Here is a 144,179-nt window from a genome sequence, read left to right as displayed (position 1 = left end):
CCAATCCTAAGCCTAGCACAAGATCGTGTAGTTCGTTTGCTCAGAGCTTTTCTAATGTCAAGTATCATTTCCTTAGACCATGAGATTGTGTAACTCCCGGATACCGTAGGAATGCTTTGGGTGTACCAAACGTCACAACGTAACTGGGTGGCTATAAAGGTGCACTACAGGTATCTCCGAAAGTGTCTGTTGGGTTGGCACGAATCGAAACAGGGATTTTTCACTCCGTGTAAACGGAGAGGTATCTCTGGGCCCACTCGGTAAGACATCATCATAATGTGCACAATGTGACCAAGGAGTTGATCACGGGATGATGTGAGTTACGGAACGAGTAAAGAGACTTGCCATTAACGAGATTGAACAAGGTATAGGGATACCGACGATCGAATCTCGGGCAAGTAACATATCGATAGACAAAGGGAATTGCATACGGGATTGATTGAATCCCCGACATCTTGGTTCATCCGATGAGATCATCGTGGAACATGTGGGAGCCAACATGGGTATCTAGATCCCGCTGTTGGTTATTGGCCGGAGAACGTCTCGGTCATGTCTGCATGGTTCCCGAACCCGTAGGGTCTACACACTTAAGGTTCGATGACGCTAGGGTTATAGGGAAAGTATGTACGTGGTTACCGAATGTTGTTCGGAGTCCCGGATGAGATCCCGGACGTCACGAGGAGTTCCGGAATGGTCCAGAGGTAAAGATTTATATATGGGAAGTCCTGTTTTCGTCAGCGGAAAAGTTTCGGGCGATATCGGTAATGTACCGGGACCACCGGGAGGGTCCCGGGGGTCCACCAAGTGGGGCCACCAGCCCCAGAAGGCTGCATGGGCCAAGTGTGGGAGGGGACCATCCCCAGGTGGGCTGGTGCGCCCCCCCACCAAGGCCCAAGGCGCATGGGAGAGTGGGAGGGGGCAAACCCTAGGTCCAGATGGGCCTTAAGGCCCACCCTAGTGGCGCCCCCCCTCTCCTTCCCCTTGGCTGCACCCTAGATGGGTTTTGGGGGTTGCCGCCACCCCTGGGGAGGGAACCCTAGATGGGGGCGCAGCCCCTCCCCTTCCCCTATATATACTTGAGGTATTTGGGGCTGCAAACACACGAGAAGACATCTCCCTCATAGCGCAGCCCTACCCCTCTCCCTCCTCCTCTCCCGCGGTGCTTGGCGAAGCCCTGCAGGATTGCCACGCTCCTCCATCACCACCACGCCGTCGTACTGCTGCTGGACGGAGTCTTCCCCAACCTCTCCCTCTCTCCTTGCTGGATCAAGGCGTGGGAGACGTCACCGGGCTGCACGTGTGTTGAACGCGGAGGCACCGTTCTTCGGTGCTCAGATCGGAATCAACCGCGATCTGAATCGCTACGAGTACGACTCCCTCATCCGCGTTCTTGCAACGCTTCCGCATCACGATCTACAAGGGTATGTAGATGCACTCCCCTTCCCTCGTTGCTAGATTACTCCATAGATTGATCTTGGTGATGCGTAGAAAATTTTGAATTTCTGCTACGTTCCCCAACAGTGGCATCATGAGCTAGGTCTATGCGTAGTTTCTATGCACGAGTAGAACACAAAGTAGTTGTGGGCGTCGATTTTGTCAATTTACTTGCCGTTACTAGTCTTATCTTGATTCGGCGGCATTGTGGGATGAAGCGGCCCGGACCGACCTTACACGTACACTTACGTGAGACAGGTTCCACCGACTGACATGCACTAGTTGCATAAGGTGGCTAGCGGGTGTCTGTCTCTCCCACTTTAGTCGGATCGGATTGGATGAAAAGGTTCCTTATGAAGGGTAAATAGAAATTGGCATATCACGTTGTGGCTTTTGCGTAGGTAAGAAACGTTCTTGCTAGAATCCCATAGCAGCCACGTAAAACATGCAACAACAATTAGAGGACGTCTAACTTTTTTTTGCAGGGTATGCTATGTGATGTGATATGGCCAAAAGGATGTGATGAATGATATATGTGATGTATGAGATTGATCATGTTCTTGTAATAGGAATCACGACTTGCATGTCGATGAGTATGACAACCGGCAGGAGCCATAGGAGTTGTCTTAATTTATTCTATGACCTGCGTGTCAATGAATAACGCCATGTAATTACTTTACTTTATTGCTAACCGTTAGCCATAGTAGTAGAAGTAATAGTTGGCGAGACAACTTCATGAAGACACGATGATGGAGATCATGGTGTCATGCCGGTGACGAAGGTGATCATGCCGCGCCTCAAAGATGGAGATCAAAGGCGCAAGATGATATTGGCCATATCACGTCACTTTATGATTTGCATGTGATGTTTGTCATGTTTACATCTTATTTGCTTAGAATGACGGTAGCATAAATAAGATGATCCCTCACTAAAATTTCAAGAGACGTGTTCCCCCTAACTGTGCACCGTTGCGAAGGTTCGTTGTTTCGAAGCACCACGTGATGATCGGGTGTGATAGATTCTAACGTTCGAATACAACGGGTGTTGACGAGCCTAGCATGTACAGACATGGCCTCGGAACACATGCGAAACACTTAGGTTGAGTTGATGAGCCTAGCATGTACAGACATGGCCTCGGAACACAAGAGACCGAAAGGTCGAACATGAGTCGTATAGTAGATGCGATCAACATGGAGATGTTCACCGATGATGACTAGTCCGTCTCACGTGATGATCGGACACGGCCTAGTTTGACTCAGATCATGTATCACTTAGATGACTAGAGGGATGTCTATCTGAGTGGGAGTTCAATAATCAGATGAACTTCATTATCATGAACATAGTTAAAAGGTCTTTGCAAATTATGTCATACGCTTTAGTTCTACTGTTTAAGATATGTTCCTAGAGAAAAATTTAGTTGAAAGTTGGTAGTAGCAATTATGCGGACTGGGTCCGTAAACTGAGGATTCTCCTCATTGCTGCACAGAAGGCTTATGTCCTTAATGCACCGCTCGGTGTGCTGAACCTCAATGTCGTCTATAGATGTTGCGAAACATCTGACATACACGTTTTGATGACTACGTGATAGTTCAGTGCGTAATGCTAACGATTAGAATTGTTGCACCAAAGACGTTTTGAAACGTCGCAGAACATATGAGATGTTCCGAAGACTAAAATTGGGATTTCAGACTAGTGCCCACGTCAAGAGGTATGAGACCTCTGACAAGTTTCTTAAGCCTGCAGACTAAGGGAGAAAAGCTCAATCGTTTAGCATGTGCTCAGATTGTCTGAGTGCCACAATCGCTTGAATCGAGTGGGAGTTTATCTTCCAGATGAGATAGTGATGGTTCTCCACAGTCACTGTCACCAAGCTATTAGAGCTTCGTGATGAACTATGACATATCAGGGATAGATATGATGATCCTTGAGCAACTCGCGATGTTTGACACCGCGAAAGTAGAAATCAAGAAGGAGCATCAATTGTTGATGGTTAGTAAAACCACTAGTTTCTAGAAGGGCAAGGGCAAAAGGGATACTTCATGAAACAGCAAATCATTTCCTGCTCTAGTGAAGAATCCCAAGGTTGAACCCAAACCCAAGACTAAGTGCTTCTGTAATGAGGGGAACGGTCACTGAAGCAGGACTACCCTAGATACTTGGTAGATGAGAAGGCAGGCAAGATCGACAGAAGTATATTGGATATACGTTATATGAATGTGTACTTTACTAGTACTCCTAGCAGCACCAGGGTATTAGATACCGGTTCGGTTGCTAAGTGTTAGTAACTCGAAATAAAAGCTGCGGAATAAAAGGAGACTAGCTAAAGGTGAGATGACGATGTGTGTTGGAAGTGTTTCCAAGGTTGATGTGATCAAGCATCGCATGACTCCTCTACCATCGAGATTGGTGTTTGCGTTGAGCATAAACATGATTGGATTATGTTTATAGCAATACGGTTATTCATTTAAGGAGAATAATGGTTACTCTGTTTATTTGAATAATACCTTCAATGGTCTTGCACCTAAAATGAATCTCGATCGTAGTGACACACATGTTCATGTCAAAAGATATAAGATAGTAATGATAGTACCACATACTTGTGGCACTGCCATTTGAGTCATATTGGTATAGAACGCATGAAGAAGCTCCATGTAGATGGATCTTTGGAGTCAGTCATTTTTGAAAAGATTGAGACATGCGAACCATGTCTATTGGTATATATGCATGAAGAAACTCCATGCAGATGGATCGTTTGGACTCACTTGATTTTGAATCACTTGAGACATGCAAATCATACCACATGGGCAAGATGACTGAAAGGCCTCGTTTTCAGTAAGATGGAACAAGAGAGCAACTTATTGTAAGTAATACATTTTGATGTATGCAGTCCAATGAGTGCTGAGGCATGCAGTGGATATCGTTATGTTCTTACTTCACAGATGATTTGAGTAGATGCTGAGTGTATTTACTTGAAGAAACACAAGTCTGAATTATTGAAAGGTTCAAGTAATTTCAGAGTGAAGTATATGTGAATGACATATTGTTGATCCGAAATGATGTAAAATTTCTGGAAAGCATAAAGGGTTGTTTGAAAGGAGTTTTTCAAAGGAAGACCTGGATAAAAGCTGCTTACATATTGGGCATCAAGATCTATAGAGATAGATCAAGACGCCTGATGATACTTTCAAAGAACGCACACCTTGACATGATTTTGAAAGAGTTCAAAATAGATCAGCAAAGAAGGAGTTCTTGGCTGTGTTACAAGGTGTGAGTATTGAGTAAGACTCAAGACCTGACCACAGCAGAAGAGAGAGAAAGGACGAAGGTCGTCCCCTATGCTTCAAACGTAGGCTCTACAGTATGCTATGCTGTGTACCGCACATGAAGTGTGCCTTGCCATGAGTTGGTCAAGGGGTACAATAGTGATCCGGGAATGGATCACATGACAGCGGTCGAACTTATCCTTAGTATCTAGTGGACTAAGGATTTTCTCGATTATGGAGGTGAAAAGGAGTTCGTCGTAAAGGGTTACGTCGATGCGAACTTTGACACTAATCCGGATGACTCTGAGTAGTAAACCGGATTCGTATAGTAGAGCAGATACTTGAAATGGCTCCAAGTAGCGCGTGGTAGCATCCACAAGATGACATAGAGCACACACGGATCTGAAAGGTTCAGACCCGTTGACTAATAACCTCTCTCACAAGCATAACATGATCAAACCAGAACTCATTGAGTGGTAATCACATAGTGATGTGAACTAGATTGTTGACTCTAGTAAACTCTTTGGATGTTGGTCACATGGTGATGTGACCTATGAGTGTTAATCACATGGTGATGTGGACTAGATTATTGACTCTAGTGCAAGTGGGAGACTGTTGGAAATATGCCCTAGAGGCAATAATAAATAGGTTATTATTATATTTCCTTGTTCATGATAATCGTTTATTATCCATGCTAGAAGTGTATTGATAGGAAACTCAGATACATGTGTGGATACATAGACAACACCATGTCCCTAGTAAGCCTCTAGTTAACTAGCTCGTTGATCAATAGATGGTTACGGTTTCCTGACCATGGACATTGGATGTCGTTGATAACGGGATCACATCATTAGGAGAATGATGTGATGGACAAGACCCAATCCTAAGCCTAGCACAAGATCGTGTAGTTCATTTGCTCAGAGCTTCTCTAATGTCAAGTATCATTTCCTTAGACCATGAGATTGTGTAACTCCCGAATACCGTAGGAATGCTTTGGGTGGTACCAAACGTCACAACGTAACTGGGTGGCTATAAAGGTGCACTACAGGTATCTCTGAAAGTGTCTGTTGGGTTGGCACGAATCGAGACTGGGATTTGTCACTCCGTGTAAACGGAGAGGTATCTCTGGGCCCACTCGGTAGGACATCATCATAATGTGCACAATGTGACCAAGGAGTTGATCACGGGATGATGTGAGTTACGGAACGAGTAAAGAGACTTGCCGGTAACGAGATTGAACAAGGTATCGGGATACCGAAGATCGAATCTCGGGCAAGTAGCATACCGATAGACAAAGGGAATTGTATACGGGATTGATTGAATCCCCGACATCGTGGTTCATCCGATGAGATCATCGTGGAACATGTGGGAGCCAACATGGGTATCTAGATCCCGCTGTTGGTTATTGGCCAGAGAACGTCTCGGTCATGTCTGCATGGTTCCCGAACCCGTAGGGTCTACACACTTAAGGTTCGATGACGCTAGGGTTATAGGGAAAGTATGTACGTGGTTACCGAATGTTGTTCTGAGTCCCGGATGAGATCCCGGACGTCACGAGGAGTTCCAGAATGGTCTGGAGGTAAAATTTATATATGGGAAGTCCTATTTTGGTCACCGGAAAAGTTTCGGGCGATATCGGTAATGTACCGGGACCACCGGGAGGGTCCCGGGGGTCCACCAAGTGGGGCCACCAGCCCCAGAAGGCTGCATGGGCCAAGTGTGGGAGGGGACCCGCCCCAGGTGGGCTGGTGCACCCCCCACCAAGGCCCAAGGCGCATGGGAGAGTGGGAGGGGGCAAACCCTAGGTCCAGATGGGCCTTAAGGACCACCCTAGTGGCGCCCCCCCTCTCCTTCCCCTTGGCCGCACCCTAGATGGGTTTTGGGGGCTGCCGCCACCCCTGGGGAGGGAACCCTAGATGGGGGCGCAGCCCCTCCCCTTCCCCTATATATACTTGAGGTATTTGGGGCTGCAAACACACGAGAAGACATCTCCCTCATAGCGCAGCCCTACCCCTCTCCCTCCTCCTCTCCCGCGGTGCTTGGCGAAGCCCTGCAGGATTGCCACGCTCCTCCATCACCACCACGCCGTCGTGCTGCTGCTGGACGGAGTCTTCCCCAACCTCTCCCTCTCTCCTTGCTGGATCAAGGCGTGGGAGACGTCACCGGGCTGCACGTGTGTTGAACGCGGAGGCACCGTTCTTCGGTGCTCAGATCGGAATCAACCGCGATCTGAATCGCTACGAGTATGACTCCCTCATCCGCGTTCTTGCAACGCTTCCGCATCGCGATCTACAAGGGTATGTAGATGCACTCCCCTTCCCTCGTTGCTAGATTACTCCATAGATTGATCTTGGTGATGCGTAGAAAATTTTGAATTTCTGCTACGTTCCCCAACAGATAGGAGCCCCTGAGACACTGTCCGGTGTTCGGAAAGGAAGGCCGGACAGAGGATCAATCCGTTATTTGCAGGAAACTAACTAAATATGTCTTATATGAATAAACAGGCGTCGCTGCTGGCCGCAGCCTCACACACTGCCGAAGTCTCCGGACTGAAGCAGAGACTGGAGCGGGCCGAGGAGGAGCTCGACCAGGTGAAGAGGCAGCTCCAGCAGAAACAAGGTAGTAATGACTCGCTATATATTCGGAAAAAATAAATGATATATATTGACCGAAGTATCATGATATGTGTAGGAGCGACGACCGAGGTCGAGGCCCTATAAAGGCCCTGGCCGAAGCCGAGGATAAAGCTGCGAAAGAGCAAGCCACTCGTAAGAAGCTCAAGGCCAGGGTTAACGAGGTCCAACAAGAGCTGCAGGATGCTGTGGAAAAGTGCGAGACCTTGGGGCGCGACGCTTCGGCTCAAGAGACCGAACTCGCCAAGGCTCGCCAAAGCGCGGAAGCGGCCCGGATTGAAGCCCAGGGCGCCCTCCAGGAGATCCAGGAGGCCAGGAAGATCGCGGCGGGTAAGGCGTTTAGTATGCAAAGCAAGTATGCGAAGAAGGAGTATCTTTTACTAACCCGGATTCGGAGTTCTCCAGGGGCTTTCGCGGATCTACCACGCAGTGCGTCCGATGCTGCGGAGTTCTTCCGAGCCAAGGAAGGGAGCTCCACGGAGAAGCTATTCTGGTCGCAATATCTTGCGCCAGAACATCCGGTGCCCTTCAGCGATCTGCTAAAACAGCTGGTCGAGCCGCACAGAGTGGCCGAACTGGCCATGAAGGATTTAATAATCCGGCTGTGGCCAGCCGAAGCTATACCCAGCAGCTACATCGGCATCGTGAAGCGGCTGGTGAATGCCTGTCCTCGGCTGGACGTCGTCAAGCGGTCCGTCTGCATCGAGGGTGCGCGCATGGCCTTCGCTCGCGTCAAGGTCTGGTGGGCGAAGATGGAAGCCGTCAAGCTTCTAACGGAGGGGCCGCCTGAGGGCAAGGAGCACCGCACGCCTCAGCGGTATTTTGAAGACGTCCTGGAGGGGTCTCGCATTGTGGCGACGCAATGTGCGCAAGACATTATCTTTGAATGAATATATTCATGTTGTCTCTGCCTTGTATGATGAAATAAAGTTGTTATGTTATAAATTTTTTGTTATGTTTAAAAATTTTTACCTCCTGTGCGGCCGTGTTGTATGAAATCTGAGAGTTGGCCAGTCGTCGGCTTCTGCCCCCACGTAGGTAGTACGGAGGTGTTCGGGATGGAATCTAAACACTCTTGATCCAATTATTTGGTCCTTGAAGGAGGTGTTTAGCGCAACAAACCAGGCAATCAGACTATGCGGCTTTAGCACCCTCACTTAGCCATAGGAGTTTGACAATAAAAATGTGGGTGCAGCCCCTAGTATCCGAACTAGAGTGTTGTAAGCGCCTGATCGGGAAGTACCGATCCTTCGCGTAAATGCGGAAAAAATCTCCAACGATTTGAAACCTCCGAAAAGCTGACCGGCTCTCGCCGCATCATGACAGTCAGTTTTCGACTTTCTCTGCTGAGGTGCTCCTTTGGGTAAACCAGGGCACAATCGCAGTAGTTTTTCCTTTACTACCTTAGCCGATATAGCGGAACGTAAGGCAGCAAGCACAGGAGCCGGGCAACCCAACTATTGACCAAAGACATGATTCGGAGCCAATGCATGTAATGCTAAATTCGGGGTGCCGAACTATACTGTAAGAAGTGTTCGGACTTTGTTGCCGTAATGCGGGGCGCTATGCAGCCCCTGGCAAATGTGAAACATACCAAAGTGTACGGGTGCTAACTGATAAGGTTATCAAAGGAAAACAGAAAGGGAGCAAAGGTAATATCTTGGGCCCTAAAACTTGGGCCACGAATTGTTTTCATTAAAAATTTATTAATACGTCAAAGCGCAGTGATACAAATAGTGCGATAAGCAACCGACTATTTAACATGCCACAACCAAGGGAGAGCTGCGTGTGGGTCCTGACAACAGGTAGAGTGATCGTTAAAGAAACCTCTAAAAATTTCCCTGTACGTATGTGCTTCTTGCCATCTTGGTATATTTATCCTTTGATAGGACCAGTGATCAGGCCGTCAGGGAAGGCCTGTGGAAAAGAAACCTGAAAAAGGAGAAAAAGGAAATAGTGAAAGTATGTGTGCATCCGGGGTCGGTCGAGCCGTACTGTGGATCACAGGCTAGCTATGCCTCCGTCAATGCCCAAGGAATTTTGAGTGCGTAGTTATGTACGCGCGGTACGAATGCCGCCACTTGATCGGGACTGAGGCGGAGGCCAAATTGCTAGTCGAGCTCTTGACGAGCCGAGCTGTCTTGCTGCAGAATAATCCGGACTCTCTTGACAGTGTCCGAGAGTTCGGCTGCTGAATTGAGGTTCTGCTTGAGGAGGCCGCTCTGTACTTCTACTGCTAAGGCAGCGGTGTGCTCCTCGGTGCGAAGGGAGCGTTTCGTGTTTCCATTAACTGTTATGACGCCGCGTGGTCTGGGCATCTTGAGCTTGAGATAAGCATAGTGTGGCACCATGTTGAATCGAGCGAATGCGGTTCATCCAAGCAGTGCATGATAGCCGCTGTGAAAGGGGATGATATTGAAGATTAACCCCTTGCTTCGGAAGTTGTCCGGAGATCCGAAGACAACCTCTAGTGTGATTGAGCCCGTATAGCGGGATCTACACCTGGTATGACTCCCTTAAAGGTGGTTTTTGTGGGCTTGATCCGTGATGGATTAATGCCCATTTGCGCACTGTGTCTTGATAGAGCAGATTGAGGCTGCTTCCACCGTCCATGAGGACTCGTGTCAGGTGAAATCCATCAATGATTGGGTCGAGGACCAGCGCGGCCGAACCGCCATGAAGGATACTGGTCGAATGATTCCGACGATCAAAAGTGATCGGGCATGACGACCATGGATTGAATTTTGGGGCGAGTGGCTCTATCGCATAGACGTCCCTGAGTGCGCGCTTGCTCTCCCTCTTGGGAATGTGTGTAACATATATCATGTTCACTATTTTGACTTGAGGGGGATACTTCTTCTGTCCCCCTGTGTTTGGTTGCCGGGGCTCCTCGTCATCGTCCTCGCTCTGCGATCCCTTTTCCTTATTCTCGGCGTCTAACTTGCCGGCCTGTTTAAAAACCCAACAATCTATGTTGGTATGATTGGCTGGTTTGTCTGGGGTGCCATATATCTGGCACGGACAATCGAGTATGCGGTCCAAGTTGGATGGTCCCTGATTGTTTCTTTTATACGGCTTCTTCCGCTGACCGGACTTGGAGCCGCAGAATCCAGCGTTGACTGTAGTGTCATCGGTATTATCACCATTGCTTTGGCGTTTGTGTCTGTTACGTCGGAGCTTGCCGTTGCTGTTTTTGACCTCAGAGGGGCCAGCCTCGCTGGCTGTGTTTTTGCTACGAGCCAGCCAACTATCCTCACCCGTGCAAAAGCGGGTCATGAGTGCCGTGAGGGCTGCCATAGATTTCGGCTTTTCTTGATCGAGGTGGCGGGCGAGCCATTCATCGCGGATGCTATGTTTAAAGGCCGCTAAGGCTTCGGCATCCGGACAGTCAACGATCTGGTTCTTTTTAGTTAGGAACCTAGTCCAGAATTTCCTGGCAGACTCTCCAGGCTATTGAACTATGTGACTTAGGTCGTGGGCATCTGGTGGCCGAACATATGTACCTTGGAAGTTGTCAAGGAAGGCTTCTTCCAAGTCCTCCCAGCTGCCAATGGAGTTTTCGGGCAGACTATTCAACCAGTGCCGGGCTGGTCCTTTGAGTTTTAGTGGGAGGTATTTGATGGCATGAAGGTCATCTCCGCGGGCCATATGAATGTGGAGAATGAAATCCTCGATCCATACCGCGGGATCGGTTGTTCCGTCGTATGATTCAATATTCACGGGTTTAAACCCTTCTGGGAATTCATGATCCATTACCTCATCAGTGAAGCAAAGAGGGTGTGCGGCGCCTCTATATCGGGCTGCATCGCGACGTAGCTTCGATGGAGTCCCTCTGCGGTTTTCGGCCCGGGCGTGACTAGCTTTGTCACATCTGAATAGATAGCCGTCGTCGCGCGTCGAGGTAGGTCCTAGCAATCCGTAGATCGATCTGGTATATCCTGCTCTACTGTCTAGGTCCTGCCGGGGGTCGTATGTATAACCCCGAGCTGTTTTGTCTCTGTTTTTTGGGTGCGGTGGGGCGGGCTATTGTTCGGCCTAAGTTGCCGTTTTGTCCCGACCGCGTGGTGGTCGGTCCGCCGTACTGTCCCGACCGCGTGGTGGTCGGTCGGCCGCATTGCGCGAGGGATGTATGGGATTCGGTGCCTCCTCATCAAACAGAGGTAGCAATTTACGCTTCGGGTAGCTCTTGGCTGGGCGCTTCAGACCGTATTCTTCGGCTGCCAGGACATCAGTACATCTGTCGTTGAGCACATCTTGGTCAGCTTGAAGCTCCTGCTGCTTCTTTTTCAGGCTCCTTGCAGTGGCTATTAGCCGGCGCTTGAAGCGTTCCTACTCAAGAGGTTCCTCAGGCACGATGAAATCCTCGTTGTTGGGGCTCTCCTCATCCTCGGAGAGCGGAAGATAACTACCATCGTTCGAGTCATTGTGCCTGGCCTGTTTATTAGGGCTGACTTGACCGTTTCCTTGTTCCTCCTGGTCGAAAATTGCCTCAACGGGGTCTTCATTGTTTGCGGCATCGTCCGGAGTATTATTTTCTCCGGCGCCAGTATTGCTGTCTTTTGAATGACGTGACTTAGAGCGGCACCGAGGACGCCAGCGTTTGGACTATGTCTCAGGAGGTTTATCTTCAACTGGGTCTTCTTTGTCATCGTTGTTAGTTTCTTTAGGTGTATCCACCATGTACACATCGTACGAAGAAGTGGCCGTGCATCGTCCAGTAAATGGCAGGTTTTTTCCCTGCTCCTCGTCGGCATCGGCGTCCATACTGTCGATGTCTTCGGAGCCGTAATCAAGCATGTCGGTTAAGTCGTCGACAGTGGTTATAAAGTGGATGGCGGGTGGGAAGCGAAATTCTCCATCATCAGCCTCCAGTTCGAACCGGACATAATTCGGCTGTGAGTCCCCCTCCAAGGACAAATTTCTTAATGAATTCAGCACATCGCCGAAAGGCAAGATGTCTGCGACGCTGAATTCGACGGTCAATGACTGATCCAGCTCGACTTCCGCGGATGCATATGGTTCGGAACTTATAGCCGGAAACGAGTCCGGGGTTCCGGTGACACGGATATTACGTGAGGTTGAGTCTGTGTGCGGCTCCAACGCCGAGGGATCTAAGGCCTCCGTGGCGGGGTTGAGCTTCCCGTCCTCGGATGGCGCGATCTGCTCCGGATCTAAGGCTAGAGCAGTTACAGGAGCTATCTCCTGGATGTGGTCCGATGACAGATTTAATTCATGTTCATCGAGGTGACTCGGAGCGGCCGCCGCGGTCTCGAATCCGTCGAAGATCAAGTCTCCACGGATGCCCGCGACGTAGTTCAAGCTTCCAAATCTGACCTCGTGGCCAGGGGCGTAGCTATCGATCTGCTCCAGATGGCCAAGCGAGTTGGCCCGCAGTGCCAAGCCGCCGAATACGAAGATCTGTTCGGGGAGGAAGGTTTCCTCTTGGACAGCGTTGTTGTAGACGATTGAAGGAGCCATCGAACCTTTTGAGGCCAGCATAGTGGAACTCTCAATGAAAGCACAAATGTCGGTGTCAAAACCGGCGGATCTCGGGTAGAGGGTCCCGAACTGTGCGTCTAAGGTTGATGGTAACAGGAGATAGGGGACACAATGTTTACCGAGGTTCGGGCCCTCTCTATGGAGGTAATACCTTACTTCCTGCTTGATTGATCTTGATGAATATGAGTATTACAAGAGTTGATCAACCACGAGATCGTAATGGCTAAACCCTAGAAGTCTAGCCTGTATGACTATGGTAATGAGTATTCGTCCTCCGGACTAAGCCCTCCGGTTTATATAGACACCGGGAGGATCTAGGGTTACATAAGGTCGGTTATAGAGAAAGGAATCTTCATATTTGGACGCCAAGCTTGCCTTCCACGCCAAGGAGAGTCCCATCCGGACACGGGTGAGAGTCTTCGGTCTTCGTATCTTCACAGCCCATCAGTCCGGCCCATGGCTAACAGGTCGGACGCCCGAGGACCCCTTAGTCCAGGACTCCCTCAGCAGGGGCGCCATATTATATAGCACGATGCCCTCGGTAGAGGTAGTTGTCGCATCATCTAGCATGGTAGCCCGGGTCTGCGCGTCGTGCTGTCTAGTATGTCATCCTTGCCTCGGGCGTCATGTAAATGAGCCATTTTATAGTTTTTTGATACATGCCATTTTGTGCTAAAGCCTCAAACAAGGTCAGATCTGTCCATTTTCACCTAAAACGCCCTACTCGTTGGCGCAAAATTTCGCGTTTTGTCCTTTTTTCTGAAAATTAATCGAGATCTGACCCTAGTTTGTAAAAAAACGGGACCTGACCCTTTTGCTATCGCCAGGGTCCATGGCGGTAGGGTGTAACAGCCTACCGCCAAGGACCTTGGCGGTAGAAACACCCCTACCGCCAGACAGACTGGCGGTAGGCTGTACAACCATACCACCAAGGTGCTCGGCGGTAGGTGCGAGCATGCACTTTGTTTCATACTTAAGAAATTTTTTCAGTAGGGTGTGCAAACCTACCACCAAGGACCTTGGCGGTAGGCTGTTATACCCTACCGCCGTGGACTCTGACGGTAAGAAAAGAGTCAAATCCTGAAATTTTTGCAAGGTAGGGTCAAATCTCGATCAAGTATTGAAAAAGGGTCCAAACACGAAATCTAGCTACTCGTGGGAGCAGTACTTATATATCCACGTAGTAAATGTGACGAAGACTAAGTGGTAGTACGTCATAACGTGTACAAAGATGTATGCAAACAGTGAACATAGCTAGGCGGCTAGTCCACACATAGTTTTCAGCGCAGGTCAAAGCTAAAGAAGCGAATTGATAGCACCAAGACTTGTGGTACTATGGCGGACCATTTTGTTCACCTCATGGTCACAGCGTTCGCGAGGTGAGGTAGACGATTCCGCGGTCGTCCGCTGTGCCGTTGCGTTGCACACGGCTTTATTTGTGATCGGAGGATGATGCTTTGGCTCCACGTCGCATCCCGTCCGATCCAATCCCATCCACGTATTAGGCCAACTCCAGCGCGCGACCCAATCCTGTCCGGCCGCGTTCGTATTAGGCAAAACGGACGAACGAGACGGCCCAGCGCGCGGGCGCAAAAAGACTTTTGTCTGTTTTCTGTCCGTTTTCGACTTATCCCCGGCCCAAGTTTGCGCCGCTTTTGGAGAGAAACGGACAACACGTGGACAGGCGGGACGCGCGCGCTTGACCTCCCCTGGCCCGCCTGTCATTGGCACAAAGCAACCCCCTCCCCCCTCCCCCCATTTGGCGCCATTTCCCCCAAACCCTCCCAAGCCCCCCCCCCATGGTCGACGCCCAACCGAATTCCGATGACCTGGCCGTCGACCCGCCCGGAAAGGTCAAGAAGAAGGCGGCCAAGGGTGCAAGGAAGCCGCGGTCAGAATGCACGCCGGAGGAGCTCGCCAAGTTGGACACGGAATCGTCGAAGAGGAGGAACCGGAGGGCGGCCGTCAAGGGCAAGACCGCCGCGGCCAAGTTCGCCGCCGAGCGCGATGCGATGGAGGCCGCACGGCGCAAGGGCGAGGTCGATGAGAAGGAGGCCATCGTCAAAAAGCGCACACCCTACTTATGCTTGGCATTTGCCGTTCGGCGGGTTTCTCTGCAGCGGCCGTCGGCCCGGCACGCACAGGCTCGTCGGTCACCAGGTCTCCGCACTGCCAGTCGCCGACGTCGCGGACCACGCCTATGTCGCCCCGCTTTCCCCCGCCAAGGCACTACGGCCAGACCCGTTTTTCAGGGTCGCCAGACGTTGGTGTGATCGCGCTGTCCACCCCGCGCCCCTCAGCCGTCATTGACCTCAACGTCATGCCGAGGTCCAGCAGCGGCGACCGGCCATCCGTCGAGATGCAAAGAAAGCAAGCACGGCAACCGTTTACGGGCACCATGTCGTCCCCCCGCGTCCTGTTCGACGGAATGCCAACACCAACGCCAACGGTCGACGACCCCTTCTACAACCAGTTCATGGAGGATCTGATCTACGAGGGTCGGCATGGCCGTGCCTGCGATCCCAACGAGACCCAAAGTCAGGATGGCCGTGTCCAGTACGTTGTCGATGAAGAGGCCCACGACCATGCTGAGTACGACCATGGTGACTCGTGGCTTGAAGACGATGACATCTATTACGAAGGTGATGGTGATGAAGAAAAGGCAATGACATTGATATTAGTGGCGAGCCATTGTTGATCGATGACCTCACCCAAAGAGCGGAAGCGTACAAAAGAGGAGGAAGAGCATTCGCACAGGTTCATATTCACAAGACGAGGACAAGTTGATTAGCCAATGTCTGATGGAGATTAGCCAAGATCCGAGGACCAGCACGCAACAAAAGGGCCTTGTTTTTCGGACGAGAGACCACAAAACATTCCATGAAAGGAAGATGTTTGAGCCCTACCAAATTACGAGCGACCGTGGCATCACCTCGATTCAAAAGAGGTGGTTGTGCATCCAACAAGAGTGCAACAAGTATTGTGCCGCACTTGAGAGCGTTGAAGCACGGCCCGTGAGTGGTCTCGGCATTGGGGACATGGTATGCTCTCCTCATCCTACTTCCTTCGTTGCTACGGCCATGAGACTTCGGCCTTGTATATGTTTGCATGTTCAATTGTTGTTGATCATGTGGTGAGGCATTTCAATCTTTGGAAGCATTCAAGGCCCGGCACAATGACAAGCCATTCACTCTTACGCATTTTTGGACGATCATCAACAATTGCCCTACAAGGATCAATACCGTGAACTTCAAAGGAAGAGAGGCAAGAAGACGGCCGCGTTGGCCGCGGTTGGAGATGGCGAGGCGCTGAAGAGGCTGAGGGGCAAGACCAACTCCAAGGTGGACGACATACGCGATGCCTCATCCATGGCCTTGTATGAGACTTTGCATGGCATGATGTCTCAAAAGGATGTGAGGGACGAGAAGAAGTGGCAAAGCAAGGACGAGCAAATGAAGCAATACCTAGAGCTTCAAAGGAAGAAGTTTGAGATGGAGGAGGCGGCCAAGAAGAGGAAGATCGACATGGAGGAGGCGTCCCGGCAAAGGCAGCTCGACATCGAGGCCGCCAATGTCACGGCCAGGCAGAGGCAGCTCGACATCGAGGCCACTAATTCCGCAACCAAAGCAAAGGAGATGGCCCTTGCGATCATGAGCATGGACATGACCAAGATGAGCGAGAACACGAGGAGCTGGTTCGAGGCCCGGCAGAAGGAGATGTTCGACGCCGACGGCCTGAACTATGTCGTCTGATCGGCCGTGGCCGTTCTTTTTCGGAGGCTGGCATGGGTGCCGGCCGCTGGCTGTGTGCCGGCGAGAAATACATTCATTTTTTAGGCTGGTTGTGTTGCCGGCCGCTGGTTGTGTTGTCGGCGAACAAAACTATTCATTTTGGAGGTTGGCTGTGTTGCCGGCCGCCGGCTGTGTTGCCGGCGAGGACGTGTAGGCCGGTGGCTCTGTTGCCGGCGTGAACTTGGGCCGTTGGCCTGAACTAGGGCTTGGTATTTCGAACGTTGTTGTTTAAAAATGAAGGCGGACAGGATGGAGCTAAAGGATGCACGGCCACCACATCTTAGGACAGGCCCGGACACGACCGCATTGCCCTACCCAAACGGATAGAATCCGGGCAAAGTGGACATGCGTTTGGGGTTGTGCGGTGGAGCCTGTCCGCACGCGTCCGTTTGGGGTAAAACGGACGAACCAGACGGCCCAGCGCGCGGGAGCAAACGGACTTTTGTCCGTTTTCTGTCCGCTTTCGACCCATCCCCGGCCCAAGTTTGCACCGATTTTGGGGTGAAACGGACAGCGCACGGACGGGCGAGACACGCGCGCTTGCCCTGCCCTGGCCCGCCTGTCGGTGTCACAAAGCAACCCCCCCTCCCCCGTCCATGGCCGACTCCCAGCCGAATTCCAGCGGCCTGGCCGTCGACCCGCCCGCAAAGGTCAAGAAGAAGGCGGCCAAGGCGCCAAGGAAACCGCGGTCGGAGTGCACGCCGGAGGACATCGCCAAGTTGGACGCGGAATCGGCGAAGAGGAGGAACCGGAGGTCGCTCGTCAAGGACAATGCCGCCGCGACCAAGTTCGCCGCCGAGCACGATGCAGTGGAGGCCGCGCGGCGCAAGGCCGAGGTCGAGGAGAAGGAGGCCATCGTCAACAAAGCGCACGCCCTCCTCATGCTTGGCATTTGTCGTCCGGCGGATTTCTCTGTCGCGCCCGTCGGCCCGGCGAGCACAGGCTCGTCGGTCGCCCGGCCTCCGCACTGCCACTCCTGATGTCGCGGACCACGCCTATGTCTCCCGGCTTTCCCCCGCCGAGGCACGACGGCCAGACCCGTTTCTCGGCATCGCCGGACGTTGGCGTGATTGCGCCATCCACCCCGCGCCCCTCGGCCGTCATCGATCTCAACGTCATGCCTGGGTCCAGCAGCGGCGGCCGGCCGTCCGTCGAGATGCAAAGAAAGCAAGCACGACCACCATTTACGGGCATCATGCCGTCCCCCCCCCCCCCCCCCCGCGCGCGTCGTGTTCGACGGAATGCCAACACCAACGCCACCGGTTGTCGACCCCTTCTACAACAAGTTCATGGAGGATGTGATCTACAAGGGTGGGCATGCCCGTGCCTACGATCCCGACAAGACCCAAAGTCAGGATGGCAGCGCCCAGTACGTTGCCGATGAAGAGGCCGACAACCGTGCTAACTACGACCATGGTGACTCGTGGCATGAGGACGATGACATCTATTGTGAAGGTGATGGTGATGAAGAAGAAGGCAATGACATTGATATTGGTGGCGAGCCATTGTTCATCGACGAGCTCACCCAAAGAGTGGAAGCACAAAAGAGGAGGAAGAGCATTCGCACTGGTTCATATACACAAGAGGAGGACAAGTTGATTTGCCAATGTTGGATGGAGATTAGCCAAGATCCGAGGACCGGCACGCAACAAAAGGGCCTTGTTTTTTGGACGAGAGTCCACAAAACATTCCATGAAAGGAAGATGTTTGGGCCCTGCCAAATTACAAGCAACCGTGGCATCACCTCGATTCAAAAGAGGTGGTTGTTCATCCAATAAGAGTGCAACAAGTATTGCGCCGCATTTGAGAGCGTTGAAGCACGGCTCGTTAGTGGTCTCGGCGTTGGGGACATGGTATGCTCTCCTCATCCTAGCCCTTTCCTTGCTACGGCCATGAGACTTCGGCATTGTATATGCTTGCATGTTCAATTGTTGTTGATCATGTGGTGTAGGCATTTCAATCTTTGGAAGCATTCAAGGCCCGGCACAATGATAAGCCATTCACTCTTACGCATTGTTGGACGATCATCAACAATTGTCCTAAGTTCAAGGATCAATACCGTGAACTTCAAAGGAAGAGAGGCAAGAAGACGGCCAAGTTCGCCGGAGGTGGAGATGGCGAGGCGTTGAAGAGGCCGAGGGGCAAGACCAACTCCAAGATGGACGACATACGTGATGCCTCATCCATGGCCTTGCATGAGACTTTGCATGGCATGATGTCTCAGAAGGATGTGAGGGACAAGAAGAAGCGGCAAAGCAAGGACGAGCAAATGAAGCAATACCTAGAGCTCCAAAGGAAGAAGCTTGAGATGGAGGAGGCGGCCAAGAAGAGGAAGACCGACATGAAGGAGGCGCCCGGCAAAGGCAACTCGGCATCGAGGCGGCCAATGTTAAGGCCAGGCAGAGGCAGCTCGACATCGAGGCCACCAATGCCGCAACCAAAGAAAATGAGGTGGCCCTTGCGATTATGAGTGTGGACTTGACCAAGATGAGCGAGAAGACGAGGAGCTGGTTCGAGGCCAGGCAGAAGGAGATGTTCGACGCCGACGGCCTGAACTAGGTCGTCCGATCGGCCGTGGCCGTTCTTTTTGGAGGCTGGCATGGGTGCCGCCCGCTGGGCCACTGGCTGTTTGCCGGCGAGAAACACATTCATTTTGGAGGCTGGTTGTGTTGCCGGCGAAGAACGTGTAGGCCGCTGACTCTGTTGCCGGCGTGAACTAGGGCTTCGTTTCGAACGTTGTTCTCATTTAAAAATGGAGACGGACAAGATGGGGTCAAAGGATGCGGCCGCGCGCTGGGCGCACGGCCACCGCATCCTAGGACACGTCCGGTCACAATCCCATCGCCCTACCCAAACGGACAGAATCCGGGCAAAACGGACGTCCGTTTAGGGTCGCGCGGGGGGGTTGGCCTTAGCGAGCGCATGTGACGGCGTGATGGCGACGCCGCGAGCGACAGCCCTCCCGCCCGGCGCGGGGAAGCCCAGATGATCACCGTATGATTGGCGGAAACCATGTGTTGCTCCGTCCGTTCTGCACCACCCCCCACGCGATCGATCGGTCACGGGGTCACGGGCCCGTGGGTGGCCGGGAGACGCGTCCACCTTGCGTGCGACGCTGCGAATGCAATGGTACGATCAAACACACGTCCTGCATCGCACGGCCGTGAGCAGGAGACGCGATTATCTGAGCTCAAGTTTTCGATCTGTGCACATTCCGGTGAGAATAGTACTAAGAGCAACTCCAATGGGGCGACCCATTTCGTCCGCCCGCGTCCGTTTGGGTCGGCGCGGACAAAAGTGGCGGCCCAACGCGCCGACCCAAACAGACGCGCGTCCGTTTTTCGTCCGCGGGCGACCCATTCCAGGCCCAATTTTGAGCCGGATTTGCGTCAGCGCGGACACGAGACGGACGCGCGCGCGCCTACTCCTCTCCCCGGGCCCGCCGATCGGTGGCAGCCACCAACATTCCCCTCCATTTTCCCCAAAAACGCTCCCGCCCGCGCGCGCCCCCGCCCCCCAACCAGCCATGGAGGACGCCATCGACCTCAACCTCGACCTCGACGCCGCTGCCGGCCTCGCCTCCCTCGCCTCGTCCGGCGCCGTCGCCCACTCCGGGAAAGGCAAGCCTCGTGCCCCGCGCAAGACCGCCACGGCGACCAAGCCGAAGAAGGCGCTGACGCCCGAACAGCGGGCAAGGGAGTCGGCCAAGAGGAAGGGCCGGAGGCATGCCGCGGACGCGAGGGATGAGGCCGCCGCGCAGGCCGCCGCCGTCGCCGCCGCGCAGCAGGAGTTCACCAACGCCCGCGTCGCCGCGACAACGAGGGAGGCGCTCTACACGCTAGGGGTAAACCCTAGCCAGCACAGCGCCCTCCAAGCCGCCGTCGCCGCGGCCAGCACCGACTCGTCGGCGTTTTCTCGGATGGTGCTGCCCGACTCACCCCGCGCGTCGGTTTGCAACCCGGTCCCCGGCTTCCACGTCTACCCGCAGGCCTCCCGCCTCTCCGGAGAGTGCTCACCCAACGTGGGCGTGGTCGCGCCTTCCACGCCCGTGCCCGCGCCCATCGACCTCAACGCCACCCCCGTGGTCGGTGGCTCGTCGTCCGGCGACACGAGGAAACGCGCACGATAGACGCCGGCCGGCGGGCTCCCGGACGCCCGTAACCTGTTCGAGGAAATGCCGTCCGCCGTCGACTAGGACTACATGCAAAACCTCATCTTCGAGGGTGGTGCACCGGGCGCTGGCTACGATCCCGACGAGACACAAAGCCAGGACGGCCGCGGGGCGTTCACGCCGGCCGCTGGCTATGATCCCGAGCAGGCGGCCTTCATGCGTGATCAGGTCGGCATTGACCTGGACGGCTTCCCCCTCGACCACGAGTTCCCGGAGGACTATGGGCTAGAGGAAGAGGACGAGTGCGACATCTAAGTGGAGCCTTTGTTCGAGGACGAGCTTGCCAACCAAACCGCCGGTCCTAAGCCGAAGCGCAAGAGCAAGCAAGCAAGCCCTCTTTTGTGCCGTCAAGATAGCAAGCAAGCAAGCAAGCCGCCCTCTTTTGTGCCATCAAGATCATTCTTTTACGTCTTCATTTGCTATCACTTGCCCATATGCTTCCATGGAAACATTTTGTAGGCATTTCAAGCTTTGGAGGCATTCAAGGTTCAACACAATGGCAAGTGCTTCAACCTCTCCCATTGCTATCGGGTCATCAAGGACGAAGAGAAGTTCAAGGCACTATATGCCGCGCTCAAGGCACGTGGGGGGAAGGGCGCCATGGAGGATGTTGGGGAGGGCGAGCCGGCACGGCCGCGGGGGAAGACCAACTCCAATAAGGAGGACAAGCGAGATGCGGTCACCAACGCCTTGATCGCAAGCGTGGACGGCATGATGAATAAGAAGGACTCAAGGGAGGAGGAGCGCCGGCGTTTCAAGGCGGAGCAAATGGATGCTTTCATGGAGATCCAAAGGAGGAGGCTTGATCTTGACGCCGAGAAGCAAGCCAAGATGTTCGAGCTCGAGGCGGAGAAGCAAGCCAAGATGCTAGAGATCGAGGCCGCCAACGCCAAGACAAAGGCGAAAGAAGTGGCTCTTGCAAGCATAATGACTGGGGTGGAGATCATGAAGGTGGATCTCAACGCCTTGTCGCCAAGGAAGAGGCCGTGGTTTGAGAAGATGCAGGCCGACATGCTCAAGTTCGACGACGAGTGATCTATGGCGTCGAGGGCCATCTTTTTATATGCCGACAGGTGTGCCGGCATGACCACGGGAGCCGCGATGGCGTGGTCGAACTCAAGTCCCACCATTTTTTGTGTGCTGGCATGTGTGCCGGCCTGCTGGCAAGTGCGCCAGCATGAATTGTGGTATTTTCTGAAGCCGGCATTGTATGCCGGCGCTGGCATGGTGCCGGCATGAGACATGGCCGCTGGCATGATCGGCCGCGGGCCTTTTTTATTTAAAAGTTGAATGCGGACAGGAAATGGGTCGGCGCGTTGGGCGCATTGCCGACCCAAATACAAAACTGGGCGGACGCCGGGCGGGCGACCGACCCAAACGGACAAAAACCGGACAAATGCGCCGTCCGTTTGGGTCGCCCCATTGAAGTTGCTCTAAGTAGAACTAGCACCAAATTACTAGCAGCAATCAGATGAGTACACCACAAATACACACATGAATAAAGCAGGTAAGGATGCGCCGCGTACCACTTGCTGTCTGTCACATGGGAACAGAGTCCTTTTTTTTTGGATTAACTGTCTTTTTTTTCTAACGCGAGAAGAGACAGGTCCTCTATGTCGTCAGCATATGTATTGTACTACTTCCCTTGTCACTGTGATGCCCGGATAATTAGGCTACAGTAATCCCACGTTAATGATGCCACGTCATCACGATTATTGTTGTTAATCTCGTGTTAGTTCAAAATCGATTCGAAATTCAAACTAAAAATAAAGTCAAATGGTAAAGATTTTTCAAATATTAAAACTAAAATGTTGGGGTGTTGCTAAATAATGCATAGGTAATTATTGTGGAGAAACCACATTTTTATAAAAGGTTTAAATGCACTTAAATGATTAAAACAGTAGGTAAAACTATTAAATAAATACCTTTTAAATATTATAAATTGCTAAACTATTTTAATCAGGGGTAAAACTTTCTGTGAAAATAGTTGGAGTTGTAACTCTATTTTAGGTACGGGTTTTACTTTTGTAAGACTATAAATTATTAAATAGATAAAAGAAAGCAAAAAAAAGGTAGAAATAAAACAAAGCAAAAAAAAGGAGAGAGCAACCCCCCCACTGGGCTCCGGCCCAGCAGGCCACAGCCCCACTGGGCCAAACCACCAGGCCCAGCCGGCCACTCCCCCCACTCCCCTTATCCACTCACCCGAAACCCTAACCTACCCCACGCACCCGATCCCCCCACTTTCCTTGGCGCCCCCCCTTTCCCCGATCTGGACGCGCCGCCCCCGATCCCGTCGTCATCGTCGACGCCCGGCGCCGCCTCGCCGAGCCTGAAGCCACCCGGTGCTGCCCCGCATACCCAACACCGTGCTCCTCCGCCCCGTCGCCTCACCGTCGCCCCTACCCCGCCGGCCTCCTCGAGCCACACCGCCCGCACCTCTACAACGGGGGTGAGGAACACCTCCCCGCCTTCCCCTCCTCTCTGTCGCGCACGCGCTCCGGCGCCCACTCGCAGCCACCACCGCCCCGCACGCGCTCCGGCGGCGCGCCCGCATCTCGCCTCCGGCCCACGCGCGCCTGCGTTCGGCCACCACATCCCGCGCCCCCACTCTCACTAGCACCTCGCCTGCGACCCCGTCGCCGCCCACTGCGCCGCTTCACGTCGCCTGCGGCCGCGACCATGCCCCGCCTCTGCTCCGCCATCGCTGGCTTCTGCCGCTCGCACCCGTCGTCGCACGCGCGCTGCACGAACCCCGCTCCGCCCCCGGGCCGCGCCTGCTTCCTCCCGGCCGCGCCGGCCCCCATCCGCGGCTGCTCCCGCGGCTCACCGGAGCCCCCTCCCCTGGTGACCTCGGGCACGCGCCTGTTCGGGTGCCCGCACCGCCGCCCGTTGCCCGACCCGCTGTGGCCCTTTGGCCCAATGACACAGAGGCCCAGCCCTAGAACGTAAAAAAAAGAGAATTAAAAATAATATTAATAAAATAAATAAATAAATAATTAAAATAATTAATTAATTAAAATAATTAATTAATTAATTAATTAATCTAATTAACTATTTAGTTTAATTAAATAGCAATTAGATTAGTTAACCCTAATTAGACTAAACAGTCATTGACGAACGGGACCCACACGTCAGTTGACCAGTCAACTCCCCTGTTGACTGCTGATGTCATGCTGACGTCAGCATGCACAATTCTGGATAATGTTGGATTTAATAAATAATTAAAATCCAAAAATGATTAAATCTTTAGAAAATCATATAAAATAAACCGTAGCTCAGATGAAAATACTTTCTACATGAAAGTTGCTCAGAACGACGAGACGAATCCGGATACGCAGCCCGTTCGCCCGCCACACATCCCTAGCATAGTGAACCTGTAACATTTCACCTCCGGTTCATCTGTCCGAAAACGTGAAACACCGGGAATACCTTCCCGGATGTTTCCCCCCTTCGCCGGTATCACCTATCCCTACGTTAGGTCACCCCTAGCACAACGTATCACCGCGTCTTGCTTTGTGTTACATTTGATTGCTCTGTTATTTATTGTGTTCCCCCTCCGTTACTTCTTTCCGGTAGACTCCGAGACCGCTGCCGAAGTTCGTGTGTTCGACTACATCGAAGACGACCCCTCCTTCTTGCCAGAGCAACCAGGCAAGCCCCCCCCCCCCCTTGATCACCAGATATCGCCTATTCTTGTCTATACTGCTTGCATTAGAGTAGTGAAGCATGTTACTGCTTTCCGTTTATCCTATCCTGATGCATAGCCTGTACTTGCTACTACTGTTGTTACCTTTACCTGCAATCCTACATGCTTAGTATAGGATGCTAGTTTTCCATCAGTGGCCCTACATTCTTGTCCGTCTGCTGTGCTATACTATCGGGCCGTGATCACCTGGGAGGTGATCACGGGTATATACTTATATACTCTATACATGACACATGTGGTGACTAAAGTCGGGTCGGCTCGTGAGTACCCGCAAGTGATTCTGATGAGGGGGCTGAAAGGACAGGTGGCTCCATCCCGGTAGAGGTGGGCCTGGGTTCCTGACGGCCCCCGACTGTTACTTTATGGCGGAGCGACAGGGCAGGTTGAGACCACCTAGGAGAGAGGTGGGCCTGGCCCTGGTCGGCGTTCGCGGATACTTAACACGCTTAACGAGATCTTGGTATTTGATCTGAGTCTGGCCATTTGGTCTATACGCACTAACCATCTACGCGGGAGTAGTTATGGGTATTCCGACGTCGTGGTATCAGCCAAAGCTCTTCTTGACGTCAGCGACGGAGCGGCGCGCGCCGGATTGGACTGGAACGCCTACTAGGATAGGTCTGCTTCCGGCCGCGCACGCAACGTGCAGGTGTGCAATGGGCGATGGGCCCAGACCCCTGCGCGCATAGGATTTAGACCGGCGTGCTGACCTCTCTGTTGAGCCTAGGTGGGGCTGCGACGTGTTGATCTTCCGCGGCCGGGCATGACCCAGAAAAGTGTGTCCGGCCAAATGGGATCGAGCGTGTTGGGTTATGTGGTGCACCCCTGCAGGGAAGTTTATCTATTCGAATAGCCGTGTCCCTCGGTAAAAGGACGACCCAGAGTTGTACCTTGACCTTATGACAACTAGAACCGGATACTTAATAAAATACACCCTTCCAAGTGCCAGATACAACCCGGTGATCGCTCTCTAACAGGGCGACGAGGAGGGGATCGCCGGGTAGGATTATGCTATGCGATGCTACTTGGAGGACGGCAATCTACTCTCTCTACATGCTGCAAGATGGAGGCTGCCAGAAGCATAGTCTTCGACAGGATTAGCTATGCCCCTCTTATTCTAGCATTCTGCAGTTCAGTCCACTGATATGGCCCTTTACACATATACCCATGCATATGTAGTGTAGCTCCTTGCTTGCGAGTACTTTGGATGAGTAATCACGGTTGCTTCTCTCCCTCTTTTCCCCCTTTCCTTTTCACCTGGTTGTCGCAACCAGATGCTGGAGTCCAGGAGCCAGATGCCACCGTCGACGACGACACCTACGACACTGGAGGTGCCTACTACTACGTACAGCCCACTGACGACGACCAGAAGTAGTTAGGAGGATCCCAGGCAGGAGGCCTGCGCCTCGTTCGATCTGTATCCCAGTTTGTGCTAGCCTTATTAAGGCAAACTTGTTTAACTTATGTCTGTACTCAGATATTGTTGCTTCCGCTGACTCGTCTATGATCGAGCACTTGTATTCGAGCCCTCGAGGCCCCTGGCTTGTATTATGATGCTTGTATGACTTATTTATGTTTTAGAGTTGTGTTGTGATATCTTCCCGTGAGTCCCTGATCTTGATCATACACATTTGCGTGCATGATTAGTGTACGGTCAAATCGGGGGCGTCACAGTCACCCTGATCTCGTGGGACAAAATTTCTGTTCTAACCTATATGGCAAACTTAAGCACGAATTGACCCTGCTTCTGAAATATTTTCGAATCTGACCTTTTTTGGTCACGCCAACGTCCATGGCGTCTGGGTTGTATGGGAGACGCCAACGCCACGGTGCCTGGTGTTTGGCCCTGACCCACACTCGTCCGGTTGGTGCTGACGTGGCAAAGACGAAACGCCATTGATCTTGGCGTTTGGTCACCATCTATACGCATGCATGTACACGAATGCTTCCTCGCTTGGTTGTTCATCTGTTCCTGGTGTGCATGCAATGCATGCATGCCTGGCCCTGTATGTGCAACGCGGGTGCTTTCTTTCCCTTCTCTCCTATAACACCTAAGGACATGTTTAACAGTAATCAGTAATTTTTTTCCGCATTCGTCCATGAAAAGGCGCGAGGATCAGTCCGCGGACACGGATACGAGAGGACGACATCCAACCCTAGCCGCATACATCCAGCCAACAATTCAAACCAACCTCAAGAAATTCGATCAAATCGGACGGATTTCATTCAAGTTCGGATATCATTTACATAAAAAGGTCGATATTTCGACCGTTTGACTAAAAACTAGAAAAAAACCATAAACCCTATGCCGGACGACCACCTCGTACTCGTGGCCGCCACGCCCTGCCGCACCGCCGTATCCCTCCAGCGGAGGTACGACACCGGAGGGCCGCGACTACCTCCTGCTCGCGGGGGAGCCGCTCCGCCTCCTGCTGCGTCGTGCGGAGTGCCGCTGCTACCACTACCGACGTGGCCTTCGGAGCCTAGCGGCGGCCTTGCCGCGACCGGCGTTGGCAGAGCAGTCGCTAAGCGATCACTCCTCGTCGATCTTGGCGAACTCGCCGTCAAGGCAGCGGCGACGCCTAGCGGCCGTCTCCGCGGTGGTCACAGAGTGGTCGAGCGCCCACGCGGTGGCGAGGTTTGGGTCGTTGCGGTATCAGTTCGGCGGCCACGTCGCCCTTGGCGAACGCGGAGCGGCGACTGGCATTGTGCTGGTCATACCTCTCTTGTTGTCGAGCCGCGCGCTCCGCCTTAGACATGACGTCCCTTGAGACCGAGGCACCGCTGCGGTAGTGGAGGAGGCGGCCCCGCGCCTTCTTGATCGCGGGCGGCACCTCCTCCTTGACGGTGAGGCGGTGGCGGCGCGGCAGCGAGAACGTCGCGTCAATGCGGCCGTACCGGCTGCGTGGCGGGGACACAGGCTCGTCCTTTACGTGGTGTCTGATCTAGACGCCACGGTGGTGCGGGGCCGTGGCCAGCTCCTCCTTCACGCGGCGTTCGATCTGGTTCAATAGCCGCGGCGAGGGCCAAGCGAAGGGGCGGTCCGCTTCAATGCGGCACGTCAGCCAGAGTTGGTTCCCCGGGAACTTGCGTCCGCATTGAAGCGGCGGCTGCCGAGAGGTCGCGTCGGTCAACGCTATCCTCCCTCCCTTCGATCACATCTCCGCATCAGTGTCGGCTGCTGCATGCTCTGCGGCGGCATGAATGCGGCGTAGTTAGCGGCGTGTGCGTCAGAAGAAAAGCACGAGAGGGGCGGGTGGGGATTTTTGGTGGGCCAGGCGGTCAGAAATGGGCTTGGGAGCGGTCCGGAATCACGCAAAGGCCCCACGTTTGTCTATGATTTGCGGGATAAATCATGGCCGAACTGCCCTGCAAACCGATACAGGACCACTTTGGATTGCTTGCACAGTCTGGATAGCGCGGTCCAAACGTTTGCGAGGATTTGCGAGTCTGCCTTGAAGATGCCTTAATAAAAGAGAAAAGTATCAAAAAGCTAAGCTAAGTTTTGTAGGGTACTCCTTTTTACTTTTTGTCCGTGCGCGCCCAGGGTTGCCATTAGTGCTCCGGGCTCTGTTGGCGACGGGCACACCCAGGCGAGCGGCGGCACTGGCACTTCAGCCCGCGGCATCAACGACGCGCACATAGGAGTAGAATGACAAAGGAGAGAAGTGGAAAGGACTGAGCACAGAATTATAGAGTGATGAGATGGAGTGCAAGAATTTATAGACATGTTCTTTTGAGTTTTAAAGTTCCAATCGACGTTGTACTGGCGTGGTGCATCGGACGAGGACAAAGAATGAAGAAACCGATCAATTGTTGTATGCATATGTGCGGGCTGAGAAATACAAAGGACCAAACGCCAACCGCTACGGCGTTTCGACCAGACGCCAAGATCAATGGCGTTTCGTCTTTGCCATGTCAGCGCTAATCGGACGAGTGTGGGTCAGGGCCAAACGCCGGGCACCGTGGCGTCTCCCATGCAATCCAGACGCCATGGATGTTGGCGTGACAAAAAAAGTCAGATTCGAAAATATTTCAGAAGCAGGGTCAATTCGTGCCGAAATTTTGTCCGATCTCGTGTGAATCTTGGAAAATGTTGCGGCAGCCAGTGTGAGGTAGGGTAGCCTACGCATGCAAGAGAATCATCACCAAAAATGTAAAAACAAACGACGTGACAGGTGCTGCAGGTGCGCATCCGAGCCAAAGGCAAAGCCTGCTGCTGGATAAATAGGCCAATCACTGAATAAAAGAAAAAGAGAGCACTCGTGAATTGTGTTGTGCAGAGAATCTTCTCCATATTGAGTCACTCACTCAGGTAGACTCGTGACTACTCCTATAGGAGTCGCTCCTATAGTAGAAAGAACCGGCCAATTCAAAATTACTAACATATATGTAGACATTGGTGGTGGGAAACAGTGACAGAAACGAGCTTAATTTGAGCAAGTTTAATTAGCCAGACAATCGTCACTGTGTCGGGTTACAAAAAGGCAAGATCCGGGAATAGTTCCTGCGATGCTGCTGCCCCCATACCGTGACGCATCTACGGTCGATCGCGTTATTTCGACGAGCCAGGAGAGCAAACCAAGCAGGCACGGACAAGCCAGCCAGAGCCCGGCTCGCCGTGCTAGACAACACATCCACATCCACATGAACCACCGGTAGCGACGAGTTAATACGCCATGAATGAATATTGCCATTAACTCGTGCCCGCGGTTACGGCCCGTCCATGCATGCATGCATCTTTGTTTGCAAACTTACGTGCGGCACGTAGGGTTTACATCAGCTGGTTCGTATGTTACATTAGCAAGAAATTATTAGTGGGGTACGTATCATGGTCTTCTTTCTTTACTCAATCATGCATCTATGCTAGGAAGCAAGCGAACCTAGCAATGCACATGCATGCATATGGACATCGGTTGATGAACTCCTACTATTATATGGACGAAACCAACCCAAACAGCTCAGTTAGTAGAGTATGCTTCACCGATAATAGTGCTGTTTTGGACTCTGGCAGAAGAGAGGGAGAAAAAGAGAGAACTTGTATGTGCGAGCTAGCGACCCGTCATGTCAATTTAAGATACACCTGCTAGCGGCCCATTTTCAGGAAAATAACTAAACTACAGTACTGTCTAGCGTTTGCTAGTGGCACGATCGATCATATGTCGGAGTAGTGACTAGCATGAACCGTAACTTTCATGGACCTAGCAACACTGTTTCATGGATTGTCCGTTTCACGGGATTCTTCTTTGTGCGGTGCATGTCCCGCTTCGAGTTGCGGTTCTTTCATTGTGAGCAAAGAAACAGAGGTTGCGTCCGTGTTTGGCCTGTTCAATGATGCTGTCATGAGATCCAGGGCAATCTTAAAGCATCAAGATCGGTGCTAGTACTACGACGGTTGTGCAAAAACTTCTACTAGTCCATACAAATATCTGTCCTGGCAGTGGCATGAAGCACACACCGATGCAATAGGCGAATGCCCGACCAAATGATTTTGATCCCCGGTTCGGCAAAAGGCTGTGCGTCCCGTTCTTTTAAAGGCTAGCCATCAAATGCTGGGCACCAACCCAGGATATATGAAAGCCACCTTTCATTTGTATCCCCGCTTTGACACCATCAAGCAAGTATACTGCATACCGAGCTAGCCAATGTGACCCACCTCAGCAACGGTTTCTTGGCTTGCTACCAGTGTAGTGTTGTCATCGTCCCCATGAACGGCGGCGTTGTTCGATTAGAAAATGCTAAATGTGCAGAAAACTACGGTTGACCGACCTCCTTGCCGGGCTAGTACGAGACAGTCCTTATTACTAAACCCAATCCAAATGTGCAAACTCCAAAGCTAGCTAGCATTTCCCGGACATACCGGCCGGGACACCCCAACCCAAACCACTCCACACAAACAACTTTCTAGCACGGTGAGGCATCTAGTCTCCTCGCCGAGTCACCGCGCCAGTTTTGATGGCGCACGAAGCTGGCTGGCCGGTGCCGCTGCGTGTGCTGCGATTGGCAGAATGGCAGGGCATGGCGGATGCAAATGGGAATGCAGCGTCGGGCCCGGCACGGCTGCACCACCCTGGACCATGCTAAGATGAGCTAGGCGCTTGGAACCGGCCATGCACGCTGTGCACGCACCCACCTGACCGGGCCTGTGCCAACTCGAAAGCGATCGCCTGAATTTTCCCGAAGAAGCCGGGGGGCGCGCGCGGCACACGTAGACGTAGCTAGCCTGCTGCGACGGCCAGCGAATGGACGGCAGATCTTGCCAAGCTGACAGGCGGCAGGGGCTGATGCCTGCTGCATAGGTAGGGGTAGTGAGTGGACGAGAAAAGTGATGAGATCGACGGGATTCTCGGACCCCGCGTCAAACCCTTGCTGATGCACGTCAAAAGATGTGGCAAGCAGCAGCTGTTGTGTTTGTTGTGCTTGGCATGCACATCTTTTTCATCCGATAGTGCAGGTTTAGGACATGTTTCCAGATTATTAAGAATGAGAGACACTGAAACAGGAAAAAAGAGGGAGAATTTGAGACGAATATAAGTGGAAAACAAAGGATTTTAAAACGAGTCGTAGCCGATGATATTGGCATCTCGATGAATAACATGAGAAGTGTACAAATTATATATACCCAAATAAGTAAAAGATGGTTTAAGTGGATGTTGAATAAGCAACAATAATCACCGGACGTGCTATTTCCCCCCTAACAAGGCGACTAGGGCAAAGCCTTTCTCCCCTCCTCGGCGCTGAGCCCATGGATTCACCTCTGCCACCCACTTTGGCAGCCGGTCGGCGTGAGGGGAATGCTCACCCCTTAGCACAGACAAGTAGATAGATAGGATTTAGCCCTCGTAGAGGTTGCGCTTAGACGGATGGTGACATTTCTTCTTCAAGTCGATTTTATAGGTTTCGATCCTCCTTAAATTTGTCTATCGAAATGGATTAGTCGAAACTTCAGCATAGATTCCTGCCAATTCTTCGGAACATTACTATAACAGGCAAATGCACTGTCTAGCGGCAGAATCACAGAACGACACTTTAGCTAGCTAGCTATGCTATCCAGACAAAACGAAAATGAAACTTTCAACATAGCGCCTTCTCCATTTTAGTAGTACTGTATATTAACGGAGAAGTGGGGCAAGATTAAGCGAGTGCTCTAGCCAATCAGATAGGGAACCGAATCTAGCCAGCTTTTATTTTTTCCAGCTGAACCTTTTCTCCAGTAGTCTCTTGCTTTCACTTTGTTTAGATTGGCCTACCCCCTACACTTTCCCGGCTTATAAGGAACACATATGCACTGATCATCTAGCATCGTTCTCTTGTCACCCCCAACTCAGTGATGTCGCCATTCCTTAAAGCACTATTTGCACAGCCTCAGATGCATACTGTGTGATGGAAACATGTAGCTCTAACCAATATCTGTCTACTGTTCATAATGCAAGTAGCCACAACCATTGGTATCCAGTTTTTTTGTGTGTAGAAAATCCAGTTTTGCTTTTTCCTCTATTAAGAGCGTGGTCGATTGAGATTCGAAATTGCTGCACGTATGATGCTTGAATATACGATTTTGTATGATTCCTGATCGGGTGGTGGGCAGCGGCTTACTCTGACACAAGGATGGTATGATATACAGTGCCGTATGAAAATCGTATGAAAATAGTCGTACGCATAGCAATGCTCATTGAGATTTTAGGAGGGGCACGCATCGCAACCCGACCGAACGGCGTCTACGAGATTCTGTTGCAAATGGTCCTGCATATATAAAAAGAGAAACCCAACCATGGGTGCAATTCCGGCAGGGCCACATGGCATTTCTGAAACCATCTTTTGCTAATCTGGAAACGATGGGATGTGACCCAGACTGGTAACTGGTTTGCTTTGCATGGTCTGGTAAGCCAATAATGGCTACGTGAAAAATGAGAATAAAGCATGTGTATGATGACTAGATGCACAGCAACACATTAGGGTCGGGCGCCCACGCCGCTAGTTCACGACCCGAGCTGAGGTAGACGATCGCCGTCGTACGCTATGCTGTTGCGTTGCACACGGCCTCATCTCTGATCGGAGGCTGCTTTGGCTCCACGTCGCATCCAGTCCGGCGAATCCAATCCAATCGGCGCATCATCAGCGCATGTGACGGAGCGATGGCGACGCGCCGAGCGACAGCGCGCCCGCACGGCACGGAGATATGTCCTTGATGATTCCCGTATGATTTGGTGGAAACCCTGTGTGCTCCGTCCGTTTTGCATCACCCCAATCCCCAACGTTGCGACCGACCCCTCGATCAGTCACGGGTCTGTGAACGGCAGCATGGAGACGCGTACGTGCGTCCACCTTTCATGCGTGCATGCATGCATGCACCGACACGTGCAACGCCGTTGCATTTCTCCTCGCCGAAAAAGTCTGGTGTGGTTACAGTTGTTCGTCTTCTCTCTCTGGTTGGGACTACTTGGTCGTATTGTACGATCATACAACGTACGTAGTACCGCACGGTTGTGTGGTACGTCTATCATAGTTCCGGCATGCGATTGTGAGCAGTAGAAGAGACTTTCTGAGTAGTACGTAAAACCAGCACGGGACTGAAGTAGCAAGAAGAATACATCCAAATATACCACGTGAATAAAGCATGGCCTCTCGACTCTCGTGCACAAGAGAAATGATACAGATGTGATAGAAAACCGTATTTTACCAAAGTTATTACTGTCCAAGGATGCGCCCCGGTACGGGACCAGTTGTTGTTGTCCGTCACGTGGGAACGAAGTCCTTTTTTATCCACGCGCGAGAAGAGACAGGTTCTCCATGTCGCAAGCATGTACCGCTGCTTCCCTCGTGACATGTGCTGCAGGTGCGCATCCGTGCCAAAAGAATCTTCACCGAAAATGTAGTAAAAACAAGCGACATGACATGTGCTGCAGGTGCGCATCCGTGCCAAAGCCAAAGGCTGCTTCATAAACAGGCCAGTCATCTCGGATAATCAAAGAAAAAGAGACCACTCGTGAATTGTGTTCTACAGAGAATCTTCTCCATTTGGACTCACTCTGGTAGTGGTATAGATAGACTTCGGACTAGTAGGAATGAGCTAATTCACTGATTGGTTTGTGCTGCTTTTTTTTCCAGCTAATTTAGGAGAGGATGTAGGATTAAGTAAGATAGACATTGCTGGGAAAGAGTGACAGAAGCGAGCTTAATTTGATGAGCAGGCTTAATCAGGCAGACATGCAATTGCTGCGCCGTGTTAAAAACGCAAGATCCGGAAACAGTTATGGCGCTCCTGCTGCTGCTGCCTCCGTGCCGTGACACATCAATGATCGTCGCATTATTTGGACGGGCCAAGGAGAGCAAACCAAGCAGGCAGGGACAAGCCAGTCAGAGCCCGGCTCGCCGTGCTAGACAACGCACGCAAACGAACCACAAGTCCACAACACAGGCCTCACCGCGCGGAGGCGAGGCGGAAGAAGCCGACCGGCCTCACGAGGAAGGGCAAGAATTGGGATGGAGAGCGGCGGGATGAAAGAGGAGAGGGTTGAGAAAGAGCAATTTTGTCGCGGAAAAATTGCGGTCAGCTCCAAATGTGTGGGCTCCGCCTAAGTTTTGGGTGGGCTGAGGATGTCAGAGTCCTACATCGATGGTGTCCGAACTCCCGCAAAGCCCCCGGGTTTGGTTCCGGTTTGCGGGAAAACTGAAGTCTAGACTGGTCCACGAACAGATGCGGGAGGCCGTTGAATGGCTTGCGCTGTCCGAGGCCACTCGGTCCAGACGTATGCGGGAGGTTTAGGGTCCGTGTTGGAAATGCCCTTAGACCCATTTTTATTTTGGATAAAAGTTTGACCATGTGCTTAATTAATAAAATGTATGTAAACCTCTTTTAAATACAAATCCAACCATATTTATTATTAGCGTATTGAAGTACTTTATATTTTATTAGTTAAATAGATGGTCAAACTTGATTCAAAACGTGAGAACTAATAAATCCGAACAAATGGAGTAGGAGGAAGCAAACGAACCTAGCGATACAGACGAAACCAACCCGAACATATTCGAGAAAAAGGTTAGTAGATTGCTTCACCTATAGTAGTGCTGTTTTGGACCGTGACAGAAGAGAGGGAGAAAATGGATGAAGCTTAGAACGGCCAGTCATGTCAATCCAAAGATACACTAGCTAGCTGCTTTTTTACCGAGGAAATGGCAGTACTGTGTAGCGTTTGCTAGTGGCACGATCGGATCATATGTCGCATCTATTGATTTGCGGCAACCGTGATCATACCTAGTGATTAGCTACCGCCTACTGAAACTATAGATGGTGCGGGTCTATCGATCGGAGCTAGGAACACGGCTTCATCGAAAGACGCTAGTGTAGAGCTCGCACGGTTTCACGAGATTCTTCTTTCTCTGGTGCATGTCGTGCTTCGAGTTGAAGGATTCTCCTTCGGGGCATTGAAATAAAGGGTGGGACCTGTAACCTGTTGATGGCAAATAGTAGCGCTGAAAAGCAAATGTAGGCTTTGTAGTTTTGTGAGCCATGGGTTTTCACTGTTCAACGATGTTATCATGAGGGAGAGTCAGGGGAATCTTAAGGTAAAGATCAGTACTACGGTGATTGTGAAACCTGAGTCCATACAAAAATATGTCCTGCCATTACAAGGTGATGAACGGCCGGCCTAACGATTTTGATCCCCCGTTTGGCAAAAGGCTGCGTTTAACCTAATGCTGCGCACCTAGCTAGACCACCGCACCGCTTTGCCAAACCAGAGCAAACCAATAGGAGGCACCATCAAGGTGCCTTGCAGTGCTTTCGGTGTTGAACGACAGAAGTAGCGTTTGGTCAGACGACAATTCAAAAATGTGCAAACTCCTTGCCTGGCTAACACGAGACAGTAGTGTCCTTGACAACCAAACGTTCAAACTCCAAAGCCAACTAGCATTTCTCGGACAACCGGCCGGGACACCCCAAACCACTCCACACAAACAACTTGCCGAGGGATCTACGGGTCTGCTAGCACCGAGTTAACAATCCGAGTCCAGCCGCGTTTGACATGGCACAAAAGCCGGCTGGCCGGTGCGTGTGCTGATGTAGGCAGGGCATAGCGGCACCACCCTGCAACTGCACCACCCTGGACTACGCTTAAGCTAAGGTAGGCGTGCGGACCCGGGGACCTGACCGGGCCTGTGCGAACTCGAAAGCGATCGCCTGAATTTTCCCGAACAAGCCGGGGGGCGCGCTGCACAGGTGGCTAGCTAGCCTCTGCTGCGACGCCCAGCGAATGGCCGGCAGATCTTGCCAGGCATGGCTGTAGGGGTAGCATCACATCACAAACGCAAAAGTGAGATGGACGTATGAGATTCTAGGACCCCGCGTCAAACCTTGGCCAAAAGTGAGATCGTCCTCGAGTTCAAGAGCGCCGTCTTCCCCAAGTGGAGGACCTTCTTCAACATCACCGTCGCCACCTACGCCCTCGAGGACCACCTCACCACCGAGACGCCCTCCACCGATCCAACATGGCTCCGCCTCGACGTCCTCGTGCTCCGCTGGCTCTACGGCTCCATGGCCATGGACATCGTAGACCTCGTCATGCCCACCGACCCCGCCACCGCCACGGCGTACAAGGTCTGGACCTCCGTCCTCGCGCTCTTCAACGACAACAAAAAGAGCCGCGAGATTTATCTCGCCGAGGAGTTCCACAACATCAAGCAGGAGGATCGGTCCATCACCGAGTACCTTCACCTGCAAAAGACGGCGGCTGACGCCCTCGCCGAGGTCGGTGCGCCCGTCTCCGATCCCGAGCTCGTCACCAACGTCATCAAGGGCCTCCACGAGCGCTTCGACAGTGTCGCCGACATCGCCCCCCTCCTCATGCCGTTCCCTACCTTCCTCAACTTCCGCAACATGCTGCTGCTCCACGAGATGAAGGCCTCTCGGCGCTCCAACAACACCTCGGTCGCCGCCTTCTACGCAGCCAAAGGACCAGCCCTCGCTCCTCCCAGCGGCGGCGGTGCGTCCTCCGGGGGCGGCGGTGGCGCTCCTTCCGGTGCGGGCGGCGGCCAGCCATGGCGGGCTCCTGCTCCCGCCCACAACCCTCATGCCACCGGCTATGGCAAGGGGAAGGGCAAGAACAAGGGCTACAAGTCCGCCGGTGGCGCTTCTCCAATGCCAACTCCGTTCAACCCTTGGACAGGGGCCATCCAGATGTGGCCCATGCAGTCCCGCCCCAACAGCACCGGTGGCATCCTTGGAAGGGGTTCGGGCTCACACGCCGACGCCTACATGGCCGCTCCCCCGGCTGCTCCCGGCGCGCCCTACGGCGGCTATGGCTCAGCTCCGTACGGCGCCGTGCTGCCCTACGCCGCACCACCGACACCGGCACCATCATGGGACACCGCCGCTCTCGCCCAACACTTCACCAACATGACGCTGCAGCAGCCCGCTCCCGAGTGGGTCATGGACAGCAGCGCGACCGCCCACCTTTCCTCCGATGCCGGTATCTTATCCTCCCTTTCTCCTCGTCCTATATACCATCACGTGGTGGTCGGCGACGGTTCCACCGTTCCCGTCACCACATCCGGTCATTCTTCCCTTCCCTCTCTTTTTCCTAATAGACCTCTTCACTTACGTCATGTCTTAGTAACACCTAGCATTATCAAAAATCTTATTTCCGTTCGTCAATTCACTACTAATAATCATTGCATCGTCGCTTTTGACCCTTTTGGCTTCTCTGTGAAGGACCTTCATTCCCGGCGCGAGATCCTTCGGTGCAATAGTACGGGGGAGCTCTGCACGTTCACATGCCCTCCGCCTCCTCGCGCCCTCGCCACGCTCACCGCCCCTCACGACGTGTGGCACCGTCGCCTCGGTCACCCCGGCCATGATGCTTACCGTCGCCTCTCGCAGCATATTTCCCTTCCTTGTATTGGACAAATAAATCACTCCGCTTTATGTCATGCTTGTCAACTAGGACGTCATGTATGTTTGCCTTTTTCTACTTCTACTACTCGTACCTCTCGTCCATTCGAGTTAGTGCATTGTGATCTTTGGACTTCACCGTTCTTGAGTGTTTCTGGCAATAAATATTTTTTAGTCATTCTTGATGATTTCACACATTTTCTATGGACCGTTCCGCTTCGCCAAAAAATCTGATGCTTACGCCTCGCTCTCCGCTTTTCGCGCGTTCGCTCATACTCAGTTTGACTTACCTCTCGTGTCCATACAATGTGACAACGGTCGTGAGTTCGACAACAACAAACTCCACTCTCTTGCTGCCACGCACGGTATCCATATTCGCTTTTCTTGCCCATACATATCCCAACAAAACGGTAAAGCTGAACGCATAATACGCACTGTCAATGACATTGTGCGTTCTCTCTTATTTCATGCTAGCTTACCACCTCGTTTTTGGGCCGAAGCACTTCACACCGCCACTCACGTTCTTAACCGTCTTCCCACCAAAACCATTAGCGCCCCCTCTCCCTACTTTGCCCTTCACAACAACCATCCTGACTACTCGTCACTACGCGTCTTCGGCTGTCTATGCTATCCCAACACCGCCTCCACTATGCCACATAAACTGTCGCCGCGTTCGAGTGCTTGCGTCTTTCTCGGCTATTCCTCTCATCATAAGGGATATCGGTGCATGGACCTCACTACCCACCGCATCATCATCTCTCGTCACGTCGTCTTCAATGAGATGACCTTTCCCTTTGCCTCCCTACAGGCCACCAATGCCGCCACATACGACTTTCTCGCCGACGACGACACACTACCCATAGTTGTCCCGCCACCCTCCCCTCCTCCCGCCCCTCCCTCCCCACCCACACCACCCTCACCACCCTCACCACCCGCCCCTCCCTCACCGGGCGCCCCTCCCGCACCCACTCATCGCACGCGCAACACCTCCGGCATCCACAAGGGCCCTCGCGAGCGGCTTAACCTGCATGTTTCCTCTGTCAGCAGGTACTCGCCGGTTCCCACCTCCGCCCGTGCAGCTCTCAAGGATCCCAACTGGCTCGATGCTATGACTGCGGAGTACCGCGCTCTCCTCAGCAACAACACTTGGGATCTTGTGCCCCCTCCTCGGGATGCTAACATCGTCTCCCGCAAGTGGGTCTTTTGCCACAAGCTCAAGCCCGATGGCTCCCTCGGTCGCTATAAAGCTCGTTGGGTGCTTCGGAGTTTCTCTCAGGAGCCTGGTGTTGACTTCGACAAGACATTCAGCCCTGTTGTCAAACCGGCCACCGTGCGTGTCATCCTCTCCATCGCGCTCTCTCTTAATTGGGAGACTCGTCAGCTCGACGTCAAGAACGCCTTTCTGCATGGCACTCTTGCTCAGGTTGTCTACTGTCGTCAACCCACCGGCTTCATCCACTCCACTCGCCCCGAGCACGTCTGTCGGCTGAACCGTTCACTCTACGGTCTCAAGCAGGCTCCTCGTGCATGGTACCAGCGCTTCGCGGCTTTCATCACTTCGACCGGCTTCGTGTGCTCCCGCTCGGACACCTTGTTGTTCGTCCTCCGGTGTGCGGAAGGCACGGCCTTCCTCCTGCTCTATGTGGACGACATCGTCCTCACCGCCTAATCGACCCGCTTGCTGGACAGGATCACGGCCTCTCTCCGAGCTGAGTTCGCCATGACGGACATGGGCAGCCTCCACTACTTCCTCGGCATCGCGGTCACCCGCGACTCCTCCGGCATGCATCTTTCGCAAGCCAAGTACGCCGCGGAGATTCTGGACAGGGCCGGCATGACTGCTTGCAAGTCGGCCTCGACACCCGTTGACACATCGCCGAAGCTCGCTGCTACTGCCGGTCCTTCCGTGGTCGATCCCACGGAGTACCGGAGTCTTGCCGGAGCTCTCCAGTACCTCACCTTTACGCGCCCCGACATCGCATATGCCATTCAGCAGGTTTGCCTTCATATGCACGACCCGCGTGAGCAGCACCTCGCGGCCATCAAGCGCATCTTGCGCTACATCAAGGGCACGCTTTCTCATGGTCTTCAGCTCCACTCTACTTCACCGGACTCCATGATTGCCTACACCGACGCCGACTGGGCCGGCTGCCCTGACACTCGACGCTCAACGTCGGGCTTCTATGTTTACCTCGGAGATAACCTCGTCTCTTGGTCCTCCAAGCGGCAACACACGGTCTCGTGCTCGAGCGCTGAAGCCGAGTACCGCGCCGTGGCCAACGCCGTGGCTGAGGCGAGTTGGCTTCGGCAACTTCTCCAGGAGCTTCATCGACCATCTCCTCCTGTGACGATCGTCTTCTGCGACAACGTCAGCGCCGTCTACATGTCCACAAACCCAGTACAGCATCGGCGTACCAAACACATCGAGATCGATCTCCACTTCGTTCGCGATCGTGTTGCCATGGGTCAGGTCCGTGTGCTTCATGTTCCCTCGTCACGCCAGTTCGCCGACATCTTGACGAAGGGACTCCCGTCGCCGTTGTTTCTGGATTTTCGGTCCAGTCTCAACGTTCGCTCTCCTCCCGTTGTGACTGCGGGGGAGTGTTAGACTAATATGTCACGTATCGTGACATATCTCCTAATCCCCTAAATCGAGGAGTATCGATATTATTGTGATCTCCTATTTATGGTTAGGATTGTAATTCTGTCTATATATTGACATGCAGTGGAAAAGTCCAAGTGTGGCAAGTATTTCTAAATCTTTCAAAAAGGGTTTAAAACGAGTCATAGCCGCTGATGTTGGCATCTGGATGAATAACGTGAAAAGTGTCCCGACTCTTCCTGAATAAGTGAGAAAAAGAGAGCCCCAACCCCAAGTAACTTATTTTCATATGCTAACATCTGACAAAAATGGATCGGATACAGTAGAGGTCTCTTAATTTGGTTCAAAGAAATCTCATATCCATATGTTTTTACTTTCTGTAGGATTCTGTATAGCAAGACATCCTATTCCCGTCTATTTCGTCTCATGGATACTCACTTCTAGTCATTTCGTTAACGCATGAAGAGGACATGAATCCGAATCCAGCAAGTACCGATTACTACAACAAGTAGCGAAATCACAGGATGACACATTGGCTAGGCTATCCAGATAAAACAAAAATGAAACTTCCTACCTAGCACCTTCTTCTTTTTAGTATATATTAACGGAGACGTGAAAGAAGGATTAAGCGAGTGCTCTAGCCAATCACATAGGGAACCTAGCTGGTTATTCTGGATGCTGAACACTATGAAAATGTCAGCTTGGGGCTTTTAATTTTTTCAGTTGAACCTTTTGTCCCGTAGCATCTTGCTTTCACTTTCTCTGGATTGGCCTACCCACTACACTTTTCCGGCTTATACGGAACACTAATCATGTACTAACAGAGTTCTCTCGTAACCCCAGCTAAGTCCTGTTGCCATTTCCTAAAGCACAACCTCCCATTTTAACTCTCTCGCCGTTGCAGACTCATGTGAATCTGTATAGAGTACAGTGTGATCTTATTGTGTCAGCAATCAGTGATGTGGACGTAGACTGATTAGTGTTGTCAATAATGTGGATATAGACAGATTAGTGTTGTCATGAACACTAATCATATTATCCGCGAAAAAAAATCATATTCTCTGGCTTATTGACTGTACAGACCAGTGCTGCAGATCTATACAGTGTGGTGGAAATCTGTAGGTGTGAGCACTATCTTTTTGCTGTTCATGATGCAACCAGCAATGCGTATCAATAGTGCTAGCACATAGTGCAATCTTCAGTTTCTTCCTTGTGTAAAAGCGTGATGGATTGAGATTCGAAGGGCACGCATCGCACCCGACCAAATGGCATCTGTGAGATTCTCTTGCAAATGGTCCTGCTGCGTAAAAGAGAAACCCAACCATGGGTGCAATTGCGGCAGGGCCACATGGCGTTTCTCAAACCAACTTTTGCTAATCTGGACACGATGGAACGTGTCTTTGGTTCAGACCCGGACAGGTAACCGGTTTGCTTTGCATGATCTGGTAACAGCCAATTATTGCTGCGTGAACATGAGAATAAACCTTTTTTTTTGCTGGGACATGAGAATAAACCATGTGTATGATGACTAGATGCAGAGCGAAAATGTCTACATCCACAATAGTTAATCCAAGAAGCACGCACCCCTTCCGTTTTTCCTACTTGGAGCTAAACTAGGATGCAATTTTGGTTACTTGATTACCTGTCAAAAAATGAATATGGTTGCCAGTCTCAAAGAAAAGAAGAAACAAGAAAGGGTAAAGCCAGATGAGGGAATAGCAGGAAAATCCTATGTAAGCTCATTGCATGAGATAGTCGAGATGGCACACTGGGCAAGCCATCGTGGGCCAGACTAAATATACCATCACACAAGCCGTATTTAATACGGGTTCGCCGCTTTATTCTAGTTTATTTTGTGTTTTTATGTATCGGTATTGCACCCGTTTTCCTCCTGTGTTTTTTTGTTCTTTTTCGCCCTTTTTATTATTTTTTATTTTTTCGTTTTCACTTTATTATATTCTTTTTCTTCTTCCTATTATATTTCATGAAAATAAATACAAATACTTTTGTATTTTTCTTTCATTTTTCTTATTTCTCTATATCTATATTTATTTATTTATTTCGTTTTGTATTTTAATTTATAAACATTCTTTTATACATAAAATATTTTTAAAATATGTACTAATTTTCTTACAATAAAACATGTTTCCAAATACAAGGTGAGGATTGTATAGCACGCGGTGAGAATTTTTTAGCACTCGATGAGCACATTTTAAATACTTGGTAAACAATTTCCAAATTTGCAAGGAAACTGTTTCAACGCACGATGGACATTGTTTAAAATACATAGTAGACATATTATAACACATGATATTATTAAAAAATAAATTAACACAATTATTTGTTTCTCATTTTCAAAAATACCCATGCCATTTCAAATGCTCGCGCTTTTCAACAAGTGGTCATATAATTTTAAAAAATCGATAATATTAAGAAAATATGTATGTAAATGGAAAAAATGTTAACACACTTGAAAAATCTTCAAGTAACTGAAAACATATTTAGATTTAAGAACATATGTGCTTACCATCGAAACACAACAAATGGGAGTTTAAAACCGGAGCTACCCCCCAAACTGAGAAAACAAGCGCTGGAAAACAGCACTTGATCACTAACAAACACGAAAGCGGATAAATTAAATTCTCTAGACACTCAACTGGGTGTGAAGAACATATATGACAAGGTAGGCAATGGCAACAAGCTGCCCATCAGAGAGCACAAACATAGAGTAAATCAGCGTGGAGCAGATTAATCACAAGCTGGAGTTAAGAATTTATCCTGAAGTTTGTACTCTCGTGGAATGATTATTTTCTGTTGAAAGGGTGTGAAAGCCAGGGCCTCCTGAACGCAGCGTAGGCTCACCGTGTTATCCTTCCCCCCCTCGAAGGGAGGTATCTCAATCACTAGTGGTCGATCTTGAGGTGACCACCGACATTTACAATTTTCATCGGAGCATATACTCTTCCATTTCAAAATGTACTGCGCTTGCACTTCTCGAGATTTAAGTTTGACAGTAAATTTAACCAACGAGACCGATTGCGGCGGGAGTAAAAATTATATACCATTGAATTTGTATTTTTGATATGTATTCAGTGATATAATTTTTGCTCCCGTCGCAGTCGGTCTCATTGATTAAATTTACGGTTAAACTTGGATCTCGGAAATCATGGACGCACTACATTGTGGAACGGAGATAGTACAACAATAAGGAAGCTTCAGGATATCGTCCAAACTGATCGTGGTTACAGTAGCTCGTTATCTCTGTGTGACTGTTCCGTGTGCGTCGGAAAAGGTTACAAGGATGCCCCCGCAAAAATGAAAAAGAGGTAATGCGTCCCGTGTGCGTCGAAAAAGGATGCGCCTCGTACAACTTGCTGTGTCCGTCACATGGGGACAGGCCGAGCGACTTTTTCTTTCTTTCCAAACGGGCCAGAAGAGACAGGTCCTTTGCTTCCCGCCTCACCACTGTGCCAGCTCCTGAGTGAGGCTAGGCCTACGCAACACAGAATCTTGACCAAAATTGTAAAAACAAACGATGTGACATGTGATGCAGGTGACAAAGCCAAAAAAGCCTGCTGGTTGGATAAATGGGTAAGTCAGTCACCGAATAAAGGGAAAAGAAACTTACTCGTGAATTGTGGACAGAGAATCTTCTCCATTTCGACCCGCTCAAGTAGTAGACTTGTGAGTTCTGAATACTAGGAAGAACCAGCTGATTCAGCGGACCGTAGGATTAAGTAAGACGATGGAACGTGAGGATGGGTTCCATGCGCTTTGCAGGTGCCCCTTGGCAAGGAAGCTCTGGCGCATCATGGCTTTGGGGTCTTCTCATTGTTGGACCCCTTGGACGACACGGTAAGACTGGTGGTGCTCATGACCATGTGGCGAATATGGCATGTCCGCAACGAGATCACTCATGGCAAGCCGCCACCCCCTGCCGAAGCTTTCAGGCGTTTTTTGCGCGGGTACATCAACTCACTTTTGTGCTTACAGCAACATCCTACGGGTGATCTAGTGAAGGGAAAGATGGTGGTCATTACATCACCACAATGCGCCCAGGTGCGCACGGAGACCAAGGCGATTGCGAGCTGGGCCCCCCCTGTGCCGGGCTGGGCAAAGTTGAACACGGACGGGAGCTATATCGCAGCCACGAGCGCGGCGGGTGGTGGCATGATCCTTCGAGATGATAGAGGTGACATCATCTATAGCGCACGCAGGGAGCTCCGCACATGCAATAATGCCCTCGAGGTGGAGCTAGCGGCGTGCAGAGAAGGCCTAGAGCTGGCCTTGTATCGGGCGAACCTACCGATCGTGGTCGAGATGGATAGCATGGAGGCGGTGGCCATGCTTACAGGACGACAGCGGGATAGATCGGTTCATCGTGCACTAGTAGAGGAGATTCGCAGCATGGCTAGTCTCGCTACTAGGGAGATCTCTTTTATTCACTGTAACCGCTCTCAGAACATTGTTAGTCATGAGCTGGCCGCCTATGGCCGTAGCACCCCGCGTACAGCAGTATGGCTTGCTGCCGGTATGAACTTTGTTGTAAACCTGGTTGCGGCTGAAAAGCACCCGTGTGCTTAATGGAGATTTCTTTTCACCCCGCAAAAAAAAAGTAAGATGGGCAAGCTTAGCCAGACAGGCGTCGCTGTGCCGGGTTAGAAAAATGCAAGATCCGGGAACAATTGCTGCCTGCAACTACGCCGTGACCCATCACCGATCGGCCGCATTATTTCGACCGGGCAAGCAGAGCAAACAAAGCAGGCTCAGAGGGTGCTTGGATACGTTTTAGTCTCATGACTAAAAATAGTGGGACTAAAACTTGCTAACCTCACCCATGCTTGGATCCAAATACTAAAGAGACTAAAATCAAGTTAATGAGCATTTATTATCCTCTAAACCCTCCAATCCAGAACTCGCATGTGTTAAAGGAGAGGAGTTAAATGAGGAGAGAGAGGACTAATCCACATTTTAGTAGGGGTACCCCAGACTAAATTTTTTTAGTCTCAAGACTAGTTTTAGCCCCTCTTTAGTTATGGGTGCTTGGAACTTTAGCCTCTTAAAAAGACTATTTTTAGTCAGACTAAAATAAGTCCCTTGGACAAGCACCCTCTCAGACAAGCCAGGCAGCGCGCGAGCATCGTTAACATCCACGGCGGCTCCGGGTCGCCGTGCTAGACAACACACGCAACAAATAAGCCGACAGCGTGTAGCCCAAGGCGAAAAATCGGCTTGCGTCACGTGTCGTGTTGGGGATTATCTCGCCGTCGTCATCGTCGAGGACCTGCCTGATCCATCGTCGTCGACCAACCTGATCGAGTGGGTGCGTGTTGCTTGAGTAATTTTATACCTAGCGTGCAACTAGCAAAACATATCGTATCTGTCATGGTCTTTTCCCGCTCTGAGATTGATCCAACCATGCCGCGCTTTGAGTTGAAGGTTTCTCTTCTCTTTCAGGGCAAAGAAACAAGGGGTGGTTCATCAGGACGAAGTGATGCAAAATAACTAAAACAGAAATGTACGCTTTCTAGTCTTGTGGGTCATGTGTTTTCGCTGTTCAATAATGTTGTCATGAGATCCAAGGGTATCTTAAGGAGTCAACATCAGTACGATGATTGCGAACTTCAACGGAGTCCATACAATGCAAATATCTGTCCTGACATTACCAAGAGCTGAATGCCCGAACTAACAATTTTGATCCCAGGTTTGCAAAGGCTGCGTGCATGCCCAGTCCATTTTAGGCCTTTAGCAATCAAATGCTGCGCACCTAAACAAAACCCAGGATAAAAGCCACCATTCATCTGTATACTCTCTTTGCCAAAGCAAATCGATACTCTACGAGAGTACCCAACACTACACCACGGTTGTTAATTGAAAGCATTTTTATAAGGGCATTTTATAAATGCCTCAAAATCATGCCTAAAGGTGGCGTTTTAGAAAAATGCCTCGGATTGATGCAGCTTTGAAGGCGTTACAGAAAAGCGCCTTGGTTGATGTTGCTTTGGAGGCACTTTTGGAAAACGCCTTGGATTGTTTCAGATTTGAAGGCGTATTAGCAAAATGCCTTTGATTGATGCAGCGTGGCAGGGCCGGCGGCGGCAAACTGGCCACATATTGGGGCTGATGCGGGTTGCTGTGCTGCTGCAGCGCGACCTTCAGTGTTCAAGCTTGCATGAGTCTCTCTCTCTTGGCCGTCGTCGTCGTTCAATCCGCCGGCGATGAGATTATTGGTATATCGGAGATGAGCTGCGTAATGATTTTTGATCGGGGGACTGCTAGTCTGCAGATTCTTTGGAATTTGGTTCGGAAGAATCTGACTACTCCAAAGCTCCAGGGAACTGAAGAATTGTTCACTTGTCTAAGGTGACATGAAAGTTCCTGGTGGGGACTGGGGACATTAGCGACAGCAGCGGCTGGAGGTTGATGACGACGAGATCTTCAATATTTATGATATTGATTCCTTCGTAAATCACAACTTCAGACTAGTTGTACTGGTCGTGAATGCGAGGCTAGCACCGATCGGCCATTTAACTAAGTTTTTTTGTTCCCGGCTGAGCTTTCCACACAACCGATCAACTTAGTCCCATACTGCTTAGCCAACAAGAGTCGGACGTGTTTAAAAGGGAGAAATGTGTGCACAGTTACACAACTACTTAGACATCCAGCTGAGTCCGGTCGCTACCAGTGCAAGTCCGATTAGCTAGAGCCCAGCTATAGAATAATAAGCACAGCTAGCCAGCCTGGTAGAGGCGTTCTTTGTAAACGCCGCATTTTATTATAATGCCTCGTAACCTCATCCGTGTTGTAGTGCAAGGCATCAAGCAAGTTCATAGCTAGAGAGCTATAGTAGCTGGTGTGACTCATCTCCATCAGTAACAGTTCATTGGCTTATAGCTAGTGTTATCATCCCCATGTACGGTGCCAAGCAATAGATTATGTTTCAAGTTTTTGGTTAGACCGTTAGACGATGCAAAGTTTCCAAAATCCTAGTGGTAGAGTACTGGTATGAACTATGGAAGACCTCCCTGCCAGCCTAATACGAGACAGACCCCAACTAACCCAAACCAACACCCAAATGTGCAGACTCCAAGGCATTTCCCGGGCAAACCGGGACACCCCAAACCACTCCACAAACTGCACTCACTTGCAAACGGGTTGTAAGGATTTAAATACTATATCTTTACTGATTTGAAGGAGAGAGAAGAGAAGCGGACCGTGCTCCAAGAAGCTATGTGAGAGTAGTACTTGCTTGCTAGCACGTTGAGTGATCTACGGGTCTATTTGCACGTCAGGACGTGGATAAGCCTCCGACTTACAGCTCCCACCGAATCACTGCACCAGTAAACAAACAAACAGTGCTCCTCGTGACGCATGCAAATGTGCAATCACGCAGCAGCAGCTGCTGCCCGCCGTGGACCATGCTAATTAAGCTAGGCTTGGCCAGTCTCGCATGCTGAGCAGCGATGAAGACCGGGCCTGTCCGAACTGGAAAGCGATCGCCTGAATTTTCCCCAAGAAGCCGGGGGTGCGCTGCACACATAGCTAGCCTAGCCTGCTGCGACGGCCAGCGAATGGCCGGCAGATCTTGCCAAGCAGGGGCTGCATTGGAGTAGTATACTGTAGGGGCAGTGACTGAAAAATAAAGATAATTCAAATCTTTGAATCGCAAGAACGAGGGAATAAGAAAAGACAGTAGATTTTATCCGAGTGTAAGTGTAAAATAAAGGATTCAAACCATAGGTAATTCAAGTCTGCGTGGAAAACAGGAAAATGCCCCGACCTTAAGCATAGAACTGTAAAAAAGATGATGTAGTGAATGTTCAGATTTCTATCGACTGAGGCATATGAAACAAGGCCATAGATTCAGGTATTTTGGGGAGCAAATCCTTAGGATTGGAAATCGAAGGAATAGTATGTATTCCAAAGTGAGCCACACCCAACTTCCATTGATATGCTGCCGCTGAAAAAAAGTTCTCTTGGGTTCCAATGAAATTTATACGAATTTGAATGTTCCTATTCTTGTTCTTCTCCTTATGAAGCATGTTTGGCTTGTAGAAAACTATGATATTGTTTCTCAATTTTCAACTTTGTTCGGAGAAAAATATGCATTTTCTTTCTCAGGTTGAATTTGCATGAGTTTGAATAACAGCGGCATGCACATAATCATTCAGTGTATTACAGATCCATACGTTTTCAGTTTTTATTGGATTAAACATATCACGACATTCTACTCCCTTAAAAAAAACTCGCAGGCAAAAGGATCTATAATACTTGTTCAATAATGGCTATGGATAACGGAATCAGAACAACTCTTTCTCTAGTCACTTCGTTAACGCACCAAGATGGCATGAATCTGAATCCAACAAGTACCGATTACCATAACAGGCAAATGCACTATATAGGTGTAGGGTTACAGAATGTCACATATATAGCTAACTTGGGCTGTCCAGAGTCCAGACAAAATGAAAAATGGAACTTTGCAATCTAGCACCTTCTCCTTTTGAGTATAGTATTCTAAAAGAGAGTAGTATATATTTGGTAAGGTGCTAGACAAGCTTATGCGAGTGCTCTAGGCAATCAGATAGGGAACCTAATCTAGCTTAGCTAGTATTCTGGACATTGAACACCGTGGAAATGTTAGCTCGAGGCTTTTCTTTTTGCAGCTGAACATAGTATCTTGCTTTCACTTTCTCAGGGTTAGCCTAGCCCCTACACTTTCCCGGTTTATAAGGAACACCTATGATCTTCAGTTTTCTTCTGTTGTAAAAGCGTGATTGATTGATTGAGATTTGGGGGGGCACGCATCGCACCCGACCGAACGGCGTCTATTAGATTCTGTTGCAAATGGTCCTGCATAAAAGAGAAGACCAACCGGGGTGCAATTCCGGCAGGGCCACATGGCATTTCTGAAACCGTCTTTTGCTAATGTGGAAACGATGGGACGTGTCTTTGGTTCGGACCCGGACAGGTAACAGGTTTGCTTTGCATGATCTGGTAAGCCAATTATGGCTGCGTCAGAAATGGGAATAAACCAATGTGTATGATGACTAGATGCAGAGCAACAATGTCTACATCCACATTAGTTAATCCAAGACGAATGCAAAATTTCCGTTTTCCGATTTGGAGAGCATATATGCAGCAATGTCTACATCTATTTCTGTCAATCCGAGATGCACGCAATCTTTCTGTTTCCCTGTTTGGAGCTAATGTAATGTAAGATGTATGTTTGGTTACTTTGGTTGGAGGCTTTCTTTTTATTAACCTTGAGTTGACAGAACTTTTTTTTTTGTCAAACACAAACTGCTTTATTCTGATAAGAACGATACAACATCAGGTTTACATAACATACTTTGCACGACAGAAAAATAACAAGCCCTAGCACCAACGAGCTGCCGATGACGAGAACCATCCACACCAAGAAGAGCATCGCTGCAGCAAGGAACCATAAGCGCCGCCATGAGGACTTCACCAAGGAAATCGTCCTTGAGATTTTTAAAGCCGCTTATGCCACCGTTCGAGATCTGAAACTGATGAACACACCATGACCGTGACAACAAAGTCCTTGGATTAGCGTGATCTTCATAGACGAAGAAAGAAACTGTCGGTCACAACCGTTAGAAAGAAAGAAGAGCATTAATCATCTTGCAGAGGAGCCACACACCAACTGCCAAGATCTGAAGAGAGCCCACAGATCCGGTGACACAAACTCTCACTTGTCCTTTGCTAGCATCGGATCAGACGTGGTTGAGATAGGGAGAGACTGAAAAGTCCTTATTCCAACACGCCATCGCCGCCGCCTCCTCGTCGATGTCGCCCAAAAAACAAAAACAAAAATAAGGAAAAAGTGAAATAGACGAACGTATCCTCACTCTTATTGCCGCTGACGAGGCCGCATGACGCTGATGAGAAGGGGTCTGATGCGACAGCGTGGGGAGAGATCTGGCGGCGGCAAGGATTGGGAAGTCATAGGGCTCACTTTTTTTTGTGAGGATGTTTTTCACCTATTGCGAGACGAGAACTATGATAACTTCACCTCTGGTGTGTTCCTGAACTGGCCCGTTAAAATTGTGCTAGGAAGGTTCTGTAGATCGTTTTGGACCGGTTTTAGAACATTCCAGTTTTTTTTGTTTTATGTGTTTTTATCAGGATGTTTTTTCGGCTTTCAGCAGTTTTTCCTTTTTCTATTGTACGGCGTTTCTGCTCTCGAGCTCATCTGCACCCCCCGACGAAAAAAATCAAAACAAATACTAAAAAAATTCAAAAAATTCCAAATTTTTTGTGTGTGGTACATAAGTTTATGCGTCAGGTGCGCTCCAAATTTCAACTCATTTGGACATTTGAGAAACTCTCAGCAAAAAAGAAAAATTCAGGGTCTGCAAAAAAAGTTTACTGTTCACACACTGTTCTGACCCGATTTGTTTTTTGCTGAGAGCTGCTCAGATGTTCAACTAAGTTGAAATTTGGAGCGAACCTCACTCATTTGGATTTTCTTAAAAAAAATTAGTATTTGTTTTATATTTTTTTCTAGCCGGGTGCAGATGAGCCTGACACCGAATTGGATTTTCGGGTTTTCAACTCTTTTTTCATTTTCCTGCATTTTTAGAAGTTTTCTTTGGATTTTCTTACCTTTTCCTTCTTTTTGGTTTTGTTTATTTTAAACATATCTATTTTTCATACGCATGGCACAATTTTCACATATATTAGGAACAATTTTATACACCGTAACATTTTTCACATACATGATTAACATGTTTTCGTCTATTTTCTTCATACACGTTGTAAAAAAATCATATATATCCGGGACTTTTAATTATGCAACTTTAATATTATTTGAGCAAATTATTAATATTTCGTGAAATATATGTTTATGAACATTTTTTTAATCCGTGCTAAACATTGTTTTAAATAAACATTGCACAATATTCTTTGAAATGTACAAAACTTTTTTCAAGTACATGAGCAATGTTTACTTGTCTAAACATTTTCTAAAATGTCTTGAACACATGTCGCCAACAATTTTTCGGATGTTATCAACATTATTATCTATAAGTTGCGGGAACACTGTGTTCACAGTGGATTAACATATTTTGAACGTGCAATGAATTATTATAAATTTTCTCTTTTTTCTGCTTTAGAAGTAAAGTGTTCACTAGAGACCAAGCGCTCCTCCCGATATAGCCCAACCCATTTAGGTGGGCCGCCTGAGGCAAGCGACAATGAGGTGTAGGTGCTCTTTGTGAACAGATTTAATTGTAATTCTTAGTCATAGGAGTTACTTTGTTTTTTTTTTTTGGATCTTAGGTCGAAACCAGTGTACCTGTAATTGTCATGACTATCAATAAAGTTACATGTGTTTCTAAAAAAAATGTGCTCTTTGTGAAATATTGCTAGGGAGCAACTAACGAAGGAGAGCTCCTTCGGGAGCCTCCCCAAGGGTCATTTGGGGTGGGTTGATAGCGCCAAGTGGCGCGCTCTCAGCCGCCGTCACGTGTTGTGTTCTGGATGTTCCCCTCCGGATTTTGTTATTATTATTTACTTATTTTGCACGCGTCTTTTGTTTTTTAGATTTTTTTCTTCAGTTTTTCACATGTCTTTCTTAGCTTTTGGACATAAAAAATAGCGCGATAAAACGCGGGTTTTTTTTTGCATCTGTGAGAGGCACGACCAAAAACGAAATAATAACACGTTTTTTTTCCTTCCGCAAGAAGCACGGTTTTCCTTCTGCGAGAGGCACGGGTTTGCTTTCCCAAGAGGCACGATCGTGCCTCTCGAAAACGGAAAAAATGCATTTTTTTTTCCTTCCGTGAGAGGCACGGGTTTGCTTCCGCAAAAGGCACGATTGTGTCTCTCGAAAAGAAAACAAAATTTTCTCTTCTCTTTTTTCATTCCGCGAGAGGCACGGATTTCCTTCCGCGAGAGGCACGGCCGTGCCTCTCGTAAACGAAAGAAATACGTTTTCTTTTTTCCCCTTCCACGAGAAGCACAACCGTGCCTCTCGGAAATGGAAAAAACACGTTTTTTTCCTTCCATGAAAGGCACGGATTTACTTCTCATTGGAGCATATATTTGCTTCCACGAATTGTGCCTCTTTTCGGAAAGAAAAAAGTTTTCCCGTTTGGTTTTTTTGTTTGGTTTTTTCGTGAAAAAAATGTTCATCAAAATTTATCAACATGTAACCTAAATTTGAAAGTCTCAACGCGAGGAATCCAACGATGAAAATGGTTTGAGATTGGGGCACATGGTTTAAGAGATAAAACATTGTGAATAAACGAATCTAAAAAAAAGGCAAAACTCCCAGATTGCAACAAGTAACACACTATATATACACCACTTGTCACAGCCTGGAAAGGTGGGAGTGACCTTTGCGAAAAATGCTCCTTAAGTAATGATTTCGGATTGCTACAACTAGAGCCTACCTCAGTACTCTCGTTTACATATATACTCCCTCTGTACCGAAATACATGGTCCGGACTCTGGAGGGAGTATATGGAACCTCCTACATGCCGCCTATTGCGGCAAGGAGTCGACGATTCGTACTATGGTAGCTGACTTTGGCCGGCCCATTTTGCGGTAGCGTGGGTTGATTTTCTTTTTAATGAAAAATGCTAGTTAGGAATCAAACCCGTGACCAACGACAGTTTCACTCGCACCGCTGGATACATGTTTCGTATGTGGATCTCTTTTTGACAAATAAATATTTTGAAACCTGGACATTTTCAAAATTTGTGAACACATTTGAAAAAACCTAACCTTTTGTGAACAATGTTCTGGAATCTCAAATTTTCTAAAATTGGAGCAAAATTGAAAACGAGAATATTTTTCAAAACTACAAACCATTTCTTGAAAATACGAGCATTTTCAGAAAACTAGAACAAAACTGATAATACATTTTCTGAAACAATGAACATTTTTTTCAAAATGCGAACATTTTATGAATTCCCCAGAATGTTTGTGTTTTTCAAAATTGCTCATAATGTAAAAATATGAACATTTTCAAAAAGGGCAAACAGAATTTTGAACACGAACATTTTTTTACATTTTACGAAAAACACTAACAAATTTAGAATTTCTAAAGATTTTTAAACAAGAAACAAAAATTTGCAACAATTTTTTTGAATTGCTCGAACATTTTTTGTATCTGTGTACATAAAATCACCGCGTTCAATGTAGGTTGTACAGGTAGGTCTGAAGGCTCTATTTGAGAGCACTTCGACATTCGTCAAATGACCCTATTTTTGCATTGGCTTGTATGAACAATCCAAGGCACCATGCCAAGGTTTTTTGGTTTTCTACAAATTTTGCATTTTCAGGAGTTTTCTCGGTCAAAAAGGGCGTTAAATTGCCGGACGTGTCGCGACTTGCCTATGGTGTCAAAAATCGTTCAAACTTGGCATGGATTCCTACCCATGGGCATGGCCACCTGGTTGCAAAAGTTGGGGTCATTACAAGCATTTACAACAATAGACCATGTTCAACGTAGGGTGTCCGGGTACGTCAGAAGGCTCCGTCTGGGAGCATGTTGTTTCTCGACATCCATAAAATGGCCCCAATTTTTTCCATGACAAGTTATTTCGGTTTTCGATAAATTTTGCATTTTCTAGAGTTTTCTTGGTAAAAAAGCTAATAAATGCACAGGCATGTTGCAACTTGGATACAACGTCGAAAATCGTTCAAACCTGACATAGATGCCTATCATGTGCATGCCCACCTGGTGCAGAAGTTGGGGTCATTTGAACGATGTCTAAAAATAGAGCACGTTCAGCAGAGGGTGTTCGGGTAGGCCAAACAGATGTGGCCGAGGGCACGTTGTCTTTCGACATCCTTCAAATGGCCCCAATTTTTTAAATGGCATACGATGTCGGAAATCATCCAAACCTGACACGATTAACTAACATGGGCATGCCCACCTTCCCACAAAAGTTGGGTTCATTTTAAAGAATGTCCAGAAGTAGACCATGTTCAACGGAGGGTGTCCGGTTAGGCCAGAAGGCTCTATCTGAGAACACGTTATTTTCTCGACATCCTTGAAATGACCCCAATTTTTTTATCATAGATTTGTATGACCAATTAAAGGCACCATGCCAAGTTGTTTTAGTTTCGACAAATTTTGCATTTTCTCGAGTTTCTTGGTCAAAAAAGGCCGGTAAATGTCCGGACGTATCGCAACTTGCATATGGTGTCAGAAATCGTTCAAACCTGGCATGTATGCGTACCATGGGCATGCCCTCTTGCTTGCAAAATTTCAGGTCATTTCAAGAATGTCCAACAGTAGACCATGTTCAACGGAGGATGTCCGAGTAAGCCAGAAGGTTCCGTCGAGAACACGTTATTTTTTGACATCTTGAAATGGTCCAAATCTTTTTCTATCGCCTTCTATGACCTAATCAAGGTACCATGCCAAGTTGTTATGATTTTTGAGAAAAAAATCATTTTCTGGAGTTTTCTCAGTCAAAAAAGCCGATAAATCGTCAAACGTGTCGCAACTTTCATGCGGTGTCAAAAATTGTTCAAACCTACCATCGATGACTACCATGGGCGTGCTCACCTGCTTGAAAAGGTTGGGTCATTTCAAGAATATCCAAAACTAGACCATGTCCAATGAAGGGTTTCAGTTGGCCAGAAGGCTCCGTCTGAGAGCATGTTGTTTCTTGACATCCTTGAAATGACCCCAAATTTGTTACATGTGACCTTATGACCAATTCAAGGCACCATGCCAAGTTGTTTATATTTTCAACAAGTTTTTGCATTTTCTAAAGTTTTTCCGGTGAAAAAAGACCGATAAATGGCAGGATGTGTTGCCACTTGCATACAGTGTCTGAAATCATTCAAAGCTGGCATTGATGCCCACCATAGGCATGCCCATCTTCCTGCAAAAGTTGGGGTCATTTGAAGGATGTCCAAAACTAGACCATGTTTGACAAAGGGTGTCTGATAGGCCATAAGGCTCCGTCCGAGAGCATGTTGTTTCTCGGCATCCTAAAAATAAGTTCATGGACTTGAAAAAAGTTCACAAATTCAAGAAAATAAAAGGAAGAAGAAACAACAAAAAATAAAAAAAATAAAGAAAAAGGACAAACAAAAGGAAAAAAACAGGCTGAGAATAGGCACAATAAAAAGAATAAAAGAAGTAATTAGACACAACAAGTGAGCTGTGCTAGTTGGGTATAGTTCGAATCCTACTTTATGCACCTACTCCCTGCGGTCCTTTTTATTCTGCATATAAGAATTGTCTGAAGTCAAACTCCATAAAGTTTAACCATATTTATATGAAAAAATATCAACATTTACCATGCTAAAGTTATACAATATGAAAATTTAAGTCATGACACATTTACTGATATTGATTTCATATTGTGAATGTTGGTATTTTTTCTATAAAGTTGGTCAAATTTTACGAGGCTTAACTTTAGACAAATCTTATATACGAACTAAAAAGGACCGGATGGAGTATTTTTTGTAGGTCAAAAAAAGAAAAAAAAAATGGTCCAGACCAAGGACGGAGGGGTGTGTGTGCCGGTTTGTGTGACACTTTTCCCTGTACAGCGGGAGCGTCTAGGCACCGCTTGCTGCGCTAGTTAGCGGACGCAGCGCTTGGATGCCACCTTTCATGGGCCGGCCCAACTGCACGAGCGATCCATTGTCGCTCGTCAAGAGCATATGCCCGATTGCTTCTTCGTGGTTCAACCAAAAATACTTCTTCATGGTCGACCTGGACGACAAGTTGACCATTGACATATTTCACCTTTGACCATTGAGTTTGAAAAAATGGTTCAGCTTTTTGGAAAAGTTCATGGATTTGAGAAAATTAGCAGCTTGCAAAATGTTCACAAATTAAAAATACCCTCAATTAAAAAAATCATGGATTTTGGGAAAAACCAAGGATTTTAAAAAAGATCACGAATTTTCAAATTTTAATTGATTTTGGAAAAAGTTTACCAATTTTGGAAAAAGCCTATCGATTTAAAAAAATATCATCGACTTTGAAAAATTGATTCCTTTTAAAAAAAGTTCACCGATTTAGAAAAAAATTCATCAATTTTGAATAAAGTTAATCGACTTTGAAGAAAAGTTCATCAATAATAGAAAAAGTTCATTGATTTGTTTTTAAAAAAGCAAAACTGAAAAAGGTTGCGCATTGCAAAAGAAAAAGGAAAACAAAAAGCAAGATGAAAAAGAAAATAAAAGTAAAAGTAAAAAAAGGAAAACAAGAACAGTACAAAACAGAGTGATAAAACGAGAGAAAAAGAACAAGAAAAAAGAAAAAAGGAGAAAAGGAAAAAGGAAAGAGGAAAGAGGGAAAGAAAGAGAAAGAGGTAGGTAAACACATAAGCTGACAGTGGCTGGTTGGTTATCGAGTCAAACTTTGTTCCAGGAAGTTACTGGTTCGAGTCTTGCCAGGCTGCAACTTTCTGGCCGTGCCCAAAACAAGTAGAGTATGAAATTGTCATACAAGACGCGTCCGTGAACGAAGGCATTCTGATGGCTGTCCACCCGTGACGGTAGTTCAGGGGCAACACGATTGGGAAACGTTTGAGAACGGTGCGCCGACCGAAGCTTGGGCCGGTCGCACCGCTCAATTGCTCCCACAGCCTTACTACTAAACAACTCGCCCATCGCATGACAACTCAGCCTAATCTTATCCTTTCCAGACCGCTGCTGACCATGTTGGCAATATGCCCTAGAGGCAATAATAAAATGGTTATTATTATATTTCCTTGTTCATGATAATTGTCTATTGTTCATGCTATAATTGTGTTATCCGGAAATCGTAATACATGTGTGAATACATAGACCACAACATGTCCCTAGTGAGCCTCTAGTTGACTAGCTCGTTGATCAACAGATGGTCATGGTTTCCTGACTATGGACATTGGATGTCATTGATAATGGGATCACATCATTAGGAGAATGATGTGATGGACAAGACCCAATCCTAAGCATAGCACAAAGATCGTGTAGTTCGTTTGCTAGAGCTTTTCCAAATGTCAAGTATCATTTCCTTAGACCATGAGATTGTGCAACTCCCGGATACCATAGGAGTGCTTTGGGTGTGCCAAACGTCACAACGTAACTGGGTGGCTATAAAGGTGCACTACGGGTATCTCCGAAAATGCCTGTTGGGTTGGTACGAATCGAGACTGGGATTTGTCACTCCGTATGACGGAGAGGTATCTCTGGGCCCACTCGGTAATGCATCATCATAATGAGCTCAATGTGACCAAGTGTTTGGTCACGGGATCATGCATTACGGTACGAGTAAAGTGACTTGCCGGTAACGAGATTGAACAAGGTATTGGGATGCCGACGATCGAATCTCGGGCAAGTAACGTACTGATTGACAAAGGGAATTGAATACGGGATTGATTGAATCCTCGACATCGTGGTTCATCCGATGAGATCATCGTGGAACATGTGGGAGCCAACATGGGTATCCAGATCCCGCTGTTGGTTATTGACCGGAGAGTCGTCTCGGTCATGTCTGCATGTCTCCCGAACCCGTAGGGTCTACACACTTAAGGTTCGGTGACGCTAGGGTTGTAGAGATACTAGTATGCGGTAACCCGAAAGTTGTTTGGAGTCCCGGATGAGATCCCGGACGTCACGAGGATTTCCGGAATGGTCCGGAGGTGAAGAATTATATATAGGAAGTCCAGTTTCGGCCACCGGGAAAGTTTCGGGGGTCACCGGTATTGCACCGGGACCACCGGAAGGGTCCCGGGGGTCCACCGGGTGGGGCCACCTATCCCGGAGGGCCCCATGGGCTGAAGTGGGAGGGGAACCAGCCCCTGGTAGGCTGGTGCGCCCCCCCCCCTTAGGCCTCCCCCTGCGCCTAGGGTTGGAAACCCTGGGGTGGGGGCGCCCCACTTGGCTTGGGGGGCAAGCCACCCCCTTGGCCACCGCCCCCCTTGGAGATGGGATCTCCCAGGGCCGGCGCCCCCCCAGGGGCCCTATATATAGAGGGGGGGAGGGAGGGCAGCCACAACACAGGCCCTGGCGCCTCCCTCTCCCTCCCGTGACACCTCTCCCTCTCGCTGAGCTTGGCGAAGCCCTGCCGAGATCCCCGCTACTTCCACCACCACGCCGTCGTGCTGCTGGATCTCCATCAACCTCTCCTTCCCCCTTGCTGGATCAAGAAGGAGGAGACGTCTTCCCCAACCGTACGTGTGTTGAACGCGGAGGTGCCGTCCGTCCGGCGCTCGGTCATCGGTGATTTGGATCACGACGAGTACGACTCCATCAACCCCGTTCACTTGAACGCTTCCGCTCGCGATCTACAAGGGTATGTAGATGCACTCCTCTCTCTCGTTGCTAGATGACTCTATAGATTGATCTTGGTGATGCGTAGAAAAAAAATTAATTTCTGCTACGATCCCCAATAGTGGCATCATGAGCTAGGTCTATGCGTAGTTTCTATGCATGAGTAGAACACAAACTTGTTGTGGGCGTAGATGTTGTCAATTTTTCTTGCCACTACTAGTCTTATCTTGTTTCGGCGGCATCGTCGGATGAAGCGGCCCGGACCGACCTTACACGTACGCTTACGTGAGACAGGTTCCACCAACTGACATGCACTAGTTGCATAAGGTGGCTAGCGGGTGTCTGTCTCTCCCACTTTAGTCGGAACGGATTCGATGAAAAGGGTCCTTATGAAGGGTAAATAGAAATTGGCATATCACGTTGTGGTTTTGGCGTAGGTAAGAAACGTTCTTGCTAAGAAACCTATAGCAGCCACGTAAAAACTTGCAACAACAATTAGAGGACGTCTAACTTGTTTTTGCAGCATATGCCGTGTGATGTGATATGGCCAAAAGGATGTGATGAATGATATATGTGATGTATGAGATTGATCATGTTCTTGTAATAGGAATCACGACTTGCATGTCGATGAGTATGACAACCGGCAGGAGCCATAGGAGTTGTCTTTATTTTTGTATGACCTGCGTGTCATTGAATAACGCCATGTAAATTACTTTACTTTATTGCTAAACACGTTAGCCATAGAAGTAGAAGTAATCGTTGGCGTGACAACTTCATGAAGACACGATGATGGAGATCATGATGATGGAGATCATGGTGTCATGCCGGTGACGAAGATGATCATGGCGCCCCGAAGATGGAGATCAAAGGAGCAAAATGATATTGGCCATATCATGTCACTATTTGATTGCATGTGATGTTTATCATGTTTTACATCTTATTTGCTTAGAACGACGGTAGCTTAAATAAGATGATCCCTCGCAATAATTTCAAGAAAGTGTTCCCCCTAACTGTGCACCGTTGCGAAGGTTCGTTGTTTCGAAGCACCACGTGATCATCGGGTGTGATAGATTCTAACGTTCGAACAACGGGTGTAAGCCAGATTTACACGCAATACACTTAGGTTGACTTGACGAGCCTAGCATGTACAGACATGGCCTCGGAACACGGAAGACCGAAAGGTCGAGCATGAGTCGTATAGAAGATACGATCAACATGAAGATGTTCACCGATGTTGACTAGTCCGTCTCACGTGATGATCGGATACGGCCTAGTTGACTCGGATCATGTTTCACTTAGATGACTAGAGGGATGTCCATCAGAGTGGGAGTTCATTGAATAATTTGATTAGATGAACTTAATTATCATGAACTTAGTCTAAAATCTTTACAATATGTCTTGTAGATCAAATGGCCCACGCTAATGTTGCCCTCAACTTCAACGCGTTCCTAGAGAAAACCAAGCTGAAAGATGATGGCAGCAACTATACGGACTGGGTCCGGAACCTGAGGATCATCCTCATAGCTGCCAAGAAAGATTATGTCCTAGAAGCACCGCTAGGTGACGCACCCATCCCAGAGAACCAAGACGTTATGAACGCTTGGCAGTCACGTGCTGATGATTACTCCCTCGTTCAGTGCGGCATGCTTTACAGCTTAGAACCGGGGCTCCAAAAGCGTTTTGAGCAACACGGAGCATATGAGATGTTCGAAGAGCTGAAAATGGTTTTCCAAGCTCATGCCCGGGTCGAGAGATATGAAGTTTCTGACAAGTTCTTCAGTTGTAAGATGGAGGAAAATATTTCTGTCAGTGAGCACATACTCAAAATGTCTGGGTTACACAACCGCTTGACTCAGCTGGGGGTTAATCTCCCGGATGACGCGGTCATTGACAGAATCCTTCAGTCGCTTCCACCGAGCTACAAGAGCTTTGTGATGAACTTCAATATGCAGGGGATGGAAAAGACCATTCCTGAGGTATATTCAATGCTGAAATCAGCGGAGGTGGAGATCAAAAAGGAACATCAAGTGTTGATGGTAAATAAAACCACTAAGTTCAAGAAAGGCAAGGGTAAGAAGAACTTCAAGAAGGACGTCAAGGGAGTTGCCGCGCCCGGTAAGCCAGTTGCCGGGAAGAAGCCAAAGAATGGACCCAAGCCTGAGACTGAGTGCTTTTATTGCAAGGGAAGTGGTCACTGGAAGCGGAACTGCCCCAAATACTTAGCGGACAAAAAGGCCGGCAACACCAAAGGTATATGTGATATACATGTAATTGATGTGTACCTTACCAGTACTCGTAGTAGCTCCTGGGTATTTGATACCGGTGCGGTTGCTCATATTTGTAACTCAAAACAGGAGCTGCGGAATAAGCGGAGACTGGCGAAGGACGTGGTGATGATGCGCGTCGGGAATGGTTCCAAGGTCGATGTGATCGCCGTCGGCACGCTACCTCTGCATTCACCTACGGGATTAGTTTTAAACCTCAATAATTGTTATTTAGTGCCAGCTTTGAGCATGAACATTGTATCTGGTTCTCGTTTAATGCGAGATGGCTACTCATTTAAATCCGAGAATAATGGTTGTTCTATTTATATGAGAGATATGTTTTATGGTCATGCCCCGCTGGTCAATGGTTTATTCTTAATGAATCTCGAACGTGATGTTACACATATTCATAGTGTGAATACCAAAAGATGTAAAATTGATAACGATAGTCACACATACTTGTGGCACTGCCGCCTTGGTCACATTGGTGTCAAGCGCATGAAGAAGCTCCATGCTGATGGACTTTTAGAGTCTCTCGATTATGAATCATTTGACACATGCGAACCATGCCTCATGGGAAAAATGACCAAGACTCCGTTCTCCGGAACAATGGAGCGAGCAACCAACTTATTGGAAATCATACATACTGATGTGTGCGGTCCAATGAGTGTTGAGGCTCGCGGTGGCTATCGTTATGTTCTCACTCTCACTGATGACTTGAGTAGATATGGGTATGTCTACCTAATGAAACACAAGTCTGAGACCTTTGAAAAGTTCAAGGAATTTCAGAGTGAGGTTGAGAATCAACGTGACAGAAAAATAAAGTTATTACGATCAGATCGTGGAGGGGAATATTTGAGTCACGAATTTGGCACACACTTAAGGAAATGTGGAATAGTTTCACAACTCACGCCGCCTGGAACACCTCAGCGAAATGGTGTGTCCGAACGTCGTAATCGCACTCTATTGGATATGGTGCGATCTATGATGTCTCTTACCGATCTACCGCTCTCATTTTGGGGCTATGCTTTAGAGACTGCCGCATTCACTTTAAATAGGTCTCCGTCGAAATCCGTTGAGACGACACCGTATGAATTATGGTTTGGGAAGAAACCTAAGCTGTCGTTTCTAAAAGTTTGGGGATGCGATGCTTATGTCAAGAAACTTCAACCTGAAAAGCTCGAACCCAAGTCGGAAAAATGCGTCTTCATAGGATACCCGAAGGAAACCATTGGGTATACCTTCTACCTCAGATCCGAAGGCAAGGTCTTTGTTGCCAAGAACGGGTCCTTTCTGGAGAAAGAGTTTCTCTCGAAAGAAGTAAGTGGGAGGAAAGTGGAACTTGATGAAGTACTACCTCTTGAACCGGAAAGTAGCGCAGCTCAGGAAGATGTTCCTGTGATGCATGCACTGACTAGAGAGGAAGTTAATGATGATGATGATCAAGGTACTTCGGATCAAGCTCCTACTGAACTTCGTAGGTCCACAAGGACACGTCCCACACCAGAGTGGTATGGCAACCCTGTCCTGGAAATCATGTTGTTAGACAACAGTGAACCTTCGAACTATGAAGAAGCAATGGCGGGCCCAGATTCCGACAAATGGCTAGAAGCCATGAAATCCGAGATAGGATCCATGTATGAAAACGAAGTATGGACTTTGATTGACTTGCCCGATGATCGGCGAGCCATAGAAAATAAATGGATCTTTAAGAAGAAGACAGACGCGGATGGTAATGTTACCATCTATAAAGCTCGACTTGTCGCTAAGGGTTATCGACAAGTTCAAGGGGTTGACTACGATGAGACTTTCTCACCCGTAGCGAACCTGAAGTCCGTCCGAATCATGTTAGCAATTGCCGCATTCTATGATTATGAGATATGGCAAATGGACGTCAAAACGGCATTCCTTAACGGCTTTCTTAAGGAAGAATTGTATATGATGCAGCCGGAAGGTTTTGTCGATCCTAAGAATGCTAACAAGGTGTGCAAGCTCCATTGCTCCATCTATGGGCTGGTGCAAGCATCTTGGAGTTGGAACATTCGATTTGATGAGATGATCAAAGCGTTTGGGTTTACACAGACTTATGGAGAAGCCTGTGTTTACAAGAAAGTGAGTGGGAGCTCTGTAGCATTTCTCTTATTATATGTGGATGACATACTATTGATGGGAAATGATATAGAATTCTTGGAAGGTATAAAGGCCTACTTGAACAAGTGTTTTTCAATGAGGGACCTTGGAGAAGCTGCTTATATATTAGGCATCAAGATCTATAGAGATAGATCAAGACGCCTCATTGGTCTTTCACAAAGTACGTACCTTGACAAGATATTGAAGAAGTTCAATATGGATCAGTCCAAGAAGGGGTTCTTGCCTGTATTGCAAGGTGTGCATTTGAGCACGGCTCAATGCCCGACCACGGCAGAAGATAGAGAAAAGATGAGTGTCGTCCCCTATGCCTCGGCCATAGGGTCTATTATGTATGCCATGCTGTGTACCAGACCTGATGTAAACCTTGCCGTAAGTTTGGTAGGAAGGTACCAAAGTAATCCCGGCATGGAACACTGGACAGCGGTCAAGAATATCCTGAAGTACCTGAAGAGGACTAAGGATATGTTTCTCGTTTATGGAGGTGACGAAGAGCTCGTCGTAAAGGGTTACGTCGATGCTAGCTTCGACACAGATCTGGATGACTCTAAGTCACAAACCGGATACGTGTACATTTTGAATGGTGGGGCAGTAAGCTGGTGCAGTTGCAAGCAAAGCGTTGTGGCGGGATCTACATGTGAAGCGGAATACATGGCGGCCTCAGAGGCAGCACAAGAAGCAATCTGGGTGAAGGAGTTCATTACCGACCTAGGAGTTATTGTTGGGGATCGTAGCAGAAATTTAAAATTTTCTACGCATCACCAAGATCAATCTATGGAGTCATCTAGCAACGAGAGAGAGGAGTGCATCTACATACCCTTGTAGATCGCGAGCAGAAGCGTTCAAGTGAACGGGGTTGATGGAGTCGTACTCGTCGTGATCCAAATCACCGATGACCGAGCGCCGAACGGACGGCACCTCCGCGTTCAACACACGTACGGTTGGGAAGACGTCTCCTCCTTCTTGATCCAGCAAGGGGGAAGGAGAGGTTGATGGAGATCCAGCAGCACGACGGCGTGGTGGTGGAAGTAGCGGGGATCTCGGGAGGGCTTCGCCAAGCTCAGCGAGAGGGAGAGGTGTCACGGGAGGGAGAGGGAGGCGCCAGGGGCTGTGGTGCAGCTGCCCTCCCTCCCCCTCCTTTATATAGGCCCCCTGGGGGGGGCGCCGGCCCTAGGAGATCTGATCTCCAAGGGGGCGGCGGCCAAGGGGGTGGCTTCCCCCCAAGCCAAGTGGGGGGCGCCCCCACCCCTAGGGTTTCCAACCCTAGGCGCAGGGGGAGGCCCAAGGGGGGCGCACCAGCCCACCAGGGGCTGGTTCCCCTCCCACTTCAGCCCATGGGGCCCTCCGGGATAGGTGGCCCCACCCGGTGGACCCCCGGGACCCTTCCGGTGGTCCCGGTACAATACCGGTGACCCCCGAAAGTTTCCTGGTGGCCGAAACTGGACTTCCTATATACAATTCTTCACCTCCGAACCGTTCCGGAACTCCTCGTGACGTCCGGGATCTCATCCGGGACTCTGAACAACTTTCAGGTTACCGCATACTAGTATCTCTACAACCCTAGCGTCACTGAACCTTAAGTGTGTAGACCCTACGGGTTCGGGAGACATGCAGACATGACCGAGACGACTCTCCGGTCAATAACCAACAACGGGATCTGGATACCCATGTTGGCTCCCACACGTTCCACGATGATCTCATCGGATGAACCACGATGTCGAGGATTCAATCAATCCCGTATACAATTCCCTTTGTCAATCGGTACGTTACTTGCCCGAGATTCGATCGTCGGTATCCCAATACCTTGTTCAATCTCGTTACCGGCAAGTCACTTTACTTGTACCGTAATGCATGATCCCGTGACCAGACACTTGGTCACATTGAGCTCATTATGATGATGCATTACCAAGTGGGCCCAGAGATACCTCTCCGTCATACGGAGTGACAAATCCCAGTCTCGATTCGTGCCAACCCAACAGACACTTTCGGAGATACCCGTAGTGCACCTTTATAGCCACCCAGTTACGTTGTGACGTTTGGCACACCCAAAGCACTCCTATGGTATCCGGGAGTTGCACAATCTCATGGTCTAAGGAAATGATACTTGACATTTGGAAAAGCTCTAGCAAATGAACTACACGATCTTTGTGCTATGCTTAGGATTGGGTCTTGTCCATCACATCATTCTCCTAATGATGTGATCCCGTTATCAATGACATCCAATGTCCATAGTCAGGAAACCATGACTATCTGTTGATCAACGAGCTAGTCAACTAGAGGCTCACTAGGGACATGTTGTGGTCTATGTGTTCACACATGTATTACGATTTCCGGATAACACAATTATAGCATGAACAATAGACAATTATCATGAACAAGGAAATATAATAATAACCATTTTATTATTGCCTCTAGGGCATATCTCCATGGATAGAGGAAGACGAGTAGCATCAAAACAGCGAGAGGTTATAGTAAGAAGAGGCAGGGGAGGTATGCCAACAAATAGAGGAGTGAAACCTCCAACCGAGAAGAACCGGCATAACCTCCAGCATCGAAAACATCATAGAAGATGCGAGTGAACTCCGTTTTCGATGAACTCCATTTTCGATGAACTCGAGCTTGTCATCAAGATGACCATAAGCTCCAAAACTCACAAAGAGAAGAACCAAACAAGAACCAATAAAGATGATGCAAGGATGCAATGGTTTGAGCTCTCTATGAACAATACGATCAAGCTACTCATCGAGAGCCCCCCTTGATAGTACGGCAATCGATCCTATAACCCGGTCTCCCAACTACCATCATGAGACCGGTAAAATAGAAAACCTATCAAGAGCAAACCTTTGCCTTGCACATGGTCCACTTGAGCTAGATGATGACAATCTTGACTCCCTCAAGTTGGACCACCTTTCTTGGTTGCGTTGGCTCGATGAAGACTAGTTGATTGCTCCCCCATGCTCCACTATGGGTGAGCCACTCTTCTGCACATCTTCACAAGTCCATTGTCACCACAATGGACGGCAAGCTTCAAGCATTTGATCTCTTCATGATGCTTCACTTGAACTTGCACACCGCAACATCTTCACAAGTCCATTGTCACCACAATGGACGGCAAGCTTCAAGCATTTGATCTCTTCATGATGCTTCACTTGAACTTGCGCACCGCAACCTAACCCCACAAAGAACTCTCACGAAGATCATGGGTTAGTACACAAAAGCGTAATTGACAATGCTTACCACACCATGGGATCGCTTGATCCCTCTCGGTACATCTTCTACGCTTTGTGAGTTGATCAAGTTGATTCACTCTTGACTTAGTCTTGATCAACCTTGAATCTTTTCAACTCTCTTCATTTGGATGATGTCTTGAAGATATACATGAATGATCACACAATCTTCTTCTCCAAGACATGCTTGCAATAAGCTCAACTCTCACATGACCAATCTTTGGATAATTCCTTAATAACACCTTGGTCACCACATAAACTCCTTGAAACCAACACATGAACTTCAAGAAATGCCTATGGACAAATCCTTCAAATATAACTCAAGGCAACCATTAGTCCATAGAGATTGTCATCAATTACCAAAACCAAACATGGGGGCACCGCATGTTCTTTCAGTGGGCCGACTGGTGCATGCCACCATTTTTTCCGAATGATCCCTGGTTTTTTTGTAAAACTATGACGTATTCCGCACAACCCTTTCCCGCCATATATTCGCGCCAACTATTTCCCGCCACCCGTTTCCCGCCACCCGTTTCCCGCCACCCATTTCCTGCCAACCCTTTCCCGCCACCCGTTTCCCGCCACCCGTTTCCCGGCCACCCATTTCCCGCCAACCCTTTCCCGCCATACCGCAGTCGTTCTTTCCCGCCATTTTCTCCTCTCTACCTATAAAACCCCCTTCAGACGGAGGTGGATAAGCATTGCAGTGTAGTGTAGTTGAGATGTCCCATTATCCTTTCGATCGTAGTTTTCACCCTGGGATGAGCAGGACTCTTCTGAGGCTAGCTACCGATTTCAGGATGGATAATAGGATAGTTCCATGGGATGAACTCACCGGTAGTGACACCATAATGAATGAGTTGGCTCACCAATTACGTAGGTCTGGGTGGCCTGAAAGGACCTATGAGGAGGTACGTAAAGAACTTCTTAGGTTGCATGACAGGTGGAAGAAGGTAGTGGTGCCGAAGAGTGAAACTTTCAGAAGGATTGCAGCAAATAATCCATGTTTATGGACTGAGGAGAGCGAGGACGAAGATGATATCTTCATGCCGCCGCTTCCGGGTTCTGCATTGTCGAAGGGCAAGAGTTCTTCATCATCGAAGGGCAAGGTTTCTGCATCGTCGAAGGGCAAGAGTTCTTCATCGTCGAAGGGCAAGAGTTCTGCATCGATCGAGGATGACGATGATGATTTCATGTAGTTTTTATGCTGTATGTTGTGAGTTCAGTTACGTACCATTTAATTTAGATGTAGTTCTATCTAGTTGTTTGTAATGTCTCGTTGTATGAATATTATGTTCTATCTAAATATGATCTTGTAGTTCCGATAACAGAGTACTAAAATTTTGGCCGTCTTGACCTATGGCTGTCAGGATCTGACCCTTGTACTTGCCTGTGAGAAAAGTACCGTCAACACATATTACCGGTCGGCAATGCCTGAAAGCTTCGATGCATACACCGAAAGAGAAGAAGAGACGATGCAACACCCTCACAGTTGGGAACTCTGTCATGAACATGTCTTGGATATCGATATAGGTGCCTGGATTCCGCTGCTGCAGGGTGTGGAGGAGGTGGACAACAGAGTCATATGCATCAAAATAAGAACCAAATCTCCTCTCAAGCGCCGCATGCTTAGCCCTCCAAGCCTTGCCATAAGAAATTCTGTACTTGAACCTGGCGAAGACTTTTGTCTGGACTGCCTTCACTTCCATAGCTTTGCCCTGCACTATCTCATCGTAAAACAATCGAGCAATAAGCGTGGATGAAAGGTTGGCATGAACTTGAGGGATGCAGGGAATAAGACAAGTGTGATTAACTAAGTCACTTATCACCCAACTTGTGCCATACTTAGGGAGAAAGCCGTGCACCCTGGCGGGACAATCTGCGTTCTTGCATACCATTGTCAGGAATTTCTGACTGGACACCTGAGCTGTGAAAACCCTTTGCGTGGACATTGCCCAATTAATTATTGCATCCTTCAGGGCTTGCTTGTTCGGATACATAGCACCCGTCGCAATATTGTTCTGGTGATATTGCCAGGCTGAATCATGTCCATCATTCACGGTCATTGCAGATGATAAGTCATGATTCCACCATGCAGGATTCGGGACCTCTTCTGCATTTTCTTCTTCATCTGACTCGTCAGAATCATCGGCATGACCCCTTTTCAACATCGGTGTCTTCTTCCATCTGGTTCTGGATGTGCCCATCTACCTCGTCAGCGTCCACCTCGCCATTGTAATCACCATCGGCATTTCCTCCTTCTACCTGACTACTCTGCCCTGGTTCATAACCATAAGCATTTCCTCCTTCTACCTGACTGCTCTGTCCTTGTTCGTAACCATAAGCATTTCCTCCTTCTACCTGACTGCTCTGTCCTTCGTAGCCAACCTCGCCTTCATGTGCAGTGACCTACTTCACAACGGGAAGCACTAAAGCAACAGGATTGCATCCCCTTCGTTCACAACCTTGTAACCACCGCACCCAATCGGAGTCTCCCTCTATTGGCCTCAAATAAAAGTAAATTTTTGAACTTGACCGTGTCCACAATGCATGAACACCGACGGTGTGTGTTTCGGTATCAAGACCTAAACTTGCCGCAATCCATTCTTTCAACTGACTAACAGACCATGTTTGTGGTGCGCTCATTGCCACCTCTATGTGAGTAAATTCACTCAGATCTGCTCCCAACTCATTTGTTTGCACAGTACCAGGACCATAGTAAAATCTCAACTTCACTACATCGGACATCTCGACTCACCTATTTTTTTTTCAACAACGAAATACAAGTATTAAGCAACAACTTATTATCCCCACTAACAAATATTAGACATGTCTATATATTACCTAGCTATATATTATAGAATATTAACGGAGCAACTAATACAATTCACACACCTACAAGTATATTACGAATATTTGCGGTAGCAACTACAAATATTGACAGATTAATATATTTGATTGGACTGCCTATATTACGGACCTTTTTTCGGAACTACTACAAATACTTACACTCCTAAATACTTGACATCCACATATAGTACGGATTATTACCGGAGCAACTACACATTTTTACACAACTAATTAGTTGACATCTAAATATATTTACGTATACTACCGGGGCAAATAACAATAATCGCACACCTAATTTATTTCACATCGAAACATATTAACAAATACTACCGGAGCACCTACGAAAAATAAAATATGGGCTGAAATATACCCTTGAAGCGTGCGTGCGAACGAAGAACGATGAACGGCGGCAACCAAACTGCCGGTGCTCCGCCTCCAACGAAGAACGACGAACAACAGCTTCACCTCCACCACACTGCCCCAACTTCACTACCACCACACTGCCCCAACTTCACCACCACCACACTGCCCCAACTTCACCACCACCACCTCCACCAAAATGCTCACCACGACCACCACGAGCTACCCCATCAGTAGATCGAGACCTCTTTTGGCTGCCCTAAATGAGTTGAATCCATTCACGGTGCCAAAATCGCGAAAAACTTGCTCATTTAGGTGTATAAATGGGTGGCATTTTTGTGTAGAGAGAGGAGAAGGTAAGAACACAAAGAACAGCAGAAGAAGGGAGGAAGGGGAGAAGAAGAAGGGAGGAAGAGAGGATAAGGCACGGGCCGGCCAGCTGCGCGAGGTGGCAGCACCCTGTCGGCCAGCAGCTGGCCGATCGGCCCGCGGTAGGCCGACAGGGGCGCACCCACGCTGACAGCCCAATCCCTCCCCCTCGTGACGTGGCCCGACCAACCAGAGGCCGCCGCGTGCCAGCCGGGCCTGCAGTCGGCCTGCTGCTAGCCGATCGGCCTGCTGTGGGCCGATTAGGTCCAGTCGGCCTGCAGCGGGCCGACGGTGTATTATTTTTGAAAATAATATTTTCGGCGTATTATTTCTGTAATTTAATAAAAAATATATTATTTAAAAAAATTAGCGATCCTTAACCACCAGCGAAGAGGCCCACTTATTTTTATTTATGTGATGTGGTTATTCTGCCCCCATGGCCCACAACTGGCCGTCGTTCAATTCTACGCCGTTTACCTCTGTTATCCCGGCCCAGACGTACACTCACGATGTGGGCCGCCCGGTTCCAGATTCTGTTCTCAAAAAAAAAAAAAAACCTGCACGGGCGCCTATCAGAAACATCAGAAACTGAACTGAGGTTCAAGCCTTTGCCTACGCCCTGATTCACTGACGATTCAGACACCAGCGCTTACTGAACCCACAAGAATTTAGCTGAAAGGATGCCTGCATGTGGTGAGATGGAGCCATCCGGCGATTTCTCTACCTTACATTTTCTCCTCGGCAGCTGAATGTGTATGTATATGCTGTCTAAGGCTCCCGCCCATGGAGTTCAAAGTCCAAAATTATGCAATACCTATCCACACATAAATAGACTACTGCAGACACCTGTACCGAAGCACACATTCTTTGGTAAAATCTATAACTTTTGTGCAGTTCAGCAAGCAATCTGTCTCAGGTACACCAATTTCCAACTGAACTTCTAATCTTTCAGACAACAGCATATGAATTTGAGCTCATTACAAATATGTAACAGACAGCAACTTTCCACTCTTCATCAGTTTTTCGAATGCTACAAATCCTTTACACTGCAATGTAAAGTCGTCCACAAAGGATACTTATGCCACCAGTCAACTTAACATACACATAAAAGCATACATACATAAAAAAGTTTTCTGATCAGATCATTACAGCGATTTTACGCAAGCAGTGCATGCATCACCATACGAAAACAGTCGTATAAATGCCACGTACCTCCATTTCCAGAAAATATGTACAGAAAACCCTTAGATCTTTTCAGTCAGCTACTTTTGGTGAACTACCACAGTTCAGCTTTTGCTCAGAATTGCCTGAACAGATTGCAGTTGGAACCGAAACAAACACATTCTTCTCTCCAGACTTCCTGACCAATAGTGCAAATCTTGATTTAACAGACAAATCATGCTTTTGACAATCATTACCTAAGTTACTAATAAAACCTTCCAATTTTCAGTTTGCACATAACTAAATCTCTCAATTGTCACAATCGGCGGCTATTCTTCCTTGACTGTACTCTGCTTATTTGCAATCAATCACATATATGACCGCAATCGCTGAAGCCGACTTGAACTACTAATTTTTTGGATTGAATATCTTGATTCCTAACGTACCTGCGTGCCCATACTGGAGCTCTTGGATCCATCTTTCCAACGGACTGTGACGAGGCTTGTGGGGAATCTTCCCTCTGAGCTCCGACCACACAAATTTGACCGTCGTAGCTTTCAACGGGGGTTGATTCTGCTCGATACCAGCAGGCGGAGCCGCAACAGGATAATGGAAGGGGCTCCGTAGGGATGTCACTGTCGTTAACGACCTCAAGCACCGTAAATCTCACAAGAAATCGGCCCAAACTTCAGATCGAGGCCATGGAATCTACTAGGACAAGAAACACTAGGGGAGGCCTTTCATACCTTTTGATCGGCTGCATATAGAACTACATGGTTGAATCTCTTGGTGAATCCCTTCTCCACACTCTGGTAGATATCCTGAAGCGTGAGGTAGGAGACGACTGTACCGCCCCACTCCCACCACCTGCCATCCAATCCAGTCATTTATTCCGTCGATGACAGAGATAACGAAAAGCAACTTTCCTGATCCACGGATCAGGAGGAGGAACGGGAAGATATCTGGTGCTCCGGGAGCACCTAAGAGTGTGTTTGGTAGGGTGCATGGAGGGTGCAGGAGGGTAAAAGTTCCCAATCCGACCCACTTTTGCTTGTTTGGTAGGGTGCATGAGCTTACATGGGCTATGCTCATCTGATGCATAAAAGGGCCCTCAGCTATGCTCATCTCATGCACCCCAGACAAGGTGCATGGAGGCAGCCATGCTGGTCCTGACACTCGTACCCACCCACCAGACCACGTCCAGATATGTTTATATTTTCAAAAAATGTTTAGAATTTTAAAATTTGTTTAAATTTTCGAAAAGTTTAGAATTTCGAAATTTCTTTAAATTTTTGAAAAAATTTAGGATTTCAAAATTGTTTAAATTTTCAAAAAATGTTCATAATTTCAATATTTTTTAAAAAATCTACAATGTTCGGAATTTCAAAATAAAATAAAAAATTGTTTGAATTTTGAAAAAGCCAGAATTTCAAATTTATTTAATTTTTTATAAAATATTCAATTTTCAAATTTTGTTTAAATTTTCAGAAAAGCTCGGAATTTTAAATATGTTCAAATTTTCAAAAAAGTTTAGAATTTCAAAATTTAATTTATTTTTTTAGAAAAATAGAATTTCCAAAAATTGTAAATTTTCAAAATATGTTTAAATTTGTGTTCATATTTTTCCGATTTTGTTCATCATTCAAAAAAAATTGGAATTTGAAATTGTTCAGCATGTCTAAACACATGCAGGCTGCCAAACAAAGTCTCAGCTCAGCATGTCTCAGCGCATACATCGCTGCCAAACAACAGCAACTGCATGGACTCAGCATGTCTACACTCAGCATGTATGAGAGGAGAACAACTAGGCTAGGTCCATACATGCTACCAAACACACCCTAAACTTAGGTGCTCCGGGAGTTTCTCAGCCGTTGGATCTATAATCTGACGGTCATCAAGGGATGCGCTGGATCTGGTTGTAATAACGGACTTCTAGGTGGACGTCCCGAGCCACGGCTCGGCCAGCTGTCGTCGACCACCACATCTCCTCCGTCTCCCCCTGGCCCACAGCTGAGTTGTATTTTCCCCTTTCGCTCATTTTCCAGCGCTCGCGCCTCTGGCCCAACTCATAAATGCATTGCATCGTTCGAGCCAACTCAACCACTCAGATACCGAGCTCATGTGCGCTCGAGCGCAGAAACACCGCGTTCCTTGTTATCGGGTTTTCTTCCACAACTCACTATAGCGACGCCCCAAGCCAAACCTGCGCGTTCTACAAAAACGAGCTTGTGCATGTGTGGGATCTGGTCGCTAGTGTGGTGTACAGTTTTGCTAGTTTCTATTAGCGCTTCACTTTTATTTTCTCATTTCTATATATATTTTGACATATTCTACTTGAGTAAAAAAATTATAAAAATGTTCATCGTGTAGTGTAATGTCCATCATGTTTTACAAAAATGATCTTCCTTTATATATAAATGTTCGTCGCTTATTGATAGAAAATTTCATCATGTATTAAGAATTCCGTCGCTTAACAATTATCTACAGAGCGATGGATTTGTTTACATTATTTCCTTAGGTACTCCCTCCAAGTGTGTTTTAGAGTGCACATTTTTATATATAAATTGCACTTTTCATTGAAGGAAATAAATTTCCAGGGAGATGACAAAGTTGGCTAGTGCGTAGGTTTCACTTTCACACCTCAATTGCACCTTTTCACCGGCAACTACGACCAACCAACGCGGCAACGCCGAAAACTAGAAACACCTTTCTAGATACAGATCAATGTGCAGGTTGTTGGTAAGCAGGATCATGAGAAGGTAGGTGTCCAATGTGTCGGTCGTAACAAATATTATATTCTTATGTTCTAGATAAATAAATTATTACAAGATAGTGAATTTATTTTTAGGTTTGTGTGAACAAATTTGTAAGGTCTTTTTTCTTGCAGTGACAAATTTGTAAGGTCTTTTTTCTTAAAAGGGAGAGCCGTCAGTTTTTTTGTCCGCCCACAACCCATTTTCGGTTCAATTTTGGGCCAGGTTTGCGTCGGCGCGCGCGGCCAATGTATGGACGCCTGCCCGTCGGTGGCACATCCACCTATTCTCCCCATCCCCTCCACACCCAACACCTTCATCCACGCCGCCGCCGCCGCCTCCCATATTTCAGGCCGCATGGACACTGCCCCGTCCACCGCTCGCATCCACACACTTCCTCCACCTCGAGGTCGCATCCGATGCCCGCTCTTGGCGGCGTTGGTCGTCTCTTTTTGTCGCCGTCGTAGCAAATTCACGACCACGCCACCACATCGACTCCGCTGCTGCCTGCCTAGCTCCAAGCCCGCGGGCCTCACTCCACGACAGTCTCCACTTCGACAGGCTTGCCGCCTGAGCGGGGGAGAGGCGCATGGCTCTTCACCGTCCGGCTTCTCCACCACGCCTGCAAGGTGTCCGGCGCTTTGCCCACAAGGTACCATGGATAGTGGGGATGAGTTCTTTTTCAACCACTTCATGTGTTCATCGGATGATTTGTCGTCGGACAATGAGGAATTTATGGTTGCGGCAACGTTTGAACAGTTCACCCAATTTGGTTGAACATATGTAGACCCACCTTGGCAACCAATAGATGTATCAACTCTTTTTCTTTTCAATGTATTTGTGACAATTTAAATTTCATTTCCTTTGTAAACTATGATATTTTTATTTGGTCATAATAAACTATGTGATTTAAACTATGGCGGCGGTGCTGTTTGGTGCCATGGCGGCGTCAACGGCTGACCGGCCTAGCAAGGATGATGTGGATCTTTTTCCTTTAGATGGGTCAACAGTTCGATGATGGTAAAGTCTTATGAAGCATGTGCATTCGGTGTACGCTCTGGGTTTGTTGTATCGGGTGTATATCCTGATACGTCATGCAGGCGGATCAACGGTGATCCCGGTTCTACATGGTGGAGATTAATGGCATTCCCTATATCGAGTTTGTAGGTGTGAGTAGGGACTTCAAGTTATTTGTTGTATGTTTTTGTCAGACCTTTGTTGAATAATTAAATAAAGATGGTTGTGTGTATCTATTGATGCAGAGGGGAGTTTCAACCTCCTTTTAAAAGAAAACTAGTAAATGATGACAATCTAATCCGCAGTCCTCTAGCACCCTAGTCTTTTTTCTTCCTATCACAAATCATATCGAAATAGTTTTTCGTTGGACATGTTAATTGTGTACATCTAGTTATGCAGAGGTGGATTTGTACTAGAAAATTGTGCATCACTTTAACGTGATGATTGATGAAATTCTCTTTGCTGAAAAACAAAATACATTACTTAGGCAAGTGGTAGAAGCTTTATGCCATTCTTCTAGCATCCAGTGCAGCAATGGCCCCTTGAACAACTTTGTTGGACCATTCCAGGGCCATCTTGATAAGCCATTCTGGAAGCTGAGCTCAAAGATAAGCATTATTCCGTCTTCCACTCGCTCAAGTCACTGGCACTTTTGGTTAGCACCAAATGCCTTGTATCTCTGGCCAATCATTGCACCAGATGGCACAGGATAAAAAAGAGGATTGGTATACTCCGCGGTATTCGGACCACAAGTGATGTTTAAAAAAAATGCAAAGCAATACTTTTTTGGGGGTTGGGGGGAGCATGTCGATTTGCCTATGAAATTGATGGAATAGGAATGAATTGTTTTCATCCGGCAACTCAAATCATAAGTTCTACATGAATTTTGTAGAGAACCAATCCTAAAGCTGAAACTAGCCCTACAAATTTTGCCTTATAATAATAATTAACAAAAGAGGGAAAATGATTTTAGATTTCATAAGCTTTGGGTATTCTAATTAACATATGTTTATATATAGTTCTAAATTTGAATGCCTCCTTGTTCTTGCCAGGAACTCAAGGTCCCCTCCTTTTCTCTCTTTCATCAGCGGTGTATTTTGTTTCAAATTCAGCCAGGTCAAGATGCACTCCAATTTACTGACTTGAACACAGTCACCATTCACCAACTAACGTGCCAACTCCCGTCTTGAACATGGCAGAGCAAAGTAAATCCGGCCGTACACTGTGTACGACTGAAGCCAGCTGAACAGCGAAGCACGCAGCTGTAACTTGTCTGCTTGCGTCACACGGTGACAGTTCAAACTCACAAGAATGTAGCCAGGCGGATAGCTCCGAAAACGAACATGTTCAGAGAGAGAGTCCACAACAATATCTCAGAGAGATATACAGAATTTCACTATCAAAAGAAAAGAAAAAGAGATGCAACGATTATTTATAATTTATTAAGGTTTGTTCATACATAACCGATTGATCACATGTGCACTCGTACTCTTTCTCTCCAAGCAGAGAAACCCACAAGAACCCACCTTAATTCTCTCTGTAACAGTAACCGTAACACTCACTGTAACAATCAAATCCATGGTGAAATGTACATGAGAAATGAACTAAAGGCAGTAACGTTTGTCCGTCTCGAATCGAATGGACAAACAAGAACATCGATCAATGACGAGGAAGGAAGGATGGAAGGAAGAAACTGATGGACGATCCATGGGGAGGATGGATCAGTTGCGGTTGCACTCGGCGGGGAAGCCGTTGGGGAAGCGCCAGCCGTCGGTGCAGTAGTCGTAGGACATGTACTTGCTCTCGGCCCAGGCGACGGTGCCGAGGGCCTTGCCGTCGAGCTCCGTGTTCATCCACGCGTCGCTGCCGGCGGGGCACGCCGACGAGCCGCCGTTGCTGACGCAGCCGTTGGAGGAGTAGCCGCGGTAGTTGACGACGAAGGGCGCCTGGCTCCAGTCGATCTTGACGTCGCCGTGGCGGGTGGCCCAGTAGCTGCCGTCCCAGAGCGTGGCGTGCACCGTCATGGGCTGGCTGCTCGGGTACGGCAGGTCGTCGTACTTCTTGAAGGTCCTCACCGGCACGTCGTCCACCTGGAATCTGATTTTAACATCGATGGAAGAATTAGACATGGAACTTGGATGCAAGATGGTGTGGGGAATGGATATGTGCGTGCGTACATGATGTTCTTGGGGTTCCAGACGATCTTGTAGGTGTGGAAGTCGGCGGTGGGGTCGAACCAGAGGTAGAACTGGTGCTCCTTCTTGCCGTCGCCGCTGGCCCACACGTTGGTGTTCATCACGTAGGGGTCGCCGCTGAGGTTGCCCATGAACTCGATGTCGATCTCGTCGTGCCCGTCGCCCTCCCCGGACGTCAGCTATTTGTATACAAACACGAGTCAACCAACCACAGTCAGACCACGATGGTCTTCGATCCCTTGCTCCTCTGAAAAGAAAAGAAAAGAAAAGAAAAGACGGAACTCACGTAGAAGGAGGTGACGGTGCCGGCGGAGTTGCCGCCGATGAGCTTCATCTGGACGCTGAACTCGCCGTAGAGGTACTTGTCCTTGGAGCTGAAGCCGGAGCCGCCGTTGCTCTGGTCGAGCGTGAGCGCCACCTGCTGGGCCAGGCCGTCGTCGTTCACGCGCACGTTGTTGCCGGAGCCGACCACGTCGAACTGGTCGTAGAACCCGGCCTCGGACGCGGCGGCGGCCATGGCCAGGACGGCCAGGCACAGGTGGAGGGAGAGGGACGGCCTCGCCATGCCGGCAGCTCGTGCGCACGTTGCTCCTCTGTACCGCAGCAGTGGAGTGCTGTGCGGTGGTGTGATGGTGCTGTGCGGTCTGGGTGCAGGAGCCGGTGCAGCTTTATACTGCCACCGTGCGGTGTGCACGCTACGCTATGAGTCGTCGGCCCCCACCGCGCAAATGGTTCTGTCGGGCGGAGCGCGAAACTTTCCTTCGGATCTGGGCAGGGGTGGGTATGGTGATCTGCTCTGCTGGTGTAGTTCGTTGACGAGAGGAGAGGGGCGATGTCTTGGATATTCAATTTTCGGTACTAAGAGCATCTACAACAGGACCTCTCAAATCCGTCTCATGCGTCCAGGCGGGCCGCCCGGTCGCCGCGGTGCGAACGCCGTGTGGCGTCGCTCCAGCTCGTCGCTCCAGCTCGTCGCCCAAGACAAAATTTGGCTATTTAAGCCGGAGTCCCGCAACCCTAACCCAACCCCCTCCCCCCTCCCCGCGCCGCCAGTCCGAACCCATCCACCTCCTCCCTCTCCCGCTCCGGCGCTCTATCCACGCTCTGGCACTCCTCAATGGTCCGGAGCAAGATCACGTACTATGCCATGCTGACGCTGGAGTGCCGCTACGAGATCCAGCAGCAGATCTGGACGAGGGAAGCGGCGCGCGCCGCCCGCATCGCTGTCGGGCTGCCTCCGGACTCGCCGGAGGAGGAGGAGGAGCTGGGGGAAGAGAGGAGGAGGAGGAGATGGCTCCGATGGAGGTGGAGGAGGCGGAGGAGCCGGACCAGCAGGTGCCGGCCTTCAACATGGGGCAAGCGGAGGCGGAGTTCATCGTCGCCCAGTCCGACGAGATGGCCGAGCAGCAGGCCATCCTGGAGTCCATCCAGGATGAGGCATATGTGGAGGCCAACCGGGCGTTCCTCCGGCGGCGGCAGGCGGAGGCCGACGCGCTCTTCGACGAGCTCGACGCGGAAATAGAGGCGGAGGAGGCCGGAGCTGCAGCTACCGACCATGCTGCCGGAGCCGGGCACGGAGATCGTGGTGATCTCCGACGAGGAGTAGCTATGCTCGACGTAGTACGTAGGTTTTATTTCTTTTTGCATGTCTTTGTATGGATAGAATCGAGTATGAGATGTCCCGATGCAACAAATGAAATTTGAGGTGTGCCCGGTCACTCCCCGCGAACGCGTCCGCGGGCGTTTGAGGGGTCAGATTTGCCATATGTGGTTGTAGATGCTCTGACGCGTTCGTGGGGTCAGATTTGCCATATATGGTTGTAGATGCTCTAATATAGTAAACGCAATGTTTTCACCTGAAATACTGTTGAACTGAATCCTCGTCGATCTTATGTTGGTAGGTGTTGACATATAATTGTATTGTCTAGTCTCTTCCATCAGATCGGTATTTTGGTTGCATTGACTAGAGCATTCACTTCTACATGGTATCAGAGTCAAGAGGTCTTGAGTTCAAGACCCAGCTGGCGCAATTAAATTGCAACCCACCTTCGATCCACGTTTAGGCCTGAGGGAGCCACACGTGAGGGGGAGTGTTGACATATAATTGTATTGCCTAGTCTCTTCCATCAGATCAATATTTTGGTTGCATTGGCTAGAGCATGCACTTCTACAAATAAGGCATCTCCAAACGCGAAACCTCAAAACGCCCGCATTGGTCCTGGCCAAGCTATCCGGACGCAATTCATCATCCAACATGGTACCTCGTCTGTTTGTTGGATGAAGCTCTAGGGCAACAATGTGTGGAATGACCTGTTTCAATTCTGACTCAAGTGTCGTTGTTTTGGTATTGCCAGAAGAGATGCGCTGTGTGTGCTGCTCTTTAGTTTGCCTTCCTAGCCTGTGTAGTGACTTGTGAATCCTTGGTTTCTCTTAGTAATGGAAATCAGAAGGGGGAGACCCTTCTTTTATCAATTTTTTTATCTAGGATATAATATTTACACTTGAGCTATTGTTGTAGTAGGGATATGTACGTGTTATTTATGGTTGAATTGTGCTATTTTCTATAATTGTTTTGAGTGTCGTGGGCTTAAAAAACATGGGCAAACATTTAGGAGACAGGGTTGGATGCCGGCTCCTGTATCCGTGTCCGTGGACTAGTCGTGACCAGACCACAAACAAATGCAGTGTCTGTTTTGGGGGTCTGCATTGAAGATCCCCATATCATCGAAGGGATCAATGTAGAGGGTTGCTAGTCCTTCCGGTAAGGTTCTATATCATTTGTCAATGCACATATTCTCCAAACCACATTTTTCTGAAAAGGATGATGAACCCATAGCCTCCGCGTCATATAAACGCACACAATTATCGTTCTTTAAAACACATGTTGAACATTGTTTATTGTTTACAGATATGATTTACTTATCAAACCAAAGCAGTTTAAGTGGATGTAAATATCAAAGCGATAAAAATGTTAATCATCCCTCAACTTCTCAATTAGTACGAATTTGGTTCATGACTTTAAACCGAACAAGTTGCACCCTCAACTTTTAACTTTTGATGTCGGCCAAGAGTCTTGTCCCTCTCTGAAACGATAGCAAGCTTTGTGACGCGGCGCGGTTTTAACCTTGACTGACACTTATTCATGCTGACGTGTCCTAGCGGATTTTCTTGGGTCATACTCTTTGTCTCCCTTACCGGTAGGGCCCACCTGGCAACTCTTTTTTGTGTTTTGTGTGGCACACCAACACTACAACTATTTTTGTGTGTGGTCTAGTTAGCAGCAGCAACATGGTCGCCCTTGATTTCTTTCTCTTTCCACTTACTTCGCTCCACCCTACACCGTTTCGCAGTGGCGGGCGCTATGGAGCCAAGAGCACATGCATGGTGTACGCTGGGCCTCACGCACTTGAGACCGCCCTGGTTGCTACGACGAGTGGATCCTGCCATGCGAGCCCATGCCGGTAACCCGCACCACCACATCATGCTCGTTACCTGCCTACGTACAAGTGTTGCGATGACGAGTTCACCCCGTTGTCGTTGTGGCTCGATCCCTGCGGCCCGAATACCCTGCTCCTCAGCATGGATACTGCTTCGGCTTAGCGGAGAGACAAAACTTGTCGGGTATGAAAAATTGAGGGTGTGGTTGTCTGATTTTAAAGTTGAGGGACTAAATCTATATTGGTCAACAGTTTTACGGAGGAAATGTCAAATCATTTTATCATTTGTTTAACCAAACAGTTAGGGCATCTATAACGGGGGCACTTAGCCCAGGTGCCAGGGATGAAATCCTTGCCGTTTCCCTTAAATCCCATCCGATGCCAGGTTTTTTGGCTGGCATCGATGCCAGTTCAGTCGCCGGACGCCCTAATCCCTTTTCTTCACGTACGAGCAATTTTAACCAACGCTAGAGTTTTTTTACATAGGAAACTAATTCTGTTAGCGCTAAAACAAAGAGCCCTGCGTTGTAGAAACAGACTCTCACAGGGACGCCAGTTCCATAATTAATATTTTTTATTTTCTAAGCGTCTACACAAGCACCCCTGCAATGGAGATGCCAACATGGGGTGGAAAAAGAAACGTTGATGGGTTGACTCAAAAAAGGAAAACGGGATATCAGAACCCATGTGAATTGACCGTATGTGCACAGTGCTGCGGTGCTGTCCTTACCCACACGTGTTGAATGCTCAGTTTATCACTGATTCACTTGTGCTCGTCCTTTTTTTGAGTGAGGGCCAGGTGTTCGGCCAAAATGTTGATTGTGACAGGAAAAATAACTTCTTGGGACACCTATGTACCACAAAAGAGGAGCACGATTAACAAACAAATGGACTAATCAGATGAAGTGGCATATACCCATAAATGCAATGTTTTCCCCTGAAATACTATCAAATTGAATCCTCACCGTTCTTAGGTTGTTTCATTGGAAGGGATCATTGTAGCTGGTTGCCAGTCACTCCTTTTCTTTCAAACTTGTCGATATGTTGTGTTCTCCAAAACACTTTTCTTTTTCCGAAAAGGACGATGAACTTGCATGTCGGCCATCATATACTGCAGGCAACCATCATTTTTCAAAACACACATTTGGCATTATTTATTGTGGGTAAATATAATTTTATTTATCCACCCAATGTATTTAAGTGGATCTTTCAAGGATATACATAATTTTTTTTGCCCCACAACAACTTATTGACTAGTGAGGATTTGGTTCATCAACGTTAAAACGAACAATTTGTACCATCGGCTTTCGATACCGCACAAATTTGATCCCTCTTGGGAATGGAAGTGATTTCTTTGATGATGTGGCATGGTGCTTAACCTTTTTTTTTGTGTGGTGCTTAACCTTGATCGGCACTTTTTCCTATCTTACCGGTTGGCCCACATGGCGGCTCTTTCTTCAATCACGGGTGGCACATTAACATTGAATTTCTTTGCTCTGCATGTTCTCCAAAACACATATTTGACATTACATATGGTTTTATTTATCCATATTGCATTTGTCCGATACCATAATCGTTGAGTGTGCACTGAGGGACCAATCCACACTCTAGTCGACAAGTTTATGGATGAAATATCAGATGGTTTTATTTGTTCAAAGTTATCCGGTAAAGTTGATGTTGAACAAGAAATGTTAAATAATCGATTAAGCCGAACCACATTAGCTCAAAAAGCAAAGAAAGCGAGACATCTAAACCCATGAGAATTTGATTGTACCTGCACAGTGCCGTCGTGCTGTCCTTGCCACCGATTCACTAGCGCTCATCCCTTTTCGAGTGAAGGCCAGATGTTGGGCTGAAATGTTGAGCGAAACAATAAGTCTCTGACACATTCGTAGTACCACACAAGAGAGGAACATGCAGTACAAAACTAACCAACAAATGGACCAATGAAGCAATCAGACAAAGTGGCCGCTCATTCAGTGGTGCTTATTCTTTTCCGAGTGAAGGCGAGGAGTCGGGGGCCAAAATGCTGGGCGAAAAAGTACTAAGAGACAGACGTACCAGAAAAGAGAGGAACAAGATTAACTAACTAACAAATGGACCAATGGACTAACCAGATAAAGCGGCATGTACTACCCATGCATGCAACGCAAAATGCATGATGATGGAGCTATAGCTAGTAGCTTTAGCTGATTCGTACCAAAGTATCCGTCGGTTGGGCGCGCGTTCGGTAAGCTCTCCGTCTCACGCATCAAATCAGGCCACTAATTGATGATTACTACCTCCACTAATAACGAATGGAATCTTTGTTTAATTAGTTCGTTGGTGGCTCGCTTCACTCGTACGCCCCCTCCGAGTCCTCTCTCTTATAGCATCTCCAGCGACGTCCCCAACACGTCCCTCTAGGCCACTTTTTCAGCGCCGGCGTCAAAAAAAGCCCCAATCGCGTTCCCAGGACGACGAAAAGCGCCGGTTCGGCCCTTTTTTCCGCCCGGCGACCACAGGCCGAACCCGACGCACTGGGGGGGGGGGGTGATCGGAGGCTCCGGCGTAAGGGAAAAGCGCGGCTGGCCCACACCTCAGGTGAAAAGTCAAGATTTTCTTCCCCGACTCGCCTTCCAGCCCCCGCGCCCTCGGCCGCCACTAGCTATATCCCGGCGCCGACCGCCGCCTTTCACCGCTAGATAGCCATTCCCTGCCGGAAAAATAGCAGAGGTTCGCCGAGGCAGCCCCTCCAACAGCAGTTGGGCGTTTCCAGCCGCGGAGGGGTAGTTTAGCGGCGGGTGCACGCCCACCGGGCGCAAGGTGTTCGGCGATTTGCCTGCCTCGGCGATGGACTCGGATGACGAGGAATCGCTCGCCGCGCTGCTGGAGGAGGAAGCCGAGGCCGACGTCCAGGAAGAAGAGCATCTGATGGTGCTCGCCGCCCTCGCCCAGCTGCTGGCGAGCACTGAAAAGCCGCGGCGAGGTGGCTCGGCTTTTGGGCGGGTGAAAGCAAAAAACCGGCATCGTCTCGAAGGCTACTGCATGCTCTACTCCGACTACTTCGCCGATGCTCCACTTCACGGCGACAAAACATTTCGGCGCCGTTATCGGATGAGCCGAAAGCTCTTTCTCAGAATTGTGAATTCCATCCGGGAGTTCGACAACTACTTCAAGTGCAAGATGGATTGCACCGGCAAACTTGGATTCACCTCGATCCAGAAGTGCACGACAGCGATGAGGATGCTTGCATACGGAGCTCCCGGTGATTCACTCGACGACTATGGGCGCATGGCCGAGTCCACCAGCATAGAGTGTTTCTACAAGTTCTGTCGGGCAATGGTGGCTGTGTTTGGACCGCAATACTTGAGAACACCCAATGCGGAAGACACTGCTCCGATCCTAGCACAGAATGCAGCAAGAGGATTTCCTGGGATGCTTGGAAGCATCGACTGCATGCATTGGAAATGGAAGAATTGCCCATTTGCTTGGCAGGGGATGTACAAAGGCGCCAAAGGCGGTTGCAGTGTGGTACTTGAGGCGGTGGCCACACATGACCTCTGGATTTGGCACTCCTTCTTTGGTATGCCAGGAACTCACAATGACATCAACGTGCTGCAGTGCTCTCCTGTCTTTGCCAAGCTTGTTGAAGGTCATTCTCCTCCGGAGAACTTCGAGATCAATGGGCGGCACTACAACAAGGGGTACTATCTAGCTGATGGCATCTATCCGAGATGGTCGACATTTGTGAAGACGATCTCAAACCCTGTGCCAGGAGGCAAGAACGCCTGGTTTGCGAAGATTCAGGAGGCTTGCAGGAAGGATGTCGAGCGGGCATTTGTTGTTGTCCGGTACCCCGCTCAGACCTGGTCCAAAGATCAAATGTGGGAGATTATGACTTGTTGTGTCATCTTGCACAACATGATCATCGAGAGCAAGCAAGAAGACCTAGTGTTTGACACTGAACCATACTACAGGCAGGGTCCTCTAGCCGAAGTTGATCACCAGCTACCGGCAACCTGGACTGCCTATCTCAGTATGCATCAGGAGATCCGAGACCCACAGGTGCATCATCAACTGCAGAAAGATCTGATTGAGCACCTATGGAGGCTGAAGGGGGACGCCGGGCGCGATGTGTGATGAAATATGAGTTTTTATTTGTTGAACTATATAATTTATATTGAACTATTTGTTGTTGTACTATTTTGTTGAAGTATTTGATTTTTCTGTGATGAAAATGTGATAAGAAAAAAATTATGTTGATAATTGAACGCCGAGACACGATGAACCACGCCGAATATGGGTCTATTCTCGCCCATATGGGCCCTTTATTCGCCGAAATGGGGTTGAAAAGTGGGCCAATTTCGGCGCCTGGGGGCGACGACTGGGCGCAAAACCGCCCCCAGCGCCGATTGTATCGCCGGCTCGCCCCCAGGGCAATTTTTATGCGTCCTGGGGGGGCCAACGGCCGGAGATGCTCTAACCGCTCGATCGTTGATGGATTCTCGTGCACGGACGGTGCCGGTGGTGACAGCGCGGGGCTAAATTTCATGTTTTAATCCTTTTTTAAAACTTTTTTTTGCGGGGGACCCTTTTTTAAAACTTGATCGAGATCTAATCCTGTCTTGTAATTTTTTTAAGATCTAACCGTTTTTTTTACCGTCAAGGTCCATGACGATAGGTTATAATAGCCTACCGTCAAGTTCCCTGGTAGTAGGGTTGCACATCTTATCTTTTTTTTAAAAAAATATGAAACACAGTGCATCCTCGTACCTACCGCCGGTTTGGCGGTAGGGTTGTACACCCTATCGTTAGCCTGTTTGGTGGTAGGGATGTTTCCTACCGCCAGGGGTCTGACGGTAGGCTGTTACACCCTACGGCCATGGACCCTGGCGGTAGAAAAAATGTCAGATCCCGAAAATTTTACAAACTTACGTTAGATCTGGATTAACTTTCATAAAAGGGTCAAAACACGAAAAATTGCCGAAGCGCGAAGCGGCTCGGGTGCGGGCAGAGGGGAAAGGCGGTGGGTTGCGCGTTGCACTCGGGCCGACTGCCGGTGCGCGGTCGCTGTGTATGCCCGTCAATTCGGTTCCTTTCTACGGGTCTCGCTTTCACACGCCGCTTGGAGGTTGGAGGCTTGGAGCCCATACCATGCGTACGCACGCACAGTGGTCAGTGGTGCCGAGTGGACTGCGGGTGTGCATAGGCGTGGCGAGGCCATCTCGGGGATAAGTGTGGGCCGACGATGCCGGTGGCCAGATGCCCCGGAACGAAGTGGTCGTGCTCGCCGGCCGGTGGCGCGTCCCTTCATCGGTTTGTGCCCAACGCGTGTAGCTACAGGTCGCGTAGAACCACCCGTTGCTAGCTAGCTAGATGCAACCTTGGCATGAGGTGGCATGCATACCCATGTTGTAGTATATATCTTTACCTATTAATAAATGGACTAGCTTAGTTCTTTCACGTGTATTACCAGGTTATTAAGCTAGCCCTTTTATATTTCCGTACAAGACTATAAGTCGATTTTCTTCCTTTATAATAAAGTTGAGCAACGCAATGCCATTCCGATTTTAGGTCGTATTTGTTCGTGTGTTGCAACCTGGCATGAATATATCGTAATAATGATAGATAGGTGTCACACATACCTGACTTTTTTTTTATGACAATAGTCACGTAAGATGGCAAATTTCAGTGACACACGGCAAGTTTCTGTTAAAATATAAACTAAAGCACAATGTTGGTATCCTCACGTGACTAAGAGCATCTCTAACGGGCGCCCAAAAAGAGCTCCGCGCATTAAAAGTTTGTTTTTTTGGGCGCCGGACAGCTCCAGCAGAAGCTGTAGCGCTAAAAGTTTTTGGGCACGCGCTGAAAAACGCTATCGCGCGCAGCATATTTGGGGCGCCGGATTGCGCGCGCTTCACAATTTGCACTGTCTGCTTTTTGGGCGCGCGTTTTTGGGCGCCTGCTAAAGCAAAGTTGGTCCCGACGCATTAAAAGTGCTACAGTGGCGCGCTATAACGTTTATTGGGCGCGTAATTTTTGTGCGGCCGTTGGAGATGCTCTAAGCTTGTCACAAAAAAATGTCCGGAGTTGCCGTGTGTTCGTACCTGACGTGTGACACTTATCAGAGTCCTAAGTTAGCCCGTGATTTACCTGCCCACATTAATTTGATTGCGTAAAAAAATCATTTGGAGATGTTCGCATACACGTACATACAATAATCCCTACGAACGCGCGTGTGCACACACACACTCCCCTATCCCTATGAGCTCCTTCGAGATACTGAGCTGACATAATATCTTACATTGACGAAGTCACCACATGCACGTTGACTCGACGAGAACATCTCGTCCCACTAAATGAACAAAGTCTGACATAAATCGAGAAAAATGCATGCACCAGTGCCAAGCCTAGGATATGAATCTTGGCGGGCTGATTCACCACAAGAAACCTAACAATCTGAACCACGCTCAGGTCACACTCAAAGAGCATTTCAGATCTTCGGCAATGGCGGCGGGTAGGGTTGGGAACAGGAGAGTGTCTCCCCCCCTCCTTTGTTTTTTCTCAGGCTGCACAGACGGGGTAGGGTTACAAGAGCCCGGATCTTTGTAACAAAGGAAATTAATTTTTTTTTGTAAATTAAAGGTGGGATAGCCGGATAGTTGAGTCGGTTTTCATGAAGAATCACTAAAATAAAGATGGGATGAAAAAAAAATCAAAACAGGTGAACATGAGGGGAAAGTAGGTGAGGAATGAAGGACGAGCATACGGCAAAACCTTACGTTCCTTTTAGGTAGGAGAGGTTATGTGCTTTACCGGCTCTTGCAAAATTATTATTTAGGCTTGTGTTGTAATAATTTGTTTTGTCTCGGTCAATGAAGAAAAATGTTTTATTAGTCTATTTTGCAAATTTGTGTGCAAGAAAAAAGATTGTTTTGTCTCGGCCAATGCGCCACCGCGTTGGGCCATGATTTCTGTCCGTTTCGACCCAATGGAAGCGTACAGAAAAAATGTGTCGGCGCGTTAGAGTTGCTCAAATGGATGCGGCTTTTCCCGTTTTTGTCGGTTTGAGTCGGCTGAGTCTTTTTTTTAGGGGAGTTTGAGTTGGCTGAGTGAACATGCGTGTCGCGTAGGATTCATTCTAGGTCCTCCCGTTTTTGGCCCGCACGCCAGAAACCAGGCACGCGCAGCCCCCTCGCTCCCCTTCGCGCCCTTCTGGGCCGACCCATTTGCTGGCTCGCCCCTTTTTTTCCTTTTGTTTTTTATCCAATAATTCGGGAAATCAAAAAGTTCTAAAATTCAAAAAAGTTACAAATTTCGAATAAAAAATGTTCACGATTTCAAAAATATGTTCGGGAATTCACAAAATGTTCATGGCTTAAGAGAATGTTCACGAATTTGTAAAAACTATTCATGAATTAAAAAATGATTTCACTCCCAATTTCAAAAAATGTTTGCGAATTCGAAAAATGGTCACGATTTATGAGAAATGTTCACGAGTTTAAAAGATGATCATTATTCTGAAAAATTCTTTGTGCATTTAACTATGCATGATTCAAAAAAATCACGATTTATGATTTTTTTGTGAATTTTAAAAAAGGTACAATCTTTAAGAGAATGTTCATAAATTTTTAAAAAATGTTCATGAATTCAAAATATGTAAAGTAAAAAGAAAAATAAAAAAAGAAGGAAAAAAAAATCAGATTCGGGCTGGCCCATACGAACAGGACAGGAGTCGCCCTTCATTCCCCTGATTCTCCTCATCCAGATCGAGCCGCCGCCGCCGGCTCGCCCTCTCCTGCGGCACCTCGCCGTAAGCACCGCCGCCGCCGCTCCCCTCCTCCACACCGCCACCGTCCCAGCTGCCAGCCGTCCGCCGTGCGCACGCACCGCCCCGCCCCCTCCACTGCTGACGTCCCCGAGCAGCCGAGCTCCCCTGCTTCCTCTCCGCGCCGTCCAAGGTGAGCTCCCCTGCTCCTTCTCCCTCTCCCTCCGTTACGTTCCGTACCACCGTTGAGGAAGCCCCGCTCGATCAGCGAGCTCCGGCTGCCATGGCTTCCATGGAAGCAATCTCCAAGCCGGCTCTGTTTCCCTGTTTTTTTTCGTCAACTAGTAACCGAGGTAGCTATGTTTGTTACTACAGTACAGGCATACAATGGGCTGAAGATAATAGTTTTCTTCTTAGATAATGTGCTGATGAAACATATCATGTGTATATAAATGATAAAGAGCATCCTAGTGGCTATCTTTGTTACTAGGATTGTGATGCAACACTACATTACAAGCATACAATGGTATTAAGATTATACTGCAGATAAGCTGAAAAAACAGGCACTAAAAACTAAAAAGAACTGTCTGGCTTATTACTGGAGCTTATTTTCACATGAGCTTATCTGGAGCTTATTTTCACAGGATAGCTCAAAAGAACTGGCCTCGATGGCGCTCCTCCGAGCCCTCCGGCGAGCCCGCCCGCCGCTCTACTCGCCGGAAGCGCCTCTTTCCCGGCGCGCCCCAGGTCCTCCTGCGCTCCCTGCCCGTCCTCTCCGGCTCCTGGATCCGATCGGGTTCCGGCCGTTCTCCGCCGCCGTGGCCACCGCACCGGAAATGGGCGCCAGCCTCTTCAGAGGGCTCATGGAGACCAGGTTCCCCAAGCGGCGTCCAGGATTCGTGTCCCGGCGCAAGAGGGCCAGCCTGCGACCCAAAGGTATGGTGATCCCTGCCATTCCGTTTTGTAGCTGTCACGATTCAAAGATCTGCATGTTTAATTTGGATTATCACCATTTTAATTGTGCGTGCCTGCTGTGCTGATTTGTGTGATTCATTCAAACTGTGCGCCGCTCTTGCAGTTTCAGTCTGGTTAACACTGCTGATGCTGCTGTTATTGGTTGGCAGGTCCACACTACTGGGTGAAGTGCATGCCGGGGGAGCCTATCCCTTCGAGCCAGCCGAATGAGGGCAGCGTACAGGGGAGGAAGGAGAAGAAGCGGATCAAGCAGCGCAAGGACTTTATCATGGTTTGCATTTTGTTCAGTTCCCTGCAATGCTTGTTTTGATTGTGTGATGGGTTTATGCAAGGTTATCAAAATCTATCTGTGTCTCTGGAGTAACAGGCCAATGAAATTTTGAGAACATAGGTAGTTTTAACAGGGGAATGAAATCCTGAGAACAAAAGTAGTTTTTTCATGCTACCGAGTAGTGCTAAATTTCATGTTAGAACGGAACTAGCTAATCGTAGGAGTGAAATGCATGGTTAGTCCATAAACCACTTGAGGCCACAAACTCAAAATCTGCTAGAAACAGCTTCGGGGTGATTAAACCTGCACACATGGCTGCCAGCTCGACTGTGGCTGGACTGTACCTGAGTCATAGATTTCACAGGGGCCTATTTGCAAAATGGCCACACCTGCAAATTTCCCTTTCGAAATCCCCAATTCTTCTGGGGTGGCGGCCGTAGCTCCAGAAAGAAAATAAATAAATTTCTGCACTTAAAGAAAGCAAAGAAACAAAAAAAAAAAATCAGTTTTTGCAATGGTTTCTGTACTAATTCAGTTTGTGCACTAAAATTCATTTTCTGCGCTAAAACAGAGTGTATCTAAAGATTCAGTATCTAAACTAAAGAAGGTTTGTGGAGCAGCTGAACTTTTAAACTTAAATGTAGATGAACAGTAAATGTTCAGTCTTTTCAGTTCCTGTACTAATTCAGTTTGTGCACTAAAATTCATTTTCTGCACTAAAACAGAGTATATGTAAAGGTCCAGTATCTGGTTCAGTCTTTTCAGTTCCTGTACTAATTCAGCTTGTGCACTAAAATTCATTTTCTGCTCTAAAACATAGTATATCTAAAGATTCAGTTTTTGAACTATAGAAGGTTTGTGGAACAACTGAATTTTTAAGGGACTGTCTATTTGACAGTCGACTGAAATCCAATTGAATTACAATCAAATTTTGCACCAAATAGGCAGCTGACACGTGTATGCCCTTTATTTCCTCCTTTGGCTGTATGTATGTCTGACGAACAGCAAAAGCAGCGCATTGATGTATCAGGACTGAAACGGCCCAGCCTAAAATCCCATCTGGACCATAACGGGTTTGATGCCCTAGACCCTGCTTCTTAAAACTAGACCACAATTACGCCTGGACAGTAAAAAGGCCAGGGGAGGGGTCCCAATTTTCTCAGTTCCGAAGATTCTCCAATTCCAATCCCCACTTTGATGCTCGTGAATTTTCTAAGCTCTGAAGATCAAGAGAGAAATTTTGCCAGGACATGTGAAAACAGCAGATGTAATGCATAAATCAAGAGAGGAAACATGAACTGGACAGTTCACTAACATTGTAAAGCACAGATAAAGCCAGAACAAACTATATAGTGGAAGAAAAAAGCACACACTATATACGAAACCCACATGAATCAAGCAAGGGATAACTAGATAGTTTAGTAGCATGTGTGCCCACATGTTCACATCCCCAAACAGAATATCCTAGTGAACATACACACTGAGTAATTACAGTGAAAATCCCAGTCAAAAAGCACAGCACTTACTCTATAAAAAACAGTGTAATCACAGTTCAATTTAACTACAAAGGTACACTGGAAATACAGTATAATAACTCTGAAATTCTACTTAAATGCCCATTGTAATTACTTTGAATATTCACAGTAATTACATACAGTGCGTTACCCTGAATATCCACTGAAAAAATTACATACACTGTGTTACATACACTGTAATTACTCTGAATATACACTGTAATTACACTGAAAAAACATTGTGCTTACACTGTAAAAGACAAATGCAATTGCAGTTCAATTTGACTGCAAAAAGTACAACGGAATACACTATAAAATACAGTATAATATCTCTGAAAATCCTCTTAAATTGCCCAACGGGTTGCACTCAACTAGACCCGTTGCCAAAACAACAGAACAAAGAGGGGGGTGTACATGAAAACAAAGTAGATCAACCATAGAACAAGAATAGCACTGTAATTACATGAGCACACCTTGAAAATTATGAAAAAAAACTACTGCATATTACCAGTGTAAGAACTGTAGATTATACCACTATAAATTAGTGTAAGTCTGTGAACCTCATTTGTAATTTACAGTAGTGAATCATTTGAATCACACTAGTATGTTTACAGTTTTACGGTGGAGTTATAGTGTAAATGTGCAGTTGAATTACATTATAAATCTGTAGATTTGCAGGTTTCACAGTATCATCTAACATTGACAAACCCCAAAAACCATCTAGAAAAATGATGTTACCCAACAAAGACAAACCAACCTAACAAAGACAAACCAAACAAAATTGCCCTGGAAATTACGTTGTAACTACCCTGTGACTTACAGTGAGTTGCACAAGAATTACAGTTGCATTAGAATTACAGTGTAATTTCCCTGTGATTCACACAGTAATTGCCCTGCAAATTACACTGAATGTTGCACATGAATTACAGTAGTAATTTCCCTAAATTTATACTGTAAAATCCCTCAAATTACAGTGCAAGTGTACTGAAATTACACTGTGATTTCCATTGTAATTGACCTAAATTTGCAGTGTTGTTTGCCTCTGCAATTACACTTGCTGTGAAATTGCAAGTTAAGCAGCAGACTACAAAAAAGGTTCCAAAAATGAATGCAATATAAATCAAACCTAGTAGCCTAGAGGGACCATAGTTCTGAAAATTACACTTAATGTGATGAGAAGCTTAAGAATGAAAACCTGCATGAAATTGATGGGAATTATAGTGGAATTCTCGGGTACATTACACATCAAATCAGATGAATATTACAGTGTAAAAGAACTAGCCTAAGAAAAATGAAAAACATAAAGGAAATTCGTGGGAATTACAGTGTAATTGTGGGGTAAATTACACAGTAATATATCTAAAAAATACAGTGACTAAGCATAGGAATTACACTACAAATCAGATGAATATTACAGTCTAAAAGAAGTAGTCTAAGAAAAAAGAAAAACATAGAGGAAATTCTTGGGAATTACAGTGTAATTGTGGGGTAAATTACACTGTAATATATCTAAAAAATACACTGACTAAGCATGGGAATTACACTACAAATCAGATGACTATTATAGTGTAATGAAAACCCTACACAAAAATTTAGGGCAAGAACATGAACTACGGTGTAAGCACATGAAAAATGCTGCCAAATAGATGACTAAGTGCATAGGATTTACCACAAAAATACTACTGAAAGTACACATTAATACCTAAGCTTACACTCTAATACAAAGGAAACTGAAAAAATGTATCGGAGGGATCTAAGACTGACAACATAAGGGTAATTGCAGGGCTAGAACACAGGGGATTGCAGAAAAAATACAATCAACGACATCCACTGGAGAATCATCATGGCAAAGAAATATAGCAGAACTAATCTCTGAAATTATGACAATCCTAAACCAGGGAAACAAACACCTACATCTAACCTACCCCAAATTACATACATCTAGAATGAAAAGTCAAGAGGATACAGAGACCCTTACCAGAGCAAAATCACCAACCCTAACAACAAAAAAGTCCAATGGAATCACTAAATCTAGACACCTACCAACGACTACAGGAAACGAAACACCCACTAGCGCCTACACCCGAGGGGATTCAAACATGAAAGAGCTAAAGAGCTAACCAGGAACCACATCGATTTCATAGATCTGACACAAACACATCGGGAGGTATGGGGAAAATCTACAAGAGCAAGGAAATCTACACCAAACACGGGCAGGAACATACACCATCCATCAATCCAACACCAGAACATACATAGATCTCGAAGCTATAATAGCAGAAACAGAGGAGAGACCTAGATCACACAGGGGGGAGAGACAGACGAGAACAACCAATCGGGGCAGCCGAGGAACGAAGAGAAAGGGAGGAGAAATCAAGCTCGAGCGGAAGGGGATCTCAGAATCGACATGAACCACGGGAATCGCCTTCGCTCCTCCGCCGCTCGAGCGCCTCTTCCTCTCTGCCTTATCGAAACAGTGCCACCGAAATGAAAATGGGAAAAAGACACAGAAAATTCAAGAACCAGGCGGTAAAGGACCGGGGTGGCCTTAACGGGCTGGGACAAAAGGAAAAAACCGCGCCCGACAGAAACCAGCCCGAAAACCACACCTTCCAGCGCGAATCTCTGCGCTAGAACGGACAGACAGATATTTGAATGGCAACGAATTGAAAAACAGTCGACTGTAAAATAGCAAATCCGATTTTTAAACTTAAACAGAGATCAAAAGTAAAGGTTCAGCCTTTTCAGTTAAACAGAGATCAAATATACCATCTTTCAGTTAATAGAGATCAAATGTTCAGTTTTGGCTAACATACTGATCACATGTACCCAGTTATATTACCCTAAAACAAATTTACATTCAGTTCTTCTACATGAAGAGATCACATGTTCAGATCCACACAAACAGGAACAAAACCATAGGCATGCTTCAGAAATAAACCTCAATACCAATAATTTCGCATCATTCCATTGTCATATACATGAACACCACCACAGAGATGATGCAATCGATCATAGATGGCAAAAAACCCTACTGATTGGAAGAGGCAGGGGTGGCAGAGAGAAGAGGAGAAGAAAAACACACCATAGCCGGTGTTGACCCGCCGTCTGTTATTATCGATCTCCTTCCTGTGGTCACGGTGGCTATGGCATCGAGGCAGAGAGAAGATGAGAAGGGGGAGACGGAAGGGGTTCGCTCCAGCTACTCTTTACTTTCGACAATTTTGCACATAGCCCGCTGTCAAAGCTATCTCTCGCAGATGCGGTCCAGCCTTAGCTGAGCTTGCAGCCATGTGTGCAGGATCAGGCCCGGCGAAGCGTTTTTTGGCCTGAAGTGTGCTCTTAATTCAGTTGATGGCTAATCTATGTAGATTTTGAGTTTATGGACTAAACTGTGCTTTCAATTTGAGTTAATGGACCAACCATGCATTTCACTCTAATCATAGTTTAGACGAGTAGGTATTTTAAAAGCATTTTGCTAATACAAACACCTACATTTCTATTAACACTCTGTTCATTATTCTTTCTTGCTTTTTTCCTTTTTGTGTTCTTCTCATGGGCTTGAAGCTACAAGTTTGAAGTGCGTCAATACTTACTAGTCTCATGAAGTTACCTTGATGGATGCTTGATAGATTCAAAAACTTATGCTCTGTTCATATGTCTAATTAATCAATTACCCAGACCTGAATTCTATATTTATAATTATTGCTTTGCTTGGGCAGGCTGAGAAGAGGAAGCGCAAAGCACAGTATTCTGTTGCTGTGAAGAGGAAGGAGGCAGAACGGACGGAAAGAAAGATGGCCGCCGTGGCAAGAGACCGGGCATGGGTGGAAAGGCTGGCAGAGCTAAAACAGATGGAGGCAGAAAAGAGAGCTGCAATGGCTTGAGGAGCTCCTCTCTCTGGAGTCTGGAAACAAACGGCAACAGTTGTCAGCGATGCCATAGCCCTCGTGGGTGGAGCTCTGGCTGGCTGTACCCCTTCCCTCAGCAGCAATCTAAAAATAAATTGCTGATTTTGTTTGTTTTAGTAGGATGTTGTCAACTTGTCTTGATTGTAATGAAATATCGGTTTTACGTTGTGTTTGTTATAAGCCAAATGATGTTAGTTGTGTGCTGGTAATCAGAAATGACATGGCAAGCAGGTGTTGAGTTTCTTCTTCTGCAGTTCTGCTTGGCATAAATAAGCTTTGTATTGATCTGCTACACGTTTTGATTCGCAAGAGTGACCAGTGTAGGAAACAAAAATGTGGCATCTGATACGAGCGTAAGTGTAATGTAGAAATAAAGGAAGGATTCAAACCACAGGTAATCCAGGAAACCGAAGAGGGCATTAGTCTGAATCCGACAAGTGCCAAAACAGGCAAGTGCACTATGTAGGTGTAGGATTCCACGGAAATTGCCTTTGGAGCTCGGCCTCCAAATTCAAATTTCAAAATTTATCAAATTTCATATTTTTAAATTTCAAAAAATTCTGAAAAAATACAGATATTTTTAAATTTCAAAAAATATTCAGAATTGAATTTCAAAATCTGTTTAATTATTTTTTATAAAAAACAGAATTTCAAAAAATATATATATTTAAAAAAAAGATATTCAAATCTACATCTACACTTCTACACTACTATTAAAAGACCAAACATGACTTCCCCTACATCCACACCAGAAAGTGCACACAGGATAACCCCCCACGTCCGATCAGACTCACTTGGTACCATCTAACTGTCCACGTTACGTCAACCATACTACAATCAGATCGACAGTTCACAACAAATGTTCTGCCGGCAGACTCCCCCGTTCAGGATGCTACACAGCCCCACGATGACAACTCCTGGGAAATAAACAGCACCTCCACGATCTACGCCGCCACCACGCCAGGAACCGCCGCGATCAGCGCTGGTGTCTGCGACGTCCTTACCCGGTGGACATCCTCGACCCGCCTTGCTGCCGTACCTCTCCTCGCCCCGTCGCCGTCGCCACGCCACCCTAGCCCCTGGTGGCCGCGATGTCCTCCACCCCGGTGCACGTCCTTCCTCGACCCGCCTTGCTGCCCAACCTCTCCTCGCCCCGCCGTCGTCGCCACACCGCCGTCGCCCCTGGTGGCCGCGACGTTCTCCACCCGGCGTGCTGCCCTACCTCCGGTGTTATCACCCCGTGTGGCCCGCGGCATCTCGAGGACATATGACTACTTTCTGACCTGCCAGCGCACAGGTTAGATCATTTGAATTAGCAAGTATAGATGATCAGGCAGAAGACAGAAGGAAATTGCTCTTTTAATCTGACAATTTGTAATTTGTACTATGAAATTTGATACTTACAGTACATCATGATCTGCATGACAAACTGAGTTGACAATATGGCATCCTCTGAGCATAGTGGGGCACGTACTCCCTTTCAGGACCTGACGTACAACGGCAATTCAGGTATATACATATATCATGTACTCTTACGTACTTCAATCTCATAAATCCAGAATATGTCATTGCCTCGCAGGTCAAAAAACAGATCCAAAAGAACTAAAGAGACAGAGGGAGAGGGAGAGGTAAACAGGGATGCAATACTAAAAAAATAAGACAGGAGGCAAGGGATCTAAGAAAGTTACGTCTGCTATTCTAAATGGAACCAACACTCTATCTAAGCCACCCGTGGCCATGTCGCCTGGTTACTCCATTTTCTCATACATTTCATGAATCACAAGTAAAGTCGTGTTAATTAAGTGTTCTTTTGGACAGGTTTTGACACTGTGGACAGGCCCAGGGCGTAGTCTGCTGTCACCCAGCAACGACACACCCCAGCTGTGGAAGGTCATGTGTTCTCTTGTCAAACATAATACCTTAGTTCGTGTGTCAACAACTGACATTGTACATACAATTATGATGCAGGCATACCTGTTGATATGATAATGAGTGATCAGACTCCACTTCATGCTCCAAATTCATTAAGAACATCAGATAGTGCCGGTTCTAACAAGGAAAATGTCCATAGTATCGACTCTGACATTGAGTCCTCCCAACCGACTGTGTTACGACCGCCACTTCAAGCCTACAGATGCAGCAGTTAATATGGTACTCAGTTGTGGCTCATATTAACTATCATACATAATTTACACTTACACCGTACATCTGATTGACAAAACATTGTTGCTCATGTTGTCGTGTACCTAATTAACACTTATTATACAGAAGCAAAACAAGCACTCAAGAGGCAGAGGGAAAGTGCCCGGTATGAGCAATATAAACAAGGTATATTACAAAGCCTACATGACAAACGGCATCGAGCCAAATCTACAGTAGTCCTTACAACTGGAGAACAAAAACAATCCGACACAGGTGATGCCAGCTACATGAAACACTGCATATCCAATCTTTGATTTCCTAACTTACAGTCACTCAATTTCTATAGCCGATGAAGATCGTGATTGGCTACGGAGCATCTACAAGTAAGGTCAGGTGGAAGTGTGTTCTTAGAGAATGCATGCATCTCTAACATGATAAAGATCGGTTGCTATCCGTCCTCAGATAACACGGATGCCACACCTGCATGGGTATTAAACAGAGCCAAAGAGTATATGGAAAATGATACGGTTAGTCTTACTTTTCTACATATTTCTATGAATTACAGCGAGAACGACCGATTCGTCCACATAGGAGTACAACTAAAATAATCATTTTCTTCAGATATTCATTCCAATAAACATGGACGAAGTTCACTGGTACCTATGTGTTATAAATGCCAGAAAACTATGTGTTCAAGTGCTCGACTCGCTAGGCCCATCAATGAACCGCAAGGACCTCACTAATACGGTTAGTAGTTAGTCCTACTGCCCCATCTTTTCATAAGAAGCTATTTTTTCTCTTATTTCTCACTTGTCATGCTCATAATTTTTTTCATTTGTTGGTACAACAGCTAGAAGGACTGGTTGATTTATTCAAATATGCATCCGAGCACATGGAATTAAAATCCGATAAGTGGACTGATCTAAATGTTACAACATGGAAAAGAGAAGAATATACTAAGAGCAGTCTTCAGACGGATGGGCACGCCTCCTAATATAACTCAGACCATTTATGCTTAACAGGGTACATTTGGTATGCTATTATGTTTATTTTTTTCACTGCTTAGCACTCCTGAAGCACATTTCATCAACAGATTTGGTATGCCAATGCAATTCTTTACCTTATTGTATGCCAATGCAATAGACATACCACCTCTCATGAGATCAGGCCTAAATAATGGAGCTCAAGGCCATACATTTCATTGGGCTGCATATAGTATAGAAAATGCGTTACAATTTCTTGATTTGAACAACAAATATGTTACTACACACATGGAAAGAAGCAGATAGATAGCATGCATGTATGTGTTTCACTAACATTCTTCCACTACTCTATATCATCCATGCCAACATAAGAGAAAGAGAAACATCTCACAAATGAATGACAATGTGGCGAAGGCGCATGTTGTGCATACAATGGCATAAGCATCAGCAAAGTTCAGATGTCAAATGATGGGGTCACATGTATTTCTGATACAAACTGTGCAGATATCAACTTGCTTGTGACCCTGGAACTCTTTGTTAGTTAGTGCCGGTAATAATGTGACATTATAACCTGTGAATACCACAGGAATCAAGCAACCGCCACAAAAAACAATGACTCAACATCAATTATAGCTAGCTGATAGTGACAAATTAAGCCACCCAGGATTCAAATACACAACTCAATCAGCTTTGTCACAACATGGTTGCCTCAAAAATGTCACCTGACTAAATCCCCACTGATAACCGTAGGTGCACTAACAACATCTAATCGAACATCATACCTTCAGCAACCGAGCACGTACACGAGCTGCGAACTCCTTCCCGGAGCGACTGTGTGAGCCAAGCACGGGGGGCGATGATTACGGCGGGCACATCAACGGACTGAATCTCAGTCCAATTCGAGATGCCTCCTCCCACACATCTCGATCTGCTCTGGGGCAGTACTATGGCGGCGGCAGAGCCGATCTAGGGAAGATCCGCGGGGTTGGCGGCGAGGCAAGGCCGCGGTGTGACAGGAGGCAGCGGGGAGAGGTCGTTGTGCTTGTGGGGGATAAGGGCCGCCGGGGAGAGGTCGTCGTGGGGAAAAGGGTCGGCGGGGCGAGGCTGTGGTGGGGATAGGACGAGACGGGGCGAGGCCGTGGTGGTTCTGGTGGTGGTGTGGGTTGGGGGGAGGGGGGCCGCCGGTCATCGTCGTGGTCGGAGAGCGGCGTGCTGCAGAGGAGGCGCCGTGCTACAGAGGACCGCACACCACTGGAGAAACCGAGAAAGCGAAGTGCAACGGGTAACATCTTGTTGCTCCTTTTATTTTACTTTTTACCGGCTGCTCCTTATTACTGTTCCTCTGGTTATTTATTTATTTTTTTGCAAAAATCCGACCTCTGGTTGCTTTTCTGTGGCCTAATTACGCCACCTAGACTAAACCGATCATCGACCAAATGGATCATCGGGCGTGTCTCTTTTGTTTTATTTTTAATATATATGATCGACAACCCATTCGGTGAAGAATATTTATATGGGTTCCTCTCAAAATAATTATGCATTGAAAAATTCATTTTTTATTTATAGCCCTTTTGTTCATTTGATTTATATAAAAAAAGCGTAGCTAATTGCAAACTAACTTGATGCATAGTTTCGGAAAATCATAGAAACAAGCCGATGGTACAGTGCGGCGTTACAAACGACGGGCTCCTTGAGCCCCTAAAAAAATGAAAAAAAAATTACAAGTTTTAAAAATGCCATAAACTTTCAGCTACTAATTCGATTATTTGCATGCTACACAAAAAGACAAAATGCCTGGCTCAGAGTGAGGGCACGCCACGCCGCCTGCCCTGCCCCTGTGAGTGCTCTCTGTGTCGGCTCTCCCTTCCCCTCTCCTTCCTCTGGACCGGGTTGAAACCTTGGGGGCTCGTCATTGGGTTCCCTTAGCGCAGTGTGTGTGTGTGTGTGTGTGTGTGTGTGTGTGGGGGGGGGGGGGGGGGGGGGGGCAATGGCCCCCATAGTAGTTTCTTATCAAAGGTTGCACATGGATGTTAGCACTTGATTTTGTATTTTCTGTTCCGCTATTGTTGATACTGGAACCCGGTCCTTTTGGCAGGGAAAAGAACATCCACATGTATACATGTTCATATAACACAACTCATACAAATCAGCAGCCACCTGCTTAGACTTTTGCAAGCGAAAACAACACATATACATGCGTAGCTTAGCTTAATTAGTAATCCCTCTGCATCAAAATATAAGATGTTTTTTGACAGTATGACAGTGTCAAAAAAGGTCTTTTATTTTGATTGATATGAAAGGACTACCTCCCTCTTACTTACAACCAGCGCTAGATAGCAGCTAGGGCTGCAAACGAGTCAAGTTGGAGCAAGTTGATGTAGGCCCGGCTTAACTCATACTAAAATTTGAGCGAGCTCAAAATGTACAAAGCTCAAGGTCGAGCTATATAAAGTGGCTCGTTCTTAGCTCGTAATGATCACGAGTCGATTTTGAACTAGTTTCAAAGCTCAAGGTCGAGCTATATAAAGATGATTTTTAAAATTATTTTAAGGCAAATTTTGAAGTAAGATGGCCATAACAGGAAAAAAAATCGCTATATATTTTGACTTATTCTTTCGCAACGGAAGACTGGTATTTAATAACAAGAGATGATGGATAGAAGAATTAAGGTGCGTTTGCTCTCAAACTTAAAATAACAAGACATTGAACACATGGTTGGCCACGTGTCATATTGAGGCTAATCTTTCTCGATGCTTAATTTCCAAGTTTGCTAGTAAGTGAAATGAAGAAAAAAATGCACATAACATATATGGCAATGGATGATCCTATTTTTTTGTAATAGACATGATTATTTAATATACTTTTATGATATCGAGCTGTTGAGCTAAAATCGAGCGAGCCAGTGCTGGCTCAAGATCAGCTCGTTTCTCGATCGAGCTACATAAAGTGCTCATACCCAGCTTATTTCTTCTCGAGTCGATCTCGAGTCGAGCTAAAATAAGAATCGATCTCGGGCAGCTCACGAGCCTCGAGCTTTTCTTGTAGCTCCTAATAGCAGCGGTAAGCTATAGCTAGTGTACCTTTTCCTTCATCATCCACATGCACATCGACGAGGCAGCATGGTCGCTGCGGGCAAGACGAAGCCGTACGAGGTGAAAGAACCGCAAAAGAGCAAATGTATACAGGCTACACTATTTTTAAAGATTTTGGGAAGTTGCAATAGTTGAGCGTTTCTACCCGGGGCACACATTCCTCTCTCCTCATTAACTACACGTCATATAAGCAAATTTCTCTCGAGTGTGTTATGTTATTAGTTAAGTTACTCCCACTATGACCAGCCTTATTATACGTGGTTTTGGTACGTGGCAAAGGTTGCACCTCATCCGTGACCTGCACCTGGCCTCGTCCACCCTCCGAGCACGAGCCATGCAATGTCCGTGCCACTCGGGGTGCATCTCCTCGATGCTTGACATGAGCACGTAGCCCGCCGACTCCCATTGTTCCAACTCTGTAAGCTCCTCGTCTCCAGGTTGCCGTGCAGCTTGCACGAGGCCAGCAGCGTCTTATTCTTATACAGGCGCCAAGCTCGAAAGGCATCCATTTGATCGGACGAACCGCGTCGTGGAACCTAGCTGCCGCTCCGGCCCAGCACATGCAGCCAGGTTTCGTGTGATCCTTCCGGTCGTCTGGGCCGTCGCGCTCCTGCTGCGCATACGCGCGCCGGCGGCCGCGCCGGGGTGCACACGCAACCTGCCAACCGACGCACCTCGCTGTCGCTGTGCGACCAGTACGGTGGTGCCTCGTACTCAAGCTCGGAGGACCGCTGGCGAGGCGCACAATTCTTTTCCTTTCAGGGTAATCTAGAAGGCAAAGCTTTGTGGGATGCAATCGGATACAATGTACGTACCAGATGTACAAAAGCATGCACGCACAGTACATACAACAAGTACGTGCCACCATGAGCCGAACAGGACTAACTAACCGACTGTTTAGAGGCAGTTAACCTCTAAAATTCTCGCTACACTGATCGTTCAGTGGCTGCTGAACCAATTCTAACAGAAATTGGAGAGCTAGCTCTTAGTTTTACTTCTTTTAGTATTCAAATGGTCCTGCACATCTCGGTGCTAAGCGTGCATGTACGCTTAATCCGATAGCTGGTTAGACTCTACCCCTAACTTCCTGATTAGCAACCTCTTGGCTAACTGTTCGGCGAATGCATTCGTTGAATAAAGCTCTCTGATATTCCCAGCAAAATAAAAAAACTAATGGTGATTAGTAGCTCTAATAGTGGACGTCGTCAACTCAACTGCCGGCGGCAACCGCAGATGGCACGGGCGCGAGCTTGATGCATGAGCTGTTGTCCACGGAGGAAGAAGCGGACGCGGCCGGCAAGAGCGAGCGCTGCCGAGGCTACTGCCGGCCATGTTATGAATGCTTACACGGCAAGATATACTGCCATGCACACGTCAAACCACAATGAATACGATTTTATGTACCTGGTGATCAGTCTAAGGAAAGGAAGAATTCCATTGCAAACGCCGAGCTCGAGACGCCCCACGCCCATGAGCCAAATGGAGAGCTCCAGCTCAGCTCACGAACTTCACAAGGAATTCAGGCTCGACGAGCTCGCGAGACTCGTCTTTCCAGGACAGTGTACAGACAGCAGCCTCTCCGATCCTTAGGGAAGACACTTCAATAACTATATTTTAGTTTTACATAGAGGCTTTTAAAAAAATAAAATTTGAAAGATACATAGACCTTTACTGACAGTAGGAGGAAGAGCAATGCTTGAAAGCTCTTGCTAAAGCAAGGGAGTGAGCTACCAAGTTCCAGATTTTAGGAATCTGGGAGACTTTGTAGGATTTCAGAGAAGAAGCCGCATGGAAGCAGTTTGCTAGAAGCCGCCTGATACTCCAGTGGCCGGGCTTGGATAGTGGGTCCCTAGCTTTTCAGCTGCATATGCAGGAAACTTGCAATCTGCGAGAAAAGAGACTCCGATCCATACCAAAGCCTTGAGCCTACAACATAGAACTCACACTCGCAAAGAAAACCTGAAGAAAATAGAGTTAGCTGAAGAAGATAACTTCAACCACACTCCAAGTCCAATGGTAGCATCGTTTCCCTACCTGGAAAGGGTTCAAATCTGCATCCACAGAAGCCTTTGGAACTGCAGGGCAGTGAGAAGCAAATGGAGAAAGCGAAGCGCGCAGTCCTCGACGCTGCGAGAACTGATGGCTGGGCTCAACGATGTGAGCAGAGGTTGTCGCATGCTCAGCCCTGTGACTTCTAAGATCACCAGATCAATCTCAAGCTACAATCGGACAACGGGGAGATGCATTGCTGAAACAAGGCTCAGGAAAGCTTCTGTGCAAGTGAAGAAAGCAAAGCGCACAGTCCTGAACAACAAAGTCCACAAACCAACAAGTCCCACGCCAAGTTATACATATGCTGTTTTACAATCTGACCTAAAACGTGTCACCAGCACACAACGCTGCACGAAATCTAGAATTAGCACACGAGGAGTTAAAATGCTGTGTTACATATTGTTGAGGAAGAGGCAGTCAAGCGCCGCCAACGACGTGCTTCTCATACAAGGCGACGATGTCCTTCTTGTTGGGGTTCTTCAGCTGCAGCAGCTGGGCGCCGAACCCCTGCTTGGTCAGCTCCTGCTTCAGCTTCAGCACCGTGAACTTGGTGTAGTCCTCGGTCTCGGTCTCCGTCCCCTCCAGCTGCTGGCTCCCGTTGTTCGTGTCCTCTCCGAAGAACACGGATCCGCCATCCTCCGTGTGATTGTTCTTGAACGGGCTCGTTGTGCTCTTCGACCTTTTCCTTCGCCTCCCGGTGTCGTCGTCGTCGACGTCCATGTAATGAACGGACTCGGTGGCTTCGCCCCTCGTGCGCCTAGAGTAGGAGGCCTTCACCTTGCTGTCAAGTGCAGTTTCGTTGAGCCGAACAGAGGTGAGCTCCTGCTGGAGCATGTCCAGCTTGCCTTGGGTTGACTGCAGCTGCAGTGACAGGGCCTCGGCTCTCTTATTGGCTTCAGCGCAAGCTTCACGCTCTGTTGCCAGCAGACTCTCAAGCACTTGGACCGTGTTGGATCTCTGCTGGTTGTTCTGTTCCAACATCTCCCCAATCTGCTTTTCCCTCTCATCAACCCTCTCGTCAAGCATCCTGACCTTGGATAGAGCATCCAACTCAGACTGATGAAGCCGCTCCATTTCTTCCACCATCTTACTTTTCTCGCGCTCTAGAGTTTCAACCTGTCGCTCCATTCTTTCTATCAAAGTGAGTCTCTCCATTGCTAGTCGCTGAGCTTCACCCTTGTCTCTCTGAGCAGCAGCAGCTTCTACACGAGCTAAATCAGCCAACTCGACTGCTCGTTTAGCCTCCCTTTCAGCATCCTTGCACCTCATGTCGGCCTCATCAAACTTTTTGCACTCAGATAGGAACTTCTCCTGAAGATGGTTCTTTTCTTGTTCCAGGATCCTCACTTCCTTCTCACGGGACTGAGCTTCAGTTTTAATAGACTCCAAGTTATCAGTCAATGATCTGATTTCTCCCTTCAGAGCCACTGAATCTGACTCGTGGTTCTTCAACTTTGCTTCAGTAACCTGCATTTGGTCATGAGACATTACATGCTACATAGCATTTGAGGGCGGGAAAGGAGGGAGGGAGGGAGGTGGAGGGGGGGTACCTCAAGCCTCGACATCAAACTTGTCTTGTGAACTTCAGTTTGGTTGATTTTTGCATTCAATGTAGCTATCAGTTCTTCCTGTTGACAGAACGAGGAACTAAAAAGTAAACAACCACGAACGCACGCAACTAAAAATTCAGAAGGTAAAATGTCGAGTGCAAGAGAAAGGTTTACCTTCTCGTGCAGCTGGGTAGCAAGTTCTGCCCTCAAAGCATCTTCCCTTTCTTGCACTTTCTTATTTGTGCGTTCCTGTGCTGAAGCTGCTCTCTCAAGAGCTGTTTTGGCCTCATTGGCAGCATATTCATATTTACGTTTCCACTCAGAAGCTTCCTCTTGAGCAGATTCAGCCTGCTCTCGTACAGCAGATAATCTGCCCTCACTGATGCTTACCCGAGATTCCAGAGAAGCAATCAGGGATTTTAACTTGCTTTCATCTGCCTTCTGCTGTGAAATGCAGTGATCGTATTTGCTCTTCCAATCAGCACATTCTCGTTTTGCTTGTTCAAGAGCAGAAGACAAGCTCTGACAGCGTTCATCCAACTTGCTAACCTTGTTTTGAAGTTCAGCTATTCGAACAGAGTAATCCTTTGACATTTTCTGCTTATCATTGATAGTTTCCTCATAGCGCCTTAAATACTCAGCTCTGTGCCCCTCACTTGCCTCTAGTTGCTTCCTGAGCAATGATACCTTATCATCGCTTGAACTGCATTTCAGTCTCAGGGCATTCCTTTCAGCATCTATATGCTCCAATCGTTTTCTGAAAAGGTCTAGCATTGGGCCCGCCAAACTGCAGCAATTCATCGGCATATGATGAAATTTAAGTGAATACACAAGCAAAGATGGTTAAGATGTTCAGCAAAACAGATAATGTAAAGATGGTAACAAAGGATAGATTTGGTTCCTGAAAGTATATCATACAGCTAAGGTTGCAAGCAGCGCGTCCACTAAGCCCACGCCTAATCAAGTACTCCCTCTGTCCGAAAATACTTGTCCTACAAATTGATGTATCTAGGACAAGTATTTCCGGACGGAGGGAGTAGATAGTACAATGTAAACTAACCCAGCAAATACGAGCTATAACTGATTTGAGTGGTTTGAATAGGAAACAGGCAAAAGCGTGCGCCGCTTGTATCCCTACATGCAGCCAACTTGAACCGCGTAGCTTCAAAGTTATATTATCAAATTCAAAGTACAAATTACGATATATCATGTCCCAAAATGAAAACATCACGAAAAATGATGAGGTGCTTACCACTGATGCAGAAATGTAACGAGCTTTGTCCATTTCTTCGGCCCATAAGAAGTCGCCTCATACTCCATGAGGAGGCCATCGAGGATCTGCATTATATCAAACATAATTGTGTTAGTATTATTGAACTTTAAGCTAAAATAAAATGAATACAGCATTCCAACGGTTTGCAGTGTTGCATCTCAGAGAAAAGCTTAAAATAGTCTTACCCTGACTACATCATCCAACTTTGAATCAGGACGGTTACATGCTGCCCGCACTTTTGACTCCATGCTCTGTATTTTATTTGAACATTGCAAGTCGGCCTCCAGAAAAGCATTCCTTTTAAAATCCTGCATTCATAGCATTATCATTTAGCACACTTTGGTACTGATGTACTCCCTCTGATTCACAATATAAGTAGTGCATACATTATGAAATGACACTTAGGCCATAACTTCATCAAACAAATAAAAAAATCATATATTATGAAATTCTTCACATTGGTAATTCTTTTTACATCAATGATCAAGCCTAAAACTCTATGAATGGTAGAAATTCTAAAACCACTTATATTATGAATCACATGGAGTACTTTAACAGCAAGCACCTATGGATTGATGGAACATTAATGAGAAAGACAAGTAATAGCAGGCATGGTCAACTGAAGTAGTAGATGAGGAGCAGCAGTCACCTCAAATCTCTTCCTTAGAGTAGTCTGAAGAAGCTTTTCAAATTTAGAACGAGCTGACCCAGCACCAAAAGCAGAGGCATTAAAAACACTAATGGCCTTGTTCATTGCACGTTCATGTGCTTCTTGCAAAGCATCCTGCCAAAACCAACCTATCAGAACCTCCCAAAAAAGTGGAAGGAGAAATGCATCTTGCTTATTAGCAATGCCTACCTCTTCTGCTGGTTTTTTGCAGTCAAAAGAAGAATTGTAAGTATCCACAGCAGAATCATATGCCCTACGACATTCGGCTTCCTCCACACTCTGCATAACAAAAAACTATGAGACAGCTCCTCCTCAACAGAAATCAGATATCAAAATCGTGATAGAACAGTAGAGACACAGTAACAAAAGAGCAGTGAATCGGTGGCCCCCCACCCCTCAATAAAACAAATGACTGCAGTTGGTCACCAGATCATTTTTTTGTCACCTCATATCACTACATGTATAATTTCTCTAAAATGTTCATAAAGTCCTAACGAATAACTGTAGTTGCTCACCAGACCATTTTTTGTCACCTCATATCACTACGTGTGTCATTTCTCAAAAATATTCATAAAGTCCTTTCATCCGTTGCCTCAATATACTTTAGTCAGTTCTCTGAACTGTTCATATCTTACCTTCTTACTCCACTAAGCAATTATGCAAGTTGAGTGATAAATTCACAGCATGTCATCCATAACATCATAATCACCAAGGGATATTTATAATGACATAAAAATCTAGCGGATATAAAGCACGCACCATTTCCTCCAAATATTACCTGCTGCAAATGAGCTCTACAACAGTTTAAACTCTTTAAATGCTTATGGATCGGAATGGGCTAAAAAGGTAGAAAGCAATTTAAATGAATATACTGCAGAACAGGTATGTTTTTCAATAGCATTGTCGTAATTAAATTGCAAGCGATACCAACAGTTGGTTGTGCGATTTATACATAAGAACAACATAAGACATGAATCACAATGCCGTCATCAATTTGGGCATACCTGCCATGAAGAAGATATTGTCGGGACTGCACCAGTATTAATCGCATCAAGAAATGATTGTGTCAACCCAGCAAGGATGGGGCCTGTCATGGTACTAGCTCCAAGTTGTTTAGGTCTTGTGCGATCAAACACAAATTTTGTGAAAGCATCCAGGCCAGATGTAAACTCTGGACGAAATGTATTCATCTGCAAACAAGAGACAAACTAAGCAGACAAAAAAAAAGATAGTACAGAAATGAAAGCATTCGTCAAGAACAAAAAAAACTGGCTTTTAGGCATCCAGCTGTGGGTACAAATTTTAGGTAACTTTCTTGCCCTGTACTTCTAACTTAGCCTAGATTAGCTTAGATTTAGCTATGGCTTTTCATTTGTACAGTTGTGAGCAAATATATATAAATATGTGCAGTAGAATGCAACTGCTTTCTTTCAGGAAAATAAAGAGCATTTATCAAGAACAAACACTTAAGCAAATAAGACCATAACGAAAATGTATAAAATTATAATGTGCAGAACTCTATAAGGGAACACGCAAAACATTCATTTGCACCATATCTTGCTAAACCAAGTACATACAATCTTCAGAGAATTTTCCTGTAACAACTTCTACTCTTAAGCAAAAAAAGCATTCATTGTCTAACAATGAACTGCATGGATAACTCTCCTAGTCTTACACTAGGCATTATAGATAAGCTAATAAGAAAAGCTTTGCAAAAATAAGATTCTACCCGAATGGTAATGATACATGGTCTGCTTCTTGAGGACATTGCCATAAAATGGTACTATGGTAGGTTATCCATTGCAGTTGACAGGAATAATACTTACAGGAAGTTGATCAAGGCGCTGGAGATCTTTCTCATTGTTCACAGGTCGCACAAGTGTAAAGCATTCCCTGTCTGGAAAAAGAGCGCGGATTGACTCCCGTATCTTTCAGATATGTTGAGAAAAAGATGCATCAGTATCTTTAAGATATGTTACAAAAAGATAAATCACAACAGTATGTATGCAAATTTACTTAAGCAGACATGCATTAGAAGGAAGTCCTGCCACCATACCGCGTTCTTAGAAGATACATCTCTTCCGCCACTTTGAACAGGCCTTAGAGCTAGTTCAAGGTAATCTCTTGGTGTAATTTTTCTGTTGTCTTCAGACAGATCCAAGTAGAAGTCCTGTTGGTACCAAAATCAACAAGCCAGTGATTTTCAAAGATTTACGAAAGGAAATGCAGGTATGGTTAAACACCGGAGATGTTTGATAGAACATGTGTGTACAATTACAAAACCATCATATTTAGTGCAAATAGACTTTATTAGGACAAAATAAAGACAATATCTTACCCTCAACAGCCAAACAAAGACAGGTGAGAAGTGCCCAAGTTCAGAGGCACTGGACCTTCCACCTGAGGCCCTAACCCGTATGTGCTTTGTCATTTCTGTGACTAGTGAAAGGCGGTCAATTGAGGCTTCATCTATCCCTCCCATCTGGAAGAAGCAACAAGGTTTCAAGAAAATAGATTAGAGTATGAAAGGGGGGGAAACAAGCAAGCTTACTGATCAGCTCCTCGTATATGACCAGGGACTACACAAGCTTCTGCAATATCACTGTAGCATGCCCTCGAAAAAAATAGATAGCAGAAACCTTAGTCACTCGCTCAGAAATATACCTGGTTGTATATGAACATGCTTGATAACAGAACAGCCAACGAAAATATTTGGATACTGTAGGTGCCCTGTCAAAAAGGGAAAGAGTAATAAGACAATAGAATAGAAAGCAGATAGAAAATTATATCCTAATGCACATAAGCAACCATAAAAAAAATCACCAGAAGCAAAAAAAGACAACAAACATTGCTCAAAATTACAATTAGAAACCATGAAATTGTGTAAACGGAATACAGAAAACTATTTAGTTAGCAACCTATCTTTGAACAAATAGCCAACTAGCAGAGAGAAGGTTGATGTCCTAACACAGAGTTGTGAACATCTCACTAGGAATAGTTGGAGAGAGAAAACACTCCAGAATAAGGTATACTGAATCTAAACGTGGTAAGAATGTCAACAGAAATGACCATCACGCTTTAAAAATATAGCTTCTGTTTATACTGATGGGGAAAAAACTACTAACTGCACATCACCTGCTAAGTTAAAAAAAAAACACCACACGAAATTTGCAGAGACTGTATTTGTATGGGCAAAAATAGAATTAACAAAATTGACATGAGAAATCTGTATGTCCCAACAAGTCATAGTCATAACCGTGGCATTGAAGGAAAACCCATAAATATTGTTAGTAGAAAATCTTTTGACCATCTCAACATCAAAATTCAACTAGCCACTCAAATAAATGTGATCCCAAATAAATAAAGACATTCTCCAGGATCATTTAGCAGACCATGACATTGTCAGTTTCAAAGTAAAGTTACACAACATACCGTTTGGTCATAAGCATCAATGCCTTCAGTGTCCAACAATACAAGATTGTATTCAGTTCCATCAAGACCAGTCCTCTTCAAAGGTGCACTCCACATCCAAAGTCCCTTGGTGCAAGGTTTATGTGTCGATGCAACTTGAAAACCACTGCTTCGCCCTAGAAGCTGCATACGTAGATAATCATTATCTTCTGATGATGAAATGGAGAGCGAGGTTGAAAAGCATGCAGCAAGGGAGTATTATTTAGCAAAACAAACACAAAGGTTCAAGTGCATCCATCCATCCATGCAAGAAAAAACCTTCTGACACAGTCTGATGGATTAATAGAATAAGGATTTGAATGTGAGGTTCATCTGATGGAGCTGATAGAAGTAACTGGTTATATTTTTGTTCGGTACATACTACACATCACGCTATGAGATGTCAGCCTCTATTCATGTGTTAGCAGTTTCTATTTCCGAAGTACAAAATACTTTTAATCCAAAACACTGTGCATTCAATGACCCAGCAATGTATTGTCTCTTAACGATGTGGTTCAACGTTCCTGTTTTATCGTTCACACTTTCCTTTATGACTTATAATCAAGTATGCCATACATGTACTCTGCAACAGAAGTACATAAAACTTAAATAGATCCTGGATCCTGGTATCTTACCACCCAAAATCGTGTCGTTATGGCCTGAGGCACCTAACAGCAGTACCAATGATTTTGTCAAGATGACGTCAATCACTGTATTTCCATCTCAAATGATTGTTTGAATTAACTTTAGCAGTTATATCGTACATTACAACCAAGCATGTCATACATGTACTCTACAACAGAAGTACATAAAACTTAAATATATCCTGGTAACTTGCCACCCAAAATCGTGTCGTTATGGCCAGAGGTACCTAACAGCAGTACCAACGATTTTGTCAAGATGACGTCAATCACTGTATTTCCATCTCAAATGATTGTTTGAATTAACTTTTGCAGTTTTCTCGTCTTGTTAGTATCAAGTTTGCAATTCTACCAACTTTATAGTTCCACTATTCCAAGAGATATTTTGGGGTTTAATGCCAGACCGGTTACAAATTTTGTACGTGTTAAGCGAAGCCAAAGGTCCAACAAAGTGAGCACACGGTAGAACCAACGAAATCACAAGTGTGTACTAGAGGCACCTAAGCCCTACAACCAAAAACCACCTAAAATGCGACTACAGTTGCTAAATTCTCCATTGAGCCTTCCAAGCACTCTCATGCTAGAGGCACCTAACAACAAACAGTAGCAATGGTTTTGGAAAGATGAGGCCAATCACCGCATCTCAATCTCAACTGTGTTTGTCCTACCAATTTTTGTAGTTCAACTATTCCACCAGGAGTTGGAACTGGTTTATATTACTGATGAAGTCCTCCTCACAAATAAACTGTATCCTCTTATAACATACTGACACAACAAATATTCGTCATAATTAAACGTTTTATCCACCCCGAACCAGCTGCGAAATCTGCACTCTGAGTTCCAACTAGGGTCCCAAATCGTCCACTCCAGCAGAGTGAGTTCACCCACGGTAAAACCCCAACCGAATCCCGCTCCAATTCCAACAAATAACTAAACCCTAGAACCCCAAATCCACCCTAACCCGCGGCCGGGGTCGCCAGACCACCTCTTGCATCTCCCGAACGTCCTCACGCTGGAGCCGAACGCGCCGATCTACCGAGCCGCGGAAACCCTAGGCGCGCATTCGCCGACGAGCCAAGCCAATCGAAACGCCCCCGCGAGGGGCCCAGAAGGAAAGGGTACCTGGTTGAGGACGAAGCTCTTGCCCTGGCGCGCGCGGCCGCAGACGGAGACGACCCCGACGGGGCCCTTGACGAGCTGCAGCGCGGCGACGGCCTCCGGGTCCATGACGAACTTGCCCTTGTCGTCGCAGTAGACGAGCCGCAGCGGGCGGCCCAGGCCCCCCGCCGCGGCGGGCGCCGCGGGGGAGGAGGCGGGGGAGGCGGCCGCCGCGTCGCCCGCCGCGGCGCTGGGGCTCCCGCGCAGGCCCAGCCTCTGGAGCATCGCGCCGCCGCTCGCCGTCAGGGGGCTTCCGTCTCTCTCTCTCTGTCGCGCTGGCTGTGTTTTGAAAAGGGGAGGAGAATGCGGAGATGGAGCGTGTCGTCCGTGGGGGGTCGAGTCGAGGGTTTGTTTCTTCGAGTTGGACGCGGTGTTGGAGGCGACGTGGCGGTCGGTCGGCTTTTGGGCTGGAGGCGACGCCCGTTGCGCTGGCTGGACCTCGCTAGGGGTGGGGTGGGGCCTTGGTCGGTTCGCTTCGTTGGTCTTTTTTTTTTTGAGGGGTAGTCTTTTTTTTTTATAGGCAAGGTCGGTGCGCTCCATAAATAAGGGTGACATTCCTCCTTGGGCTTGTGGGCTTCGCTTTTCTACCACAGTGGGCTTTCTCTGTGGCTCTTCCTTGTGGGCCGTATGGTCATGGATATTCCAGGTTCTGTGGGGGCGCCCCTCTCCCTGAGAGCTCCTATATGCCGCCCGTGAGGGGAGCTCCTAGCTGACGCTCGTGGGCGTAAAAAACACGACCTTCCGCGCAGGGCGCGATCTGAATGGGCCGGCCCACTCACTGGCGTCACAGCGAGGCAGTTACTAAAAAATCCCAAAAATCTACGCTGTGTCAAAGGATTCGAACTCACAACCCTACGCTTGTTACGGAATCTTTCCACCTGAGATACTGCGTCATATGATTAGTGTTCTACGTGCATTCTTTAAGAACTAAATGTGCTGACAGTTCCCAACCAAAAAAGAAAAAAAATCAACCATTGAACATTTTTAGTATACATTGAACATTTTCGTGATATACAATGAACATTCCTTAAATACACATTGAACATTTTCTGACATATGATGAACAATTTGAATAAACACATTGAACTTTTTTTGATATACACTGAACAATTTGAAAATACACATTGAACATTTTTGTGATATACACTGAACAATTTGAATATACACATTGAACATTTTTGTGATATACACTAAACAATTTGAATACACACATTGAACATTTTATAATATATGTTGATTTTTTTTAAATACACAATCAACATTTTCTTAAGGTACTTTTAACAAATATATTATGAAATTTTTTGCAATACATGATGAACTCTTATATAATACACTAAAATAGAAGAAAAGTAAAAATAAACAGGGAAACACAAATTGTTCATCATATTAAAGTATTAATGCAAAACGTACATGATAAAACATGTCCTTAAAGTATTAATGAACGAAAAAGAAAAGGAAAAAAAGAAAGAGAAAGAGAAAGATAAAACAGGAAAAAACAGAAGGAACATGAAAGAACCAGAAAGGTAAAACAAAACAAAAAGGCGACAGCAGAAACCACAACAAAACCACTGAAAACCAGACAAAACATTGAGAAAATCAAAAGCAAAAAACCACAGAAGAAAAACATAAAAAAAAGACAGGAAACAGTGCAGGAAACAACAGCGGACGAACAAGACACGAATCCTGTACGTGGGCCGGCCCAACAGGACGCTCGCCTCAGCGAAGGCTCAACATTCCGACGCTAACGAGACGTCAAATAGGGTTTGCCGCCCGTGAGCGTCCGAGCGACGCGGCTTCGCTGAAGCGAAGCGCAAACGGGCCGGCCCAATAAGCACGCGTCGAGCAAAAATTTGAAAACGACAAAAAACCACAGAAGAAAAACATAAAAAAAAGACAGGAAACAACAGTGGACGAACAAGACACCAATCCTGTACGTGGGCCGGCCCAACAGGACGCTCGCCTCAGCGAAGGCTCAACATTCCGACGCTAACGAGACGTCAAATAGGGTTTGCCGCCCGTGAGCGTCCGAGCGACGCGGCTTCGCTGAAGCGAAGCGCAAACGGGCCGGCCCAATAAGCACGCGTCGAGCAAAAATTTGAAAACGACAAAAAACCACAGAAGAAAAACATAAAAAAAAAGACAGGAAACAACAGCGGACGAACAAGACACGAATCCTGTACGTGGGCCGGCCCAACAGGACGCTCGCCTCAGCGAAGGCTCAACATTCCGACGCTAACGAGACGTCAAATAGGGTTTGCCGCCCGTGAGCGTCCGAGCGACGCGGCTTCGCTGAAGCGAAGCGCAAACGGGCCGGCCCAATAAGCACGCGTCGAGCAAAAATTTGAAAACGACAAAAAACCACAGAAGAAAAACATAAAAAAAAAGACAGGAAACAACAGTGGACGAACAAGACACCAATCCTGTACGTGGGCCGGCCCAACAGGACGCTCGCCTCAGCGAAGGCTCAACATTCCGACGCTAACGAGACGTCAAATAGGGTTTGCCGCCCGTGAGCGTCCGAGCGACGCGGCTTCGCTGAAGCGAAGCGCAAACGGGCCGGCCCAATAAGCACGCGTCGAGCAAAAATTTGAAAACGACAAAAAACCACAGAAGAAAAACATAAAAAAAAAGACAGGAAACAACAGCGGACGAACAAGACACGAATCCTGTACGTGGGCCGGCCCAACAGGACGCTCGCCTCAGCGAAGGCTCAACATTCCGACGCTAACGAGACGTCAAATAGGGTTTGCCGCCCGTGAGCGTCCGAGCGACGCGGCTTCGCTGAAGCGAAGCGCAAACGGGCCGGCCCAATAAGCACGCGTCGAGCAAAAATTTGAAAACGACAAAAAACCACAGAAGAAAAACATAAAAAAAAAGACAGGAAACAACAGTGGACGAACAAGACACCAATCCTGTACGTGGGCCGGCCCAACAGGACGCTCGCCTCAGCGAAGGCTCAACATTCCGACGCTAACGAGACGTCAAATAGGGTTTGCCGCCCGTGAGCGTCCGAGCGACGCGGCTTCGCTGAAGCGAAGCGCAAACGGGCCGGCCCAATAAGCACGCGTCGAGCAAAAATTTGAAAACGACAAAAAACCACAGAAGAAAAACATAAAAAAAAAGACAGGAAACAACAGCGGACGAACAAGACACGAATCCTGTACGTGGGCCGGCCCAACAGGACGCTCGCCTCAGCGAAGGCTCAACATTCCGACGCTAACGAGACGTCAAATAGGGTTTGCCGCCCGTGAGCGTCCGAGCGACGCGGCTTCGCTGAAGCGAAGCGCAAACGGGCCGGCCCAATAAGCACGCGTCGAGCAAAAATTTGAAAACGACAAAAAACCACAGAAGAAAAACATAAAAAAAAGACAGGAAACAACAGTGGACGAACAAGACACCAATCCTGTACGTGGGCCGGCCCAACAGGACGCTCGCCTCAGCGAAGGCTCAACATTCCGACGCTAACGAGACGTCAAATAGGGTTTGCCGCCCGTGAGCGTCCGAGCGACGCGGCTTCGCTGAAGCGAAGCGCAAACGGGCCGGCCCAATAAGCACGCGTCGAGCAAAAATTTGAAAACGATAAAAAACCACAGAAGAAAAACATAAAAAAAAAGACAGGAAACAACCGCGGACGAACAAGACACGAATCCTGTACGTGGGCCGGCCCAACAGGACGCTCGCCTCAGCGAAGGCTCAACATTCCGACGCTAACGAGACGTCAAATAGGGTTTGCCGCCCGTGAGCGTCCGAGCGACGCGGCTTCGCTGAAGCGAAGCGCAAACGGGCCGGCCCAATAAGCACTCGTCGAGCAAAAATTTGAAAACGACAAAAAACCACAGAAGAAAAACATAAAAAAAAGACAGGAAACAACAGTGGACGAACAAGACACCAATCCTGTACGTGGGCCGGCCCAACAGGACGCTCGCCTCAGCGAAGGCTCAACATTCCGACGCTAACGAGACGTCAAATAGGGTTTGCCGCCCGTGAGCGTCCGAGCGACGCGGCTACGCTGAAGCGAAGCGCAAACGGGCCGGCCCAATAAGCACGCGTCGAGCAAAAATTTGAAAACGAAGCGCACAAGTTGGGATCGAACTGCCAACCTCATTCTGGATCCAAGCGAGCCAACCAGCCAAGCTAGCTACCTACAACGGTAAAATTGCAGTGCATGTCTTAAAGTATAAAAGGCAGCGGCAAATCATGTTATTTTTTAAAATGAATATTTTCATAATATGCGTTGAACAAAATTTAAATTACAGAGAACTTTTTTTTAACAAACACTGGAAATTTTAAAATATACAACTGAACATTTTTATATATGATGAACAAATTTTAAATACACAATGAACTTTTTTTTAATATATGCTGAACATTTTCATAATATACTATGAACATTTTTGTAATACACAATGAACAATTTTAGAATGCAAGGTGCACTACTTCATAATATACGATGAACATTTTCTTAATATGATGAAGATTTTTGTAATACGCGGTGAACTTTTTATATAATGCACAATAAAGAGAAGAAAAACAAAAAGAGAAAATAAAAAGGAAACATAAAAGAAAAAAGGAACCAAAAAAGAAAAAGTAAAAACAGGAAGAAAACAACTGAAAACCGGGCAAAACAGTGAAAACGCAGGAAGAAAAAATCGTAGAAGGAAAACAAAAAAAAACCGTAAGGAATCTCTACTCCTAATGTCTGAGTTGGTGAATAGTATCCACGGTTTATTTTCGCTGTTTTTTTTTTCGTCATCCCCCACCCCATCGAACGATACCTCCACCAGTCGATCCCAGCCCACCGATTTTTTTCCTCTCCCCTGCAAAACCGATGGACATAAAACCAGGGAGAAAAACAACACAAAAAAACCACGCTTTCCTAATCTACCCCTCACCACCACGCTTTTCTAATGTATCTATCTAATCTAATCAATCTATCAATTTATATTCAAAACAGATCTTTCCCTTGCACGCTTTCCTTCATTGTTTCGGTGAGGAGAGGAAAAAAATCAATCAATCAATATTCAAAATAGATCTTCCCTGGCGTGTCAATCAATCAATCTAAACTGATCTTATATGATTACTACAAATCAATATATCAATAATTCCAAGTCCACGGCGGTGATGGCACGTGGCTACGTCGTTCATTTGGTTTGGTTTCGTTCGTTTTGTTCCTTGATCCTTCCTACGATTTTCAACCAAAACAAACTCCCAAAAAATCAGCCCACCCCACCCGTTCCTCGCGTGATCGATTCCGTCACTGCCCCAGTCCTACTCTACCTTCCCTCTTCCTGATAGCAGTAGCAGCGGGGGAGAGCCACGCGAAGCAGCAATGGGACGACAACGGCGGCAAGCAGCAGGAGGCCGGATGACTCTATCCCACGGGATCGTTCATCTCTCACCCTTTTTCTTTCTCCATATGGAAATCGAGATATAGAGCGGGTGCCCGGGGGCGACACTGATGGGGCAACGGATGTGTGTGGCGGCATGGTTGGAGCGCGACTGCGCGAGACGGGCGCCGGCATACTGACGGTGGAGGCTGACCGCGTCGCGAGTCGTGACCAAGAGCTGGGGACGCTGCTGGTGTCGTTGGAAACGCGGTCGGTGGCCTCCTCTAGCAGTGTCAGGTGGCGGATTGGGTCATGGCTGCCGCCTCCTTCCTCTGACCAGCAGCAGCAGCTCCCCCTGCACGGCCTCACCTTTGCCATCAAGGAGATGTACTACGACCCTGCTCGCTCGTTCGCTCCCTCCCTTGATCACATCGATATTCGGTAATCTCACTGACCGACTGACTGGTCGATTGTGTTAAATTGTGATCCAAATTATACCGTATTGGACTAGACGTAGTACAAACAGTGTGGGCCTTTGCGTTGGTACCGACGCGTACGAGTACAACTCGTTTACTTGTCCTACAAGGACTGTGTTGCCCCTCATATATACTCCATGTAGTCGCACCTAAAACGGTCTGTCGTCTCGTGCTTGTAATACCCCTCCTCATAGTGATTGCGCGTGCGTCCGTGGTTTTCTCCCGCAAGGGTTTTCACGTAAAAATCCGTGTCTCTTTGTCTCGTTTATTTTCTGATTATTATCTAACAGATTGCAGCTTCGACATCGCCAGCCGCGTTTGTGGGTTCGGAACCCCGGACTGGGCCCGGACGCACGCGCCGGCGAGCGCCACGGCGGCCGCCTTGCTGGCGCGCTCGCCGCCGGCGCCATGGGCGTGGGCAAGAACGTGATGGACGAGATGGCCTACAACATCAACGGCGAGAACGCGCACTACGGCACTCCCTCAACCCCTAAGCTCCCGGCCGCGTCCCTGATGGCTCGGCTCGGCCGCCGCCGTCACCGCCAGCTTCGCTGACTTTGCACTCGGCACCGACACTGGCGGCAGCGTCTGGGTGCCCGCCGCCTACTGCAGCATCTTCGGCCTCCGCCCTTCACATGGACTGGTCTCCACCGAGAGTGTTGTCCCCATGGAGCAGATGTTCGACACCATCGGTAATTTCAGTCTAGCCGTGCACTGCTACTGTCAGTGTTTAGCAAACAAAATTATTCATTTGTTCAAGTGTTCATTCAGTTGTATTTGAGCGTCTGATTGTGTTTTTGCTTACAGGGTGGTTTGCCAGAGATCTGGCTATATTGTCCCGTGTCACTGACGTGTTGCTGCCACCTGTACCTGCCGACGCCTTCGATGGCCAGCTGCGACGACCAAGCCGTGTCATCATTCCTGCAGACTGTTTCAAGATCTTGGGCTCCGTGGAAGAACCCACCTACAAAATCCTCAACGCTTCAGTTGCCAAGGTATTCGGAAGTAAGTATCTACCATGAACTCGAACTCATCCATCCTTGGTATCCCTTGATGCAAAGTAGAGCAGAGCAGGGCTGGGCTGGGCAACTTACATATACGAGTCTTGGAACCTTGTGAGGTGTGTTTGCTGACTGACTGGCAGATGATGCAGTGGTGAACAATGGCAACATTGTTGATTTCGTCTCCAGCAACGTTCTGAGCATCGGCAACTTCATGACCGACTTGTCTGTGGTCGAAGCATCATCATCTTGTGTGCCCTCTCTGTCTGTAATCTCATGTGCCATGCGTGTCCCTTAAAGGTATGTTGCTTTACTGTCAGTTGTTTACATACCTACTTACTCACACTAAACACAACCACATATATCATAAATTTGTGTGCCCCTTAATTGTACCCATGTCGTCTTCATAATTCCACAGTGAGATGAACTCGATCATCTCTGTAATGGAAATGCCAGAGTTTACTCCAAATTGTATGGAGTGTTTCTACACGGACGACGTTGTCCAGCCGATTCTTGCACGATGGCATGGATCCAACCATGCATGGACATGCGCAAGCGTAGCACACCGGCTGGATTAAGCGTTGGCTGAAAATCGTGCATTAAGCGTCGGCTACAGAGTATGAATTGTATGTATGCACATGGACGAGATTAAATTTGTGAAGATGTACCACATGTTTTTCAGGTAAACCACACGGAGTGGGTAAACATGGTGAAGCCCAACCTCGGGCCTGGCATCCGAGAGCGAGTGCAGGAGGCCATTGCGTCGGACCACGGATCTGACCAAAGTATGATTCCCTAGTGCCAAAAGTCCTAAAGCCTATGGCGCCAAGCATGGGGAGTCCGCGGAGAAGAAAAACTCTATTTCGCTATGGGCCAAAACTAGTGTTTTTTCGGATTTCTAGTCTAGTTTAAGTGCAGGGCTAGAGAGTTCTCTTCCAGTATTCTTAGCTGACTGTCCGCTTGCTTGACTCGAACAAATAGCTTTTGTTTTCACAAGGCAGATCCCATTCCTCGAATGCAAAGGACAAGAAAGACGGATGAATCTGCCATGGATGATCTTCACGCCGTCAGGACCGATTTCAAGTCTGCACTTGCCACTCTCCTCAATGTAAATTCAACAATCAACAGTTCAAAAAATCGTAATACCATTGCAGCATGCATTTACTGAACCTGCAGGCAACAGGTAGGAGTTGATCATTGCTAATTTCTGCTAAATGAATCTGGGTCTATAGGAGGATGTCCTGGCGATCCCTACGGTCCCTGGTGCGCCAGCGAAGCTGGGCATGGATGCAGCGCTGCTGGAGAACTTCCGGGCGAGGGCCTTCTCCCTGCTGTCAATCGCCGGCCTGTCGGGGTTCTGCCAGGCCAGCATCCCGCTGGGCACCCGTTGCGGTATCCCGGTGTCAGTGTCGCTACTCGCCCGGCATGGTGCCGATCGTTCCTTGCTGCCGTTGCCCAGGAGCTCCAGGAGGGGTTCCAAGATGAGGCCGCCACAGCCTGGGGCTCGTCAAGTTAGCCTAATTCGGTCATATATTGTTGAATGTGCTCCAGTAGAGGAGGTTGTATGATTTTGTCTCAACATATGTAATATATACCGTGAAGAGCAGAGCTGACAGAGTGTGTAGTAAGTAGATTTTGACCATCATGCAAACGAATTAAGACCGTTGATTAATACTCGCTTCATCCCACAATGTAAGACCTTTTTGCAAGCTAGCAGACGGAGGCAGTACAAACCGAAATACTTCACCACACAAGAACACATACTATGCACATACATGCTCGAGTGTGATTTCCTAATAAGAACAATTTTCACATGTATGAATTTTTTTTGTTATTCCATGGCAAAACGTGGGCATATTTGTCGCCATATTATATATTTCCCTTCCTAACAAGTTCTTACATGTTTCTCTTTGATAAAGTTCTATAGCAAGCAAGCATCTACTTGATGAAGATCATTGACATTTTGTCACATTGCTTAGAAGAATGATCTTGGCCAATTCGGACGATTTGGAGGCGGGCGGCGGAACCGGCGGCGGGGGCAGTGGAGCGGCCGGATTTAGCAGCGGGGCGTCGGCGTGGTGCGGGGGGAGGTACTCAAATCAGCGGCTCCTCGGCGGGGCGGTGGAGCGGCCGGATTTAACAGCGGGGCGTCGGCGTGGTGCGGTAGGCAAGTGTCGCGGCGGCAGAAGCGCTGGGGGAGGGACTCAAATCAGCGGCTCCACGACGGCTACGTTGGCGCGGCCGGATTTAGCAGCGGGGCGTCGGCGTGGTGCGGTGGGCGAGTGTCGCGGCGGTGTAAATGCGGGGGGAGGTACTCAAATCAGCGGCTCCTCGGCGGGGCGGTGGAGCGGCCGGATTTAACAGCGGGGCGTCGGCGTGGTGCGGTGGGCAAGTGTCGCGGCGGCAGAAGCGCTGGGGGAGGGACTCAAATCAGCGGCTCCACGACGGCTACGTTGGCGCGGCCGGATTTAACAGCGGGGCGTCTGCGTGGTGCGGTGGGCGAGTGTCGCGGCGGCGGAAGTGCTGGGGGAGGGACTCAAATCAGCGGCTCCACGGCGGCTACGTTGGCGCGGCAGGGTAGGTCGGGCGAACGGCGGCTGCGGCAGAGGAGTCGGCAGGGTCGTTGGGGTCGGCGATGGCCCGGGCGGTGGTCGGTGGTCGATGGGCGGGCGGCGCGTGGGCGGAAGGAAGTAAAATGAAAGCGGTTGGGCAGTTGGCGCGCAGCCACCAGTTTTACATCTCCTGTAGGTAAGAGATGTATATTTACATCGCGAGATGTTGTATTTTACATCTCCAAGAGGCGGAGATGTCAATTTTTTTTGCATCTACATCATTGTTGGAGAAGGGTTTTAGGGCTTCGAAGATGCAAAAGTTAGTTATTTTTACATCTACATCATCTATTGGAGATGCTCTTAGGTGGGGTTTTTATGTTGGGACCGTAAGTTAAAGATAACATGACGGATAGTTCGGACAATCACATTTCCTTTCCATATGGTTTGGATTTGGAGGTGACCTTGAAGACGACTTTAATTATTTGTTTGATCTATTATGTGCATTGTAGCCTGTAGCAACGCAAACAATGGAGGAAAGCGTGCGAGGGAAAGATCTGTTTTGAATATAGATTGATAGATTGATTTGACTAGATAGATACATTAGGAAAGCGTGGTGAGGGGTAGATTAGGAAAGCATGGATTTTTTGTGGTGTTTTTCTCCCTGGTTTTATGTCCACCATTTTTGCAGGGAGAGGAAAAAATTGGCGCCTTCTCGGCGGCTACGATGGCGCGGCAGGGTGGGTCAGGCTAGCGGCGGCTACGGCGGAGGAGTCGACAGGGTCGTTGGAGTCGGCCATGGCCAGGGCGGTGGTCGATGGGCAGGCGGCTCGTGGGCGGGCGGAAGAAAAATGAAAGCGGTTGGGCAGTTGGCGCGCGGTCGCCAGTTTTACATCATCTGCCGGTAGAGATATATATTTACATCGTGAGGTGTTGTATTTTACATCCCCGAGGTATCCAAGTTGGATATGTCAATTTTTTGCATCTACAAAATTGTTGGAGAGGAAGGGTTTTAGGGCTTCGAAGATGCAAACGTTAGTTATTTTTGCATCTACATTATCTATTTGAGATACTCTTAGGTGGGGTTTTTATGTTGGGGCCATATGTTAAAAATAACATGACAAATAGTTCGGACAATCACATTTCCTCCTCATATGGTTTGGATTTGGAGGTCACCTTGAAGACAACTTTAATTATTTGTTTGATCTATTTAACTGCATTATAGCCCGTAGCAAAGCACGGGCATTCTACTAGTAGAGAAGGAAGCGGCAGCGAACGCACCGAATGGTAAACACTAATCCCGTACATGGGCTGGCCCAACCGATGGCTCTCTCAGCGAAAGCACAACATTCTGATGCTAACAAGCGTCAAATAGGATTTGCCCCTCTTCCTTACCGCGAACCCTATTTATCGCATTAAGCGATCGCGTGGGGAATGTCTCGCTGAAGCTTTCTCTTCCCGTGCGTCGTATTGGGCCACGGGCGAGGGTAGAAAATAAAAATACCTAAGAAAACGAGAGACAGCGCGTGCGTTGCTAGCTACCCCCACCCAGCCCCCATACGTGCATAGTTGCAGGAGCGCGTCCTAATTGAGTTGATTCAAGCCTTTTTTTTTCATTTTTGTTTTCTTTTGTTTCTTTTATTTTTCTTCTCCATTTTTCATTCATTCTTTTTTGCATTTCTTTCTTCATTGTTTTTTCAGTTTCATTTTCTTTTCTTTATTTTCGTTATTTTTCCGGTTTCCTTTGTTCTTTTGATTATTATTCTATATTTTTTGTATATGACAAAAACATTTACCAATACACGTCTAACTTTTTTTCAATACAAATAGACAATTTTGTAATACATAATCAGCACTTTCTATACAGAATTTTTAACATTTTTTTAAATGCTTCATTAATATTATCCAGAAACAAGATTAATATTTTTTAATACATGGACAACATCTGTTTTATACATTCCAAACTTTTTTCTTTAAATGATTGATTAATAGTTTTTAAATGAAAAGATTGGTAGTTTTTTCAATAAATGCTCAACAATTTTTTATACACATTAACATTTTTCAAATACTTACTCATTTTTCAAACACTTGTTAAATTTTTTTCTCCAAATGCTTGATTAACATTAAAAAATAATTGTTCAACATTTTTACAAATATTCGTTCAACATTCTTTAAATACTTATTCAATATTTTTCAAGTACTTGTTCAACATTTTTTAAATTATCCTTCAACATTTTTTAATACTTATTCAACATTATTCAAATAATTGTTCAATATTTTAAATACGCACTCAACATTTACATATACTCATTCAATATTTTTTAATAATTATTCAATATTTTTTCGAATACTTGTTCAACTTATGTAATCCTTACTCTACATTTTCAAATACTTGTTCAACATTTTTCATACTCATTCAATATTTTTTAAGTAGTTGTTCAACATTTTTAATAATTTTTCATAATAAATCAATAAATTGTTCAACATTTTTCCAATTCTTGTTATACATTTTTTAAAACTTATTCAACATTTTTCAAATACTTGTTCAACAGTTTTTAGTACTTATTCAAAAAAGTCAATATTCTAATATATATATAAATTTTAAAGTATAAATTAAAGTAAACAATAAAACGAAAACAGAAAACAGAGGACAGAAAGAAAAGGAAAATAGAAAAAGGGGGCTGGAGCTTCCTACCCGATTGGGCCGGCCCCCATGTCGAGCTCCTCCGATGTGAGAGGTTTGCTCCTGTCTCGCTGAAAGCGAGGAATAGGGGCGCCCCACCCTTACAAGGCGAAATCACTAATTAAGGACTAGTCTTTGCAAAGGTCACTCCCACCTCCTCAAGTTGCGACATGTCGTGTATTGCATGTGTGCCACCTGTCGCAACCTGGAAGTTTCTCCATTTTGTTTCGTAGATCCATTTATTCAAAACGTTTTATCTCTTAACCTTGCATCCAAATCTCGAATTATTTTATCGTTGGATTCCTCGTGTCGAGATCTTCCAATTAGATCCCATGTTGATAAGTTTTGACAAACCTTTTTCATGAAAAAAAAACGGACCAGAAAAGCATGCTTTTTTCTTTTCGAAAGTGGCACGATTATGCCTCTCGTGGAAGCAAATCCATGCCTCCACGAAAAGTAAACTCGTGCCTTTCGCGGAAGGAAATAAATGTGTTTTTTTGTTTCCAAAAGGCACAACCGTGCCTCTCGCGGAAGCAAATCAGTGTCTACACGATAACTAAATCGATACTTCTCGCGCAAGCAAAAGGAGAAAACGCTTTTTTTCGTTTCCGAGAGCCACGACCGTGCCTCTCGCGGTTAAAAAAAAACGTGTTTTCTACCGTTTTCAAGAGGCGTGCCTCTTGCGTAACCAAATTCATGCCTCTCGCGGAAATAAAAAACATGTTTTTTTCATTTCTGAGAGGCACAACTATGCCTCTCGCAGAAACAAAAAACAACGCGTTTTTTGATGCAAAAAAACATTTTTTTAATTTTTTTTCCAGAAGCTAAGAAAGACCGATGTAAAACTGAAAAAACAGAAAAAACCATCTAAAGAGCTAAAAACACGTGCGATAAAAAAAATTAAAGGAAGCGCCCAAAGCGCGCCACATGACAACAGCTAAGGGCGTGCAAGTGGTGGGCTCTCAGCGCACCTTAGATGGCCCTTTGTGGGGGCTCCCGAAGGAGTACTACTTCGTTAGTTGCCGTGACGTAGGGAAGCCTCGCATCAGGGGAGCGCTAAATGTGCGGCCCAGACGCGTGGAAGGCCAGAACCAAGTTTCTTTGTTATTTTTTAATTTTTACTCCATATATATTATTTTATTTACTTAGTTTTGTACTTCCAGATATTTTACATAAATATATTACAAAAGCACTTCACGTCAAACATTTTAAAAAGTGTTAAACACGTATTTTTAAAATGTTAAATGTGTATAGAGAAAATGTACTTCATGTGTATTAAAAATATACAATATATGTGAAAAGGTAATCATGTATTTAAAATATCTTAATCAAGAATTAAAAAATAAAAAAAATATTTCAAAAAAGTTAATCAACCATTTAAAAAATGTTACATGTGTATAGAAAAATATTGGTCAAGCATTTACAAATTATTAGTCAAGCATTTAGAAAATATTAAATGCATATAGAAAAGTTGTTGACCCTGTATTCAAAAAATGTTAATTTCTTATTATTGTTATAAAAGAATGTTAATAAAGTACTTGAAAAACATTAAATGTATATACAAAAAATGGTGGCCATACATTCAAGAAATATTAATTTTGCTTTTGAAAAATGTTCAATGTGTATAAAAAAGCGTTGACCATGTTCTCAAGAAATATTAATCTTATATTTGAAAAGTCTTAATCAAGCATTTCAATTTTTTTAAAATGTCTATAAGAAATGTTGACCATGTATTCAGAAATTATTATAATTGTATTTTAAAACTGTAAATCAAGCTTTTGAAAAGTATTTAATATGTTTGTTGAAACAACGTTGTACTTGTATTGAAAAATGTTATTGAGATATACAAATAATGTAAAATGAAGGCTGAAAGGAACAAATAAAAAAGAAAAAATCATGAAACCTAAAAAAGATAGAAAAGAAGGAAAAACAAAACAGAAAACCGAAGAAATGGGTGCAAAAAATGTTAACAGTGAAAATTGAGAAAGAAATAAAAGAAAACACACAGAACCCACTATAACGAGAAAGAAACAAAACCGAAGAAAAATGAAGAGAAATCAATAATGAAAACTGTGAAAGAAACAAAGAAATAAGAAAGAAAAGGAGAAATCAGCAAAACACCCAAAAACAATGAAAATATGAAGAAAAGAAAAAATATAAAGAAACGAAGATAACCGATAAAAACAAAGAAAACCTAAAAAACAGATAAAGTAAGCGAAAAAAAAGAAACCAAAAAGAGAAGAAGAAAAATGAAAAGAAATGATCACGAGCAGAAAATAGCGAGTCACTGAACGGTTCATTTGTCACCGGCGAGTGAAGCAAAAAAAACAGGAAACAGGCCAGCCTAGTTGCTTCGTGAGGAACTATTCCCTTCAAGCGATAGCGGGCGCTGCTCTCGCGCGAGTATATGGGCCCCAACATTTCGCGGTAGGTACACTGCGTCGTTTTCATTTCTGTTTTTCTTCATGTTTTAATTTCGTTTTTTAATTTCATTTTTAGTTTTGTTTACACTTTTAAATATTCTAAACATATATATTACCAAATTTTGCTTCACATAATATTGTTTAAAATGTTAATCATGCATTGAATTTTTTTGTATGTGTATACAAAAAACATTGACCATAAAAATGATGAATTTTATTGATCAAGTATATAAAAATGTTAATCAAACATTTAAAAGAGATGTAGAATGAGTATTTAAAAACTGTTGAACAAGTATTTTAAAAATGTTTAATAAGTTTGAAAAATGTTGAACAAGTATTTGAAAATTATTGAACAAGCGTTTGGACAATGGTGAACATGTATACAAAAAATGTCGATCACTTACTAAAAAATAATCAAGTTAATCAAGCATTTGAAAAAATTGTAGAACAAGTATTTGAAAAATGTTGATAAAACTTTTGAACAATGTTAAATGTGTATAGAAAAAATGTTGACCAACAACAAAGCCTTTAGTGCCAAACAAGTTGGTGTAGGCTAGTGGTTAAATCCATAATATCTAGCAACCAACTCATGGTTCTGTCATATGGATAGCACATTTTCACGCACCCCTGCCCATGGCTAGATCTCTTGTGATACTCCAGTCCTTCATAGCCCTCTTTACGGATTTGTTCCATGTTAAGTTCGGTCTACCTCGACCTCTCTTGACATTATCGGCACGCTTTAGTCATCTGCTATGCACTAGCGCTTCTGAAGGCCTACACTGAATATGCCCAAACCATCTCAGACGATGTTGGACAACCTTCTCTTCAATTGGCGCTACTCCAACTCTACTTTTGAACAAAATAATCAAGCATTTGAAACTTCTTGAAGGATTTGTTGCTGCTGCTGACGATGAAGATATTCCGGCCACCCCCAAATCAGAAATTTCTTTGGACAGTTCTTCGGGCCATGCCTCAGAGTGAATCATATTCACATATTTTCACACTCGTGTCATTTGTCAACTTTTTGACACTAGTTAACAAAAAGGGGGAGAATTACATCGAGAGTTTTGATAGATTTGCTTTGTTTTTTACACTAGTTAACAAAACCGAAGAATCTCTTCAATTCGGGCCATGCTCTGTTTTGTCACCTTTTTGACACTAGTTTTAATAGTACGGTGTTGAGACTTTTGCGATGTTCGCCTCAAAGACTTTTATGTCTCACCTTGTGCTCTGATGTAAAACTTCTGATGGGCTGTAATATTAGTAACCCGCCTGCTGCACTATTTCCTCTCGAAGCATTTTGTTTTGCAGGTGGAATTATTAACAAAAGTCTTGTATGATTGCACTATATTCTCGTTGGATTATTTCATCAGTGCGAATCATCACCTCGAATGATTGAAAATCCTCCAAATAAGTTCATGAATTGCAGTGCATATTGTCGAATATCATAAACCCTACATACATCTAGGGGGAGTATATTTCATCATCGAGACAAGTAACGCAAGTTCACTCTTGTTCATATTTTCATTTCACTTATCTATCTTCACTTCGATGATTATCTGTTTTGTCAACAACCGTCCAAAAAGGGGGAGATTGTTGGTGCAATAATCGGCCCCTTGTGTTTTGGAGTTTGTTGACATAAACAGTATGTGAATTATGTGTTTGCTAGTGCACACAGACTAATAGGTCCCTGATGTATCGAGGAGTTTGTTGCAAACGACGAAGATAACCTCCCTGCGTGGCAGCAAAGATTATCACCGAAGATAAAAGCTAACAAGAGTGACCCCTAAAAATTGCTGAAGTTCAAGCAATTAGTCCGGTGCCTGTCCGAAGAACATGACTTCGCTTGAGGAAGAATGAAGACGAAGTAAAGACGTAGCATTTGTTTCGTTATTCTTCTTCTTCTTCTTCTTCTTTAATTAATTGAGTCATTAGGACCACCGTACTATTAAGAGGGGTGTAGCGTTTGTAGCTTTGATTCTCTGATGCTAAACCCAAACCTATGAAAGCTGTGAGAGAAATCTCTTTGTGTTCCGAGCAAATACTTGCCAGCAAGAGAGTGTGATCTTCTTCACTGCAAGAGATTTGTCTCGGACCGATGAGTTAGCATTACTTGTTCCTCAAGTAATGTTATCGTTGCTTCAAAAATCCGACCGTTGTGAACGCGTCGATTGGCCATTGGCTTTGTTCGGTGGCTGCTCCGTTTGATTCTGAGAAGATATTTAAGAAACCCACTCTCTGAGCGATTTGAGTTTAAAATCCACCGAGAGAAAACCCCTAGAGCCGAAGAATTAGATAGTGGTTCAGCATCACTGGAATCTAAGTTTAGTACGCTCCGCCTATTACTCTTGAGAGCTGCAAACTCTCTAGACGGTTAGGTGTCAATTTCTTCAGAGACCAAGAGTGATTGTGGTTCTCGAAGAAGTCTGTAAATGTTCGAAGATAGCCTTCAATTATCTACCACGAGTGATCGACATCGGTTGACGAATCGATTGTCGAGGAGAATAGTGAAGGGGAACGCAACAGAAAACAAAAAATTTCCGACCTACGCACCAGCCCAGGACTACTATGGAGACTGCATACAAGGTTTGATCTTTTTCGTTACCGACTCGTGGCGCAGCGGGAAGTAGAGTCGATGACGATCGGCGGTGCAGATCCCCGCAGCTAGGATTTACAACCTCCCAACCGCGAGGATGTATACCCTCATCTGCTCCTTAGACAACCCTCCGGGAGGCGGTCGAACAGCCCCCCGGACGGTGTCGCGGGCAGCCCTTCGGGAGGACCTTCGAAACTCGAACGGTCACTCGGACAGCCCTTCGGGAGGACCTTCGAAACTCGGACGGTCACACGGACAGCCCTTCGGGAGGCACTCACGAACTAAGACCGAAACTACGATCTCTCTACAGAGTTGCACACATACAGTGTCATCTATCCGGCAGGGCTTCGCCGTCCAGAACTAGTTCCCGTCGGAACCCAGACAGCCTTACGGCTCTACGAAACTCTTTTCGTGGGAGGGAGAGAAGAAGCCAGATAATGCATGACATGTGTATGAGAGCAAGGGATGATCCTTTAGGCAGCCCCCTCCACCCCTATTTATAGGCCAAGCCCAAGGGTGGCTTCTCCAAGAAGCCAAGGGGGGAAATACCAAAAAGGCCCTCAAGGTGGCTTCTCCAAGAAACCAAGAAAAAAGCACTTTCACTATTCATGACGACATTTTTCAGCGTCCGTTCGAACTGAAAATATTTATGTGGGCTCAGAACATTTCCAGTACCCACTAAAATAATTTTCAACTCGTTCCGAAACAATTTCGGTTTAGTGATTTTCATCTGCGGAAAGCAAACAAGAATGCGTTTTCACTATTCATGAAGACAATTTTTCGCGTCCACTAAATCCGAAAATATTTCTGTGGGTCTTAGAATAATTCCAGTACCCACTAAAATGATTTCGGATTCGTTCTGAAACAATTTCAGATTAGTGAATTTCATCTGCGAAAAACATCTGAAGTGGTTCGGGCAGCTCCGGAGCATATCCGGTTATTATCCCGGAAAATTCCAGAAAGCTTGCAGAATGATTCTGGCATCCTCCAAGAATTATCAGGCATGTGCCGAAACCAATTTAACTTTATGGTATCCCCTGAAACAACCTTTCAGTTTCACCGGAACTCATCCGGTGACCTCTCTCTGCGGAACTTTTTCGCTGTCCGAAACTTTTCCGGTGTCCGAAACTTTTTCGGTGATTTTCTCTCAGTCTCTGTCTAGTATTCAGCAGATAGATGACCCTTAAGCGTGTGACCCTATAGGTTCGGTGAAGTATAGACATGACCTGGAACCCCTTCCGATCAATGATCAACATCGGAGCCGTGGACACCCATATTGATCCCTATACCCACATGAATGAATATTCGAGTGAACCTCCAGTTGAGGTGAGCTATTCCTGTTGCTTCACGATATATCACAAACACTTGAGGTGAGATTTATTGCATCCCCGTGGGCCAACACTTTCTCCACTATGCAAGTTACCTCGTTACCGGTTTTGTTCTTTTTTCTCGTTTCGTGTTCTGGCATCCCCGTGATCAAATCACAAAGTGTCTGGCCAGACGATGATGGACACCGTAACACCGAGTGGGCCCGAGTATATCTCTCCATCGTCTGAGGAGCAAATCCCAATCTCGAGCTATCAAGTTACTTAACATACTTTCCCATGAACCCGTAAGCCGCCGTAATAGCCATCCAGTTACGGATGACGTTTAACAAACCCCAAAGTTCATGAAGCAAGCATGAAGAAACTCGATACTCTCATGGTCTAAGGAATTATGCAAACATTAACTATCTCTGTGTTATAAACCATTAACTTGTGACGAATGTATCTCATAGCATAACATCAATTCGGGTCGATTCAACACAAATGTCCTTCCTGACATTGTGCCCTCAAAGTTGCTTGGCATAGACATGCCCATGATTGGGAAAACATAATGATCATGCAACACTTGAGCTAGTCTTAGATTCACGACTAGGAATACATTTTACCGTTTATTATTTCACACGTGCATATGGGTTCTCCCCAGAGCCTTTATGGATATACGGGCTCAGGAACCAAAGCAGTTATAGCATGGAACATAAACATAATTATGAACAGGGAGATAATCAATAACATTTATTATTGCCTCTAGGGCATATCTCCTACAAATAGGGTGAAGAGAGTTTATCTTCCGTGTTAAGTGACAGCCCCTCCAACCATACGTAGTCCTTGTGCAGAAGGACGAACTGGTCAAACAAATCCTTTATCGCCTTCAAGCATCACTGGTCTTTTCTCTCACCCTGTTTACCTTCAATGCATTTAGCTCACGTAATCTGTTATGATGCTTAGTCTAGTTTTCCTTCGGTACTTAGTTTTACTTCGCAGTTGCTTAATTTTCTTTCATTCCGCTGCTGGGTTCAGAGGGTTTCAAGTTTTTCCAAAGAAAATTTAAAACTCCCATTCACCCCCCTCTAGTAGACATACTTCGGTCCTACAAAATGCACAAGCTATGACGACTTGGTCGGCCCACTTGTAAAAACCGAATGCAAAGATTCCCAAAAAGCATCGCTGTCGCGAGGAATCGAACCCTAGCGGCTGATAAATGGTTTGTCTAATGCTCTTGTCGACTGAGACTTACTCAGTCGGCTGCCGTTATCCTAGACGCTCATGGCGTCCAATAGCGCGTGGAACGCATTGGTGATAACGACTGGGCCGCCCCACTGGTAAACACCGAATGCAAAAAAATTCCCAAAAAGCACAAGAATCAAACCCTCAAACTCCCTGTACACCAGGCATGCTAGTAGCCACCATAGTTTTCCCACAAAAAAAGTAGCCACCATAGTTGACGTTGTTGTTGACTTGCTGCACCGCGAAATTTTTAAGTGCTCACGGGCAGCGGGGTATTCATTGTAGCACGCATATGTACTGTAGCATTTTAATTTTTGAATTACTTTGAACACACTTTGGAAAGCACAGACAATTATTTGCAAAAATGTGAACAAAATTGAAATTCCAGAACCGTTTTACAAAGACAAGAACAAAATTTGGAACTTCGATCATTTTTAAAAATAATTGTGAATATTATTTGAAAAACAAGAATAAAATGTCTAAACGTGATATTTGTAAGTTTCGAAAATATTTTGATTTTTTGGAAAAATTGTAGAAATTTTGGAATCCTTAACGTTATTTGAAAAGAATTTCCTGAAATTCCAAACATTTTCTGAAAATGAGAACTTTTTTTGAGTTTGGAAGGAAAATTTGTAAATGGGACATCTTTTGACATTCTGAACAATTTTTGAAAAACTTGAGTAGTTTTTGAAATTCTCGTAACAAATTTTGAATTTATGATTTTAACATTTTAAGAAAACAAACATCTTTTGAAATTTCTGAACGTAAAAAAACAAGATCATTTTTAAAAAAATAAAAAGGAAATAAAATCAAAAAAGAAGCAGAAAAATTTAAAAGAAAAAAGAAAAAAAGAAAGAAAAAGGAAGAAAACTGAAATACAGATAAAAGAAACAAAAAACCGCCTGCCTGTGTATGCTAAAATGGGCCGGTCTCAGTCTTGCCCTGGTTGGCTTATAGGGAGTTTGCACTTTCCTTTTGGGCGGATGACGAATAAAAAATTTCTATTTCCTTTTTCTCATTAACTTTTATGTTCTCCTTTTTTTTTTCCTATTTTCCTCACCTTATAAATATCACCCTAGCTGCTCATCACCTATTTATAAAAAAATTATCAATAAAATGTATATTCATTTTTTTCAAAATTAGTGTGCAACTCAAGTCAATTTATTGTGAAATAAATTGGACGTGTCTAGTGACAGACATGCAACTTCCCCTCTTTTCGACAAAACATCACAATGTTGCAGTCGAGAGCAACACTTACTTGCATGCCTATGGCAGACAAACAAATCACGACGGTGACCACTCGACAAGATCATCTAGGGGATGAATATGAACCTCTCAGTTCTTGATGCTTCGGTGCGGTGTGAGAAATCTCTGTATCTTGGAGCTGAGATATGTGTCAATTTTGGCACGTGTGGATAACGATGGGCGGATCAGAGTGGGGCGGGTAGGGCCGGAGGCCGCGGGTAGTCACCAAAGAGAGTACCAACGAAGCTTTGGTGCGAGTGGGGAGAGTGCCGGTGCGGGGGAGGGGGGGGGGGGGGGGGAGATGGATTATCTTGAGAAGTGGCGCTTAAAATGGAAAAGTCAAGTATATTTGAGGGTTGGGTGAGGCGGCACTTAATTTACTCCTTATAAGGGATCCGCTAGGTGCGGTTTAGCTGCTTAAAATGAAATATTTACTCCTCTGAACCCTTTTAGGGGATTGGTTAGAGGTGTTCTTTCTCACTTACACACATGATATTTATATGGATAGCAGGGCCGGTCCTGAGATTTTGGGGTCCCAGGTGAAACCAAAAACTGGGGCCCCTTCATATAAACATCAATATTCATTATACATATTTTCCATCCACTCATATGTTAGAGGTCTAATTTGAAATATTCTATGGGGAAGGGGCTATCAACGTGCCTTTAGATAACGATTTTACAACATCGCTTCAAAAGCATAAAATTAATCATCGATTTAAACAGACGAGTTCATAAAGATTTATGTAGTTTATTAGTTAATCATGTTTTAGTAGACATCATCTCATATTCAAAGAAGACAACTATATAAATTCTCTGTCTTCCTTCAAATTCGATAGGTGTAACATTCTCCAAAACATTTTCTGCATTTCCTAAATTTTTTAGTTTCTGAATTACAAAGTGTAACTTATGGTCTATTACTGAAAATCGTGTGCTACTACTTCCTCCATCCAGTAGTATAGGGCGCGTGCGTGTTTCTAGTTCGGCAATTTGATTAATCAAATATGTATCATGTGCGACTAAAAGTATATGTTTGGAAACTACCTAGATAAGCTCTTGGTGACATATTAAGTCAGTCAAATTGATGACCTAGAAACACACACACACGCAACCGACACGGACGCAGGGAGTAACATTTACTACAGTACATCATAAGTGCCTTGCGTAAACAAACAGATCGTAATAGCTAGGTTTTGTACTTGACTTGCTACTGGAGTAAGCAGTGCCGGTAATTAATACTTTATAATTGAACAATAATGTCGTAGCTCCTAATAATTCTGTATAAGTGCAAGTAAAAATCCTGCTCATGGTGGCTACGATCTTTTCTGCCGGGGCCAAGGAAGGAGGGCTAGAAACCTCGAAATCCATGAGGCTGGCTGCTGTTGGGTACTACTCGTACTACGATCGCAAGAAAAAGAAACGAGGAATGGCCATGAGGCTGGCTGCTGTGCGATCTGAGCCTACGTGCTCCGTCCTAGCAGGCGAACCTGGGAGGGGGCCCCTGGTCTTGGGGGGACCGGCCCTGATGGATAGCATGTGATGTGACCACTTCTCACCTCGGAATATTAATTTGCAGAAAGCGTCAACTTCATTTTGTATGGACAATAGTGGACATTTCCATGCAATTGCCTGTGGTAGAGCTGAATTACAGAGAAGATCAACCTTCCTTATTCACTTATCATCACCAACCCCAACCCATGATGCCTTGATCATTGCAGGATACCCATGATGCTTCGTCTGTACTAGTTGAAACACAAGTCCTTCTTGTAGATCATGTCGAATATCGGGTGACACCTTTCTTGCTCAACTCTTACATACAGCACGGCGTTCTTGCAATGCAACGGTAAATTAATTAGTGGAGCAGGAGTAGCCAGCATGCACTTGACAGGCAGATGAATTATGTTGCGTTTTGGTTTGTACCCATAGGAAGAATATTTTATGCTGACTGGCTATGTGACCACACACTGCCTGGAGCAAAGGGTTCTTATTAGGTCCGACATCAATTAATATAGCTCGGACAAACACGTGCAAACAAACAAGGGTTTGGAGTACTAGTACTGACCACACACAGGCGCTGGTGTACTACCCATATAAATATTCCCTGAGAGACGGAGATGGATAGGGGAGTAGGAGCCAGCATCGGAGATTGCCAAATCGGGGCAGACTCGCCACGCTTCTCTCTGCTGCGCCAGATTACTCAAACAAAGTTTAAATGAAATCGTACAAGAATTGACCTCTGGGAGGGGCCCTAGAGGTTGAGCCAGAAGCATGTGCTTTCTTGTACCTGTCAATTGTAGCCTTGACACTGCAGTTAATAACATAAACAAGGAAGGAGAGACAGGCAGAAGGGACTCATCATGTGACCTACATTGATACATGCATGTGTGCAACACACGTGACAAACAGGACATACAGAGATAAACACAGGCCATCAATATTTTCTAGTACTCTCTTTGTTTTTATTTACACCGCATATTAGTTTTGACCTAAGTCAAACTTTATAAAGTTTCACCAAGTTTATCGAAAACAATCTAAACTTTTTACAATTAAAAATATACACGGTATGAAAACATTGAACGATGATTCTAATGGTATTGATTTAGTCCGCCAGCCAGCAGGACGACGGCCTCTAGCCCGCGCCGCCCGGCGGCCAGATCTGGCCGTCACAGCCCAGGCACGCCCCGCCGTCGTTGGTGTCCGCCACGCAGCTCGCGCCAGCGCGAGCCGCCGTCACCACGCATAGCCGCCACGCCTGCCCGCCGCCGCGCCCACCGCCGCGCGATGCGTCGGCCCACCCGTGATGCTCCCGCCGGACCAGAGGACGCCAGCGCCCCGTCGCCACCGGCACCGGTCGGGCTTTGCCCGGCCGTGCCCTCTGGCAGCGGCGAGGCAGCGGGAGGGGAGGAGGAGGGGCCCTCTGGCGACGCGGGAGGGGTCGGGCCCGTTCCTGATTAGCAAATCGTCAGCCAACTCAAACCTTCCAAAACGAAAGAAAAAGATGGGCACGCACCGGCCGTGAAAGAATCCAATGCCTAGCTAGAGACATACTCCTACAAATTGAGGAAGGAAATCATCCGTTGTATGAAAAACAAACATCAAAGAAAACAAGTCTCCGTCAATGGTTTTTCTTGCAACGGTTCAGGTACTAGTACCAGAAGAAGGGAAAGGGTGATGCGAGATGGATCGATTTCCTCAAAGAGACGCAACATACAAAACAACAAGATTGATGTAAACCAGTGTACATGACATGAGCATAACATGGCAGATCATAACGAAATGCACGAGCATCCATGGAGGGAGGATAACCTAGCTACTAGCTAGGCAGAAGAGCAGACGAGATGTAGTACTAGTATGGAGCTCTCTGATGCAGCTAGTAGCTACTAGCTAGCTAGGCAGGATAAGGGAGACCCCTGCAGTTTGGTTTTCCTCCAGGGGGCAAAATAAGCAATGCATTATAAACTAAATGTAGCCCAAGGATGTCATCTGATTCATTGTTTAAAAAAATATGATAAACATATCCAAACACCATCACGTATTAGAGAAGGACACTTGCAAGGGACATGCAATCAGTCTCCGGTTAAAATCCTAATTGTGTACGGACAAACATAAAAGGCATCAACTCTTCCTCGGGGAAAAAGGGCAAGCCCCGTGGCCCATGTTGGCAAACCTGCCACTACACACACGCGCACTCAGATCACTCTCTGCCAGGACCCGATCAGCCAAAATAGACGAACCTACACATCTCTCAAAAAATAATAATAGATCAACCTACAGAGGATAAACAAGGACCGCTATAATAATTACGTAGAACAGTATTATGTGCAACTTTTAGCAACCGGCAAATATAAGATAAAACCAAAAATAATACATACATTATCAATTGATTATTGATGTTGGTTATAATGGTTAAGATTAAAAGATCTAAAAATACGCAGGACAATATTATGTGCAATATTTAGCATCCGACAAATACAAGGTACAACAAAAAAATATACGTAAATGGCTAGAAAAACACGTACAGCCATATCAACGAACCAGTCAGGGAAAATTCCAACCGGAAACTTCCCGTACAAAAAAATGGGAATCCAAACAAAATAGAATAAGCAAAAAAAAAAAAACGAGAATTTGAGCTATATGTCTTACTCCGACTAATTTGGTTAAAATGGAACCAGAAATAATACCAAACAAAGTGAAATGAGCAATACGTATTATAAACTAAATGTAGCCGCGTAGAATTTATGAGCATTTGAGCCACAAGTCTTACTCAGACTAATTTGGTTGAACTAGGAATCAGAAATAATACAACCATATTTAAGTTATACTTATTAAAGTGATATTACTAATTTGATTTCTACACATGGTATGGTAAAAAACTAAATTTTCGAATTGATTTGTAATGGAAATTAAATTTTTATTGAGAGTACAACTCGAATTATAGACAAAACCGTTATAAGAACTGACAAACATTGGTCAACACATATCCAAAAGTTAATAGTATCAGTTTCTGAATTTGAATAAAAAAATGCAATTTTCTTGGAAGGTATCAATATGTATATCTTGGGTTTAAAATTGGCAAAAAAAAGCCAAAATTTGAAATCACCATGTGCGGCATTCTGGAATAATAATAAAAATAAACATTTAATTCTCTCTAAAGGTATCAACATGTATACATTCAGTAGTACAAAAAAAGCTCGATGTCACATGTCAGAGGTGGGGGTAGAGATGCATGACCTAGAGATCACTCGAGAAGTTCTTGCCGTTCACAACGGTAGATAAGTGGTAGATAGGAAAGAACCAGATAGCATTTGCATGTGCAAGTATCCCATAAATGACATGCATGATGCGGGGTAATAATAATGATATGGTTATGCAAGTATGCTATTGCTCGACTGGACATATTTTATGAAGAAAACACAATAAAAGATGTTATCACTTAAGCAGTAGGGTTCGAAGAAATGAGTCATGTAACTAAGCTCAAATAAGTATAAGACAATGCAAAACAATATGGGAATGCTTAGACAGAACTCGATTGAGACTGTGCAAGAGATAAAAGCTTTAATATGTTTCTTATGGATACGTGGATCAGATGGGAAAACATCTGGAGACATGGTGAAGCAAAGAAACTTATGTTACCATAAACAAACGATATTGATGGTGACAAACAAAGACAACACAAGATCTAAGGGTCATCGATAGTTTTGATTTAATTTTTGATAGAAAGACATTTGAAAGTTGGTGAAAATATAGACATCTAGAATTTTGCATAGCGCAATCCATCTACCATACACTTTCTGCCGCCCACATAGAATATTGCCAATAACATACTTTACTTAACAGAATAATTAGCCAAGATACAATCACGTAGATTTTTTTAAATTAATAGCAGTTCACCTAGAAGTAAAACAGAGATCCAATAGCGCACTCCATATCACATAAAAAGGGCATTCTGGACATTGGCATCGTTTTCAAGATGTAACTTTGCCCATTAACTTATAGTACAACATATGTATAAACTTATAAAATTTTAAGATTCTACAAAAATTGCTGAGACACATCTATATATAGTTGTCCACCAGATCTAATAATTAAAATGACATTAATGGTTAAAGTTTTAATAGTTTGATATAAGGCATATCTGAAGTGTCTCCTATTTATGATATGGAGGTAGTATGAGACCAACTCTGTTTGATGTTATTTGGTACCCTTAGTTCTATAGTTTGAATTTTTTTATCTTATAGTAAGTACACCAAGAACTAAACGTGAAATCAAAATACAGTACATTAATAAAAAAATCTAGCCGCGCAAATGCGCGGGTCACACTGCTACTAGTTAGTCTAATATTGGGCAAACTGGTTTGGTTATGCTTGTGCAGGTAATTAATTAAGAGAACACGAACTAACTATGGGCAGATCGTTCCATATATGCATGTGTAGCTGTCATGCACAGTGCAGCTCAAAACAACCAACACGACCTTCGTTGAACATTTGTGTGTGCCCAGCCTCTGTATACGAGTCGAGTCAGTGCTGGCTAGTTCCATGATTCTATTAGTAACATGCCTGCCCCAACCTATTATGACATATCACATTATTGCATGTGTGAATTACATTTATTCTATTATATGGTATAATGCTCGTCATGTCTCATCATAATAATAATCATCATAGGGTTTGATATATAGGAGTAGTACATACTACTAGCACTACTAGTACTACTAGTACTTGATAAGAGGAAAGTACAGGGCAGGGCAGGGCAGGGCAGCCAGGCTCATTGTCGCGTTGCCGAGTTTAGGCGAGCAGCACCTGATCCTCACCGCGACGCAGGTTGCCGGATTCGCGCCGATCGATATCTTGTTTTTACTCGATGGGTTCATCAACGCGCATTGGAGTGCCTCACACGCATCACTCCCACTACGAACAACCATGCATGTGAGGCTGGAGCAATGCAAAAGCATTTGTGCTGCACACAGCTGCAAAAATCCGACACAACTTAGAGCATCTCTAGCACACCCCACATCCCGCCCCGACGCGCAAAATAACCGCCAAAATACGGGTCGGGACGAGAAAACCTGCCCGATCAGACCTCGTATCCCGCCCCGACCCGCAAATTTTTTTGAGAGGCGCGGCAAAATCTCGGCCCCAAGCCGCGAATACATAGGTTTCCTCCTTGCCGCTGCGGTGCCATGCATATAAGCGGAAGCGGTTGGTGGGGGACATTTTAGCCCGCGCTTTCTCCACCAACCATCTCCCCTCTCCCCCTCGCGCCGCCGCCGGGCCGCCGCCCAAGATTCCAGCGAAAGCAGCTGACAGGAGCCCGCCGAAAGGCCGCCACACGCACGAGGCCTCCCCTCCCCCTGCGTCGGCGGGTCGCCGGATTTGCGGATCTGTGGCACTAAATCGCGGGTCGCCGGATTTGGCTTTTCCGGCCGCCGGTGGCTGCGCCAAGCGATGGAGTGGTCGGGGAGCCTCTCCCGCAGCCTCGGCAAGGGCACATCGCCGCATGCAGGTACGGGTTCGTCCTTCCGCTGCCGCCGCCGGTTTGCGGGCATGGACTCGTCCGGCCGTCCATCGGGCTCGGCGCTCGCGCAGCGGCTCTGTGGCTCGCCGATGCCGCTCATACAGTGCGCGCACTTTCGGTAGCTCATTTTGATAGCTCATTCTTTGGTTCAATTGCGGTATCTCATTTTCGAACATGCACATTCTTTTGTGTAGGAAGATGGATGCTCATTTTGGTTTTGGGAAGGCCAATACATTGATTTATTGATAGAAAGAAACTTAATAGATGTTGGTGCACTCCTTAGTAGAATCGAAGGCAATGATGCGGCTGCATGTGCAACTAGAGGGGAAGCAATGTCTACTTCTTTCGAACCAAAGATGAAGAAAGAAGAATGCAAAATCAAGAATCTGCAGATAAACAATGAATGCATTGAGAAGATATTAGTCCAACTTGTGGGAGTAGTTATGGAAGTTGAAAATCTTCTAAAATGCATACTTGTGGTTCTTGTTTTCTTTTGGTCTTGCTATTCTAACAAAGATTTGGTGATGTCTTATGTATCCAATATTGTTGAAAAAGCAAAGAAATGCATTATGCAAATTAAGGTGCCAATTTAGGTTTTCCGGGCCGAGAGGAGCTGCTCCAGATCAGACCACGCAAAGCCGACCCGTAAAAAAGCATATTCCGCGAATATCCTTGTTTACGGGTCCGTTATGCGGGGTCTGCAACTGCAGCCGTCCCCGCCGGCCCGCAAAGGCGTTTTTCTGCAAACTGCAAACACATTTTGCGGGCCGGACGGATGTGGGGTCTGCTAGAGTTGCTCTTATGTTACCTGCATTTCCATGGTATAATGAAATAATGTCAACTCAATACATAATCCTGAATAAAAAGTAAGGAGAAAGAGCTATACCTATAGATCCCATGTCACACTTTGTTCTTGTATGGCCGATCACAGTTTTGATCGCATCAGGTTTTCTCTTTTTTCCTCGCTTAGGCAAATCTTTGGTCTGACTTTGTTAGTTGCCGGTGTGTTTTTTATGCGTGCATGCTTTGGTGTTGATTGTGTGCATTCTAACTATGCAGAGTTTGGGCGTGTGTTTATTGTGTTTGTATCCTCTTGAAGTTTCATTTCCAGTCAATAAAATCCACCCTTGGTTGAAAAACAAAGATCCATATCATACTACACATTAGCAGGAACCCAAGTATTACAAGATTAATTATCATAATTATCATACATTCTATGTAGCAGACTGATGTATCACTATCTGTGCGTCCACCAAACCAAGGAAGGCTATTGGTTGAGTGTAGGCCACAAACGAGTCGAGTTTGAGTAAGTTGGACTAGGCCTAGCTTAACTTATAATAAAATTCAAGCAAGCTCAAACTAAGCGAATCTCGAGGCGAGCCATATGAAGTGGTTCGTGCTCAGCTTATAATGACCTCGATTCAATCTCGAGCTAGTTTCGAGCTAAATAAGATAATTTTTTAATAATCTAAGGCAATCTTTTAGACAAGATAGATCACAACACAATTTAAGAAACATAGGGGTGGATTGACGAGCTGCTCGACACACGTTAAGCTCATGCTCGTTAAGGCCCGACTACTTAAACTCGTTAAGATTAACGAGCAGAAAACCCTACTCTGCTCGGTTCGTTTGAAGCTCGTTAAGCTCGTGACCGCTCGTTAACAGATTATAATGTGTTACGGTCTACATGATGAGTACATAGGTGTGGTTTTTAAGATGAAATATGGTGGCTACAAAAAGAAATACACTAGCTTGTTGCCTCCTATGTCGATTAGATTGAATAGATGAGTTGAGGTGCTATAAAAAGTTTACCAAGTAAGATGAAAATATGTGTTGTGTTGTTACTAACGAGCTTAACGAGCTACTCATGAAACTTGTTAACTCATTAAGCTTAACAAATTGAAATCAATGATTGGCTCTGTTCATTAAGAAGCAAGCTACGAGCTTAATGAGTCGAACTATTGAGCACTCATTAAGCTCGCGTGCTACTAGCTTTTGGTCCAGCCTAAAGAAATCACTACAATATATTTCCATTCAAACAGTATGACTTATTCTCTCTCAACAAAAAACTAGTATTTAATAGCAAGAGATCATTGATGAACTGACAAGAGATGAAAATAAAGGTGCATTTGCTCTCAAAACTTCGGCAAAATATAATAGGATACTTAACAAATGACTGACCACGTACCATATTCAGCCATAATTTTTTCGGAGGAGGAAGGTTCCAGAAAGCACCAGAGGAATCCGAGGGGCTGATACGTCACCGTCATATCTACTTTTCCTAACGCCTTTCCTATTGTTTTGGACTCTAATTTGTATGATTTGAATGAAACTAACCCGGACCGACGCTGTTTCAGCAGAACTACCATGGTGTTGTTTTTTGTGCAGAAATAAAAGTTCTCGGATTGGAGCGGAACTTTGCGAGGATTTTTTATACAATAAAAGAGAATTACTAGAGCCAAGAACCACCGAAGGGGGGCACCTAGGTGGGCACAACCCACCAGGGCGGGCCACCCCCTCCAGGCGCGCCCAGGTGGGTTGTCCTCCACTGGTGGCCCCGCAGACCCTGAAACCGACGCTATAAAATTCTATTTTTTCAGAAAAAATCAAGGAGAAAGAATTATCGCGTTCCACGAGACGGAGCTGCCGCCGTCTCCTGTTCTTCATCGGGAGGCCAGATCTGGAGTCCGTTTGGGGCTCCGAAGAGGGGGATCTTCGATCTTCGTCATCACCAACCCTTCTCCATCGCCAATTCCATTATGCTCCCCACCGGGAGTGAGTAATTCCTTCGTAGGCTCGCTGGTCAGTGAGGAGTTGGATGGGATTCACCATGTAATCGAGTTAGTTTTGTTAGGGCTTGATCCCTAGTATCCATTATGTTCTGAGATTTATGTTGCTATGACTTTACCATGCTTAATGCTTGTCACTTTGGGCCCGGGTGCCATGATTTCAGATCTGAACTATTTATGTTATCACCATTATATCTATGTTCTAGATCCGATCTTGCAAGTTATAGTCACCTAGTTCGTGTTATGATCCAGTGTAAGGGCATTTTTATCCCTTAGTTGGTTTTGGTGATTGATGACAATGCTTTTGCAGACTAATCATGTGCATCAAATATTTCAGATATATTGACTAGGCACAAGATGATTGGGTTCCCCTCAAAGGCTATAGAAGACGGCGTTTCTCTTCGGTTCTTTTCGGTGGTATTGAGTCGTAGGGAAGCCGTACTATTAAGAGGGGGTCCGCTTTGGAAAGGTTGGGTGGATTCATCACGTACACATCGTCCCTTGCACATCCTTTCCTCTTGCCTTTGGAGCATCCTAAGTTTTCCTTGTCTATGCAATTATAGCTCTTGTCTCCCGAACTAGGAAGTGCGGTAGTACTGCTCGTCAGAGCGGTAGTACCGCCCGCTGGTGCGGTAGTACCGCTTCTGGTAAGCGGTAGTACCGTGGTCCCTGCTTAGTTCCGCAACTACGCGGCTGTAAGGGGCGGATGTAATTTTTTACATCTGCACCTCGCGCGGTAGTACCGCGGCTGGCTTACGGTACTACCGCGTCGGGTTTTTGCATCGACTCCAACTCTGTGGAAGTAGCCACGGATGTAATTTTTTATATCCGTGCCTTCCCATCCCTGGACAGCCCCTGCCTTGCGATAGTACCGCAAGGGGGAGCGGTAGTACCGCGCCAGCAGTACTACCGCCCTCTGCCTTAGTGCATGTGTGGCTGTTCTGGTCTCTGCTGCGTGGGCGGTAGTACCACGGGGCTCTGCGGTAGTACCGCGTACCCCTGCGGTAGTACCGCGCCTCAGGTGCGGTAGTACCGCGTGCCCCTGCGGTAGTACCGCGCCTCAGGTGCGGTAGTACCGCGCTGCGCAGGCTGAGTTGGTGGATAACGGTTGGATTTGTTCTTCCACTATATAAGGGGTGTCTTCCTCCTCTAGTTGACCACCTCTTCCACCTCCAAGCTCCATTTTCGCCCGATCTCCTTCCCTAGCCAATCAAACTTGTTGATTCTCTAGGGATTGGTTGAGGAGGCCCCGATCTACACTTCCACCAAGAGATATTTGAATCCCCCCACTAATCCCTTGTGGATCTTGTTACTCTTGGGTGTTTGAGCACCCTAGACGGTTGAGGTCACCGTGGAGCCATAGTCCATTGTGGTGAAGCTTCGTGGTATCGTTGGGAGCCTCCAATTAAGTTGTGGAGATTGCCCCAACCTTGTTTGTAAAGGTTCGGTCGCCGCCTCCAAGGGCACCAATAGTGGAATCATGACATCTCGCATTGTGTGAGGGCGTGAGGAGAATACGGTGGGCCTAGTGGCTTCTTGGGGAGCATTGTGCCTCCACACCGCTCCAACGGAGACGTACTTCCTCTCAAAGGGAAGGAACTTCGGTAACACATCCTCGTCTTCACCAGCTCCACTCTTGGTTATCTCGTGCCTTTACTTGTGCAAGCTTATTTGTGCCTTATCTCTTGCTTGCGTGTTTGCTTATTGTTGTTGCATCATATAGGTTGCCCACCTAGTTGCATTTCTAGACAACCTACTCTGATGCAAAGTTTAAATTGGTAAAGAAAAGCTAAAAATTGTTAGTTGCCTATTCACCCCCCCTCTAGTCAACTATATCGATCCTTTCAATTGGTATCAGAGCCTCGTCTCTTTATTAAGGACTTTACCGTCCGAAGAGTATGGTTGACATCGTAGACGGTGTGGAGGAGCACTCCGGTGTGAATCCGGTCTCGTCTACGGGAGATGGGGAAACCGCGGTCTCTCGTGAGGAATTAAATGTGGCGTTGGACACATTGAAAACCTCCATGACTACCAAGGTCGAAAGCATGTTTAATAAATACTTAGA

At 46.5% G+C, this 144,179-nt stretch overlaps 4 protein-coding genes, 3 long non-coding RNA genes and 1 pseudogene across 11 annotated transcripts; 3 read left to right on the top strand and 5 right to left on the bottom strand.

Annotated features, from left to right (window-relative positions):
- The first annotated feature begins 33,390 nt into the window (after positions 1 to 33,390).
- On the top strand, positions 33,391 to 37,247 carry LOC141039163 (uncharacterized). The gene is made up of 4 exons (XM_073506473.1): positions 33,391 to 33,406; positions 33,609 to 33,660; positions 35,838 to 36,967; positions 37,210 to 37,247. Exons 1-4 carry the CDS (start codon positions 33,391 to 33,393, stop codon positions 37,245 to 37,247), a joined length of 1,236 nt encoding a protein of 411 aa, XP_073362574.1.
- Positions 37,248 to 70,451: 33,204 nt separating this feature from the next.
- Positions 70,452 to 71,564, bottom strand: LOC109743609 (uncharacterized). The gene is made up of 3 exons (XR_012187940.1): positions 71,375 to 71,564; positions 71,075 to 71,263; positions 70,452 to 70,827 (listed from the first exon to the last, which is right to left on the bottom strand). It is a non-coding gene; the product is annotated as an uncharacterized lncRNA (long non-coding RNA).
- A 4,250-nt stretch (positions 71,565 to 75,814) lies between these two features.
- LOC109743601 (xyloglucan endotransglycosylase/hydrolase protein 8) lies at positions 75,815 to 77,402 on the bottom strand. The gene is made up of 3 exons (XM_020302694.4): positions 76,880 to 77,402; positions 76,576 to 76,772; positions 75,815 to 76,495 (listed from the first exon to the last, which is right to left on the bottom strand). The coding sequence occupies exons 1-3, from the start codon at positions 77,156 to 77,158 to the stop codon at positions 76,120 to 76,122; spliced, it is 852 nt and encodes a 283-aa protein (XP_020158283.1). The 5' UTR covers positions 77,159 to 77,402; the 3' UTR covers positions 75,815 to 76,119.
- A 231-nt stretch (positions 77,403 to 77,633) lies between these two features.
- On the bottom strand, positions 77,634 to 82,342 carry LOC123494277 (uncharacterized). 2 transcript variants are annotated; one of them, XR_006664851.2, is made up of 5 exons: positions 82,145 to 82,342; positions 81,963 to 82,059; positions 81,805 to 81,882; positions 80,996 to 81,141; positions 77,634 to 80,880 (listed from the first exon to the last, which is right to left on the bottom strand). It is a non-coding gene; the product is annotated as an uncharacterized lncRNA (long non-coding RNA). The 2 variants fall into 2 exon arrangements; XR_006664852.2 differs by having other exon boundaries at positions 81,963 to 82,074; positions 82,231 to 82,342.
- A 5,396-nt stretch (positions 82,343 to 87,738) lies between these two features.
- Positions 87,739 to 94,696, top strand: LOC109743611 (uncharacterized). 2 transcript variants are annotated; one of them, XM_020302701.4, is made up of 4 exons: positions 87,739 to 87,976; positions 88,428 to 88,719; positions 88,908 to 89,029; positions 94,266 to 94,696. In XM_020302701.4, exons 2-4 carry the CDS (start codon positions 88,452 to 88,454, stop codon positions 94,428 to 94,430), a joined length of 555 nt encoding a protein of 184 aa, XP_020158290.1. In that variant the 5' UTR covers positions 87,739 to 87,976; positions 88,428 to 88,451; the 3' UTR covers positions 94,431 to 94,696. The 2 variants fall into 2 exon arrangements, with proteins under 2 accessions (XP_020158290.1, XP_040247307.1); XM_040391373.3 differs by having other exon boundaries at positions 87,759 to 87,976; positions 88,433 to 88,719.
- A 406-nt stretch (positions 94,697 to 95,102) lies between these two features.
- LOC109743605 (uncharacterized) lies at positions 95,103 to 99,308 on the bottom strand. Of its 3 annotated transcripts, none has more exons than XR_002228118.4 (5): positions 98,362 to 99,308; positions 96,654 to 97,802; positions 96,429 to 96,582; positions 95,859 to 95,941; positions 95,103 to 95,737 (listed from the first exon to the last, which is right to left on the bottom strand). It is a non-coding gene; the product is annotated as an uncharacterized lncRNA (long non-coding RNA). The 3 variants fall into 3 exon arrangements; XR_002228117.4 differs by having other exon boundaries at positions 97,717 to 97,802; positions 98,362 to 98,861; XR_002228116.4 differs by having other exon boundaries at positions 96,429 to 97,802; positions 98,362 to 99,307.
- A 3,644-nt stretch (positions 99,309 to 102,952) lies between these two features.
- On the bottom strand, positions 102,953 to 111,783 carry LOC109743610 (uncharacterized). Its single transcript, XM_020302699.4, has 14 exons — positions 111,430 to 111,783; positions 109,649 to 109,810; positions 108,881 to 108,946; positions 108,555 to 108,698; positions 108,273 to 108,386; positions 108,043 to 108,144; positions 107,221 to 107,406; positions 106,406 to 106,495; positions 106,196 to 106,330; positions 105,732 to 105,854; positions 105,526 to 105,611; positions 104,448 to 105,060; positions 104,274 to 104,351; positions 102,953 to 104,190 (listed from the first exon to the last, which is right to left on the bottom strand). The coding sequence occupies exons 1-14, from the start codon at positions 111,688 to 111,690 to the stop codon at positions 103,141 to 103,143; spliced, it is 3,210 nt and encodes a 1,069-aa protein (XP_020158288.1). The 5' UTR covers positions 111,691 to 111,783; the 3' UTR covers positions 102,953 to 103,140.
- A 5,166-nt stretch (positions 111,784 to 116,949) lies between these two features.
- LOC109780982 (amidase 1-like) lies at positions 116,950 to 119,785 on the top strand (annotated as a pseudogene).
- Positions 119,786 to 144,179: the final 24,394 nt, after the last annotated feature.

Source organism: Aegilops tauschii, chromosome 1 (genome assembly GCF_002575655.3).
Source record: "Aegilops tauschii subsp. strangulata cultivar AL8/78 chromosome 1, Aet v6.0, whole genome shotgun sequence".
NCBI classification, from domain to species: domain Eukaryota; kingdom Viridiplantae; phylum Streptophyta; class Magnoliopsida; order Poales; family Poaceae; genus Aegilops; species Aegilops tauschii.
The sequence above is the reverse complement of the archived record's forward strand: the minus strand, read 5'-3'. Positions and strand labels throughout refer to the sequence as shown.

Coding starts and splice junctions, on each gene's coding strand:
- LOC109743611 (XM_020302701.4), top strand. CDS start 88,452: ATGGCGCTCCTCCGAGCCCTCCGGCGAGCCCGCCCGCCGCTCTACTCG. Junction 88,720..88,907: donor GGCCAGCCTGCGACCCAAAG/GTATGGTGATCC, acceptor ATTGGTTGGCAG/GTCCACACTACTGGGTGAAG. Junction 89,030..94,265: donor AGCGCAAGGACTTTATCATG/GTTTGCATTTTG, acceptor TTGCTTGGGCAG/GCTGAGAAGAGGAAGCGCAA.
- LOC141039163 (XM_073506473.1), top strand. Junction 33,661..35,837: donor ATAGACATTGCTGGGAAAGA/GTGACAGAAGCG, acceptor ATGAGATTCTAG/GACCCCGCGTCAAACCTTGG. Junction 36,968..37,209: donor CCACCTTTCCTCCGATGCCG/GTATCTTATCCT, acceptor TTCTCTGTGAAG/GACCTTCATTCCCGGCGCGA.
- LOC109743601 (XM_020302694.4), bottom strand. CDS start 77,158: ATGGCGAGGCCGTCCCTCTCCCTCCACCTGTGCCTGGCCGTCCTGGCC. Junction 76,773..76,879: donor GCACCGTCACCTCCTTCTAC/GTGAGTTCCGTC, acceptor GTATACAAATAG/CTGACGTCCGGGGAGGGCGA. Junction 76,496..76,575: donor TGGAACCCCAAGAACATCAT/GTACGCACGCAC, acceptor TGTTAAAATCAG/ATTCCAGGTGGACGACGTGC.
- LOC109743610 (XM_020302699.4), bottom strand. CDS start 111,690: ATGCTCCAGAGGCTGGGCCTGCGCGGGAGCCCCAGCGCCGCGGCGGGC. Junction 109,811..111,429: donor AGAGCTTCGTCCTCAACCAG/GTACCCTTTCCT, acceptor CTACGTATGCAG/CTTCTAGGGCGAAGCAGTGG. Junction 106,496..107,220: donor CAATATCTTCTTCATGGCAG/GTATGCCCAAAT, acceptor TTTGTTATGCAG/AGTGTGGAGGAAGCCGAATG.